General features: G+C 32.1%; 10 protein-coding genes and 4 pseudogenes across 23 annotated transcripts; 10 read left to right on the top strand and 4 right to left on the bottom strand.

Moving 5' to 3' along the window:
- The first annotated feature begins 12,716 nt into the window (after positions 1–12,716).
- LOC111276200 (disease resistance protein RPV1 pseudogene) lies at positions 12,717–13,290 on the top strand (annotated as a pseudogene).
- Positions 13,291–13,490: 200 nt separating this feature from the next.
- On the top strand, positions 13,491–19,905 carry LOC111276204 (uncharacterized). Its single transcript, XM_022861987.2, has 6 exons — positions 13,491–13,512; positions 13,557–13,636; positions 14,637–15,567; positions 15,658–16,607; positions 19,167–19,769; positions 19,873–19,905. Exons 1-6 carry the CDS (start codon positions 13,491–13,493, stop codon positions 19,903–19,905), a joined length of 2,619 nt encoding a protein of 872 aa, XP_022717722.2.
- An 8,202-nt stretch (positions 19,906–28,107) lies between these two features.
- Positions 28,108–29,897, top strand: LOC149511682 (putative disease resistance protein At5g63020). Its single transcript, XM_089754378.1, has 3 exons — positions 28,108–29,067; positions 29,121–29,315; positions 29,451–29,897. The coding sequence occupies exons 1-3, from the start codon at positions 28,108–28,110 to the stop codon at positions 29,895–29,897; spliced, it is 1,602 nt and encodes a 533-aa protein (XP_089610504.1).
- A 2,125-nt stretch (positions 29,898–32,022) lies between these two features.
- On the top strand, positions 32,023–33,982 carry LOC149511681 (disease resistance protein SUMM2-like; annotated as a pseudogene).
- Positions 33,983–58,299: 24,317 nt separating this feature from the next.
- On the top strand, positions 58,300–63,110 carry LOC111276209 (putative disease resistance protein At4g27220). Its single transcript, XM_089754452.1, has 5 exons — positions 58,300–61,153; positions 61,248–61,398; positions 62,270–62,375; positions 62,463–62,686; positions 62,787–63,110. The coding sequence occupies exon 1, from the start codon at positions 58,300–58,302 to the stop codon at positions 61,054–61,056; it is 2,757 nt and encodes a 918-aa protein (XP_089610578.1). The 3' UTR covers positions 61,057–61,153; positions 61,248–61,398; positions 62,270–62,375; positions 62,463–62,686; positions 62,787–63,110.
- A 168-nt stretch (positions 63,111–63,278) lies between these two features.
- On the bottom strand, positions 63,279–72,462 carry LOC149511680 (plant intracellular Ras-group-related LRR protein 6-like). Of its 5 annotated transcripts, XM_089754457.1 has the most exons (7): positions 71,179–72,462; positions 69,840–69,948; positions 69,523–69,583; positions 69,365–69,432; positions 69,128–69,195; positions 65,518–68,621; positions 63,279–65,328 (listed from the first exon to the last, which is right to left on the bottom strand). In XM_089754457.1, the coding sequence occupies exons 3-6, from the start codon at positions 69,576–69,578 to the stop codon at positions 68,577–68,579; spliced, it is 237 nt and encodes a 78-aa protein (XP_089610583.1). In that variant the 5' UTR covers positions 69,579–69,583; positions 69,840–69,948; positions 71,179–72,462; the 3' UTR covers positions 63,279–65,328; positions 65,518–68,576. The 5 variants fall into 5 exon arrangements, with proteins under 5 accessions (XP_089610583.1, XP_089610581.1, XP_089610580.1 ...); XM_089754455.1 differs by having other exon boundaries at positions 69,365–69,583; XM_089754454.1 differs by lacking the exons at positions 69,840–69,948; positions 71,179–72,462 and having other exon boundaries at positions 65,518–66,102; positions 68,335–68,621; positions 69,365–69,831.
- Positions 72,463–74,493: 2,031 nt separating this feature from the next.
- LOC111276201 (putative disease resistance protein At1g61300) lies at positions 74,494–92,838 on the top strand. 5 transcript variants are annotated; one of them, XM_089754866.1, is made up of 12 exons: positions 74,494–74,613; positions 79,030–79,151; positions 79,565–79,599; positions 79,852–80,419; positions 80,725–80,791; positions 82,765–85,616; positions 85,711–85,847; positions 86,539–86,605; positions 86,710–86,933; positions 90,130–90,340; positions 90,417–90,572; positions 92,595–92,838. In XM_089754866.1, the coding sequence occupies exons 4-6, from the start codon at positions 79,929–79,931 to the stop codon at positions 85,594–85,596; spliced, it is 3,390 nt and encodes a 1,129-aa protein (XP_089610992.1). In that variant the 5' UTR covers positions 74,494–74,613; positions 79,030–79,151; positions 79,565–79,599; positions 79,852–79,928; the 3' UTR covers positions 85,597–85,616; positions 85,711–85,847; positions 86,539–86,605; positions 86,710–86,933; positions 90,130–90,340; positions 90,417–90,572; positions 92,595–92,838. The 5 variants fall into 5 exon arrangements, with proteins under 5 accessions (XP_089610992.1, XP_089610994.1, XP_089610993.1 ...); XM_089754868.1 differs by lacking the exon at positions 92,595–92,838 and having other exon boundaries at positions 79,030–79,124; positions 85,711–85,851; positions 90,417–90,872; XM_089754867.1 differs by lacking the exon at positions 92,595–92,838 and having other exon boundaries at positions 85,711–85,851; positions 90,417–90,872.
- On the top strand, positions 92,407–93,690 carry LOC149511679 (putative disease resistance protein At4g10780; annotated as a pseudogene).
- Positions 93,691–94,630: 940 nt separating this feature from the next.
- Positions 94,631–102,958, bottom strand: LOC111276210 (Leucine-rich repeat (LRR) family protein). The gene is made up of 21 exons (XM_022861992.2): positions 102,749–102,958; positions 102,536–102,599; positions 102,279–102,415; positions 102,086–102,172; positions 101,651–101,726; positions 100,599–100,673; positions 100,396–100,465; positions 100,230–100,307; positions 100,087–100,147; positions 99,908–99,986; positions 98,720–98,810; positions 98,428–98,488; positions 98,271–98,338; positions 98,014–98,081; positions 97,432–97,569; positions 97,000–97,104; positions 96,319–96,443; positions 96,067–96,163; positions 95,425–95,499; positions 95,242–95,297; positions 94,631–95,023 (listed from the first exon to the last, which is right to left on the bottom strand). Exons 1-21 carry the CDS (start codon positions 102,811–102,813, stop codon positions 94,948–94,950), a joined length of 1,752 nt encoding a protein of 583 aa, XP_022717727.2. The 5' UTR covers positions 102,814–102,958; the 3' UTR covers positions 94,631–94,947.
- Positions 102,959–105,250: 2,292 nt separating this feature from the next.
- LOC111275817 (nuclear/nucleolar GTPase 2-like) lies at positions 105,251–110,308 on the top strand. Its single transcript, XM_022861349.2, has 11 exons — positions 105,251–105,598; positions 105,985–106,118; positions 106,240–106,369; positions 106,544–106,704; positions 107,101–107,202; positions 107,303–107,407; positions 107,844–107,972; positions 108,375–108,515; positions 109,144–109,244; positions 109,596–109,653; positions 109,786–110,308. Exons 1-11 carry the CDS (start codon positions 105,364–105,366, stop codon positions 110,143–110,145), a joined length of 1,656 nt encoding a protein of 551 aa, XP_022717084.2. The 5' UTR covers positions 105,251–105,363; the 3' UTR covers positions 110,146–110,308.
- Positions 110,309–115,037: 4,729 nt separating this feature from the next.
- Positions 115,038–115,653, top strand: LOC149511678 (MLO-like protein 11 pseudogene; annotated as a pseudogene).
- A 93-nt stretch (positions 115,654–115,746) lies between these two features.
- LOC111275819 (uncharacterized) lies at positions 115,747–120,195 on the bottom strand. Its single transcript, XM_089754417.1, has 2 exons — positions 119,997–120,195; positions 115,747–118,271 (listed from the first exon to the last, which is right to left on the bottom strand). Exon 2 carries the CDS (start codon positions 116,813–116,815, stop codon positions 115,985–115,987), a length of 831 nt encoding a protein of 276 aa, XP_089610543.1. The 5' UTR covers positions 116,816–118,271; positions 119,997–120,195; the 3' UTR covers positions 115,747–115,984.
- Positions 120,196–120,278: 83 nt separating this feature from the next.
- On the top strand, positions 120,279–133,090 carry LOC111275820 (putative nuclear RNA export factor SDE5). 6 transcript variants are annotated; one of them, XM_089754415.1, is made up of 12 exons: positions 120,279–120,364; positions 121,777–122,373; positions 123,037–123,062; positions 123,428–123,505; positions 123,748–123,821; positions 123,960–124,213; positions 124,797–124,891; positions 125,207–125,263; positions 125,616–125,683; positions 125,772–125,869; positions 132,192–132,262; positions 132,630–133,090. In XM_089754415.1, exons 2-12 carry the CDS (start codon positions 121,782–121,784, stop codon positions 132,771–132,773), a joined length of 1,557 nt encoding a protein of 518 aa, XP_089610541.1. In that variant the 5' UTR covers positions 120,279–120,364; positions 121,777–121,781; the 3' UTR covers positions 132,774–133,090. The 6 variants fall into 6 exon arrangements, with proteins under 6 accessions (XP_089610541.1, XP_089610539.1, XP_089610540.1 ...); XM_089754413.1 differs by having other exon boundaries at positions 123,037–123,134; XM_089754414.1 differs by lacking the exon at positions 120,279–120,364 and adding an exon at positions 120,414–121,691 and having other exon boundaries at positions 123,037–123,134.
- A 902-nt stretch (positions 133,091–133,992) lies between these two features.
- On the bottom strand, positions 133,993–140,222 carry LOC111275822 (Plasma-membrane choline transporter family protein). The gene is made up of 10 exons (XM_022861361.2): positions 139,916–140,222; positions 138,207–138,565; positions 137,953–138,098; positions 137,363–137,546; positions 137,127–137,200; positions 136,924–137,037; positions 135,912–136,268; positions 135,223–135,483; positions 134,539–134,766; positions 133,993–134,335 (listed from the first exon to the last, which is right to left on the bottom strand). The coding sequence occupies exons 1-10, from the start codon at positions 140,098–140,100 to the stop codon at positions 134,150–134,152; spliced, it is 2,094 nt and encodes a 697-aa protein (XP_022717096.2). The 5' UTR covers positions 140,101–140,222; the 3' UTR covers positions 133,993–134,149.
- Positions 140,223–144,179: the final 3,957 nt, after the last annotated feature.

Below are 144,179 nucleotides of genomic sequence, written 5' to 3'. Positions count from 1 at the left end.
ATTAAACCGGGAGAAAATAATTGAATTTGGTTTCCATGATCGATATATGTGAAAGCCCAAAATGCTTTTATTCTTTGCATATATTTAAGACTATTATGTTGTTACAGGGTCAAAATATAAATAAAAGAGATTAAAGTTATCCAAAATTTTAGTACTTGATTGACATGATTGATATGCATAAATAAGTTACAGTTGATATGTATCCTATCAAATAACATATGTTTTTGTATAGGAGAATGAGATGGGTGGTACAATTGGACGTGTGGAACTTTTTCATGTAACACACACAAAAAAAGATGGATCTTACATGAATATCGAAACACAAGAAATTGTGATAATTTGTATCATCTATTTTAACATAAAGTAAATATTAACTCTTTTTAACATATAATCAATTAGTCATTAAACTTGATTGTTGTATATGACAAATTCACATGAGAAAGTGAAAGAGAAAATGATTGCTAAGATTGAAGTAGCATCTGAAGGTTCTCTCAACATGTAAGAAATGAAAAATAGAATATTCATAGAAGTTGCTGGAAAAGAAAGGCATGGAAAGGTCCGAGGCCTTGGATTGGGTCCAACACCATATGCCTACTATAGACATAACTCTTCGTAATTACACTCTCAGCAAGTCAGTCTTCGCGAGACATTTCAATATTGAGAGGGTAGTTGCAAACTATGCAACAACGTTTTCAGCAAATGGAAGCAGAAAGAGAACAGAAGCGTGCCGAAATTGAAGAAGAACGTGCTAGAATGGAGCTAGAGCGTTCAAAATTTTAGCAGTTGCATGATCGATTCGATCATCTTATGAATTTTGTGCAACAACAATTTTCAGGAAATGATCTTAGTGCTCCATCAACTCAGGTGTTATATTTAGTAAATATTAAAATTTTTAAATAAAAAATAAGCATACAATGAAGTGTTAAAAATTGTATGGTATTATTCAATAGGTTGTTGAGCACGCTAGTAATCAATGTGGAAAATGTTCTTCATCAATTGGCAGCCAGCAAAATGTAAGTAGTCATCCATTTCATACATTTTAATTTTTTATTTGGTTAATGTATTTACAATATTTGAATGTTATTATACTAATTATTAAACTTTGTATTAATTAGATGTATATTTAAATGTAAATGAAGTTAATATTAATTTCAGTTTCTAAATTAAAACCCTTTACATAATGACGGCGTTTGCGTCGGGCAATGCCGCTAAATGAATAATTTAGTAGTGTATATAGCATAAAACGCCATTGTAAGTAGCAGCGCTCTTTCCAGCAAACACCACTACTTAGGTGGCATTTTTTATGGAAACGCCACTAAAGCAACGATGTTTTTCTCATAACAACGCCACTGAATTAGCAGCGCCTAAAAGATACAAATGTCGTAAATATTAAGGCATTTTCAGGTTCAAATGCGATGCAAAGTAGCATCATTTTCTGTTTCAAACGCCGTCAATGCAATTGTGCTTTTCTCATAAAAATGCCACTGAAATAGCGGCGTCTCTAAGATATAAATGCCGCTAAAATAACGGCGCTTCACATACAAGCACCGCTAATATTGAGGTATTTTTTTCGAAAACACCGCTATTTACCGCGATGTGTGTATATGTGGCACTCTAAGTGGCATTTTTTCGCAAACGCTGCAACCTTATAGTGGCGTTAATAAATGCCACTAAATGGTTAAAAAAACATCGCTAAAAAACAAAACCCTTGTAGTGTTTGCTTCATTCTCTTTGCCTTGTCCTTGCATCACTTTAGATTAAATGACTGATATGCAAGCATCTTTTACATTGTTGGTGTTGCATTAATTTGGATTATGCAACTGTTTGATTTTCTGTGTTAAACTGATTGCTCATGCCACATGGTAATAATTCTCCTATAAGTACACACATAGTAAGCTGTGTACCTACCCAAGAAAGGTTATGTAACTTTCAAATCAGAGAATTTAATTATCAAGGATTTAATAATCCTCTTATATTTCATCCTTCAAGAATGGCATGCTGTCTAAATTTACCTCTTTTCAGGAAAGATATTGCTCTGTGAAAATTTAAGATTATAGTTGTTCGTGTTTTTTAGGCTTATGTATCATTTGGGACTGTTCATGGTTTGCCTGGAGTTCTTCCTCTGCTATATTAATTGCTAATTTTTGCATACTGCATGATTGTAAAATTTGCAATTCTCTAAATGTGATTTCAATTTTGTTTTTCCAATGAAGCACTATTTTAAGATACATTTATTTTACTAATTCTAAACTAGTTTCTTCAATTCGATTTTGTTCTAATAAGTAAATGAATGCCTCTGTATGCTCATTCAACGAGATATAAGTATAAGACATTCTCCAGTGTTTAGATAATTTTGAAATGGTTGAAATTGTCTCATAATCCGTACTCATTTCTTGCCTGTAAATATATTCTTAGTTTGTCGCACATGGACTTTCATGATTGCATCTAATTGAAAATGTTGGATTTTAGGGAATTAAGTATAAACAAGGATTAAAAAAAGGAGATTGTAGTCTATTATCCTTGCAAAAATGAGCCTTCATAATTTTCTTTATACTCAAATAATGCTTGGAAAAATAGGTCGTTATCCAAATATCACAAGACACATGTCTTTCACAAGTTAAAAGTTTTTAGATGTAGAATATCATTATTTCGATCTTCAAAATTTTTCATGTTATTTATGGTATTTGGATGTGATTAAATGCAAGTAGAGAAAATATTGAATGTTTATGAACTACTTATGATTAACTGGTCCTACTTTTGAGATTTTATTGAAATCTCGCAAATGATTCAAAAATGAAAAACAAAGAAAAGAAAATATTGGATGTTTATAAATAGCATCTTGGTACAGGTGTGCTTTGAGATTGCATCGGTAGCATTTTGCATAGACCATTGCCATGATGCAGAATTGATAGGTAATGATGCTTGCTTCAAAATTGCAGTTTTGTTAGGGAGAACTGCATATTTATCACGACATGCATGTAGAATATATATATTTTCAATCTTTATCATTCCTTTTGTTCTAATCTTGAGTGAAAAACCAGAATGATATATCTAACTTTGTTTATGTTTAATATGTTCCTAAAAAGGTTAGAAAAGGAAGTACATGAGCTTATTTCCTCTTCTCTATCTGATGGAATAAAAATCATTCCTCAAACTCATGGTGCAAATATAACATGATTTGGGGCAAAGTTTATTAGCAATGTAAGTTACTTTACTACATCAATGAACATGTTTGGCGTATAAAAATATGAAGCAATTTTAAGTTTTACATGGTATATAATAATTGTTGGAGTTCACATGACTCATTATTCTGTGACAATAGAAAATATTGCTGCAGGCATATTGCTAATAGCAATAATAGTAGTGAATAAAAATCTACATTTTCCCTGTTGGTTTATTATGACATTTGTCAAATACATTGTCAATAATGTAAAATCACACAGTACTCAAGAAAATTAAAATTATGAATTTGAAATCTAATTAAGTTAATTCGTATAATTATTCTTAAAATATGATATTTAATAAATTTAAAATCGATTTTCAACACCTAAAATTCTTTTTTTTATTATAAAAAATAAAATTATACTTATTTTAAAAGTCGTCGCCACATATTGTTGAGTGAGATGAACAATCTCAATCAATTCTATAAAATCTAGACTTACATAAGTATATAACAGTAATTTTATATACATATATTTTAATTTTGATCCCTCTAAAACAAAATAAAAATTTAAGAAAAAGGTTAAAGTAAGTAAAATTTTCATCTATTTTTATATAAAGACAATGAGTAATATGTAGGTTAAAAAATCATAAAATTTTTTATATTTGGTTTATAAATATGATTATACTTTTCTTTTGTATATTTTTAATTTAATGTAAAATACTTTTAATAATGAAAATTGATGCATTTATACATGATACAATTGAATTTTTTCTGATTACATTATTGCTTATTTTTACATCTTATTTCTTTGATTATCATTAACCATTAATGGAAAAACAAAGATGTTTAATCAAATTAATGATAATTTCCTTTGGATTAAAAAAGTGTTTTCCTTTGTCGTTAACGTATTGAAACTTTAAATCAGCATTTTCTAACTTTAAGAAAATTTTGAAATATAAGGTTGTTGATGTATCTATTGGTTGGGTGATTAGGTTGAAGGCACTGTTGATTTGAAAGATGATATGTCGCAAAGAGAATAGAAGGGGGTATCGAAGATATTAGTTTGAAACGTATTTCAACACTCAAATTAATAATGTGTAAGAGGGAGAGAAAAAATATTAGGTGGGAGAAGATAAAAGTAAAGTGTGTGGTTCAAAATGAATTATTTGTTATTGAACTTTTTTTTTTCTGTGTTGATGTAATTAATTGAATTATTTGTTATTAATCAAATATTAAATTAATTCAAAAGATCATTAACATAACAATCTAACAGATATAGATTGGCTAAATGCTCAATTAAAGATATAACATTTAAATATTTTTTCAATTAAGGATATCAACTTTAATTTAAATCAATGTAAGTATGATTAAATATTTTTCAATGTGTTCAAATCAGGATTACTTAACGGTGGCGACTTGCATGCGTCATTAAGTCTATTATCATTAAATTTTTCATTTTTTATTAATTAAAAATGTTTTAAATATGAGCTGAAAGTCTACTATTTTCTTTTTTATTAAATTAATGCTTACTATAAAATCAAAAAATTTGTCATAATTCTAATTTTTCACTCTTCATTTTCTAGCACTAAAACATAAACTCTCTTTTTTCTCTATCTTCAAAACCAAAAACCCTTCATACATCCAAAAACCAATGATCAGCCACCACTATAGCCACCTTCAACTATCGACCTTCTTCGTTGTTGGAATGTGTCAAGATTTATTCACTCATCCATCTTGGCCCTCTCATTCATGTTATATGTGTGGATTTTCCAACAAATACTTAAAAAGGCTTAGATCTACAAAAAGGACCCACAATTTCAACCCCTAAAAAATTCCACCTCCTTTGCTCCAAACCGTTCTATTTTTCACTATATTTTCTCCTCCACCTTTCCTTTCTTTTCACACTTTCAAAGTACTCCATGCTGGTACTAACACTTATGATTGTGTTTTTTTTTTTTTTTCCAAAAAAAAATCAGTATTTAAAAAAATTACTGACAACATAAAATTGAAGATACGTTACCATGAAACCCATTTGATCATAAACGAAGAGCAATCAAACTCTCAAGCCTTTCCCCCAATCGTGGTGGAATGATTCCAGATAATTTATTCTTCCTCATATCCAAAAATTTCAATTTCATATAATTTTTTAGGAATTAAGGTAGTTCACATACAAGCTAATGTTCTATAAATGCAATGATTCAAGTCCAGCAAGTGAGCTCACTGAATTGGGGATTATTCCTTTTTTTTTTTTTTTTATCTCTGGTTTTAAAGCATGTTTCTTTGAGATTTTGACTTTTAAGAAAAAGTTAGCTTGAGTAATTTAGGTTTGTGTTTTTTTTTTTTTTTTGGGGGGGGGGGGGTTGTGGTTTGATAAAATTGAGTTTTCATAGTTTAATAAAAACTAGGTTTTCATGGTTTGATAAAACTAAGGTTTCATTTTAAGTTTAGAAAAATTCTGTTTTGAGGCCCGGTATATTACCATTAACATGGGGTTTTTGAGTTTTCAATTTTGATATAGGGTTAAAGCATTTGTTTTCGGGATATTGGAGTATTATGTTTGGAGTTTTTTTTAGCTTTTTTCAATTTAATTTTTTAAGAGTTTAAAGTTTAAGATTAAAAAAACTTAAAACTCAGCTATGAATTCATTTAAAAGATTTTTGTTTTACTATCTCAATTATCAATTTTAAATTCCATTGGTGAAAGAAATTAAAAAAAAAAACAATTTATTCCTATTTTTTATTTATATTATTTCAATGCGTGTGACTTGCATTATCATAATTGAATTCTTATTTGAATCAATCCAAATATGCTTCGTTTTACATTGATCCAAATTAAAATTAATATCTTTAATTCAAAAAAGGTGAAAATGTTAGATTTTTAATTAAGCATTTACTCATATTAGTTTAACTATTAAAATGTTGACAAGACGATATAATTATATCAAAGAGAGGTAATTATTAAATAATAGTAATAATAATATTGTAAATTTTGGTTGAAGCCTGCCTCCGGAAAATGCAAGAGAGGATAGGGTAGAAGCCACGTAGATTGGAAAATGGTAGGGACCAAGGGCAAAAATGGCGGGAGAATATGCTTGGAGGGACAAGACACCAACTAACGGTCAAGAAGGCGAAGTGATCGAAGCCTAAAAAAATGCTTCGGAAATACCAAAGTTTATTCCTATCTAACCTATTGGATGCTTCCATTTATTACATGACAACATAACTTGTTTGCTTTAATTTTTCCTCATGACTTTACTTTCACATAAGGTTTTTGTTTGGTATCGGAAATTTCAATGAAGTTGACCCACTCATATAAATTGGGAAAATTGAATTTGAATCTCACCTTTTATTATAATTACATTATGAACAGAATATTGCTGCGAAATTTTGCATAATGGATGATTTCACCATGCATATATTTATCTGTAGGTTTGCTGATTTTAACATTTTAGAGTTAAGACTACAAGAGCCGGTAAATGTGTTTTGTTTTGTAGTAATTTAATCAACGTTCTTTTCTTTTGGGTACTTTTATTTTATCATATTATGATCGGTTGTTTTGATGGAATTGTAGGGTTCCATAAATTAACACCAAATGAGAAAGCGAAGCTGCTTGGAAATTAATAAAAAAATGTTAGAAAACCAACAATTTTTTAATCAAGTTACCAGAATTATCTTTTCAAATTGGTTTGATGGAAGGGCAAAGAATTTTTTTAATGCAGCGGATGTATCAAGGTTTTCTTTTTAAAATTTTCTTAAGGCTATTGGATGAAGTAATTTTCAATCTTATAATAACATTATCATCCTTAGCTGTCACAGCCTGCTTACACAGGATTTCTTGGACACTTTCCAAAGCGGTATTGGAATGGGTTATTTGTTTTTAGATATTTATTTGGACCGACTATTTAAAGCGGTATTTAGGTCTTAAAGAGGAAAAAGTTTGAAAAAAAGAGAAATCTATATAAAATACTAACTAGAATTTGACTTTGGAATTTGCTTTGAATGTTGTTGTGATTAGATTTGATAATTTTAAATAATAATAATAATAATGTTATAAATTTTAAAATTTAATAAAAATTATATATAAATTTAATAAAAATAAAATAAAATTTATATTTAATGTATCAATATAAATTATGATATAATAATTTTGATATTTTACATATATTAAATATAATATAAATAAATACAGATACAATGTATAATTATGAGACCCTTTGATAACAACTAACAATTGATTCATAATTATGTCTTTTCTTTTGTTTTAATTCACAGTACCTAATTTTCGTCGCCCTTTTGCTTTTCTTCCTCTTCTTTTTCTACTCCATTTTTTTTAATAGAAAAAATCAATCACAACACCAATTGTCACTCTCTATAGATAATATTGATTTGTAGCAAAAATATATATATGTACAACACAGTGATTCCTTATTAGTATTTCTTTACTACAAAGCGCTTATATGTACATCTCCTAACATGTCTATAGCTAGCAAGGGAAGTTTGCTTCTTGTTATTTGCTAGCTATACCTTTTCTTCACTGCTTTTTCTATATATTCAAGGTCTTGCACAGGCATTAATTAGTCAGTCGGGAGAGCCTCGAGGCTGGTAATTTTTAATACCAATTTTCAGTTTTCTTTTATGGTGTTCATATAAACCAGGAGAACATTTGACTTTTTGTGTTTCATGCTTGTAATGATTTCTTTTCTCGACTTTGTTTGATTTATATATACTACTATATTCTTGTATTGGCTTTCCAGTTATTTAAGATTTACGTTTGGGAAAAGTATATTTACACTTTGAAATTTGAAAAAAACACACACTTGCTTTATTAGTTTGAAAAATATTTGATTTGATAAAAAATAACATTAATCTCTAAATTGTTATTTACAAAATTAATTTTCAATAAAAAAACCATTTGTTAATTATTACTCATTAATTCTTCTATTTATTTTTTTTCCTTTTCTTTTCATTATATATCTCTTCCGGCGGTCAACATTGGATCATTGGTAGGGATGAGAGAAAATTGAGAAATCAAAGATCAATTGAAAATTGTAATGCATAGTTTAGTTCAGATTAGTTTTTTTTTTATTTAGTTCAAATTAAGTTTAGATATTAAATATATATTAATGTTGCATTAGATTTTGAGTTAGGAAGTGAAAATCGAAAAAAAAAATGAATTGAATAAAATTATATATTTTTATTAGTTTAATATATATTTTAACTTTTTATAAAATTAAAATAATTAATATATATAAATATATTAAAATCATATTAAAAATATATATAAAATAAAAAAGTTAAATTTAAAAAGCTGATGAATAAAATTGAATCAAATCGGCATAATTCAATTCAAATAGCACTTGTATGAAAATTTTGTTCGGATTTGAATTTGATTTTAAAAATTCATAATTTTATCCATTATTTGAAAAAATCAAAACAAATCTGATCTAATCCAAATTGTTATCACTCTTAATCATTGGCAAGGAAATTTTTAGGTTATTGATTTTTAGATCTTCATTCACTTCTTTTTTGTTTTCAATTCTAAAAAAAATCTCTCAAGAAATGTCAGCAATGCTTTAACTTCAAACTAGAGTGATAGCCACGCTTTGCGCTAGCAGCTGATAACTTTTGAATATGTGCTGGCTTCAGATCTGGATCCAAACTCATGCGAATTTTGGATTTGAACTCATTTTACACGCAGATTTTTTTAAAAAACCAATATAAAAACTCTTTCTTTCTTCAACTTGTTTTTTTTTTTTTTTTTTTTCACTTCTCTCTCTAAAAATCCCATTCTTCATCTAAAAATTTCTTAATAAAAACACAACTAGTCACTCAAATTATCCAATTTCCAACCATAGCCAAAATGTCACTGCCATTCTCCACTTTTTACCATAGATCATCGGCATCGAAAATCACCCAAAATCCACTCACCAAATCCTCTTAGCCTCCTCTACACTACTATCATTTAGTTTTTTCAAAAATTCTCTTGTTTATTCTATATCTACGAGCAAAACTGGCAGCTTCTTACATTTATTTCCTTTGTTCCAACATCCTGAGCTCTTGTTACGTTAATTCTCTTTTCACGGTCTTCATTTCTATTGTTTTGCTTTTCTCAAAGCTCATTACCCTCCATAAGCTACCATACATCCACACCCCATGCCACCACCACCACCATCGTTGACAATGGCTTCTTTGTTTTCCTTTTCCCTTCCCATCAAATGGTCTAAAAATAAAAACTTTCCAAATACTTAAATGTCCTTTTAATCCAAAACGAAAATCATAAACATCTTATTTTCTCTTTTTTTTCTTTCTTTCTTTCTCAGATTTGTTTGGTGTATGGTTGTTTGAGTTGTGTTTGTAGATGTTGTGAGATTGTTGTGGGATGGCTATGTGTGTGTGTGTGAGTTTGGGATTGGATTTGATGAGTTTCTTATTATTTGGTGGCAAGGATAATTGGTTGTCCTGTTAAAATTGTGGTCGTGTACACATGTGTACGTGAATGTGTATGGGTCTTTTGTAATATTAAGTGTTAATGTCATAAATAACTCTTATACTACAATGAAATGTTTAATTTGATATTTGAATTTAAAAAATTTTTAATATATTATCTGAACTATAAATCTATTTATTAATATGGTACTTTTAAGATTGTTTGTCCATTACATGTTATCATTTGAAGCTAGTTATGCATATTAGAGTTAAGTACCACATTGTTAACATATTCATAGTTTTAAGTACCACATTAAGCATTTCATTATAATTTTAAAGTCATTTATGACATTAACTCTAATATTAATAATGATTAAGAATAAAATAATAATTTCATAATATTAGATGTGTTAAAAAATTAAAGGATAGTTCTAGAATAGATTATTTGTTTCATTTGATTCTAGTTGGTTGTAGGGATATAATTTGTTTGCTTGATTTTCTTTCATGCATCTATTATTATATAATTTTCTCTTTTTTTTTGGGTTATTTGTATGTTTTATTTCGCACCCTTTCCCCCATTTTACTATAACTAATGCTTGTCATGCATGTGTAATTTTATATATGTTTAAAAAATATAAAAAATATAAATTAATCAAAAGTTATCAAAATCAAAATTATATAAAAACTTATCAAAATCATATAAAAATTTATTAAAATTGTAGCCAAGAGTACTAAGATTCTATCAAATATTACTAAAATTTTATCATTGATCACAAACATTATATCATAAGTTATCAAAATTATATTAAAAGTTACTAAAATTATATTAATAAGTTATTATCACAATTTTATAAAAAGTTTCAAAATTGTGTCCATGATTAGTAAAATTATATTATATATTACCAAAATAATATAAAAGTTTACTAAAATTTTTTCAAAGATTATCAAACTTATAACAATGGTTATCAAATTATGTCAAAGGTATTTAAAATAAAAATTATATAAAAGGTTATCAAATTATATTAAAGGTTATCAAAATTAAAATTTTATTAAAAGTTATCAAAATTATATCAAAACTTACCAAAATTGTATCCAATGTCACCAAAATTATATCATAAGTTTTCTCGATTGGATTAAAAATTACCCTAATTATATTATGATTACAAAAACTTTTGTCAAAACTTACTAAAATAGTATCAATGGTTATTAAAATTATATCATAAATTACTAAAATAATATCAAAATTTATCGAAATTATATAATAAATTACCAAACTTTTATTATAATAAAACCTACTTAATATATTCAACAATTTTATTTAAGGAAATTTTTATAATTTAATTATATTAATCTTATAATTTTTGCTTTTTAATATGTGTTATTTCTTTTTTAACTTTAATTAATGTTAAACTCCAATAAAATTACATTTTACTTTTACAAACGAATTAAAGAAAAATTACATTCAATATTTAATTTCAACAATATACCTAACTCAAAACTTGACTTAACTTGCCCAATTGCCACTTCTAAATCGATGCTTATTTCTTTTTTCTTATACACACAAAAAAGATCTTTTTATATTTTATTAGCTGTTGTTATTAACAAAATTTGTTTAAGTTTTCTTGGATAATTTTTTCTAAACATTTATGGAACCTACATTAAAACAAATTTGAATGAAAATTCAAAAAAGGAGATATTAAAATTGAGAAATAAAAACTCCCTTAAATATTGTAATCATTAATTTTAATCCACCACAATAATAATATCAAAATTCTAATCAATTGCAATAGCCAAATAAAAAAAAAAAAAAACCAATTGAAAGTAATATCATGAAACATAATAAATAACTTTCTTAATGGTCCAACCCCTAAACCAACTCTAATCTATTTAATCAACCATCAAGTTGTCCATTTTCATGGATGCTAATGACTTTTCAACGAAAGTCTAGTTTTCATATAAAATAAAGACTACTTAAATAATTTAATTAATAAAATTTTAATAATGATTAAATTATATATATTAAAATAATCCAACCATTATGCTTTGCTAATATTATCAAGGAAAATAAAATATAACATGAAATTGACTACAGTACAATAAACAAATTAAGATGAGACAAAGAGTTTTTATATTTTTCATAAAAAATAATGTAGCCAAAACAAAAAAGCTAGTTTATGTTAATGCATGTAACCCACAGTTGTTAGTTATCTTGATCGATGAACATAGATATCTAATACTTTTTCTACCAAGAACAGGATACGATTGCTACGGACTACAAGTAAAGAGTTATCTCGGGCCAATGTTAGAAATTTCTTACATGTTTACTTTTCATGCTTATTATAATGACATATATACACAATTGCATCAATTTTCATGCTAGAAAATTGCTTTGTAAGAAATATATATTCCTAATCAAACGAAATAAAATTTTTTACCTTCAATATTCTATAAAAATGAAACTACTAATAAATTCAAAATAAAATTCCTAATAGCATTAATTATTTCACTTTCTTTATTGAAATGTATTGAAGTGTTTCTCTCTTAATTTCTTGATATTCAAAATACACATTCTTAAGTTTGCTTGTAGGTGTATTGGGCTATTTTCTGAGACAAACATAACTATTTCAAACCCTGCAAGTTATCATGTTATCCTCCTCCTTAAATATCTTCTACTAGGGTTCTATAGTTACCAAGGAAGTTTGCTTCTTGCTATCTGCCAGCCATTTTTTTCTTCACTGTTTTTTCTTCCCTGTTGGAGGTCTTGCAGAAGTATCAGACTACCAAGGGGGTTCAAATTAGCAGGTAATTTTCAATTCAGTTATTTCCAATTTCCTATGATGTTGACTTTACAATGATTGTATTTTAACTTTAGTAAAAACATTGTTCAGATGATTTTATATGGTCATGTTTTGAACATGAATATTTGGTCAAGCAAGATGAACAATTGTGATTCGACTTAGCTTTAATTATAAAAGTAGTACTGGGTATTGCTGAAAATCAACAAAAAGTTTCATTTATTGATGTTCAAAATTGATTTTATTAAATTTGTTTGTAGGTGTATTACGCTAGTTTTTGAGATAAACGGAACTATTTGAAATCCTGCAAGTTATCGTGTTATCTTCCTCCTACTCCATGTTGGCTCCATCTTCTTCATCATCTTCTTCCATTTATCCATGGAAATACGATATTTTCTTGAGTTTTAGGGGTGAAGATAGCCGGAAGAGCTTCACGGACCATCTATATGTTGCTTTAAAACAGTCCGGAATCAACACTTTCAGGGATGATAACAACCTTAAAAGAGGCGAGGACATCGCACCCGAGCTCTTGAAAGCAATTGGAGAATCATGGGGTTCAATAATCGTTTTTTCAAAAGGATATGCTCTTTCAAGTTGGTGTTTAGATGAGCTTGCCGAGATTGTGAAACAGAGGGAGGAAAGGGGACATCAAGTTTTTCCAATTTTCTATGATGTTGAAGTCTCCGATTTAAGACATCAAAGACAGAGGGTTCAAGAAGCCTTTGACATGCATGAAAAGAGATATAAGGAGAACAAAGATAAGACGCAAAGGTGGCGAGATGCTTTATCCCAAGTGGCTAATATCAGTGGATGGATTTTGAAAGATCAGTAAGTTATAGCTTCATTTTTTTATCTTTTGGAAGTTTAAACTCAAGACGTTCAATCCTTGACTTGACTCCAGTAATACTAAACTAACAGTTAATAGGTAGTTATAACTCTTTCTTTCTTTACTAGAGTTCAATTTTTTTCTTTTTTGTAATTTATCAAATAAAAAATATATGTCGACAAATCTTTAGATTTAATAAAAATATAGATTTTAATTGATCGCTTATTTGATATCATTGTCATTTTCAGTTTCACTAAGCTATATTTTTTTTATAACTATAAATGTTTGTTTTCTTTTTTGCAGGCATGAATCGAAATTCATTGAAACTATTGTTAAAGAGATATCAGCAAAATTATCTCAAACATGTTCACAATTGAAAGAGTTGCATTCCAAACTCAATATAAGACAAGATGATGCCGAAAGAACTGTAAGTCATTTTACAAAGACTATACATTTGATTATTATTATTTTTTTAAAAGAAAAATTACTATATCTAGTCAGTATGCCCATGAAAAATTAGTTAATAGCTAAATTTTATTATATATGACATTAGTTTGTAAATTCAATAAATTAGGATTAGACCATATGTTAAAATTACCATATTAATTTAATGGGACCTAATTCATAATATTAATGTGAAGTCACCCATTTTTATTATGACAATTTTCGTAATATCATATAGTTTAATTTATTTTTTCTCAACCAAAAAGTTTTTTGAATAAAATGATAGATACTACTTTCTTACTATGAACTTTTTTTTATGGAATTTTAGTAGATAAATAAATCCAATATGTTACTATATACCAAGAGTGGCTCTTTTAAAAATCTAAAAAGAAATTTAAATTCTTACTTATTTAGTTAGACGTGCACTTGTTTTAAAGTCAAAAGTATTTTATTTTAAATATTCTTAAATATATTTTTAAAATAAAAATATGTTATTTATTAATAAAAATAATATAATGAATCGAACAAAATCTAGGGTCTAAAAACTTAAGCCCAAGCTTATGATACCGGCTTGGTCGGGTAGCCCAATTATTGAATTCTTCTAATACCCCATATGTAATGTAATTATGACTACTAGACTAGCGAATATGGGCTACCTTTTATTCTTTTTTTAGTATGATTTGCACAATTATACTTCACACAAAACAGTATTGAATTTTGGATTTTTTTTTTTCCGTTTAGGGGCCTCTAAAATACTAACGCTAATTTACTAGGGATAGAAAATTATTGATTCTTTTATTAAATAAACATGTCTTAGATTCACACCCTTAATAGTCAACTTGTCTGATTAAATTAAATTATCGTCTTTAATTGGCCAATAAAATTTTAAATATGCTCCTTTGGAAATTTACTGCGTCTATTTATATGGTTGTAAAATTCATCAATTTGGTTTGTGATATACACATTTATTGTTATGTATGTAGGGACTTGAAGCAGTGGATTTTTTTCACAAAAAGATGGATGAAGATACATCGTTATCCTGTAATAGCTCGTCTGCGGAGGAAGATCTAACTGAAAACGCGGAGATTCGTCATGTCGAAAGTGAGGGTGAAATCATCCCTCCAAATTCTGAAGCTTCACTTGAGATTGGGGAGAAACAAATCAATCAACATGGAGTTGCATCTTGTCATAGCCCGTCTCCCTGCATCTTTAGAACTCCTTACCCTGAATTACGTTTCCAGACTTATCCTGAATTATATTTCCAGAAGCCTAATATGGTTTCTATTGGCCCTTATCACAGGGGTGAAAACCTTCCACTCGAAAATAACAAGTACTTCTTCCTTGAGAAATTTATATCTCGGACAAGAAACCAAGGCAAAGATTTACGCTTCTGTGTCCAGTATATGATGACACTGGAACGGTGTACGAGAAGATGTTACTCCGAGGATTTGTCAATGTCCAGTCTCGATTTCGTTGAAATGATGTTAGTTGACGCTTGCTTCATACTGGAGGTCCTACGCCATTTTGGTAGGAGTGAAGAATCTGAAGATGGGTTTTTCCCCATTGAGCCATGGAAGATCCCCATTTTGGTTCTAGACTTGCTCATGTTAGAGAATCAAATTCCTTTCTTTGTCTTAGAGAAGTTGTTTGATTTATCGGAGAGCGGAGAAGGGACAGCAACACTTTCTGTAACCACTATGGCCTTGAATTTTATCGGTCTAGCCTTCCCTGGATCCATGGATTTCAGCTGCAAGTCCAACCATTTGGAAGCCAACCATCTGCTTGACTTGTTTCTTGAGTCTATCCGCCCATTAAACAGATCCACCATCTCAAATTCACTCCATTTGAAAACAATGGTCATTCCAAAGTCAGTTCGCTCATTTCTCAAGAAAATCAATCCGAAAAACCAAGCAGGCGTCTCAAAAATAGGTCAGGATATCCTTTTAGAAACCCCTGCGACCGTTCCAAAGCCAAAGGAATCCGAATCATCAATCTCAATGGGAGTCAAACCTGAACAACAATGTGATCCTGCACCTCCAGTTCACTTAATGAGAAGTGCAATGGAACTACGGTCATCAGGTATAAAGTTCAGGCGCAGAAGAGCTAATAGGTTCACAGATATCAATTTCAAGAATGGAGTACTTGAAATCCCACCTGTGATCATCAATGACCTCTTTCTCGCAATGCTTATTAACTGCATGGCCTTGGAACATTGTTCTGCGCAGCGGTCCAAAGATTTGACTGCTTATGTCTCATTCATGAGTAGTCTCGTTACACATTCTACCGATGCAGAGTTGCTTAGTTCAAATGGAATTATCTCAAGATTTTCCTACGATGACAAAACAGTGGCAGAGTCTTTCCATTCGTTAGCGGTAGAAACTTTTAATCTGGACATTCAAGATTCCTATCTTTCCAAGACATTGAAGGAAACAGAACGCTACTATACTATTTGGAAAGGAAACATGCGTTGGTGGCTTTGTTTTCGTAGATATTTTGGGATTGCTTTATTCTGCATCACAAACTTCATGTTTGCTTTCAACCGCTTGACATCGGGCCTTAATTGGATGCTCCATTTATTAAAAGAAATTAAATTTCTAGTGCACAGCTCCCTGGACTTGGGCCTTAATTTTATGCTCCATTTAGTAAAAAAAATTAAATTTCTGGGGCACAGCTGCCTGGTCTTGGACCTGAGCGACATTTTGGTTTTTTGTTTCGTCTATCTGATCGTTGTTATTATGATCCTCATGCGTCCAAAGCATGGCTCCAACATTGTTGATGATTGTGAAATTCCTGCTCTTTCAACACTTACAGATGTCGGACATTCACTCGATATAAGTGAAAAGTCAGTGGACGACAGTACTGGAGTCTCATGTTCTTATGAGACAGCAATGGATAACGGCAAGGACATAGAACCAGATCAAGACAAGAGCCATGAGGTTCTGGAAGCCGAGCAGGTAAACATTTTATAGTAACTGCATATTAAATAATAGAAAATTAAGTAATAAATAAAAAATAATATAGTAGTAATTGTAAAATAACATATTAATAAATTATTGATAACTTAATAGTAATAAATCACTAATAATTTAATTATAAATCATTAATAATTTTAAAGTAAATTATCAATAAATTAATAGTAAATAAATTATAATTTTATAATAAATTATCTGTAATTTAGTACTAAATTATCATTAATTTAATGAATAATTTAGTAGTAAATCATTGATAATATAATAGCAAATCAATGACAATTTAATTATCAATTATTGAAATTTTTTAATATTTGAAATTGTCATCAATTGAACTTTGATTACTAGCAAAAATAAAACTAGAACTTTCATCGTAGGAGGCTAAGATAAATCTATAATAAACATATTCAATAAAATAATTTAGTGAAAATTTTCTAAATTTGAATGAAATAAAAATGTTATTATATAAAAAGAAAATATCTTATATTAGAATGGAACCTATGCTTTGTTGTAAGAATCAATTGTTAAAAATATAATGACGTAAATTTTATCAATAATTACCAAAAGAATATCATACATTACTAGAATTATATAAAATGTTACCAGAATTACATCAAGAGGTTACAAAAATTTTATAAAAAAATTATTAAAATTATATCAATGTTTAAAAAATTTATATCATAAGTTACTAAACTAATATTGAATGTTATCAAAATTATATCCAAAGTTATCAAAATTTTATCAAAGGATATAAGACTTTTAACCAAGGTTACCAAAATATATCAAATGTTATTAAAATCAAAATTATATCAAAAGTTATAAATTTTACTTATATATATATCAAACTTAAACTGTTAACATTTCTTATTGTTATTATTATTATTATTTTGAATGTACTAAAAATTTATTTATTGCATTGAATTTTAGGAAATAAAAATTATACGTGAATTATGCACTTGTAAAAAACTAGTATATGTATAAATAAATATATATTACATCATCACATGCTTTCCATGGTTTCAATAAGCCCATGATATTAAGATCAAGCATTATTGGATAAAAGGCTATAGAATTTTAGCAAAATGCTTAGCCATTGTTATAAAATCTAAATCTTAATTTTGAAAAGTTTGGATTATAAATCAGAAATCCATGAAAACCTGCCTTATCATGAGCATTATATCTGCCCACCTTTTACGCAAATAATCAACCTTTACTTCCCATGTTCTGTTAATTTTTCCTGCTTGTCATGATTGTTTTCTCTTCTCTGTTTGATTAATGCTACTCCTTTTCTTCTATTACTGATACTGGTTTCCTACAAATATTGTTTAATATTTACATTTTAATTTGGTTATTTTTCTGGCTTGTTAGTAATGTAAATATTATGATCAAGCTATCATAAGGATGTTAATGGCTAAGGTATGGGTAGGATAGATCATTCTTCATCCCCATATCTGAATTTTTATATTATACTCATATCCGTACCCATACTCAACATATATTTTAAATTTATCTCCATCCTTATTTCTATAATTATTTAATGGGTATGGTTAATCTTCATACCCGTAACTTTTTTAAAAAATAAAAACTAAAATTTATTTTTTAATATTTTTTACTTTTATCTTCTATATTTAGATAATTTCTTATTAACATATATTTTTTCAATAAAATATATTAATTCTAATTAATCTAAAATAATCATTTATATTATTTAATAAAAAATATCTATTTACTAAACATATATAAATATATACAAGGTACAAGACGTACATGTATTATATTACCCGTCTCCATTCTCATAACCTATAAAAATTTTAAATCATTTTCATTTGCATCTTTATACCCATGATATAATATCCATCCCTATCTCCATTCAAATAAAAAATGGGATTCCCTCTTGCGAATGAGTAAAATTGATATCCTTAAGCTATCAGTTAAAAAGCAAGCTTAGCAATGTGACGAAATTAATCACTTTGGCTTTACGTAATAATAATAGTATTGCGTTGAAAATGGATATGTATTGAAGAGATTATTGGATTTTAAGGACCCATAGATTGATAGAGTTCAAGTGAAAATTAATATGTAAAAAAAAATTATTAAAAATGTTGTTTATAATTCAAATTTAATCAATATTTATTCACGGTAAAAATTCTGTTAATATTTTTACTAAAAATGTCTATCTAAAAATATATATCAAAATTTATTAAAAATTTTTTAAAATTTGTACTTTTGATCTATGTAATGAGATCTTTCAATTTATTGATTTTAATTTTTGATTTTAATATTTATTTAATCGTTTTTAGTAACGAACTTCACAAACTTCATTTAAGGAACTTCATTTAAGTCTTTCCCTCTAAATACTAATGCTAATTTACAAAGGCATAGAAAAGTAATGTCTCTCTTGTTAAACAATATATTTCTATTCGCATCTTAGAGCCAACTTGTCTAATTAAAATATGCAGCTTAAAAATTTACTGCATCTATTTATGTGGTTATAAAGTCCATCAAAATGGTTTATGATATATAAAATTGTTGTTATGTACGCAGGGACTTGCATCTACAACAACTTTAGTCGGTGATGCTGCAACGATTTGCATGGAAGAAATTTGGGCATATTTGATGGATGATGGTGTCTCAAAGATTGGAGTTTGGGGAATGGCAGGCGTGGGTAGAACAGCTATCATAAAGAAAGTAAACAACCAACTATTAGAGGAGACTGAAAGGTTCAACATCGTGATATGGATCACTATATCAAAGGAGATGAACATCTCTAAAGTGCAGAAGAGCATTGCAGATGCTATGAAAGTAGACCTTCCTAAAGCTGAAGATGAAGCAATAAGAGCAAGGTTCATATACGAAAAGTTGTCTAAAAAGGGCAAGTATGTGTTAATCTTGGATGATCTATGGGACAAACTTTCACTTGAAGAAGTAGGCATCCCCGAGCCTTCTAATGGGAGTAAACTAGTGGTAACAACCCGGTTATTAGATGTGTGTCGCTATTTGGGTTGTCGAGTAGTTAGAATGCCTACTCTTTCAAAACCAGATGCTTTGAGATTGTTCTTGAAGAAAGTAGGACAAGATGTTTTCAACCATCCGGATCTGTTACCCATTGTGGAATCTGTTGCTGCAGAATATGATGCCAAAAGAACTGTAAGTCATTTTACAAAGATCATACATTTGATTATTATTTTTATTTTAAAAATTACTACATCTAGTTAGTATGGTTATCCGTCAATGAAAAATAAGTTGCTAGCTAAATCTTATTACATATGACATTAGGTTGTAAATTCAATAAATTAAGATTAGATCATATTTTAAAATTACCATGTTAATTTATGGGACCTAACTCATATTATTAATGTAAATTCACCCAATTTTTGTTATGACAAATTTTTATAATATATTGTATTTTAATTTACTTTTTCTCAAGCAAAAAGTTCTTTTTTTTTTAAAGAAAATGATCGATACTAGTTTCTTACTGTGAACTTTTCTGTTATGGAATTTTGGTAGATAAATAAATTCAATAGATTACTACATGCTAAGAATGGCTCTTTTAAAAATCTAGAAAGAAATTAAAATTCTTACATATGCAGTTAGAGGTGCACATAGGCTAATCCTACCTATTTTAAAGTCAAAAGTATATTTTTAAAATAAAAATATTATTTATTCATAAATACTATAATTAATCGGACAAAACCTAGGGCCTAAAAACTTAAGCCCAAGCTTATGCTACAGACTTGGACAGGTGGTCCAATTATTGAACGCTTTTAATATGCCTTAAAGTAATCTAATTATTACTATTAGACTAGCGAATATGGCCTGCATTTTGTGTTCCTTGTTTAATATGATTTGTACAATTACACTTCACACAAAACAGTTTTCAATAATTTTGGATTGATTTCTTCTGATTAGGGGCCTCTAAAATATTAAAGCTAATTTAGTAGGGATATAAAATTAACGGTTCTTTCACTACAGTAAAATGACGTATTAGCGACAGTTTTGTAGCGATCTTTTACTTACAAACGTCGCTAGCTTTCGTGTTTTTATAAAACTTCAGGTGTTTATTATCCAAATGCCACTAAATATTCAAATAGTGGTGTTTATACATATAAACATCATTAAAGATAAAAATTAACGACGTTTATCAACTAAAATACTTGAATAATCCTATCTGCTAAAATTGGAGTGATTATTGAAGGTGTTTTAGGAAAAAAATACCTTAAATAATCTGCTCATAAAAAAATGATTATTGAAGGCGTTTTCTGCCATAAATACCTTCAATAATTCTCCAAAAAAAATTGTAAAGGATTATTGAAGGCGTTTTTTGTCAAAAACACATTCAATAAATCTCTTTGTCAATTAATTTATGAAAAATAGAGTAGCATTGATGGTTAGAGTATACAGTTGTTAATTATAAGATCATAGGTTTGATCTTTTCCTTCAGCATTTTTTGAATTTTTCAAAGGACTATTAAAGGCGTTTCTGGCCAAAAACGCCTTCAATAATCCCTCAAAAAATGTAAGAGATCAAATCTACAACCTTATGATTAACAATCATATGCTTTAACTGACAACACTACTCTATTTTTGATAAATTTATTGAAGGCGTTTTTTTATCAAAAAAGCCTTTAATAATCCTTTACAATTTTTTAGCAAAATTATTGAAGGCATTTTTTGCTTAAAACGCCTTCAATAATCTCTTATAAAAAATTGAAAATGATTGCTAAAATTGTTTTTTGCAGAAAACGCCTTCAATAATCCCCTCTAAAAAAATTAGAGGGGATTATTGAAGGTGTTTTTGAAAAAAAAAACATCATCAATAATCTCTTTTAAAAAATTGGGAGATTATTGAAAGCGTTTTTTGTCAAAAACACCTTCAATAAATATTCTTATCAATAAATTTTTGAAAAATAGAGTGGCATTGACGGTTAAAACATACGATTGTTAATTATAAGGTCATAAGTTCAATATTTCTCTTTAGCATTTTTTGAACTTTTCAAGGGGTTATTAAAGGCATTTTTGGCCAGAAACGCCTTCCATAATCCCTCAAAAAATCTAAAAGATGCTGAAATAAAGAATCGAACCTACAACCTTATAATTAACATTCATATGCTCTAATAAACAATATTACTCTATTTTTGATAGATTTATTGATAAGAAAATTTATTGAATGCGTTTTTGTCCAAAAACACCTTTAATAATCCTTTACAATTTTTTAGTGAAATTATTGAAGGCGCTTTTAGCAAAAAACACCTTTAATAATCATTTTTATTTTTTATGAGCAGATTATTCAAGGTATTTTTTGCTTGAAATGCCTTCAATAATTTCTTATAAAAAAATTAAAAGGGATTATTAAAGGTATTTTTTTTATAGAAAATACCTTCAATAATCCCCTTCAAAAAATTAGAGAAGATTATTAAAGGTATTTTTTACCTTCAATAATTTTCTCATATAAGATGAAGGGGATTATTGAAAGTGTTTTTGGTCAAAAAATACCTTCAGTAGTCCCTTCAAAAAATTGAGAAGGGAGAATTATTGAAGGCATTTTTTTTTTCAAAAAATGCCTTCAATAATCCTATTTCCAAATAGTGACATTTTTTTTAAGTAAACGTCGCTATCATGACGAAATAGCGCAGCTAAAATTTTTTTTCAAAATTGAAACCCCCTCTTTCTCCTCTATAGTTTTTTTTATTTCTTCAACTTTTTTTTTGGAAGAGAATAATGAGAAAGAAAATTCAAATCAAGAAGATTGACAACATAGCAACGAGGCAGGTGACTTTCTAAAAAAGGAGATAAGAACTTTCAAAAAAGTTCATGAGCTTTCTACTCTTTACGATGCTGAGATAGTTCTTCTAGTCTTTTCAGCCGCTGGAAAGCTCTTTGAGTACTTAGCACAAGGTTGCTCTCACTTATCTCATATCTATATGTGAATGATTTACCTTGATTCTTACTTTATCTCTACTGGTTTAATATAGAAATCTTTGCTTGTTGTTTGATTTAATGTGTTAAATGTGCTTAGGTGAGTGTGAGAGGAAGCAAGAAACATAATTGTTTTGAAAGAAGATCTTTTGAATCAAGAGAACTATATAAAAGTATAAATTCATTATAATGTACTTGAATCTTGTATTCTATTACAAAAAGAACTTCTTTTAATAATTTGTCAAAAGCTGAGAGGTTTTGAGGTGAGAGGCCATGGTTTTACATGAATATCAGTATGATATTTGTTGATGCTTGTTCATACTTTTCTGAACCTTGTTCAAGCCATATTTTATGAGTAATCAGTTGTCTTATAAGAAGTTTATACTTTCCATATATCTTTGCTGGTGCAACTTAGAGCACAACATTGATATTTTCTCTTTCATTTTTCTTGTTAGAACTTGATCTGCTGTCATTTTCAGTTTTCTTAATTGAATCTTGTTATAATTTTAGGTTTTCTACATGCTTTTTCAATGCTCTTTAAGGTTTTCATAATGAAATTTACAAATTCTCATGATTTCCTTTTCAAATTCTGTAAAATTCACATTGAACTCAAATCTGATTTCGAAACTACGCACCTGACCTATCTTCAATCTTTTGATCAAAACTCAGTGAATTCTAGCTTGATTTACTTCAAAAAATTTTTCCTAGATTCGTAGTTCATAAGACTATAATCCAGTAAAAATTCAGCCTCAAATTCCATTTGTACAAGTACAATTAATTCTTCAAATTTAAGGGTGAATGCAAAAGGTAGAAACAATCCATGCATGAGAACTTGATGAATGATGATCCTCTCTCCTTCTAGGTGTTCAATTTGATTCTATCATATTTTATATTCTTAGTTTTACATGTTTACTTGTTATTTTTTAATTTATTGCATTTATTTTCATGAATTCATTTGGTGTTTGAATAGATTTAATTGTTAATGCATTGTTTTTCTCTGTTTTTAGTATCACTTGAGTTGCTAGTTCATTAAACTGATTTTTCTCTATTTTGCTGCCATTTTCTTGTTGAATTTTGTAGAAAACTTGACTGATGAATTGTTTCTTAGCTCATTTCAAGTTCATTTTCATTATAAGCTTCTAGACCTAATTTTATCTTTCATCAACTCAATGAGTTTCGGTTGAATTTCATTTTATATTTTAGTTGTTTCTAGTTAATTCTTGTATTTTCTTGCACTTTTTGTTCTTCAAATCAATTTTCCTTTTGGTTCCTTAATTGATCTTTTCAATTCCAATTTATGATCACTTGTTTTAGCATCAATTAGGTGTAGATCAATGAGATCTTGTATATCTTCCTTGATTTTATCTTCCATTACAAATTTTATGCTACATTTTATAGCTTACCCAATGACATTTTTCAATCAGGATGAAACATGAAGTTGTGAAGAAGATAAATGAAATGTACTATGATGCAATTCTAACAATATATTTTGAGGTTCCTGGAGAAATATTCTCTTTAGCAATGGAAGCCAAGAGGAGGAATAGGCATTGTAGGCTCCACTCAAAGCAAGTGCGACTCCTTTTATGGAGTCCATTGATTAGCAAGAGGAAAACAAATGCAAAGTGGCATGTTATTACATATATTAAACTTTGTGTTACATGCATATTGGAACAAATTATGTATTTAGATATTTACATATTTATAATATTCAGTTTATGAATTTAAATTCATTTTTATTTCTTTTAACAATTTTTATTTAATTATAATAATAAATATTAAAAGAAAATTTTAAAAAAATAAAATTTTTTATTTACCAACGTTTGTATTTAAAAATGCTATTAAATATTAAATTTAGTGACGTTTGTATTAGAAAACATTGTTAAATTTAGTGGCGTTTGCATCAAAAAACGTTGCTAAATTTAGTGGCATTTATATTAGAAAACAGTGTTAACTTTAGCGACGTTTTTGCTTAAAAACGTCACTAAAATAACAGCATTTTTTTTAAAACACAGCTATTTACCGCGACACATGAATAGGCGTCACTCTGCATGGCATTTTTTCGCAAACGCCACATCCTTATAATGGCGTTAATAAACATCGCTAAACGGTAAAAAAAACCGTCGCTAAAAACCAAAACTCCTGTAGTGAATCAACATTTTTAGGGTTGATAACAACCTTGAAAGAGGGGAGGACATCCGACCCGAGCTCTTGAAAGCAATCGGAGAATCATGGGATTCAATAATCGTTTTTTCAAAAGGATATGCTTTTTCAAGTTGGTGTTTAGATGAGCTTGCCGAGATTGTGAAACAGAGGCAGGAAAGGGGACATCAAGTTTTTCCAATTTTCTATGATGTTGAAGTCTCTGATTTAAGATATCAAAAAGAGAGGGTTCAAGAAGCCTTTGACATGCATGAAAAGAAATATAAGGACAACAAAGAGAAGACCCAAAGGTGGCGAGATGCCTTATCCTAAGTGGCTAATATATGTGGATGGCCTTTAAAAGATCAGTAAGTTATAACTCCTTTTTTTGTCTTTTGGGAGTTCAAATTCAAGACCTTCAATCCTCGACCAACCTATAGTAACACTAAATTAACAGTGCATTGGTAGTTATAACTCTTTCTTTCTTTACTAAAGTTTAATTTTTTTTTTGTAATTTATCAAATAAAAAATGTGTCAACAAATCTTTAGGTTTAATAGAGATATAGATTTTAATTGATCACTTATTTGATATCATTGTCATTTTCAGTTCCACTAAGCAATATTTTTTTTTAACTATAAATGTTTGTTTTCATTTTTGTAGGGATGAATCGAACTTCATTGAAGACATTGTTAAAGAGATATCAGCAAAATTATCTCAAACATATTCACAATTAAAAGAGCTGCATTCCAAAATCAATATAGGGCAAGATGATGTCCGTATTGTAGGAGTTTGTGGTACAGGTGGAATAGGTAAAACAACTCTTGCAAGAGTTGTTTATGCCCAAATGTCCCCTCATTTTGAAGCTAAAAGCTTTCTTGCTGATGTTGGGGAAGTTTTAAGAAAAGAAGGACTTATTTCTTTAAGAAAAAAAACTTCTTTCTCAAATTTTACAGAAAGAAATTTTCATTTTTGATAAAGGAAATGACATTATAAGTCAAAAACTACCTTACAAAAAGGTTCCTATGGTTATCGATGGTGCGGATGACATATAACAGTTAAATTGCTTGGTTGAAAGGAGAAAGTGCTTTGATGTAGGGAGTAGAATCATCATAACAACAGAAGATGAACATTTGTTACAATCTTTCGGGGTGGATGATTTGTACAAGCTTACAACATTGGATGCTAGAAAAGAGGTAAGTCATTTTACAAAGACCATACATTTGATTATTATTATTATTATTATTAAAAAATTACTAAATCTAGTCATTATGGTTATCCGCCCATGAAAAATGAGTTGCTAGCTAAATCTTATTATATATGACATTAGGTTATAAATTCAATAAATTAGTATTAGACCATATTTTAAAATTACCATGTTAGTTCAATGGTACTTAATTTATGTTATTAATTTGAAGTCACCCATTTTTATCATGACAAATTTTCATAATATATTGCATTTTAATTTATTTTTTATCAACCAAAATTTTTTTTTTTAATAAAATGATCGATACTAGTTTTTTACTATGAACTTTTTTTGATGGAATTTTAGTAGATAAATAAATCCAATATGTTAGTATATACTAAGAATGACTCTTTTAAAAATCTAAAAAAATAAAATAAAATTCTTACATATACATTTAGACGTGCACATAAGCTAACCCTTCCTATTTTAAAGTCAAAAGTATTTTAATTTTAATATTGTTAAATATATTTTTAAAATAAAATTTTGCTATTAATAAAATAATATAATTAATCGGACAAAACCTAGGGCCTAGAAACTTAAGCCCTACCCAACAGGCTTGGACAGGTAGCCCAATTATTGAACACTTCTAATATACCTCATGTAATCTAATTATGATATTAGACTAGCGAAAATGCCTACCTTTTATTCTTTGTTTAATATGATTTGTATAATTACACTTCACACAGAACAGTTTTTAATTTTGGATTCATTTCTTCCATTTAGGGGCCTTAATTTTACAGTACTTGACAATCACTTGCCTTAGTTTTGTGTAATCTGCTTACTGTTTCTTATTCTGGAGAGCTGATGGTTTTGGTGATATAAGTTAAAGAAATGGCAATTACGCTGGAAAAGGCCAAAAAAAAAAAAAAATCAAGAGCTAGATTGTAACAGATTGGAAGAAGAAAACAGTTAGAAATGTTTATACCAAAAATAATTTGATTGTCAAAATTTGGATTGTAGCAATTATATATCCACAATAATCTACAATCTCAAAGGCTTTTAAAGACACCATCTCTAGAGATGACAAAGACCAAAAAAGGAGGTGATGGGAAAGAGAGCAGGGGGAAGCTTCCTTTCCTTTACTTTTGTTCAGTCTTAGAAATAGACTTTCAGAAAATAGAGTCGATATAAACCATGAAGATCAGATGTAAACTTAGAATACATCTCGTATGAGTGAATGATTGTTGAATCTTGAAAGTAAAATTTATCATCCAATCGGAATTTTATTGCTTGATTTTTTGAAAAATATTGATTAGTGCATTTCATAAATATACCTTTAACTGCAACATGTAGAAATAACACGTAGTCATCTGCTTTTTTTTTAATATGTTGTTTCTTAAGTTGATCACCGAACATAAATATCTAATACTATTTCTACTAAGAAAACGACACAAGAGCTAATCTCCGTCCAATGCTAGAAAATTGCTTACATGTTTTCTAAAGGGGAAAAAATGGTTTTGTGGCCAAATTATTATTATTATTATTATTTGGTTACATCAGGAGGGCAAAGCCCTAATTAAAATAAGGGGAAGGGGAAGGCCTGATTCGAAACCAGATCTTTGATGTCCCCTCAAACGCTTTTAGCCACTAGGCCAAAGGTTTGGGGACAATGGCCAAATTATTGTTTGTCAACTGTGTGCTTCTTTTATATGATAAATCTGTTTACCTGAGTTCTTTTAGAGATTGTATAAACCTGAACATAGCATTCTGATGTACATATTGGGTGTTTTGTAGGTACTTGATCAGAATTTAACGATCCTGAAGAAAAAATTGGAGGAACTAAATGGCCTGAAGGAGGACAATGAATCAATAAAGAGTGTCCAGCTGCAACCGAGAAAGAAACTCAAGAAAGAAGTTGAGATTTGGTTTCGAAATGTTGAAAGGATTAATGGTGAAATACTGAATCTTGAAAATGAAGTTAGTGGAAACAATGTTCCCCCGCATGTATTCCTTGGAGAAACCGTTTTAGAAAAGATACAAGAAGTTGAAGAACTTCATCAAAAAGGGAAGAATTTTGATGGTTTTGTGATTGACGAGCCTCAGTGGATTGGACAAGTTTTGTCAACAACAAACTTAATTGGTGATGTTGCAAAAGAAGTTATGAAATAAATTTGGGCATATTTGATGGAAGATGGTGTTTCAAAGATTGGAGTTTGGGGAATGGGAGGTGTAGGTTAAACAACTGTCATGAAGCTCATAAACAACCAACTTTTAAAAGAGACTGAAAAGTTCAACAAGGTGATATGGATCACTGTATCAAAGGAGTTGAACATCTCTAAATTACAGGACGGTATTGCGCATGCTGTGGATGTAGACCGTTCTAAAGCTGAAGATGAAGCAATAAGAGCAGGGTTCATTTACGAACTGTTGTCTCGAAAACGCAAGAATGTGTTAATCTTGGATGATCTATGGGACAAACTTTCTCTTGAGGAAGTAGGCATCCCCGAGCCTTCTAATGGGAGTAAACTAGTGGTAACAACCCGGTCATTAGGGGTGTGTCACTATTTGGGTTGTCGAGTAGTTAGAATGTCTACTCTTTCAAAATCAGATGCTTGGAGATTGTTCTCAGAGAAAGTAGGTCAAGATGTTTTGAACCATCCGGATCTGTTACCCATTGTGGAATCTGTTGCTGAAGAATGTGATGGTTTGCCCTTAGCTATTGTTACAATAGCAAGCAGCATGAAGGGTGTACGGGACATTCATGAGTGGAGGAATGCACTCCATGCATTAAATAGTCATGTAGAAAGTGAGAGCGGGATGGAAGGGAGGGTGTTTCAACAGCTTCAATTCAGTTATGATCGTTTACAAAATGAAAAATTGAAGCATTGTTTCCTCTGTTGTGCATTATATCCTGAAGATTGGGAAATAGGCACAGATGAGCTAATAGATCTATGGGTTGCAGAGGGCCTTGTGGAAGAAATGGATAGCATGCAGAAAGAGGTTGACAAGGGGCATGCCATATTGAATAAACTAAAAAACAGTTGCTTGATTGAAAACGGTACTCTAGATCATACTGTGAAGCTGCATGACATTGTGAGGGACATGGCATTGCGAATCACAAGTGCAAGACCACGATTCTTGGTGAGAGCTAGATTGGAATTGAAAGAGGTACCAAATGTGCAAGAATGGAATGAAGATTTGGATAAGGTATCATTAATGCAGAATTGGGAATTACAAATTCCATCCCAAATGCCACCAAGGTGTCAAAAGCTCACAACCTTATTGTTGTCCAATTGCGATATAAAGAGTATTCAGAGTGTTTCTTTGAGCAAATGCATAGACTCAAGATTCTTGATCTTTCCAAAAATTATAGGATTGAGAGTTTGCCAAATTCCATCTCTAATTTGGAATCTCTCACTACATTGTTGCTTGGTGCGTGTCATGGTTTACGGAAGGTGCCATCTTTTTCAAAACTTCAAGCTTTAAAGAAATTGGCCCTTCAGAGGATCTCCCTCATGGGTTGAAAAGGCTGGTAAATCTCAAATATCTTGATTTGTCTTATGCCAGTATAACATCTCACTTCACTTCAGCACTTAAAAATATGGCCTTCTGAACCTCTTGAAGTGGATGATGACACATTCGTGAGAGGAGAGGAAATAGGTGGATTAAGGAAGTTGGAATTCTTTCAAGGGAGTTTTTATGACTGGAACGAGTGGAACAATTATATCAAAGCTTTGCATGCTCCAACAGAAGGGCCTCGTCAATACTTCATTTCTGTAGGTGGACCACTATGGTTTCACCTTCCATCGAAGCCAAAAAGAGTAATTGAATTTGTTACTTGTAACATCTGCACAGATGATATTAAGGTCCTATCTGATGTTGAGCGTTTGGAAATTAGGAAGTGCATTGTCGATTTGTGTGAGGAAGAGGCATTTTCCTCGCGGTTTGTCTTACCGCCACACAACGTTTTTTCCTTTCTTTCTACGATTAGCATATCTCATTGTCAAAATATAAAGAAGTTGTTCTCGTCCGATTGAGTCTTACAGAACGTCCAAATTTTGAATTACTTATGGGTTGAATATTGCGAGGATATGGAAGAAATAATAGCACCAGAATCAGAATCGGAGCAAGAACGAATAAGTGCCATCAATTTTACTCTTCCCAAATTAAGTTCATTGCACTTGACAAGCCTACCAGAATTGAAGAGCATTTGTAGTGCAAATGGAGTAATGGTTTGTGATTCTATTGAGTATATTTCTATATATAATTGTCCAAAATTGAAGAGGATAACTCTGAATCTTCCCCTGCATGACGATGGCCAACCATCTCGCCCCCCTTCTCTTAGAGAAATTGAAATTGTTCCAAAGCAGCAGTGGGAACTGATTGAGTGGGACCAGCCAAATGCCAAGTCTCTATTGAAGCCTTACCTTGAGTATGGCCTGACCATAATGGTAGCTTATTTCTAACACTTTCTTCCCTTCTGTCTTCTTCATCTCTCTCCATTTTCACTTTCTTAAATATTAATATCATGCCAGGCCTTTCCAGTTTTCCTAGAGATCTTAGCACGTCAAGGATTATTTGACGGTAGTCGGCAGTAGCTCACACTTTGATGTTCGGAACTCCCTTGATGCATGTTCTTTTTAAGTCTCTGTTTCTATCCTTCTTGTTGACGTTTTAGAGGTTTCTGAGAATTTAGGTAAGCATGAACAACTTCGGTCAAACTCTTTGATTGGTTGATTCTTGTGCTAACGTCAAATATTAATTTTCCGCTTTTGTGTGGATCAATGATGAATTTGTTCCAAAGAGTTCATATAATTATTGTGTCAGAGTCTGGTTTGATGTATTTTCTTGGTGTTGTTATGATTATGGTGATGGCTAACATTGGGGGTCTTCAACCTCTTGTCAATGCTATGATTCCAACTCTTGGTATGGCCAGAAATTTTCAATTTCATATGGAATCATTTTGGTCAGAAAATTGAATTTGAATATCACCCATGTTACAATTTCATGAACAGGATATTACGGTTACCCTGCAAAAAAATTGATTGCATCACAAAGCTATCCTTTGTCTAGATTTTTAAGCTAATTGGTCTTGAAGAGCTCACTAATTGGTCTCCTTCTCTGTTTGCCTTTATTGGTTGTTATCGTTCCCTAAGTAGATCACATCAAACAATTCTTGTTCTTATAAAAGTTGTACGGGTACTTTCATAAATAGCTCCCTAAATATTTTCGTCATGTGTTTGGATTGAATTCTATTCTGAACCATATTTGATAAAAGAATTTTTTTCTCAGAAAATTATTCATCAAGCTTTGTACGGAATTCCTTATAATGCTTTTTTTTTTTTTTTATGGCCTATTTCATGACATGCCTATCACTCCAGCCTTTTAGTTAGAAGCCCAAGGGAAGTAAGCTGTTGGATTAAATGGTACAAGTTTACAGTTACAAGTCCTTCATTTCATCATTTGTGTATCACTCAATCTAATTTATTTCTTACCATTTTTTCCCTTTCCTATATATTAATTTCAAGCTTTGCTGTCTGTCTTTCCCTAGATGCTGTACCAGGTGAAAGATAATTTGTCACCAACTTAATGCCGTTGAAAAATAGAAGGAAATGGTGGCTTCTCACGTTCTCAATTGTAACCATTTGCTACACTCCCCTAAATTCCCTGTCAAGTCAGAATGGCTGATGAAGACCCCGGTGATTGTTTCTTTGGTTGTTTTGGAAGCAAGACCAATTCAAGCTGTAGAATAGGTGGCTTAAGCATACTTGTAAGTCCTTTATCTTTAATCCCTCCTTGCCTAGTTTTCTTTTTCATTTATATTTTTTATTCTTATAATTGATGCCTTTTCTGGTCTTATCTTTTCCTAGATACCATATCACCTCAACATATTGTTCCAAAATTTTAAGACCGCGGCTATGAAGACTAAAAAGGAAATTGCTCACTCTGGGGTTGAAGAAGAATTGTAAATTTCACTCCTCTGCAGAACATTAGGGTTCTTCTTAATTTTCTTAAATCATCTTCACCAACTGTGGTATTGCTTAGGTTTCCTAGTGTAATATTTGCTGGCTCCGTACTTTGTGTCTATCTATTTTGTACTTTGTTTCTTGTCTGTTAATAGAAACATGTCAAGAATTTCTCTCCGTATTAATCATTGAAAACATGCCAGATTCTGTTACCCGTAATTCTGCTGGAAAGTTGTTGACTGTATTTCCTTTGCTCAAAATTTTTGAAGTACATATATTTCATTTCGTGTAAAGCTTATATTTTCATTAAGGGGAGCAATATATATGTTTTCTGGTCTTGGATATTGAGATCCCGTCAGAAGGCTGGCTAGATAGCCAATGTTAGTTAAGTCAGCAAAGTATAGGAGGAAGAAGGTAGGTAGGAGGAAATAGAGAGGGCGTGTGTAAGGTTTAGAATGTGTTACCTGTGGCTTGATCTTACCTCTTATATCTTTTACATGTTTGGCATGGCCAGTTGAGTTGTTTGGTGTCAACTAGGTAATGAACCGGTTAGAGTGATCACCATCTTGGCAGTCAACCGATGCTGTCCAATGAAGAAAATTTGCTAATATATTGGGTGTTATCCACCCCCCCCCCCCCTACACTTCAATTTGCTTTATTTTTCTTCCTGACAATTCCCATGAAGTTGACTGGTATAAATAAAGGTCAAGACAAAGCATTCTAATGCCATATATTGGGAGTTATGCAGGGACTTTACTGGACAAGTAGGAAAAGTTTTTGAAGCTGGAAAAACTATATGGGGTTTTATAGGAAAGCACTGGAAATTCCCTACAGCCCTTGATCAGAATGTAAATAATCTGAAGAGAAAAAGCGCAACTAAACGGTCACAAAGAAGAAACGGCATCAAGAATTAAAACCGAGCTGCTTCCAAGAAAGAAAGTTAAGAAAGAAGTTAAACTATGGTCGGAAAATGTTGAAAGTGTAAATGGTGAAATACAGAACCTAGAATCAGAAGCACTTGGACTAGCAGCTTTTAATGTTTGTAAGGAGATAGAAGAAGTTGAACAACTTCTTGAAAAGGGTAGATTTTCTGATGGTTTGATTGTTGATGATCCTTTGCGGATTGGACAAGTGTTGCCGATGCCAAGTTTAGTTGGTGAAACAGCAGCACTTAAAAGGAATGAAATTTTGGGATACCTGATGAATAATGAGGTTCAAAGGATCGGAATTTATGGAATGCCAGGAGTTGGGAAAACAAACGTCATCAAGCTTGCCAACAATGAATCTTAAAAGATGCAAACCATTTTAATATTGTTGTATATGGATCACTGTATCAAGGAAATGTTGGGTCATTGAACTACAGAATAATATTGCACAGAGACCTAATGCCGTTATTTCAGAAGATGAAGATGAAACAATAAGAGCAGAGATGTTATCTGAAATATTGGCTCAAAAGGGCAGGTATGTGTTAATCTTACATGATGTGTTGGACAGTTTTTCTCTAGAGGAAGTTGGAATTCCTGAGCCTACTGCAAGTAATGGGAGTAAATTAGTTCTAACATCCCGATAATTGGATGTATGTCGATGCATGGATTGTCAAGTAATAAAACCGCATACTGGAGCAGAAGCGTGGACATTGTTTTTGGATAAGGTTGGCCAAAATCTAATGAGTTTTACAGTTTTAGTGCCATTTGCAAGATCCATTGCTGAGCGTTGTGCTGGTTTGCCATTGGCAATAATCACAATTGCCAGCAGCATGAGAGGTGAATATAGCCTTCCTATATGGAGGAATGCCTTGGAGGAATTGAAAAGGAATGTACAGGCTGTCATAGATGTGGATGTTAAAGGCATGGTATATCAGCAATTGAGATTCAGCTACGATCGTCTGAACGATCCCAAAATTCAGAATTGTTTCCTCACTACTGCATCATATCATGAAGATTCAGGAATCCAGGAGTAGCTGATAAGGGATTGGATTAGAAAGGGATTAATAGATGATATGGGTAACATGCAAGCAAACATAGACGAGCCAGGCTATCCTAAGAAAATTTGTTGACATTTACTTGTTAGAAAATGTTGGAAATGGAAGAGTCAAAATGCATGATCTTGTAAGAGATATGGCAGTACTTATCACCCAGGAGCTCTATTTATTATAAACCAACATTTCAATGAGAGCCAGAAGAACAAGGAGTAGGTGCCAGTACAGTCAAAAGTGAAGACAAACTAGTCTTTCTCTGAATTGTAACTCTATTAATCAGAAGTTTTTCGCTGAATTCACTGTTTAACTTCATTACATGAAACTTTTTCCCCTTTGGACTAGCAATCTGAACTTAATGTTCTACAGAAATCTGGTTTCTACAGAAAAATCAACATTGAAAACTTCATTTTTCCACACACAAAAAAGAAAAAACAACCAAATACTAGAATATGTACCTAGAAATGATACCATGTACAATCAGTTATGAACAAATTAGAATTAAACCAATTTGAACTTTGTTGGGCTATTTTTTTTGACAGGATGAAATGAAGACATCAAAGTGTTGTTTGGTCTTTTGCACATGTAATATAGTAGACATAAAGCCTATCATCTGAACTTGCTTGGTCCACATCCTTGACAACGGAATCGACAATAATTAAATCATTATAGCAATAGTATTACTATCGTTTCACACATTTTACTGCTATTAGAACACTTATCTCAATGGAATCTCAACATTTCGGTTTTTTTTTCCACACTTACAATTTGCAAGAAAACTCCGTTTGTGTGTTGTCACACTGTCAGTCCCAAGCCCAAATAAAGGAGGAGGCGATTAGAAGTGTAAATGATGCATTATTCTCACTAGCTATTCGGATTCGATTCGAATAAAATTCGAATTCGGCTCGGTTATTATCAAGTCAAGCTTGAGCTTGAGTAGTTCGACTTATCAATTAAGCCGAGTTCGAGCATTCTTATACCTGACTCGGATAACTCACGAGCTTAATCAAACTGTTATATTTTAGTATATTTTAATTATTTTAATTAATAAAATATCTCAAACTCGATCATAAAAAATTAAGTTTTTGTCGAATATAAAAATCGAGCTTATTTTTACATTTTAATTGAGCTTAATCAAGCAAGCTCGAGTAGCTCGATTTCTAATTCAAGTTGAGCTCAAGCTAAAAAAAATAAAACTAAATCAAATTTGAGTCGAGTTTTGAACCTCGAATTTTAAGTCGATAAGTTGATAGCCAATATAAAACATAGTCAAACCATGATGACTAAAACAAGAATTCCCATTGGGTCGTTGCTTCCCAGCAACGTGCTACATCGAAGCCCAAATTTAATGTTAAACATGCAAGGGTTGGTAGGTCATCACTCGAAAGCAATGCACCGCATCATCACCCAGGTGCAGTGTCAAATAGCCAAAGGTTCTCTTGTTTTGGTGGACAAATAAGGTTAAATTATGCTTAACTACTTGGAATATATGATCATTAACTTGTAAGCTTGTAGAGATAGGAGATGCAATGACTAGAAAATGAATTAATATTATGTATCTTCAAGAAACTAAGTCGGTAGGAGAAAAGGCTAGAGAGATAGAAATATGGGGCTCTAAGCTTTGGTACATAGGAAGGAAAAGCATAGAAATGGAGTGGGATAATTGTTGATAACAATTTGAGGGATGATGTGGCTGAGGTTACAAAAAAGAGAGATAGAATTTGACTTGTTAAACTTATTTTAAAAGAGGAAAGTGTTAACGTCATTAGTGCTTATGCCCTGTAAATAGGTTTGGATCAAGAGAGTAAGCAAAAATTTTGAGAAGATTTAGATGAGACAATGCGAGCCATACCATATAGAGAAAAATTATTTATTGGAAGAGACATGAATGGTCACGTAAGTAATGATGGTAATGACTTTGAAAGGATGCATAGAGGATATGATTTTGGAGAAAGGACAAAATTAGAGAGACTATCCTAGAGTTTGCTATTGCATTTGATTGAATGATATTAAACACATGTTTTAGGAAAAGGGAATCATACTTTATGACATTTAGGAATGGATAGAATGCTAGTCAAATTGATTTCTTTTTTATAAGGAAAAAAATAGAAATAATTGTAAAGATTGCAAGGTTATACTATGTGGAAGTGTGGCCACACAACAAAGATTGTTAATACTCGATTTATTCCATCTCAAGGGGTCAAAGAAGATATGGTTATAAACTACGTATTAAGTGGCGAAACTTGAAGGGGAATAAAATGGTAGTGTTTAGGGATAGACTAGTAAAAGCAGATGATTGGAAGCCTAATGAGGATGTAGAAGTAATATGGGAATATATTACAGTCGAAATCCAAAGGGTTGCTAAAGAGACACTTAGAGAATCTAGGGGTAAGGCACCATTAGGAAAGAAATCTTGGTGGTGGAACGAAAATGTGAAAAAGGTAATTAAAGCTAAGTGGGAGTGTTATAAAATTTTATAGAACAACAGGGATGAAAAGAGTTATCGAAAGTATATTTGCCAGGACGATCATCACCTACTGTATTCACACTATTTCCATCACATTCATCATAAAACTCAACGATGGCGTCATCCATCAAGCTCTGCAATATTTGTTTAAAGTTCTCACAACCTTGGATAGAATGTCCAACCGATCCTCCATGGTACTTTCAAGAATGGTCGGAGTCTCCATGACTTCCATTGTTATCCAAAAAGAACGGTTGAATCATACTCACCTTGCATAAATAGTCATACACCCATTCTTTATTTCATTCACACATCTTTTGATTTTCACATCTTTTTTCTTATCCACCATATTAATTTTCCCTCCGGTGTGATCTGACAAAGGGTTTTCATTAACACTTGGCTTGAATTTGGTGTCAAAAGTTAAAAGGCCATCGTTTATCAAACCCTGCACCTTATGTTTAAGTGCTGTACAATTTTTAGTAGAGTGTCCTGTAACACCATAATGATAATCACACTTAGAGTTAGAGTCATACCAACTCGGGTAAGGTGACTTTAATGGTTTTACGTAAGAAGGAGTGATAAGATGACCTCTCACCAATTGAGAGTACAAATTGGTATAAGACATAAGAATTAGATCAAAATGAAGTTTTTCCCAATTGTTATTATTTTGTGGGGTTCTTTGATTGTTGTTTGGATGGATTGGTTGGGCAAATGGTCTAGTTGTAGGTGTAGACGTATAATTGAATGGCTGAAGGCTAAAGCTTGGTCCGGGCGATGGTTGTCGGGGTATTTGGTAATGATATGGTTGTTAAGAAATTTGGTTAGCAATAGGGTAGTAAGGAGGGTATTGAGGGCTTATATTATATAGGACAGAATGATAATGCGAAAGATTTCTATAAGTAATAGCAAATGTCTCTTTCTCTTTCTTTTTTAAACTTGTTGTTTTCTTTTCGGGCCCTTCAATTTTACCACTTTTGATAGCGCTTTCTATAATTTCTCCTGAGATTACCATATCAGAGAAGTTTTTCGTGGCATTTCCCACCAACCTATCATAATACGGAGCTTTCAATGTGTTGACAAATAGCACAGTTATCTCCTTTTCAATCAGTGGTGATTAGACTTGGGCTGTCGCATCTCTCCATCGATGTTTATATTCATTGAAGGTTTTCGTTGATTTTTTTTCATATTTTGTAGTGACAACCTATTAGGGGCTGTATCTAGGACATACTTATACTAAGCAAGAAACTTTGGCCAAGTCTTTTCACGAGTTAATTTTGTTTTGATCTAACTGTACGTACCATTTTATCGTTGAACCAGTCAAACTATCTTGAAAACAATGTATCAAGAGTTTGTTATTATGGGTATGACCCATCATCTTTCTATAAAAACATGGTAATATGAGTGGAAGGACACTTTGTTCTATCATATTTCTCAAAATCGACGGTCTTAAATTTTGGTAGAATAACCAAGTCAGGCACTAGGCTCAGCTCATTAGTGTCAACAACCTCATAAATGTCATTATCTTCAACCACTTTGAGCCTCTCTTTAAGTTGGTCATACTTGTTTCGTATTTTTGAGTTTATAATAGGCTCCGACATTTCACGGGACTTCTCCTGTTCAATTGGTTCATTAAGATTTGGTACTATGGTGGGATCAACTGGGATAGGTCTATCATTAGTATTTAAGTGGATTGATTGTTGGCCAGTAGCATGATTGACATAGGGATATGGCTACACACTTGGTAGGTGTATGTGCATGCCACGAGGGGCTTGAGCTTGGGCTTGAAGTGGAGTGAATCCATGAGGATAGAGTGGTTCTTCCGTATTAACTTCTTCCCCTATCCTTGATGCCTCAGCAACTTTTTTACCTTTCACTGAACTAGTTAGTAATTGTCTTAATTCAACCATCTGTGCTTCGATACTTTACTGTATCTCCATCACTCTTTCTCTTATTTCCTCTTGTGCCTTTTTTCATCTTTCAAATTTGGTTGCGTTCTCTTCTTTCATAACTCGAGCTTGAGAACGAGTATTATATCTATGCGAGATTGTCTGACTTAGATTCTTCGGCTTTGCTATCCTTAAACCTTAGTTTATTAACCATGAATTAGAAATCATGATATAATATCATTACTTATTTGCCTTTATTAAAATGCATGTATGTAATGAATGATATACAAATTATGGGTATTATTTTAGATCAATCGAAACAAAAAGAAACTTTCATTAACCATGGGGGCCTTTATACATCATCTGATCATTCTTGTGTTAAAACCATAAAAACCATAAAAACATTTGTGCATATTACTCCCTAGCTTCACATAAGAAATTTAGTAATCTCTTACCATGGCTTTGAGTTGGTACAATCTCCTATTCCAGTGCTTTCGCCTTTTCAACCATGTTGCTTACTTTTCAAATAGCCTTGTAGATTTGAACAGTCAGATGTTTGATGTACTACTGCCTCTTTAAGCTTTTCGCTCTCCACATCTCTCTAGCATCCACCTCCATATTACAAGTGCGAGCCCAATAATCCTTTTTCTCTTGCCACTCGTCAAAATCTTGTCTATGTGACTCTGATTGCTTCTCAATTGAAGCTCCAAGCTCATTAATTCATGCTCTAAGACTTTTTTTTCACTTTGGAAATTAGAGTTTTTGTTTTGTTCCCTCTTTAGTTCAACTTTTAGCTTCTCGCTTTCTATTTGGTGTCGTGCTACCTTTTCAGAAGCTCCTGAAAGTTTTTCTTTCCATTCGTGTTGCTCTTTGGTGAGTGTAGAGATCATTTCTTTGTTCTCTCGAGCTCTATTCTTTCAATACTCTACCATATTTCGTAGTTCTTAAACATCCTTCTTAGATCCCTTCAAAGGTTTACTATCCAACCTTAATTTCTTATTTTCTTGATGCAGATTTTACAGATCTTCTTTCAATACTTTACGTTCTTTGGTCAATTTCTGTACTGCATCATCTCTCATCATTAAATCATATCTCAATTGATTAACCTGATCCATCATAGCCATCTTCTCTTTCTCTAACCTTTTTCTTTTCAATCTCAAACTCTTGTTGGGCGCGATCTCAAAAGTCGATAATATCGATACTGAAATAGGAGCTGGTAACTTTTCTAAAACATCTGCTAGTAGAGGCCTAATTTTATTAACCCTTTTTGTCCTCTAGGTAAAGTAACCTTCTACAATATTATCTGCAAATCTAGTTGGACTCATTCGATTGACTTACTTTCATGCTTTGATGATTTCACAAACCCTTTTCACGTAATCGGATGTCCCATAATCGAACTCGAGTGAATTGAGTCCATGAGTCATAGGGATAAACTGTCATGAGTCATATTGGCTTTAAACCATAAGGGGTGCATAACTCACTGCCCCCATATTTCTAACAAGGGTACCCATGACTCGTTTCCACAACTATACAAGATGACCATAGGAATCATCCATGGTGCCCTCCATGTTACATCCTCACTAGTGAGTTCTAGAAAGAACGACATCCACTCACTTTTTGTCCAATCCCTTCTCCATTCTTTGGCAACAAACTCCCTGATGGGAATGAAATGAATGAAAAATGGTCGAAATAATATCTTTTCTTTTCCTTAAAAATGACTTCTGAGCCAAACAAAAAGTAACTGAACACACCTTATAAATCGCCCTTCACCTTTCTTTCTATAAAAATTAAGCGATCTAACAGTTTCTGCCAAAATAGTTAGTGAAGAATTTATACCTTTATCCAATTGCTCAAAAAAGTCAACCACTAATGCTTCTATATGTCCTAACACTTTAGGGAATACCATCAATCCATACATGGTCAAAGCAAACACATCCAACCCCTGATCAGTATCAATATATTTTTTTATATACTCAAGCAGAAAAGCTGATGGAATGGTCTCAACCCCATTCTTTTCCTTCTTGTGCTTATCTATCTCTTCAACCTCTACTTGCATGATCTTGGCTAACTTCTTTCTATATTCGATAGTCTTATTCTCTTTTCAATAGATTTTATCTTGATTGGTAGACTCTATCCAGGTAAAGAAGAATATTCTTCAATCGTGGGGGCCAAGTCTTCTTGGTTGAATACAAAGCATCGATAAGATGGATCCCAAAATTGTATTGCGACTCTTATCAGTTGTTCATCAACCTTTATTGATATAAACAGTGCCACATCTCCGTATTTCTTGGAAAAAGATTATTTTCTCTCTGTTTTCCACTGTTTCCAAATAGCTTTCAATTCTGACTGAGATTCATATGCACTGACTATGGTAGCACTGATATGTAACCATCTACTAAGTAATCTCTTTCTTTCCATTGAGTACTTTCTAAATGGCTTTTGACCTCTAAGTGGCTCTTACACATGGATGACATCCTTTAGATTTTTTGAAAGTTTTTCTTGCTAAAGATTGGTCCAAAACAATACCCTATAGAAATATGGTACCTATATGATGCATGTAACAAAATTGAAGACAACAAAAGAATTAAACAAATCAATAATGTAAATAAAACAAATAAATAAAAATGAGTAAATGAATGAACAAGTATAACATGCGTCATAACAGAATATACATAGTGTCTTAATTTAGATTATTTTCTTGTTAAAGGGACATCATGGTTCTATCCTAAAGTTGGACCTTACGACTCACTATATGTCGGGTTAAGATTTACGTGTCTAAAGGTTCCCAGACTATTCCTCACGTCATCGTTCGTTATAGACTAGTAAGGCTCCCCGATCCTCACCCATTACAGGCTAGTAACGGAATGGGTTCAATCTGAGTGGAAGTGTTTCGCTAGCAAATGCAGATGTTGTCACCTCACGAGAGCGTAGCTACTTCACTTCCTCCTAAAAGGGATAGAGCCCGGGTCTAGAGCTCATGCATGAATATGTAAAGTGTGTGCAAAATAATGTATTAATCAAAATACCATAAACACAAAATTAAATTAAAATAACAACTAAAATACAATTTATCTTATTCATTAACGCATATTTTTTGAAAAATCAAAATAAAGGAGATTAAATGAAATGTTAAATAAAACCAATTAACTCTAACAAATCTTAATAGTGCGTAATTAAAAGTTTTGGCTTGACTCTCAAATTAAACTCCATAGTGGGGTCGCCAAGTTGTCATAACGGTTTTGAGACCGCTAGACGTAAAAAGTTTTAAAATCGAAAGAAATAAAAGGGGAGTCACCACCAATCTGTTTTAAAGTGTGATTGGCCACCCAAAAGTTTATCTTTTTAATAAAACTATAAAAGCGAGTTTAAAGTTTATCAAAAAGATAAATGTTGGTCTATGAAAACCAGATTGGGTCCGGGAGTCGGTTACGTGTGGGAAATGATTAGCACCCTCACTACGCCCATAAATTGGTACCATTTAATCATGTGCTATTTTTGATGTTGGATTAAATGGTTTCAATTTGAAATTTAACACTAATTCCTTCACTTAAAAAAAATAAATTTTGGTTAAACTTCATTTTTCAAGAATATTAAAAAAAGTCTTTAAGTTAAAGAGTTATCTTAAAATTCTTTAACATCTAGGTAGAACTTAAGATGACTCTTTCACTTGAGATTTAATATAACATTATCTTAAAATAAAAATAACACTCTTTGTAAGAAATGATTATTAGTAACTCTCCAACATTTAGGCAGAGTATCGAGAATTATTTCTTTCGAAATGTTATTTTTGTTTCATCTTATAATATAAAAAATATATATTTTGGAAAATTTTATATGAGAAAATAAATAATGGTATTGTAGGCAACAAATGAAAATTAAAGACAGATAAATACAATACAAATAACATGATAATGTATGTATGCAAAGTGATGAAATATAAATTTAGAGTAGGATTCTTGAATATAATGACACCACCCCGACTCTCTAACATCTAGGTAGAGCTTAGGTGCGACTGTTTATATTTAAGATCCCATTTCATTATTATACTTTTGTAGTTAATCTTATTATTAAAGCAAATTAAGAACTCGTATGAAAAACTTAATGAAAAAAAAGTTTCCTAAATACCTCATCATCTAGGCAGCATTCAGGAACAAATAATTTCAAATGGGATTCTCACACGTGTCCTTAGGATTTTTAAAAGGTTTTGACTAAGGGTTTGATTAGAGGTTTTGAAGGTTTGGTTTTAAGGTTTAGAGGATTTTAAGGCTTGAATTTTAGGATATGGAAGGTTTAGAGTTTTGATTTAAGGGTTTGGATTTTAGGGGTTTCGGATTTTATGGTTTTGGATTTAAGGGATTTTGGATTTTTTGGGTTAGTGTTTAAGGTTTCGTTTTTAAGAAAATACGAATATCTCTAAAAATCTCCAACATCTAGGTGGATTTCGGAGCAAGTTTGATTTTAATGATTTTTGAAAATTAATAAAAAAAAATTCTTATGTATTTCTTTTTATAAAAATTTATTAATAATAACTCCCCTACATCTAGGCGAAATTATTTCTTTAGGAAAATATTTTTTATTTCCTCCAACATCTAGGCAGGGAAAATAATAATAATAATTATATTATTATTATTATTTTTAAGCATTTTTAATATATATATATATTTTAATCATTATCTTACTTATTTTCATTTTTATTATTATTAAAATAATTAAAAGAAACTTATCCTAACAAATAAAAAACTTATCATGCATAAATATAAAAAAAAAATACTTAAAATAAAAAAAATAATAATATATAAAAAAAAATTAGAAAATTCAAAAAAAAAATTTTTTACCTGAACCGGACTGATCAACAGTTCGATCAACGATGGTTCGGTTGGACCGAAAAAGGTTAGGTTCAGCGGGTAGTTTGGTTGAGCGATTTAGGTCCGATTCGACTCGATCTAGGCACAGTCTGGTTAGTTCAGCGGTTCGATACCTGTTCGGTTCCGATTTTGTTAGACCAATCAGAGGCTGATGGAGAAGCGGGTTGCTGGTTAAGTGCGCGAAACTCGGGTTAGGTCGTTGGTTGACGCGCGGATCTTGGGTGCTTAAAACGATGTCATTTTGGGCGTTTATTGAAACGACATCATTTTGGCTATTGGTGTTCTATATAAAAGTTAAATTTTTTTTTTCATTAATTTTTTCTTTCCAGAAAAAAAAATCCTCTTCTTTTTTTTTCTTTGACCAAACATAGGTGGTCAACAAGCTATGCCTCCGCCGTCACCACAGCCGTTCATCGGTCACCTATCACCGTCATTGGTGGTCAAAAAATTCTCAAAAAATACCAAAACGTTCCCCTCCGTTCCTTGAACACAGATTCGACCTTCTTTTCAGGAGAATAAGCTCCGATCAACGTAGATTGGGGTTTGAACTTTTTTGAGTTTTCTGTTTCCTTTTTGTTTTTGTAAAACGAAGACTAATATGATTTTTTGTTCTTGTAGGGAGCTTCGGCGCTGAGGTTCCTCCCTATGGGAAAGACTGTGTTTTTTTGTTTTTTTTTTTTTGCAGTATTTTTTTGTAGCATCCCTCATTCTCTGTGTGTTTTTTGGTTTGGCTAGGAGCTCTATTTATAGAGCTCTGGTCATGCATGTGCTTGAGGGAAGGGTACAGGGCTCTGCATGGGTGTAAGCACAAGCCCCATGCCCTATTATTTGTTTCTGTCTTATTTGACAGTGAGGGTAGTGGCTGTCAGCAAGATGAGTGATCAAAGGGGTGGAGGGTAGGGTATGGTGATCAGAAGGGTAGGGTCTCGATTTTTCTTTTTTCTGTTCTGTTCTGTTTTTTTAATAATTAATTGATTTTTAATTTTAATTAAATTGATTTTATTATTATTATTAAAATCATTATTGTTATATATAAAAAAAAATATACCAAACAAAATCGGTGTCTACAGTAAAGAAGGGTAACTATAGACACCTATTTATGTCCAGGTCCTATTAGGCCTGTTGACGTTCGGACTTGATTAGGCACATTAATGTTTGAGCTTGATTAGGTCCGTTTGTATCTTGGCCCAATTAGGGCCATTTATGTTTGGGTCAAATTAGGCACTTTTATGTCCAAGTCCAATTGAATAGTTTATTATAAAGAATTATTATTATTATTATTATTATTATTACTACTACTACTTTCCTTTTTATTTTTCTTTTTCTATGTTTCTTTTTTTTCTTTTATTTATTTATTTATTATTATTATTATTACTATTATATTTCTATTTTCATTTTTTCTCTTTTTTTTTCCTTTTTTTCTTTGTTTTGTCTTTCCTTTTCTGTCCAAATTTGCACATGGATGAAAAAGAAGGATCAAAATCCCTTGGTCAAATCTAGTATCATGTCAACAACGAGAATTTTGAACCTAAAAATCACGTTAGATAAAATGCAATCCTAAGATTCAAACCCGAGATTGATTCTGTCTATTTCTTCAAATTGTTCCTAAGCCTACCTATAAATTAGACCAATTCTATGGAACAAGGAGGAAATTGGGAGGAAATTATTCAGAGAATTTTAAGAAAATTTTGATAATAAGGGTTTTTGGGATTTAAAAATTAGGATTCAAGGTTCAATTTTTAGTTTTGGGGTGATTTTAGGTTTTTGGAGGTGAAATTAAGGTTGCAGAAGGTTCTGGGAGGTTTAGAGTTATCTGAGAATTTTTTTTATTTTTTTGGATTTTTTTTTCAAAATTTTGGGTTTTTCTAAGTTTTGGAAGAACTTTGAATTTTTCGATGAAATTTTTCGACAAAGGTTGAAGTTTTTGGCGCGATTCCGACAAGATTTCCAGAATCTAATGGGTTTTCCAGAAATCAATGGGTTTTCCAATTTTAAGTGAAATTTTTTGATGACATTCCCAGAAACTGGTGAGATTCTCAGTTTTCGGTTGAATTTATTGATGGATTTTCTAGAGAGAGGTAAGAGGAAATTAGGTTTAGAGAAAGAGAAAGGCTTGGGTGGTTTTGAAAAAAAACACTGAGAGGTGCCATATATATTAGCCCAGCACAACGTCGTTTTGAACCAGCCAGGATTTGAGCGCAGACTCGGTGATCCGCGTGTTGACTCGTGCTCTGACCAGACCCAATCGCAGGTTTTTTTTCATTTTATTTTTATTTTTTTCATTTTATTTTATTTTATTTTTAACCTATTTTTATTATTTTTTAGTTTTATTTTTTTAAAAAAGAGCTATTTCTACCATTTTTATTTCCAAAAGAGATAAAATAAAAAAAAGTAAAAATGAAGTAAAAAAACAAGAAAAAAGAAAGATAATTCTACAAAAAAAGGTGAAAAAACAATAATAAAAAATCTTTTCAAAAAAAATATATTTTCAAATAAACAAAAATTATTTTTATCCTCTAAACTATTGGAGGATTGCTTTGAAATGAGATATTACAAAACTATTGGGAGGTTACACTAAATTTTTAATAAAAGTTAATAAATTTGACAACAGAACATCTTCAGAGTGAGACACTAGTCTCCATGAATACTCTTGAGGTAAAAGAATTATCCTAAATTGCTACCAAACTATTGAGACAATTTTAGGGTTAATTTTCAATACTAAATTATTTGGTAAAAGCATAAAATGATCAAAGCTTAGATAATTTGAAATTAAATTGATACCATCCCTTGGATGGACATTGTGGGAGTGCTACAACCTTCCCCAGGCGTAATCAACTCACGAACCTAACATCTATTTTTCAGAGTAGATTCAATTAAGTGGTCAATCACGCCTAGATAAAAAAGATTGGTGATGACTCCCTTTTCATTTATGTCTAGCAGTAGGTTTACGAATTTATATATCATGAAAAATCATTTTATACTTCCCTACAACGGGTATCTAAGATCCAAATACTAATTAAAAAAAATCAATATACAAAATAGAGTAACTGGCCCACAAATGCCAACAATTATTGGCAGACTGCAAAGAAACAGCTAATAAGAAAAGATAGAGACTAGAACGAGATTGCACTTTGTTTTAATTGCTAATTTGGATTTCAATACGATATAATTGAATTCATCATATCATTAATATATTATTATTTATTTTAAAAAAAAAAATTTTTAATAATATACAAAATTAAAATATTTAAAATTAAAATATCAAATGACTCTTAATGTTAATATTTTAATATTTTATTTAAAATTAAATAAATTTTTTTTATTAATATAATAATATTTCAAATCAAATCAAATTCGAGTTTAAAATATTATATTTAGAGTCTTATTTGATTAGAACTATAAAAATATTTCAATTAAAATATTAAAAGATTTTTAATATTAATATTTTAATTTTTTAAATAAAATTAAATCAAAATATTATTTAGTAATATAATAATATTTTGAGTCATGTCAAATTAAGTTTAAACTTAAAAAATTCATGTTTAAGGTCTAACTGAAGTACAATTATGCTCAAACATATTGATAAATAATTATACTCATAATCAGTGTTTTCCAAAAATTGTCTTTTCCTTTTAAAAAAGATAAGATAATTTTGAGAAAAATATTTTATTTTTCATTGATCAATAAGTTATTTTTCGTTAACCAATTAATTTTTTAATAGAAAAACATCTAAAAATACAAAACTCATTTTTCATAAGTTATTTTTTACAAAATAAACAAAACTTAAAACAAATTCTAATAATATAAAAAAGATATGGGACAAAATAAGGTATTTACAATTGTGTAAGCGCATGCAGCCAAGTTAGGCAATAGGAGAGCCCCTGATTGTTTGGGATATGTGGTTGCCAAATGGGAGTGAGGCCCTCGACTGAGGGTTTTTGGGTGATGAGAGCTGTGTTTTGGCCAAAACTAAGGATATAGAAGGCTCCGTGTGATGGTGTTAGCAGTGGTCTTTGAAAAATTGATGATGGTATCATTTTTTTGGCTGATTCAATGGCTGACTCTCTATGTTCAAAATTGGTCCCCTTATATGAAATGAAGAATAAAAAAGAAGATCGACTTAAAATCCGGAACACATGGGAGGTCATCATTTTTTGCCCCTTTTTCACTTTTGATTTAAAAAATTTTTTTTAATGATTAATCAATATAAAAACATGTAATAATTAAATTAAATATATAATAAACATGATTAAAATATTATAATAAATTCAACTTGAATATATTAATATCGTGATTTTATTTCGATTAATTAAAATAAAATTAAATATCTACAATATATAATATATTATTAAATCAAGTTTTCATTAACAACAGAGCGGTGGCTGATGGCAACCTCATTAGAAACAGGGCCAGAACTTCCATCGAGTTTACACTCAGAATTGTGGAAAAGTTTTTTGGGCGCCCGAAAGCTTTACAGCTTGCAAAAGCAATACTTTCCGTATGCCAATAAAGTTAGCAAAAATTTTATCATTTTTTTGCAATTGATTTATGCGTGGAGTGTAAATTAATATAATATAAATAAATTATTTATTCTATTATTTTTAGAGTTGTTTGAGTTTAATTTTTGCTAAAAAAATTATTTATTTAAGTTTCATTCGTTTAAATATTAGATGTTTAGTTCAATTTATATTCATCTTGATTAAATTAAACAAAATCATTCATAAATATTAAATTAATATATTCATAAATATATATATATAAATAAATTATAATAAATTATAAATAAATATAAACGAATTCTAAAATAGGATATTAGAATTAAGATTAATAATAATAATAATAATAAATAAATAAATAAATAAATACTAAATGAATAAATTTTAAATTATCCTTAAATATATTTATTCATAAATATAAATTATTTAAATAAATTTTTATTTTTATTTGATTTTTTTAATAAAAGAAAATAAAAATACTATTTAAAATATTTTATTAAATTTAATAATTCGAACATAAATATATAAATACAAAAGATATTACGAATAATTTAACAAAAATTCTGTTTCATTTGCACCTCTAATTGTGCATGTATTTCCAAGAAATTCACTAGCCAGTAGTTGAAGACATATCAATCGTTTTATCCTTCCTTACAAAGGGTATCTAAATTCCAAATACTAATTTCAGAAAAATCAGTATGCAAAACAGAGTCGCTGGCCCACAAATGCCAACAATTATTGGCAGACTGTAAGGAAACAGCTAATAAGAAAATATGGAAATTACTGCGAGATTGCACTTTGCTTTAAAGTCTGCTTTGCGGCAATTGCCATGAAAGTGGCACCAAGACCATACCCATTGAATAGACTCATAATAATTTAGGTCATTTTGCTCGCATTTTCTTTGGCATTTTCTTATTCTTACTTTTTTGACTATTCTTTTCACTGCTTTCTCTATTATTTCTTAGTTAATATCAATCAAGAAGGTTTCCACCTCCTTTTACCGTTAGCTAATTAACTATCACTTTGCTCCTTTTATATCTTCTACCAGGGTTCTATAGTTATCAAAGAAGTTTGTCTCTTCTTATCTGCTCTAAGCCTTATTTTCTTCACCGTTTTTTTTTTTAGCTGTTCGAGTTCCTGCAGAAGTTTCAGCCTGTCGAAGGGTTCAAAGCAGGTAATTTTCAATTCAGTTTTTTTCTTTTTTTTTTTTAAATTTCTGCTCATAACCTAGGTGTCATAACGTCTAGATCCAGGGATCTATCACTAGACATTGCTCATAACCTAGGTGTCATAACGTCTAGATCCAGGGATCTATCACTAGACATTGACTTGAAGGAGTCGCCACCAATCTTTTTTATCTATGTGCGATTGACCACCTAAGAAATCTATCCTTTCAGGGAACATCTAAATTTAAGGGTCCTTAAAAGAATAGGTTTGGGTCTACTAACCAGAACAGGGTTCGGGAGTTCGGTTACGTGTGAGGAAGGTTATAGCACCCTCACAACGCCCATCGAAAGATGGTATCAGTTTAATTTTGTGTTATCCAATAAGCCTTAAAAATTTACCAAGTAATTAATTATCGAAAATTATTCTCAATTGACTCTAATACTTTTAGCAGAAAATTGAGAAAATTCTCTCACCTCAAGAGCATGTAAGAAAACTACTGTTTCACTTGTAGAGACTCCATCATCGGATTATTTAGCATTAAAGAAAATTCAAGAAAATAAAAAGAAAAGAAAAAAAATTATTGCTTTTGTACAAGAAAAATTGATACTTTCAACTTTTCCTCAAAATATTTTTTAGAAATTTTAATTTAGAGGAAAATTGATACTTTCAACTTTTTCTCAAAAATCCATTTTTGAAAATTTATTTTTAAGTAAAATTGATACTTTTAACTTTTCCTCAAAAAACCTTTTTTGAAAATTTATTTTTAAAAAAAATTTATAATTTCAACTTTTCTTAAAAAAAGACTTTTTTTGAAAATTTATTTTTAAAGAAAATTGATACTTTCAACTTTTTCCCAAAAATATTTTTTAGAAAGCTTATTAGAAAATTGATCAAGAGCACAGCTGTCAGATCTTTATATTTTCCAAAAAAACTCGTTGTTCACCCCCACACCTTCCACCACTGTCAGCCACTATGATGTCATCGTTAGCCCTCTATTGATGATCAGAAAACTCCCAAATTTCATCATGAACCCTCTTTCAACCTCTACGCCACAGATCTGGAGCTAGATTCTCAAAAATTGTCCCTTAATGTCCCAAAGCCAAAGCTGTGAGTTTTCGAGCTTGTCCAAATCTTATTCCCATTGAACTCGTACTTGTCATTTGTTCTTCTCGGATCATTAATGTAGATCAGCCTTGGATTTTCTGCACATAACAGATTATCATCAAAATTCATGCTTTTGTTGCGAAACCTCCGGGACTTACTCAACTTATCTTGCACCACAGATGAACCCCTGGAAATATCAAAGCTTGTACAAGTGTTATTGTTATTATGCAGCTCCATGGAACCCCACGATACCCAGTGTCCCTGATCCTTCGTGGGGCATTCCAATGAGAACTGCTGAGAGGAACGAGAGTTAGCAGAATACAACTATCTTGAGGTAATAACAGAAAGGGAATGTGTAAAAGAGATAAGAGGTTTCAAAGGAGAACATGGTGTAGTTCCAGCAAAGACAGCAGTTTCTTCCTGATCCTCTTCCTGTTAGCCTTTTAACTGAAGAAAATTAGTTTGGGTCTCATCGTACATGGAAGAAGAAAAAGACACATTATGGCGAGACAGCAAAATGAGGGCAAGTTGCGAGCAAAAGTACCACGGCAATGCACCACCACAGAGGAAGACTCAGATGAAGGCAGTAAAGGGTGGTCAGAAATCATAAATAATATAAATTCTCCAATGTCACTGTCCCCATTGGAGAATCCTATCGGGCAACAAACTCTGCCTTGTTCTTACGTTTCCGATGCTGATGAATTCATACCAAAAATAAATCCCAAAATCCTTATTTTGCCCCCTTCGCTAACTACATATAATCTTGCTTCTTCTTCAATCCAGACAATCACAATGCAGCTCAAAAAATAAAATGAGGAGAAGACAAAGAGGCCAGCAACAAGGCCTACGCAAATCGTCAATACAATCAGAGACAGCAGATTCAAAACAAGCCCCACAGAAAATCAAAAGTGTCACGAAATCAATAAGAAAAAAAAAGTGAAAGAGCTCTGTCGATGAATTGAATGGGAACGTTGATAGAGCTCTGATAAAACAACTCAACTCAACTTCCACAGATCTCCTCTATTCAATAAAATGCCAAAACTAGAAACATGACTTGAGAGAATAAGCAATTATTAGATATGCATTTATTATTTTTGAAGCAACTTGCCATTTCTGGAAGCACCAAATGCGGGGAAATCCCAATCATCAGACATTCTAGATCTTCAAGAAGCTCCCCTTCCCCTCAAGCAATTCCATCAGATTGGACAAATCTTGGTCTTTAAGCACTTCTCGGGTCATGGATGGGGAGGTCACCAGGATACCAATCCTGCTCCTAAGTTGGAGTTTCACAACTGGCCCGTAAGTATGAGCTAGTACAGCAAAATAAGAGTAAAGGTCAAGGTCAATGAAGGGAAGGTTTCCCACCAAGGGGAAGCCTCGAGGGCTTGGTGGCGATGGGGGATTCCCTTTTTGTTTTGCTTCTGTTTTCTCATCTTCCCCTGTTTCTGTTGCTTTGTTGCTGTTTATAGGACTAGATCAGAAGAATTTCTGATCAGATCAAAGTTCTCATTCGACTGGGTTATCAAAAACTTAAGACTAATCCTACCTCATATTAAAAACCTATAGGAACTCTACAACCTCCCATTTAGGACCAAAGATACAAATTTTATTTTTTATCACTAAATCTTGTTAAACTAATGATAAATCTAATAAAATAGATAAATCAACTAAAAACTCAAAGAAAAATAAAAAAATAAAAAAAAAAACCAATTGGGCATGCTAGTTGGATCCTAAACCGAGTCCAATGGACTTAAATCCAAACCCTATTGGACCAGGCTCAATGGGCTTGGGTCCGGACTAAATAGGGTGTCTACACTAAGGAAAAAATTACTTGCTTGATCCGATTTCAAGCTTATCATGACATGCCTTATTTGCTTTGTTTGGTTTTTGTTGTTCTTTTACTAAGAAGTTGACTTCACAGTGATTGTATTATAACCTTGTTAAAAACATTGTTAAGATGATTTTATGGTCTTGTTTGGAGCGGGGGAGCATTTCACTTATAATTTTTTTTTGTTATAATACTACAATATAATCTTAATTTTTGAAACTTAAGATTAAATAGATTATGAACTCTTTTTTTTTATTTTTTTCAAAGGATACGAAGATGATTTCAAAGTTTTCTTATATTTACTTTACAACTCGCATTTGGTTTAATTCATATTTAGTCTATCATTAAACATGATTATATTATAAATTATTTTTAAAAAGTAATTACAATATAAACTACTCATTAATCGTCCCATGCATAATACGGATTTAAAACTAGTATGATAATTAAGATTCAAAATTAGAAAATCCTTCTTTCCCTTATGGAGTTCCTCATATCCTTAAAAATATTGTATAATGTAAAAATTAAAAAATATATATTATTACATAAAAGGAAGAATAGTCATCGAAATTAAAGGAATTGCTGTTAAAAAGGCACATTAATTAGTTGTAGAATCAATTAATTTGTCTATAAATTCCTAAAATATAATACTGACTTTACCCTTCACCCCGTATTTTTTGTCCATTTTTTTTAATTCCTCAAAATTATGTTTTTCTTAACATTTATTTTTTTATATTTTAAAATTACTTTTTATGATTTTTGTTTTTACCTTTTAACATTAAAAATCATAATTAATGATACATCAATCTTTAAAAAAAAATTTTTGTAATGTAATAAAATATATTAAAATCAAATTATTTTAACATTAGCTTTGTATATGTGGCATTTTGACTGGTTAGGAATATAATTGATGATCACGTGAATTAAATAAAATATCACACTATCATTTATTTTAATCCATCTCAAAATTTAAGATTTTAATTTATTTTTTAAAATATTATTATTAATTTGTTAATAATTAAACCAAAAATAGAAAATAATTTTGCAAACAAAAAAATTTTCGAAAATCACTAGCACTTCTAAGCACAAACTCTATTTGGTTTGAAAAAATGTTTTTATTTTAATTTTCTAAAAAACAGATTTTGTTTTCCATCTAAAAAATATATTTCATAAAGAAAGCAAAATTTATTTTCTAAAAATAAAAAACAAAAAAATAATTATGAAAATAATAATTATTAATGATATCTAATTATAAATATATAATATATGTTTATTAATTAATAACTTCAAAAAAATTCAAATGTGGAGTCAATTTCTTAACTTGCAAAATATATACAAAAACATAATGAGCTGTTTTCATAATTAAAAACTTTTTTTTATATATTTGACTTTTTTTCATTTTTACTTTTTAAAAATTTATTTTCATTTTTATTATCAAACAAGTTTTCACTATTAATTTTTATTTTTCAAAAAAATAAAAAAAAAATTACACTATTTTCTCTAATCATATCTTAGAGATGTCAAATGAATTGGACAATCAATACACAGCACAATTTGATGGTACGAATCATGATTGGTACGATCTTTTGTTAATTAATCAGATTGGATCAAGCCCAACACATATATGTGTACCGTGCTGAGCTAAAATATTTTAGTCCGATAGATCGACACTACATAACTTATTAAGGGTCAATGCTAGCACATGACATGTAGATTAGTCTTTGAATATATTTATTTTATTTTTTATATTGCAATGAAATTATACTTATTTTTAATATTTTAGTAGTGATTAATAAAATAAAATCATATTAAAATTATTTATTAAATATTTAAGTTATTGATAGATAAATTATATTTAACTAGTGAATAGAAAAAATAAAATGACAAAAATAAATAAAAAGTTCAAGTTAAGTAAAAATTCAATTCACAAAATAAATTGCTATAAAATAAAAGGTATAAAATAAATGCACAAAACATCACATTATACAAGTGAATTATTAGATGTTAGAATGAAAAATAAAATAATAATGTTGTGCTTTATAATATCACTTTATATATGTGTTTATGTTTTTTGAAATATTAAAATTGTAATTTCAATATTTTGATTTAATGACTTTTATTATCCTATTCTATAGTTATAGGTATTTTATTGAACCATGTAAATTATGTCATTTTATTTTATTTTTATTTATTTTCGTATGTTATTTGTAATAATAGATGATTTTTAAAAAAAAATAATTAAAATTTTAAAAAACTATTAATTAGTTGTACTTAGCTCATTTTGAAACGAAAAAAAATATCGTACATTGCATGACGCAACTTATGAAAATTACAAGTCATGTGTCACGGTAAGCTTTATTTTTAATTTTTATGAACCGTGTTAGTAGGATACATTCAAAATAATGTTTGATCGAGACAATCCATTAACATACAAATTAATATTTAAATAATCTATGCCAGTAAAGCACTAACCATTTTGTTAAGGAGATAAATCAAACTTGAAGTCTATAAAAGCACATCAGAGAGGCATATATACATGTTGAATATCTCAAAAGCTTAAGCTATTAGGTTATTGGGTCCTTCATACATATATAAGATATTTCATTTAAATTTTCTAATGATGTGAGATTTCTTACTCACATGTGAATCATATCCCAACAATCTCCCCGTGTGAGTAAGTCTTATCAATACCTCTTTTGGGTCAGGCAACCTCACATCTTTAATGCACTTTTTGGGCTAGGCCATAGCACTTAACCTTGCACCCAGGTTGTCTCAATGCTCCATCAAGCTTACACTTCAGGTTGACTTAACACATGGCCCACTTGGATGTCTCGTTTCTGTCATATATTCACTGCATCCAAGTTGAAGTCGAACCTTTTAATATCGTTCACTTGTGAGTTATGATCCAGTCCCACTTTAGCTCCTCCGCGCGAGTAAGTCTTATAAATACCTTTTTTGGGCCAAGCAACCTCACATCTTTAGTGCGTTTTTTGGGCTAGGCCACAACACTCAACCTTGCACCTAGGCTGTCTCAGTGCTCCCTCAAGCTTACATTCAGGTTGACTCAACACATCGCCCACTTAAGTGTCTCGTTTCTATCATATACTCATTGCATCCAAGTTGAGATGTTTGAGAACATGAATGAATCTTTAAAAACATGAATGAATCTTTAAATGAATATTTAATGTTAATGTTCGAATACATGGAGTTAATGGACAATTTCTCCCCCCAGCAATACTACTGGGACTCGAACTCGCGACTTTTCAAAGCCGTCATAACTTTTTGACTCTAATACCACTTGTTGGAGAGATAAACCACCACTTGTTGGGGAGATAAACCAGACTTGAAGCTTATGAGAGCACATTAGAGAGTCCATACATATATGTTGAACACTACTTGAGCCCAAAAACTTAATCTATTAGGTTATTGGGTCCTTCATGCATATATAAGACCTCTCATTCAAATTTTCTAATGATATGAGATTCCTTACTCACGTGTGAACCATATCTCAACACATTTGATACCTATACCAAACCCTTCCTAACGTTCTCGAATGCTTCAAACTCGTCTAATCACGAGGAACTCAACATCATCAAAACCTTTCATGATACTGACCAAGAGATAGCATCACCTGTTTCATTCCAAAAACCAAATCCCGCAGGAAAAACAATTCTTCACAACATAATTTTCTGCATTGCAGCCTCATCTCGTTTATGGAATCGTAGAAAAAAAAAATCAAACTCTGGTGGAAGATATGAGATGGTTCATTATGGAAGATAATGATACGTTTTTTATGCCTGAAAATTTGGTTAGGGCCTTATCTAACTATAATTATAGTAAGTTCTATTACACTGGGAGTTCTCCAGAGTCATCTGCAGAACACAACATTTTCTTATGGGATGGCTTTTGGCGATGGAGGTTTTGCCATCAGTTACCCTTTGGCTAAAGCTCTTGCAAAAATGCAAGACAGGTACATACAGAGATACCCAAGATTGTACGACTCCGATGGTCGGATTCACGCTTGCATGGACCGGGGTTTCATCATGTTTCTGTTTTTTACTTCACTTTCTTTATATTCATCAATTTGCTGAAACAGTTTTAGGCTCCATTTGCGACCATGATTGAAACAGGTTTTCACCGCATCAGAAGATGAGTTTTATTTAAAAACAGAAAAAAGGAAAAAGACTTTGATAATGGAAAAGCCATTGTGAAAACACCTAGTATTTTAACATGTAAATTCTAACAAAATATTAAGCCACAAAATTCAAAGGGGACTAACAAAGATGGAATATATAACGAGACTACTATTTGCTTTAATCAAGCTCCGTGGCACCCACGATGAAATTGACAGTAAGGCCATAAAAATTGACTCATAGTTTTAGTTCATTTCACTTGTTTTTGATGTATGATAGGTTCAAATCAAGATCAAAGAAAGCAAGTAAAATAGTTGCCCGGCTTGACAAGATTCGAAAGTAATTAGAATTCTCATGGAAGCTAGTATTTCATAAAATAATAAGAATTAGACTGATGATTGAACGTCAAATGAACAAAACATTGCGACGCTGCAATAGAGACAGCCATTGAAGCAAAACAGGGTTGGATGGCCGATGGCTTGGCCCGTGTTCCTCCTGACCAGAACAATGATCTTTTATTCATGGTGACAACCCGCACAAATGGCTATCTAAAATTTTAGAAATAGACAAGATTTATGTTTACGCTTGTTGATTTATCGTTAAACCTGTAGATCCATCAACTTTGGTGTGTCTTGGTCATTTTCTTTTGTCTTGCGTGTTTTAAACTTCCCTCCAAGGTATCCCAAATACTACTCAGAAAAATCAGTCTGCAATACTCAGTAGCTGACTCGCAATTGCCAACAATTATGGCAGATAGCAAGGAAACAGCTGATAAGTAGAGATGAATTTACGACGAAAGTGCACTTTGCTTTAATTCTGCCTTGTGCTACAACCACGAAAGTGGCAGCAACACCATAATATTGATTCAGAATTGAATTTATGTTATTTCGCTTGTTTCTTTTCACTTTCCTTGGCACTTCCTTTCTCTTACTTTTTTTTTTACTTTTCTTTTCGCTACTCCTTATTATTTCCTAATTAATATAAATCAAGATGGTAGCATAGACTTCTACCACCTTTTACCACTAGCTGATTCGCTATTTCTTTGCTCCATACTATCTTATACCAGGTTTTATAGTTAGCAACGAATTTTGCTTCTTCTTACCTACTGTAGGCCTTCCTTTCTTCACTACCTTTTATCGCTGATCGAGGTCCTGCAGAAGTGTAAGTCTGTCAAGGGGTTCAAAGCAGGTAACTTTCAATTCAGTTTTTTCCTTTTTTTTTTTTTTAAAAATTTCTGCTCATTACCAGGGAAAAATTGCTTGCTTGATTCGGTTTCAAGCTTTCATGACATGCCTTGTTTGGGATTTTTTTTTTGTTTTTCCACTTTCACTAAGATGTTGACTTTACAACGATTGTATTTTAACCTTGTTAAAAGCATTGTTCAGATGATTTTATGGTTTTGTTTGGAACGTAAATATTTGGTCAAGCAAGACGAACAATTGTGATAACATCATTCCATTGAGCTTTAATTATGATAGTAGTAACGGTATTGCTTAAAATCAACAAAATGTTTAAGATCTTTCCGGTGGTAATGTGGAGGCCAAGGATCGAATGATCAAGTTGTCTCGGGTCTGATTCTCTGTCATGTGAGTCTTTGGAAATCTGATATTTACAATTTCCATTCCCCTACTATTTGGCAGTGTTTATATGGAAGTCCTTTTGATAGTTGATGGATCTCCATTTGCCATACATAAGAAGAGAAAATTTTACAGTACTCGACAATCCCAGGCCTTAATTTTGTGTAATCTGCTTACTGTTTCTTATTCTTAGAGCTGAAGGTTTTGGTGATATAAGTTAAAGAAACGGTAATTACCTTGGAAAAGGCAAAAAAAAAAAATAATCAAGAGTTAGATTGTAACAGATTGGAAGAAAAAAGCAGTTAGAAATGTTTATACAAAAAATAATTTGATCATCATAATTTGGATTGTAGCAATTATATATCCACAATGATCTATAATCTCCAAGGCTTCTCTAGAGATGACAAAGACACAAAAAGGGGAGGTTGATGGGAAGGAGAGCAGGGAGGGAAACTTCCTTTCCTTACTTTGTTCAGTCTTAGAAATAGACTTTCAGAAAATAGAGTCGATATAAACCATGAAGACCAGATGTAAACTTAGAATACATTTCGTATGCGTGAATGATTGTTGAATCTTGAAGGCAAAATTTATCATGCAATCGAAATTTTCTTGCTTGCTTGTTCGAAACAGGTTGATTAGTTCATTTCATAAATATACCTTCAACTGCAGCATGTAGAAAGAACACATAGTCATCTGCCTCTTTTTGAATATGTTGTTTCTTATGTTAATCATTGAACATGGATATCTACCACAGTTTCTACCGAGAACAGGACACAAGAGCTAATCTTGGTCCAATGCTAGAAAATTGCTTACATGTTTTCTGAAGGGAAAAAATTGGCTTTGCTGCCAACTTATTGTTAGTCAATTATGTGCTTCTTTTACATAATAAATCTGTTTACCGGAGTTCTTTTAGAGATTGTTTAGACCTGAACATAGCATTCTGATGTACATATTGGGTGTATGTAGGTACTTGTGACCATGGAATATTTTGGAAAAAAGATTGTAAAACACTTGGAAAATGGGAGCAGTCTTGATCAGAATTTAATTATCCTGAAGAGAAAATTGGAGGAACTAAATGGCCTGAAGGAGGACAATGAATCAATGAAGAGTGTACAGCTGCAACCAAGAAAGAAACTCAAGAAAGAAGTTGAGATTTGGTTTCGAAATGTTGAGAGGATTAATGGTGAAACACTGAACCTTGAAAACGAAGTTAGAGGAAGCAATATTGTGTCGCGTGGATTCCTTGGAGAAACCGTTTCAAAAAAGATACAAGAAGTTGAAGAACTTCATCAAAAAGGGAAGAACTTTGATGCTTTGGTGATTGACGAGCCTCAGTGGATTGGACAAGTTTTGTCAACAACAAACTTAATTGGTGAAGCTGCTAAAAAAGTTATGAATGAAATTTGGGCATATTTGATGGATGATGGTGTTTCAAAGATTGGAGTTTGGGGAATGGGAGGATCGGGTAAAACAACTATCATGAAGCTCATCAACAACCAACTTTTGAAAGAGACTGAAAAGTTCAACATCGTGATATGGATCACTGTATCAAAGGAGATGAACATCTTTAAAATACAAAACAGCATTGCAAAAGCAATGCAAGTATCCCTTTCTGAAGTTGAAGATGAAGCAATAAGAGCAGGGTTCATAAACGAAATGTTGTCTCAAAAAGGCAAGTATGTGTTAATCTTGGATGACCTATGGGACAAACTTTCTCTTGAAGAAGTAGGCATCCCTGAGCCTTCTAATGGGAGTAAACTAGTGGTAACAACCCGGTCATCAGATGTGTGGGGCTGTTTGGGTTGTCGAGAAGTTCAAATGCGTACTCTTTCAAAACCAGATGCATGGAGCCTATTCTCGCAAAAAGTAGGTCAAGATGTTTTGAATGACCCACATCTCTTGCCCATTGTGGAATCCGTTGCTGAAGAATGCGCTGGTTTGCCCTTGGCTATTGTTACAATAGCAAGCAGCATGAAGGGTGTACGGGACATTCGTGAGTGGAGGAATGCACTCAATGAATTAAATAGACATGTAGAAAGTGTGAGACGGGTGGAAGGGAAGGTGTTTCAACAGCTTCAGTTCAGCTATGATCGTTTACACGATCAAAAATTGAAGCATTGTTTCCTCTGTTGTGCATTATATCCTGAGGATCATGAAATCGGTGCATTTGAGCTAATAGATCTATGGGTTGCAGAGGGGCTTGTGGAAGAAATGGATAGCAGGCAATTGGAGGTTGACAATGGGCGTGCCATATTGAATCAACTAAAATGCAGTTGCTTGATTGAAAACGGTACCAAATATCCAGATACTGTGAAAATGCATGACATTTTGAGGGATATGGCATTACGTATCACAAGTACAAGACCACGGTTCTTGGTGAGAGCTGGATTGCAGTTGAAAGAGATACCAAAGGTGCAAGAATGGAAAGAAGATTTGGAGAAGGTATCTTTGATGCTGAATTATGAATTGCAAATTCCATCCCAAATTTCACCACCAAGGTGTCCAAAGCTCACAACCTTATTGTTGTCCGATTGCCGTATAGAGAGTATTCCAAAGTGTTTCTTTGAGCAAATGCATGGACTCAAGATTCTTGATCTTTCTTTGAATTCTATTAAGAGATTGCCAAATTCCATCTCCAATTTGGAAAATCTCACTACATTGTTGCTAAATAACTGTTATGCTTTAGAGAAGGTGCCATCTTTTTCGAGACTTCAATCTTTAAAGAAGTTGGACCTTCGAGATACAAAAATCAAGAATCTCCCTCATGGGTTGGAAAGGCTGGTAAATCTCAAATATCTTGATTTGAGTTGTACGAATATAACAGAGGTGGCCGATGGAATATTGGCAAATTTCACATCACTTCAGCACTTGGCAATACTGGATTTTAACATAGCAGCTTTCAGATTCAGGGAAACAGAAGAAGTTAACAGATTCGCGAGAGGAGAGGAAATAGGTCGATTAAGGAAGTTGGAATACTTTGCAGGGGGATTTTATGACTTGAATGAGTGGAACAATTATATCAAAGCTTTGTATGCTCCAACAGAAGGGCCTCGTCAATACTATATTTCTGTGGGTGTACGATCATATTTTTTCTTTCCATTGGATTCGAAAAAAGGAATTCATTTAATTAGATTTAACATCTGCAGAGACGGTATTAAGGTCCTATCTGATGTTGAGTACTTGCTAATTTGGGACTGCATTATCGATTTGTGTGAAGAAGAGGCATTTTCCTCGCGGTTAATCTTACCGCCACATAATGTTTTTTCCTCTCTCTCTACAATTCGCATAAATGGTTGTCAAAATATAAAGAAGTTGTTCTCGTTCAATTGGGTCTTGCAGAACCTCCAAAATTTGAAGGAATTATGGGCTTCAGAATGCAGGGATATGGAAGAAATAATAGCACCAGAATCAGAATCGGAGGAAGAAGTAATAAGTGCCATCAATTTTACTCTTCCCAAATTAAGCATATTGAATTTGGAGAATCTACCAGAATTGAAGAGCATTTGTAGTGCAAATGGAGTAATGGTTTGTGATTCTATTGAGAATATTATTATAACAGCTTGTCCAAAATTGAAGAGGCTACCTCTGTATCTTCCCCTGCATGACGATGGCCAACCATCTCCCCCTCCTTCTCTTAAAATGATTTCAATTTTTCCATTGCAGGGGCAATTGGTTGAGTGGGACCCTCCTCAACCAATTGCCGAGTCTTTGTTGAAGCCTTACTTTAAGTGGTGATAGTTAAATGTTCGTTGAAATGTCTGACCATTACAGCGTTCACTGTTACTTACTCTTTTTCTGTTGAGACAGGAGGAAATTACTCCTGACCACAATGGTAGCTTATTTCTAACACTTTCTTTCCTTCTTTCTTCTTAATCTCTCTCCATTTTAACTTTCTTATATGTTAATATCATGCTTGGCCTTTTCAGTTTTCCTGGAGATCTTAGCACGTCAAGGATTATTTGGAGGCAGCCGGCAGCATCTCACACTTTGATATTCGGAACTCCCTTGATGCATGTTCGTTTCAAGTCTCTATTTCTATCCTTCTTGTTGACGTTTTGGAGGTTTCTGAGAATTTAGGTAAACGTGAACAATTTTGGTCAAACTCTTTGATTGGTTGATCCTTGTGCTCAGGTCAAATCTTGATTTTTCGCTTTTGTGTGGATCTATGATGAATTTGTTCCAAAAAGTTCATGCAATTATTGTGTCAGAGTCTGGTTTGATGTATTTTCTTGGTGTTGTTACGATTATGGTCATGGTTAACATTGGGGTTCTTCAAACTCTTATCAATGTTATGATTCTAACTCTTGGTATGGCCAAAAATTTTCAATTTCATATGGAATGGTTTTGATCAGAAAACCAAATTTGAATATCACCCATGTTACAATTTCATGAATGGGATATTAAAGTGAGCCTGCCTAAAAATTGATTGCATCACAATCTATATACAGCTTTCCTTTGTCTAGATTTTTACGCTAATTGGTCTTGAAGAGCTCACTAATTGGCCTCCTTCTCTATTTGCCTTTATTGGTTGTTATCCTTCCATCAGTAGATCAAATCAAACAATTCTTGTTCTCATATAAGTTGGCACTTTAATAAATAGCTCTCTAAATATTTTCATGTGTTTGGATGGAATTATGTTCCAAACCATTTTTGATAAAAGAATTTTTTCTCAGAAAATTATTCATCTTGCCTTGTATGGAAATTCCTTATAATGCTTTGTTTTTTTTTTTTTTCGGCCAGTCTTATATTGCTTTCTTGAAATTCATATAAACAAGTAAACGCATTTTGAAATATGATGAAAGATTGTCCTAATCTTCACCATAACTTTGAAGATCTATGTATGAAGCTATAAATAATTTATTCAAAAACTAGTGTTTTTTCTATTATCTTGTATGAAATTCAAGATAACGCTTTATACCCTCCTTTGATGTTTGGTAACCTACTTCAGGACATGCTTACGGCTCCAACCTTTTCGTTAGAAGCAAAACGGAAGCAAGCTGTTGGATTAAATGCTGTACAAGTTTACAGTTGCAAGTCCTTCATTTCATCATTTTGTATATCACTCAATCTCATATATTAATTTCTTGCCATTTTCCCTTTCTATATATTAATTTCAACTTTTTCTGTCTGTTTTTCCCTAGATGTTGTACCAGGTGAAAGATCATTTGTTACCATCTTAACGCTGCTGCAAAATAGAAGGAACTGGTGGCTTCTCACGTTCTCAATTGTAAACATTTGCAATTCTACACTCCCCTAAATTACCTGTCAAGCCATAATGCCTGATGAAGACCCTAGTGACCATTTCTTTGGTTCTTCTGGAAGCAAGACCAATTCAAGCTCTAGAATAAAAGGCTTAAGCATGGTTGTAAGTCCTTTGTCTTCACTCTCTCCTTGCCTGGTTTTCTTTTTCCTTTATATTAAATATTTTTATAATTGATGCCTTTTCTGGTCATATCATTTCCTAGATACCATACCACCTGGAGGATCACGTTGTTCCAAAATTTAAAACTGCAGCTAAGAAGACTAAAAAGAAAATAGCTCACTCTGGGAGTGAACTAAAGTGGAATTGTAAATTTCACTCCTCTGCAGAACCCCAGTCTCCTTCTGAATTTGCTTATATCATCTTCACCAACTCTAGAGTTGCCTAGGTTTCCTTGTGTAATATTTGTTGGCTCTATACTTTGTGTCTTGTCTGTTTTGTACTTTGTTTCTTGTCTGTTAACAGAAACATGTCAAGAATTTCTCTTTGTATTAATCATTGAAAATGTGCCAGACTCTGTTACCCTTAATTCTGCTCCAAAGTTGTTGAGTGTATTTCCTTGGCTCAAAATTTTTTAAGTACAGATATTTTATTTCGTGTAAAGCTCATATTTCCACCAAGAGAGCAATATATATATATATATATTTATACTCTTAATTAAGCACCTTATATATATAGACAGCCTAGGGAATTACTGTGAGGAACTTAATTTGGAAGTTGAAAGATGCAGATTGGCTGGCCTTTATGCTTACCTTAAGCAACTTGGGCTTTCCCCCCATGAAACACTCCTAACCATAGGAAAAAGAACACATGGACACGATAGAATCAAAAAGAAACAAAACAGTTGACGTTTGACCCTGCAAGAGCCAAATTTTGTGGTACATCATAAAAATCAACAAATAAGGAATATGGAATTCACTCCAACACTTCAATTTGCGTTAATAGCTCTTCGTAACAGTTTCCATGAAGTTGACTGGTATAAACAAAGGGCATTTCTCTTCTTTTCATTTGAAGTTTCCTCGGCACCTTCCCTCTTCTTGGTATTTCTTCCTACTTTTCCATTTCTTTGCTCCACAGTCTATATACCTCTTCCATCAAGGTTCTACTTTTGGCAGGGGAATTTGTTTCTTTTTAATAGTAGGGCCTTTTCTTCAAGTATCAGGTAACTTTAATTTCCAATACCATGTTTCTTTTGACTGTTATGAATTGTGAGAAAGTTCATGCCTGTTCGTGAAAAAATTTTCTGTTCTGCTCTTTTATTACTTGCTCACTTTTACTTGGATGTTGACCTCAGACTTGACATTGATTGTTCTTGATTAGGTTATTAACTTGTTTTTATATTATTCATACGCTTTAATTTTTTGGTCTCTTCATGCTCAAGATGCATGAATATTTTAATCAAACAATTAATTATGAACTGAAAAACCCATGTAATCTTTTAGAATTAAATGTTTAGATAGGGAACTTAAGTCAACAAAATATGCAGTTTAAACTAAAGTTGCTAGAACATTATTGAAAAGGGTTCTACTTTGGGAATTTGTTGTTACCATCAGTTAAAAATGAATATTGATATGTAAATTTCAAATTCTTTTGCAGGGACCCAGATTTCTGCTCAAGGAACCAGGCATACCTCTATATCTCTATCCAAAATAAGATTCTTCATTGTCTCAAAATGGGTATATTATTAAAAAATCTCATGTATGTGGAAATTTGGATTATGAATGTTGACTATTATAGACTTTTTGTTTTTTCTTTTTATTATTTTTGGCAGCATTGGCCTGGGGTTTATGAGTAGGACTCTTTAAATGACATTATGAAAAATTACTTTTAACAAGTAGTAATAAGAAAATGAAGAATTTGTTCCCAAAATATCTGGTAACTTATTGACAATTGCTTGTTAGAAAATGTTGGAAATGGAACAGTCAAAATGCATGATCTTGTAAGAGATATGGCTGTACCCATCACCCAGGAGGTCTATTCATCATAAACCAATATTTCAATGAGAGCCAGAAGAACAAGGAGCAGGTGCCAGTACAGTCAAAATTTTTTCACTGAATTCACTGTTTCACTTCTTAACAAGAAGCTTTTTCCCCTTTGGACTAGAAATCTAAACTTAATGTTCTATAGAAATCTGGTTTCTACAGAAAAATCAACATTGAAAACTTCATTTTTCCACACACAAAAAAGAAAAAAGAACCAAATACTAGAATATGTATCTAGAAATGATACCATGTACAATTCAGTTATGAACAAATTAGAATTAAACCAATTTGACCTTTGTTGGGCCACTTTTTTGACATGATAAAATGAAGACATCAAAGTGTTGTTTGGTCTTTTGCAAATGTAATCTAATAGACATCAAACCTATCATCTGAACTTGCTTGGTCCACATCCTTGAAACGGAATCGACAATAATTCAATCATTATAGCAATAGTATTACTATTGTTTCACACATTTTGCTGCTATTACAACACTTATCTCATTGGAATCTGAACATTTCGGCTTCTTTTTTTTTTTTTCACACTTCTAATTCGTAAGACGGTAGTAATAGTTGAAACTACCTATTAGGCTCTACTTCCAGAATAATAAGATCACAAACAAAGTAGACAATTTACTCTGATAGAAGATCAGAGTCAAATGTCAAAACAAATTTTTAAGATGATATAGCAAAAGGAAATACCTTTGAAGTAAGGGACTCAAGCCGCCATAGTGACTACTTCCTCTTTGGCAGGAGTTTTAGCTTCATCTACAACAAAAGCATCATTATTATTACCTGAAATAACATATGCTACGGAACCAAAAATCATGGCAATTTGAAATTTGATCAAAATTTTAAACACCGGCAGCAGCAAGGAGAAGGAAGTAAGAGAGATGTCAGATAAAGACTATAAACTAAAAGGATATCATGTTCAACGTGCACTGAAAATAAATCTACCTTCACCCTCAGAAAGTCTACTTCTAAGATATCTCAACAAAGCAAGGAATAGGGCCAGAAACCAGTGAACTGCAGGGAAAAAGAATATCAGTGGATAAAGCCATGACTAACAAGTACTGAACTTATAAAACAAAAAACTCCCTCAATGCCTCAAACCTCCTTGGAGTTCGCAAAGGGTTTCCACTGAGCAAAAGTTTTCAAAGAGTAGTCATCTTGCCTAGACAGAACAACAAATTAGATTGAGTAAAATACATTCATCATGAATATCAGAGAGTCAAAACAAATTTACATTGTTTTTGCCACCTGAGTGTAAATGGGGGCTAGTTTGAAAAAAAAAGATTTAGTCAGTCAAACTCATGATATAAAGAAGTTAAAGATCCAATTATTGCACAACCTACAGAACAAGATACAGCTACTCTTAAATAAAACTCTTATTAACATGTTAGACCATAACAAAGGCTATATGCAGTCCACCTGTTTACAAGGAAACCCATTCATTGCTTCAACAAGCCTTGGTCTAAAAATAGGGCGGCTTGTATCTCTGTGGTCACAACAAAAAGATGAATTGTCTATATATGTGAAAACCTGCAAAAGTAATTGGTGACACAATATGATTATGGCAACCATTTGATAACCTGATCACATATGTATTTCATTGTTGACAAACTATAAAATATGCATGCATCGACAAAGTTGTGACTCCAAGGAATTTGTGTGTGTAACATAAAACATTACCCAAAACAGTACAACTTTATATACATTAAATGCAATGATCACAAAGCAAGTTCAAAGACGAGAAAACATGTTTATAGGGCTGTATAACAATCAAGCAACATGGCCTTGTTTCATGCCAAGCTTGATTAGAACTCACCTGAGCTCATTCAACAAAGTGTTAAGTTTGGCTGAAGTCTGCCAATTTTAAGCTTTTCACCTGAGCAAATCGACTTCAACCAAAGGCCTGCTCAACTAATCAGTCATCAGAGCCAACAATGCAAACTCATAGATGGCTATCCATACTCTAAAATAGCTCACTATATACCCAACTCAGACTCGCAAATTTATAGACTCCGCTTTCTAGCCTAGATTCAGTTCACTTCTGCCCTTAATTTAATATATGAAGGCCATAAAGAGGTTGCTACCATAAAACATCTTTCCCCCTCAAATCCCCAGGAAAATATTCTGTAAGGTCCACATTTTCATGAATTAATTATCAAATTTTATTTGAATCAAGATAGTGGCAATTGATCCAGCACTTAATACACTAAAAAACTTCCCCTTTTCAATAAATAAGAACTAGAGTGATTAAGTCTAGACTTCAGAAAGATGCATCTTAGGTACTCGTATTTAAGTTAAATATCTCATTAGACAGCACTAATTGTTTAGTCAATTCATTAAGAACCCAGACAACCAAACTATGCATTAGAAAGCATGCCAACGTTCTACATGGTATGTTACATACCAATGTATTTGCAATCCACATTTGCTACCATGTCCATGACAAATAGTAGTTAAATAGGTATTCACTGGATGTAGCTCTAAACAATGATCTCTGAATATATTTACTCAGAGGTAAAAAATGCAACATCGCCATTAATCATAACACTTACTGATGTTATCAGCATTCAAGTCAGGTAACAGTTGACTTTTTCAAAGGCAGCTAGATCAAACGTTCACAACCACATCAAATGCTAACAAGCATAAGAAATTACAAAGAATTGATATCACCTGCTAGAGAAAGATAATGCGTGGCTCCTATACAAAATGCACCTTGTGTATGCTATTGCTAACTAAAAAACATGGCAAACAGAAATGAATAACAAACCTCTCCAGACTATAAAATAAATGTGGCATGATTCTGAGAATAACACCTGGATCACATTAGGTGGACAAGGGAAGTTAATCCTCATAAATGCTACACATTGTGTTGTTTCAGGACCATGTCCGAGGAGACTACACAAACTAGAACCACAAGAGTACACTAATGAGTTGCTAATTAACAATGTGTGATACGTTCCAGTTGTTATCTGCATCTGGTAAATCTAACTGACAATAAGTGTTGAACAACCAGAACTCTTTTGATAGCAGCATCTATAACAGGTGGATGCAGAAACATAAGAGACCTAAATATGCTACGGACATGAAACAAGACATATAAACTTCAATCACAACTTTTCATCCTTTCTTCTCCAATAGGCCAACATTTCAAATTCATCTAAATTGCTTTTGGCTTCTTTTTGTGAGCTCAAATGACACTCCTTTTCTTTTTCCGGATATTATAGAATAGTTTAACAAGAAAAACTCATATTTTCTCACCAAAACTCTACTAGCAACTACAACACAATTCAGCTTGATAGAAAACTAAAACCAAGATCATACCAGAAATAGAATTTCGTTTTTCTAGCAAAAAAAATACCATAATGACTATCAAACAACCAATTTTTAAAGCTGGCTAAAAATGCAACCCAACTAAGTGCTCAATAATCCACTGTTAACACAGGGTGGAATTCGGTCAAATTTCAACTTAACCATAAGTTAAGCCTTCGTTTAGTCATTGCTTTTATTACTTACTTTATGCTATTTCCTTTTCGTTACTTCAAAAATTGCTGTAAACCATAATCATTAGTTAAATCTTAATTAATTCCATATAAAACTAAACCACGCATTTCCTTTTATACCTAAACTCGACAAAAGAAGCAAACCATAAAAGACCAAACATAATCTAAATCAAAACTAAATTCTAAAACATTTCTCAAGTTTAACGCAACATAAGCAATTAAAATAATAAAAATTTGATTAAAAAAAAAAAGAAATAGTTACATTGCCCGCAGAGGTATGGCCCATATCCGACGATTGCTCCACAGACTGCAAAAACCTCAAAACTCTTCCAATTCCCATCACACCTTTCAAAAAGCTCCCTTTGACTGCTCTGAATGTTCTCGAAGTCAACGCCAATGACACTAGGTCAACCGCACTTAACCAATTTGAACTCTGTTGCGCCACTTTTTTCCACATGATAAAATGAGACATCAAAGTGCTGTCTGGTCTTTTGCACATGTAATCTAGTAGACATCAAACCGATCATCTGAATTTGCTTGGTCCACATCCTTGAAAATGGAATCAACAATAATTCAATCATTATAGCAATAGTATTACTATCGTTTCACACATTTTACTGCTATTACAAAACATATCTCATTGCAATCTCAACATTTTGGCTTTTTTTTTTTTCACACTTATAATTTGCAAAAAAATTACTCATCTCTCCTTCAATAGCTGCCTTTGTTCTCTTCTTTCTTTCTTTCTGTTCTACCAATTTCTTTAAATTTTTCAGAATTTGTACCCTCACAGGTATTTCTTTTAGCATATAATATTTTTTGCTTCATTTTCTTGATCCATGCATCCGGTATGCAAACAAAGTTCCAATGAAAAGAAAAGTATCAGCCAATATCCTCAGACAGAGGGGTAGATGGTAGTAATAGTTGAAACTACCTATTAGGTTCTACATCTAGAGTAATAAGATCACAAACAAAATAGACAATTTACTCTCTGATAGAATATCAGAGTCAAATGTCAAAATAAATTTTTAAGTTGATACAGCAGAAGGAAATACCTTTGAAGTGAAAGACAATGGAGCTACCATAGTGACTACTTCCTCTTTGGCAGGAGTTTCAGCTTCATCTACAACAAAAGCTTCATTATTATTACTTGAAATAAGATATGCTAAGGAACCAGAAATCATTGCAAAATTTTAAACACTGGCAGCAGCAAAGATGAAGTAAGAGAGATGCGAGACAAAGACTAAAACTAAAGGAATATTACGTTGAATGTGCAGTGAAAATAAATCTACCTTCACCCTCAGAAAGTATACTTCTAAGATATCTCAACAAAGCAGGTGTAGGTCCAGAAACCAGTGAACTGCAGTTAGAAAAAATATCAGTTGATAAAGCCATGACTAACACAAGCACTGAACTTATACAACCAGTAACTCCCTCAATGCCTCCAAACCTTCTTAGAGTTCGTAAAGGGTTTCCACTGAGCAAAAGTTTTCGCAGAATAGTCATCTTGCCTAGACCGAACAACAAATTAGATTGAGTAAAATACATTCATCATGAATATCAAAGAGTCAAACAAATTTACATTGTTTTTGCCACCTGAATGTAAATGGGGGCAAGTTAAAAAAAAGAAGATTTGGTCAGTGAAACTCATGATATAAAGAAGTAAAAGATCCAATTATCGCACAACCTAGAGAACAAGCTGGTGCCACTCTCAAGTAAAACTGTTATTAACATGTTAAACCATAAAAAGGGTTATATGCAGTCTACCTATTTACGAGGAATCCCCTTCACTGCTTCGACAAGCCTTGGTCTAAAACAGGTGGCTAGTATCTATGTGGCCACAACAAAAAGATGAATTGTCTCTACATATGAAAACCTGCATAAGTAATTGGAGACACAATATGATTATGGCAACCACTTGATAACCTGATCACGTATGTATTTCATTGTTGACCAACTATAAAATATGCAATCATCGACAAAGTTGTGACATCAAGGAATTTGGGTGTATAACATATATTACCCAAAATAGTCCAACTTTATATACATTAAATGCGATGATCACAAAGCATGTTCAAAGATGAGAAAACATGTCTATAGGGCTGTATAACAATCAAGCAACATGACCTTGTTTCATGCCAAGCATGATTAGAACTCACATGAGCTCATTCAACAAAGCATGAAGTTTGGCAGAAGTCTGCCAAATTCAAGCTTTTCACCTGAGCGAATCGACTTCAACCAAAGGCCTGCTCAACTAATCAGTCATCAGAGCCAGCAATGTAAGCTCATAGATGGCTATCCATACTCTAGCATAGCTCGTTATATAACCAACTCAGACTTGTAAATTTATATACTCCTCTCTCTAGCCTAGATTCAGCTCACTTCTGCCCTTAATTTAAAATATGAAAGCCATAAAGAGGTTGCTACCATTAAAAATCCTTCCCCCTCAAATCCACCAGAAAATATTCTCTAAGGTCCACATTTTCATAAATTAACTTTCAAATTTTATTTGAATCAAGATATTAACAATTGATCCAGCACTTAATACACTAAAAGACTTCCCCTGTTTAACAAAGAAGAACTAGAGTGATTAAGTCTATACTTCAGAAAGATGCATCTTAGGTACTCGTATTTAAGTTAAATCTCTCATTAGACCGCACTAATTGTTCAGTCAATGCATTAAGAACCCAAGCATCCAAACTACGCACTAGAAAAGCATGCCAACATGCTACATGGTATGTTATCTATGTATTTGATATTCGCATTTGCTACCATGTTCATGACAAATAGTAGTTAAATAGGTACTCACTGGATATAGCTCTAAACAGTTATCTCTGAATATATTTCCTCAGAGGTAAAAGATGCAACCTAGCCATTAATCATAACACTTACTGATGTTATCAGCATTCAAGTCAGGTAATATTTGACTTTTTCAAATGCAGCTAGATCAAACATTCACAACCACATCAAACACTGACATGCATAAGAAATTTCAAAGAATTGACATCACCTGCTAGAGAAAGATAAGTGTGGCTCCCATACAAAATGCACCCTGAGTATGATATTGCTAACTAAAAAACATGGCAAACTGAAATGAGTAACAAACCTCTCCGGACTGTGAAATAAATGCGGCATGATTCTGAGAAGCTGACACCTGGATCACATTAGGTCAATAAGGGAATTTAATACTTGTAAATGCTACACATTGTGTTGTTTCAGGACCATATCTGAGGACACCACACAAACTGGAACCACAAGAGTACACAGATGAATTGCTAATTAGCAATGTGTGATACCTTCCAGTTGTTATCAGCATCTGGTAAATCAAACTGATAACAAGTGTTGAGTAACCAGAACTCCTTTGATAGCAGCATCTATAACAGGTGGATGCAGAAACATAAAAGACCTAAAATGCTACGGACATGAAACAAGAGATATAAACTAAAATAACAACTTTTCATCTTTTCTTCTCCAATAGGCCCAACATTTCAAATTCATCTATATTGCTTTTGGGTTCTTGTTGTGAACTCAAATGACACTCCTTTTCCTGATGTTATAGAATAGTATAACGAGAAAAACTCATATGTTCCTCACCAAAACACTACTAGCAACTATAACACAATTCAGCTTGATAAAAAACTAAAAACAAGATCATACCATAAAAAGAATTTTGTTTTTCTAGCAAAAAAAAAAAAAATTTACCATAACGATGATTGATGACTATACAACGACGAGTGTTAAAGGAGGTTAAAAATAAAACCCAACTAAATGTTCAATAATCTCCTGTTAAAACAGGGGAGAATTCAGCCAAATTTCAACTTAACCGTAAGTTAAGCCTTCGTTTAGTCGTTGATTTTATTACTTGCTTCATGCTATCTCCTTTTCGTTACTTCAAAAGTTGCTGTAAGCCATATTTGATCATTCACCAAGTCTTAGTTATTCCATATAAACTAAACCACGCATTTCCTTTTATACCCAAACACGCCAAAAAAGCGAACCACAAAAGACCAAACAGAATCAAAATCAAAAGGAATTTCTAAACAATTTCTCAAGTTAACAGACAAAAATCAAAGGACATAAAATTTATTTATTTTAAAAACAATTAAAATAATCAAAAGTTAATTACAAAAAATTGTTACATTGCCTGCAGAGGTATGGACCATATCCGACGATTGCTCCACAGACTGCAAAAACCTCAAAACTCTTCCAATTCACATCACACATTTCAAAAAGCCATTGAAAATCTCCAAAATGAAATAAGATGGCAAATCCTCAATTGAAAATAACCTATTCCGATCACCCATTGAAACAAAAAAAAATCAATGAAAATCAATCACTACCAAAAGAAGGAAATTGATTTTGCTTTTTTTTTTTTTTTTTGCGAATTATTATTAAATTTAAAAAATGGCAAAAAAATGAAATGCAAAAGATAAAAGAGAAAAAATCAGTGACAACAAAACTCTGAAGGCTTTTTCTTTACCTGAAGAAAATAATGTTACATTTAGTGAAGTCGGTCTTAGTCACTTAGACAACAATTTAAATGCAACCAGCAATATTTCAACACGCATATGAAAGTTTCATTGGGATGACGTGTCGGAGAGTGATTGGTGAATTGAGGTATTTGCAGAAAATCTATTAAAATTTGTTGCCTTTGGTCGGGGAACTTTTGCAGCAAGTTTAAACTTTTTGATTTTATTATAAAGTCATTGAATAAAAATTGTTAAATATAAAAAATTAATATAAATTATTAATTTTTTTAATTATAAAAATAATTAATTATCTGTTATAATTAATTAATGTTATATATTATATATTAAATAAAAATTTTAAAACTGTTAAAATTCTTCATTTTATTAAAGGAAATTTAAAATTATTAACGTTCTTCTTTTATTTATTATTTTTTAAAAGATCGATCAAATACTTTGAAATTTTATTGCATATTCATCTCTGCTTTAAAATTTCAATATCATTTTTATTAGTTCCTTAAAAGTTTCTTCCAGCCAAATTTTCATTATTCATCTCATATAAATTTTAATATCTATCCATTCAAAAATAATATTATAAAAAAGCTTTGGAGTGGCGTAGCGGAATTGAACTTAGTTGAGCGAATGCTTCTTCTTTTTTGACCATTAATAATTCAGTTATTTGAAGCTGGTATTTGAATAAAAAATAATAGCTCTCTTTTATAAGACAAAGACTCTCGCTTATATTCCTAAACCTTAATAAGGGTTTGATTGTTGCTTTTGCTACCTATTTTTTTGGAAGTGAAATGTGTACAGAATGGTTTGGAATCAAAAGAGAAGTAATAATTTTGAATAATTAAATATAAACATTTTAATTATTTGTAAAAAAAAAAAAAAGAATAGCACAATTCGTGAGATTATATGTATATAGAATAGTTATGTTGTATGTTGTGACAATTTTAAATGTAATAAAAGTAAAAATAGATATAAAAAATATTATTATAACATAAATAATTAAATTGATAATGTAAAAAATTAATATATTAAATTTAAATAATAATTATAAACTAATAAATAAATATTAATGTAAAAATATAAGAATTATCATAAATTTGATATCTTTTAGCATAAAATATGTTATAAATATTGTAATATCCTAAGAAAGTATTATAATAATTCTAAACGTAATAAAGGTAAAAATTAATGTAAAAAGATATTATTGTAATGTAAATAATTAAATTAACAAAGTAAATGAATTATTACTTTAAAACCAAAGAATATTTCTAAGCTAATAAATAAATATTAATGTAAAAAAGTAAAAATTATCATAAAATTGATATTATTTGACATCAAATGTGTTAGATATGTTGTAACATCTTAAGAAAAAATTGTCATAATTATAAATGTAAAAAATATTATTATGATGTAAATAATTAAATTAACAACGTAAAAAAATTATTAACTTAAACCCGTTGAATAATTCTAAATCAATAATTAAATATTAACATAAAAAGGTAAAAATTATCATAAAATTAATATTATTTGGAATAAAATGTATTTGAAGTGTAGTAACACCCTATTTCAAATACTAATTTCAGAAAAATCAGTATGCAAAGCAGAGTAGCTGGCCCACAAATGCCTACAATTATTGGCAGACTGCGAGGAAACAGCTAATAAGAAAGGATGGAAATTACTACGAGATTACACTTCACTTTAAAAGTCTGCTTTGTGGCAACGCCATGAAGGTAACACCAAGACCATACCCATTGACTTGACTCACAATAATATAGGCCATTTTGCTCGCACTTTCCTCGGCATTTTCTTATTCTTACTTTTCTGACTATTCTTTTCACTACTCTCTCTATTATTTCCTAGTTAATATTGACTTCCACCTCTTTTTACCACTAGCTAATTAATTATCTCTTTGCTCCTTATATTGCTTTTACCAGGGTTCTATAGTTATCAAGGAAGTTTGTTTCTTCTTATCTGCTCTAGGCCTTCTTTTCTTCGCTGCTTTTTTTTTTTCTTGCTGTTCGAGTTCCTGCAGAAGTTTCAGCCTGTCGAAGGGTTCAAAGCAGGTAATTTTCAATTCAGTTTTTTATTCTTTTTTTTTTTTTTTAATTTCTGCTCATAACCTAGGGAAAAAATTACTTGCTTGATCCGGTTTCAAGCTTATCATGACATGCCTTATTTGCTTTGTTTGGGTTTTGTTGTTCTTTTACTAAGAAGTTGACGTCACAGTGATTGTATTATAATCTTGTTAAAAACATTGTTAAGGTGACTTTATGGTCTTATTTGGAACAAGGAGCATTTCACTTATAATTTTTTTTTGCTATAATACTACAATATAATCTTAATTTTTGAAACTTAAGATTAAATAGATTATGAACTCTTTTTTTTATTTTTCAAAGGATACGAAAATGATTTCGAAGTTTTCTTATTTTTACTTTACAAATCACATTTGGTTTAATTCATATGTAGTCTATCATTAAACATGATTATCTTGTAAATTATTTTTTAAAAGTAATTACAGTAGCAACTACTCATTAATCATCCCGTGCATAATACGGATTTAAAACTAGTACGATAATTAAGATTCAAAATTAGAAATCCTTTTTCCCTTATGGAGTTCCTCATATCCTTAAAAATATTGTATAATGTAAAAATAAATAAAAAAACAATTATTACATAAAAGGAAGAATAGTCATCGAAATTAAAGGAATTGATGCTAAAAAGGCACATTAATTAGTTGTAGAATCAATTAATTTGTCTATAAATTTCTAAACTATAACAATAGCTTTACTTCCTTCACCTCGTAATTTTGGCCCATTTTTCTTTTTTTTTTATTTCTCAAAATTATGTTTTTCTTAACATTTATTTTTTTATATTTTAAAATTATTTTTTTATGATTTTTGTTTTTACCTTTTACCATTAAAAATCATAATGAATGATACATCAATCTTTAAAAAAATTAATTGTAATGTAATAAAATATATTAAAGTCAAATTATTTTAACATTAGCTTTGTTTATGTGGCATTTTGACTGATTAAAAATATAATTGATGATTACGTGAATTAAATAAAATGCTCACATTATCATTTATTTTAATCCACGTCAAATTTTAAAATTTTAATTTATTTTTTAAAAAATATTAATTATTAATTTGTTAATAATTAAACCAAAAATAGAAAATAATTTTGCAAACAAAAAAAAAATCGAAAATCTCGATATTGAAAATCACCAGCACTTCTAAACACAAACTCTATTTGGTTTGAAAAAAAATTTTTATTTTGATTTTCTAAAAACCAGTTTTTGTTTTCCATCTAAAAAATATATTTCATAAAGAAAGTAAAATTTATTTTTTAAAAATAAAAAACAAAAAAATAATTATGAAAATAATTATTATTAATGATATCTAATTATAAATATATAATATATATTTATTAATTAATAACTTCAAAAAATATATACAAACATAATGAGTTGTTTTCATAATTAAAAACTTTTTTTTAAAATATTTGACTCTACTTTCATTTTTATTTTTAAAAAATTTATTTTCATTTTTATTATCAAACAAGTTTTCACTATTAATTTTTATTTTTCAAAAAAATAAAAATAAAAAATACACTATTTTCGCTAATCAAATTTTAGAGGTGTCAAATGAATTAGACAATCAAGACACGATTTGACGATACAGATCATAATTGGTATGATTTTTTGGTAATTAATAAGATATTATCAAGCACAAAACATATATGTGTACCGTACTGAGCTAAAAATTTTGGTCCAATAGATCGGCACTCCACAAGTCAGTGTCAGCATAAGGCGTGTGGACTAGCCTTTGAGTATATTTATTTTATTTTTTACGTTGCAATGAAATTATTCTTACTTTTAATATTTTATTAGTAATTAATAAACTAAAATTATATTAAAATTACTTATTAAATATTTAAATTATTGATAGATAAATTATATTTAATTAGTGATTAGAAAAAATAAAACGACAAAAATAAATAAAAAGTTTAGGTTAAATAGAAATTCAATTCACAAAATAAATTGCTATAAAATGAAAGGTATAAAATAAATGCACAAAACATCACATTATATAAGTGAATTATTAGATGTTAGAATGAAAAATAAAATAATAATTTTGTGCTTTATAATATCACTTTATATATGTGTTTTTGTTTTTTGAAATGTTAAAATTGTAATTCCAATATTTTGATTTAATGACTTATTATCCTATTCCATAGATATAGGTATTTTATTGAACCACGTAAATTATGTCATTTTATTTTATTTTTATTTATTTTCGTATGTTATTTGTAATAATAGATGAATTTTTTATTAAATAATTAAAATTTTAAAAAATTATTAATAAGTTGGACTTGACTTATTTTGATACGAAAAAAAGTATCGTACTTTGCATGACGTAACTTATGAAAATTACAAGTTATGAGTGACGGTAAGTTTTATTTTTAATTTTTATGAACCGTGTTAGCATGACACATTAAAAATAATGTTTGATTGAGACAATCCATTAACATATAAATTAATATTTAAATAATTTATGTCAATCAAGCATTAACCATTTTTTTTTTGTAAGATAAATTTAAAGATAGATAAATTATTCAATTTCTTAATTCAAGATAAGGTGTGTCGTACCTGACAGTTTAAGGCAGATGATTGTAAGTTGTGCATTCAAGATGACATCAACAAATAACCATCGACATTATTCGAATCTAGAATCTTTTCGTTTAGGAAAACAACTTTAACTGATTAAACTAATCACTTGTTAGTAACCTATAATTATACCAACCATTTGATAGCTGTACCAAACCCTTCCTAACGTTCTCGAATGCTTCAAACTCGTCTAATCAGGAGGAACTCAACATCATCAAAACCTTTCATGATATTGAACAAGGGATAGCATCACCTGTTTCATTCCAAAAACCAAATCCCCCGGGAAAAACAATTCTTAACCACATAGTTTTCTGCATTTTCTGCATTGCAGCCTCATCTCGTTTATGGAATCGCAGAAAAAAAAAAACATCAAACTCTGGTGGAAGATATGAGATGGTTCATTATGGAAGATAATGATACGTTTTTTATGCCTGAAATTTTGGTTAGGGTCTTATCTAACTATAATTATAGTAAGTTTTATTACACTGGGAGTTCTCCAGAGAGTCATTTGCAGAACACAACATTTTCTTATGGGATGGCTTTTGGGGATGGAGGTTTTGCCATCAGTTACCCTTTGGCTAAAGCTCTTGCAAAAATGCAAGACAGTTGCATACAGAGATACCCAAGATTGTACGACTCCGATGATCGGATTCACGCTTGCATGGACCGGGGTTTCATCATGTTTCTGTTTTTTACTTCACTTTCTTTATATTCATCAATTTGCTGAAACAGTTTTAGGTTCCATTTTTGAGCATGATTGAAACCCGTTTTCAACGCATCAGAGAATGAGTTTTATTTTAAAAAAAGGAGGACAAAGAACTTGATAATGGAAAAGTCAGTGTGAAAACACCTACTAATTTAACATGTAAATTCTAACAAAATATTAAGCCACCAAATTCAACGGGAACTAAGAAAGACGGAGTCTATCACGAGATTACTATTTGCTTTAATCAAGCTCCATGGCATCCACCATGAAATTGACAGCAAGATCATAAAATTGACTCATAATTTTAGTTCATTTCACTTGTTTTTGATGTACGATGGATTCAAATCAAGATCAAAGAAAGCAAGTAAAATAGTTGCCCGGCTTGACAAGATTCCAAAGTAATTAGAATTTTCATGCTAGCTATTATTTTATAAAATAATAAGAATTAGACTGATGATTGAACGTGTCAAATGAACAAAATATTGCGACATTGCATTAGAGACAGCCATTGAAGCAAAACAGGGTTGGATGGCCGATGGCTTGGCCCTCGTTCCTCCTGACCAGAACAATGATCTTTTATTCATGATGGCTATCTAAAATGTTAGAAATAGACAAGATTTATGTTTAAGCTTGTTGATTTATCGTTAAACATGTAGATCCATCAACTTTGGTAGGTCTTGGCCATTTTCTTGTCTTGCGTGTTTTAAACTTCCCTCCAGACGGTATCCCAAATACTACTCTTAGAAAAATCAGTATGCAATACTCAGTAGCTGAGTCGCAATTGCCAACAATTATTGCAGACAGTAAGGAAACAGCTAAGTAGAGGTGAAATTTACTACGAAAGTGCACTTTGCTTTAATTCTGCCTTGTGCTACCACCACGAAAGTGGCAGCAACACCATAATATTGATTCAGAATTTATATCATTTCGCTTGTTTCTTTTCACTTTCCTTGGCACTTCCTATCTCTTACATTTTTTTACTTTTCTTTTCACTGCTCTTTATTATTTCCTAATTAATATAAATCAATATGGTAGCATAGACTTCCACCTCCTTTTACCACTACTGATTAACTATTTCTTTGCTCCATACATATCTTCTACCAGGTTTTATAGTTAGCAAGGAATTTTGCTTCTTCTTACCTGCTCTAGGCCTTCCTTTCTTCACTGCTTTTTTTCGCTAATCGAGGTCCTACAGAAGGGTAAGCCTGTCAAGGCGATCAAAGCAGGTTACTTTCAATTCAGTTTTTTCCTTTTCTTTTTTTTTTTTTTAAGTTTCTGCTCATTACCAGGGAAAAAATGCTTGCTTGATTCGGTTTCAAGCTTTCATGACATGCCTTTTTTGGGTTTTGTTTTTGTTTTTCCACTTTCACTAAGATGTTGACTTTACAACAATTGTTTTTTAACCTCGTTAAAAACATTGTTAAGATGACTTTACGGTTTTGTTTGGAACATGAATATTTGGTTAAGCAAGATGAACATATCCGAAAATTCAAATGTGGAGTCAATTTCTTGACTTGCAAAATATATCAAAAAACATAATGAGTTGTTTTCGTAATTAAAAAACATTTTTTTTTTATATTTGAGTCTACTTTCATTTTTTTCTTCACTGTTTTTTCCTTCCTTGTTCGAGGTCTTGCAGAAGCATCAGGCTACCAAGAGAGTTCAAATTAGCAGGTAATTTTCAATTCAGTTATTTCCAATTTCCTATGATGTTGACTTCACAATGATTGTATTTTAACTTTGTTAAAAACATTGTTCAGATGATTTAATATGGTCTTGTTTGGAACATGAATATTGGTCAAACAAGATCAACAATTGTGATTCGACTTAGCTTTAATTATAAAAGTAGTACTGGGTATTGCTGAAAATCAACAAAAAGTTTAATTTATTGATATTCAAAATTGATATTATTAACTTTGTTTGTAGGTGTATTACGCTATTTTTTAAGATAAACGGAACTATTTCAAACCCTGCAAGTTATCGTGTTATCTTCCTCCTACTCCATGTTGACTCCGTCTTCTTCATCATCTTCTTCCATTTATCCATGGAAATACGACGTTTTCTTGAGTTTTAGTGGTAAAGATACCCGAAAGAGCTTCACGGATCATCTATATGATGCTTTAAAACAGTCCGGAATCAACACTTTCAGGGATGATAACGACCTTGAAAGAGGCGAGGACATCGCACCGGAGCTCTTGAAAGCAATTGGAGAATCATGGGGTTCAATAATCGTTTTTTCGAAAGGATATGCTTTTTCAAGTTGGTGTTTAGATGAGCTTGCCGAGATTGTGAAACAGAGGAAGGAAAGGGGACATCAAGTTTTTCCAATTTTCTATGATGTTGAAGTCTCGGATCTAAGATATCAAAGAGAGAGGGTTCAAGAAGCCTTTGACGTGCATGAAGAGAGATGTAAGGAGAATAAAGAGAAGTCGCAAAGGTGGCGAGATGCTTTATCCCAAGTGGCTAATATCAGTGGATGGCCTTTGAAAGATCAGTAAGTTATAACTTCTTTTTTTTATCTTTTGGAAGTTCAAACTCAAGACCTTCAATCATTGACTTGACTCCAGTAATACTAAACTAACAGTTAATTGGTAGTTATAACTCTTTCTTTCTTTACTAAAGTTTTTATTTTTTATTTTTGGTAATTTATCAAATAAAAAATGTGTCAACAAAACTTTAGATTTAATAAAAATATAGATTTTAATTGATCGCTTATTTGATATCATTGTCATTTTCAGTTTCACTAAGCTATATATATCTTTTATAACTATAAATGTTTGTTTGTTTTTTTTTTTGTAGGTATGAATCGAACTTCATCAAAAATATTGTTAAAAAGATATCAACAAAATTAGATGTCCAAAAATCTGTAAGTCATTTTACAAAGACCATACATTTGATTATTATTGTTTTTTTTTTTTTAAAATATATTATATCTAGTTAGTATGGTTATCCGCTAATGAAAAATGAGTTATTAGCTAAATCTTATTATATATGACATTAGCTTGTAAATTTAATAAATTAGGATTATACCATATTTTAAAATTACCATGTTAATTTAATAGGACCTCATTCATGTTATTAATGTGAAGTCATTCATTTTTATTATGACAAATTTTCATAATATATTGCATTTTAATTTATTTTTTCTTAGCCAAAAAGTTTTTTTTTTTTAATAAAATGATAGATATTAGTTTCTTACAATGAACCTTTTTTGATGGAATTTTAGTAGATAAATAAATTCAATATGTTATTATATACTAAGAATGACTCTTTTAAAAATCTAAAAAGAAATTAAAATTCTTACATGTACATTTAGACGTGCACATAAGCTAATCCTACTTATTTTAAACTCAAAAGTATTTTAATTTTAATATTGTTAAATATATTTTTAAAATAAAAATTTACTATTAATAAAATAATATAATTAATCAAACAAAACCTAAGGCCTAGAAACTTAAGCCCAAGCTTGCCTTCAGGTTTGGACAGGTAGCCCAATTATTGAACGCTTCTAATAATCCTTATGTAATCTAATTATGACTATTAGAGTAGCGAAAATGGCCTACCTTTTATTCTTTGTTTAATATGATTTGTATAATTACACTTCACACAGAACAGTTTTGAATTTTGGATTCATTTCTTCCGTTTAGGGGCCTTAATTTTACAGTACTTGACAATGGCCGGCTCTGCTTACTGTTTCTCATTCTTAAGAGCTGATGGTTTTGGTGATATAAGTTAAAGAAATGGCAATTACACTGGAAAAGGCCAAAAAAAAAAAAATCAAGAGCTAGATTGTAACAGATTGGAAGACGAAAGCAGTTAGAAATGTTTATACGAAAGATAATTTGATTGTCAAAATTTGGATTGTAGCAATTATATATCCACAATAATCTATAATCTCAAAGGCTTTTAAAGACACCATCTCTAGAGATGACAAAGACCAAAAAAGGAGGTGATGGGAAGGAGAGCAAGGGAAGCCTCCTTTCCTTTACTTTTGTTGTAATGCACCAAATCTCACATCGGAAGGATGTGTGGACAAGGAATAATATATATGTAAAAATTTAATCTTAAATTTGTGAAACACCTTTTGTCGGATAAAACCGTGAGACCTTCGGGTAAAAGCGGACAATACAGGTTTGATGCAGGTCTCCACAATTGTATCAGTTACCAATTGACGACTGTGGAAGTCACTAAGTGTTGTATGGTGGTTTGATGTGATCTTAATCCTATCGATAGACTCGGCTTGACAGGGACATCAAGCATTAAAGGTGGAGAGATTATAACGTTTTCAATCTCACATTGGAAGGATGTGTGGATAAGGAATGTTATATATGTAGAGACTTAATCCTTTTGAGACTTCTTTTATGGGACAAAACCGTGAGATTTTCTGATCAAAACGGACAACACCTTGCAAGTTGGGATGGGTTTTTACATTTGTTCAGTATTAGAAATAGACTTTCGGAAAATAAAGTCGTATAAACCATGAAGACCAGATGTAAACTTAGAATACAATTCGTATGAGTGAATGTTGAATCTTGAAAGTAAAATTTATCATGCAATCGGAATTTTATTGCTTGATTGTTCAAAAAATATTGATTAGTGCATTTCATAAATATATCTTTAACTGCAACACGTAGAAAGAACACATAGTCATCTGCTTCTTTTTGAATATGTTGTTTCTTATGTTGATCACCGAACATAAATATCTAATACTATTTCTACTAATATCTAATACTGTTTCTTATGTGCTTCTTTTATATGATAAATTTGTTTACCTGAGTTCTTTTAGAGATGTATACACCTGAACATAGCATTCTGATGTACATATTGGGTGTTTTGTAGGTACTTGATCAGAATTTAACTATCCTGAAGAGAAAATTGGAGGAACTAAATGGCTTGAAGGAGGACAATGAATCAATAAAGAGTGTACAGCTGCAACCAAGAAAGAAACTCAAGAAAGAAGTTGAGATTTGGTTTCGAAATGTTGAGAGGATTAATGGTGAAATACTGAATCTTGAAAACGAAGTTAGGGGAAGCAATATTGTCTCACGTGGATTCCTTGCAGAAACCGTTTCAAAAAAGATACAAGAAGTTGAAGAACTTCATCAAAAAGGGAAGAACTTTGATGCTTTGGTGATTGACGAGGCTCGGTGGATTGGACAAGTTTTGTCAACAACAAACTTAATTGGTGAAGCTGCAAAAAAAGTTATGAATGAAATTTGGGCATATTTGATGGATGATGGTGTTTCAAAGATTGGAGTTTGGGGAATGGGAGGATCGGGTAAAACAACTATCATGAAGCTCATCAACAACCAACTTTTAAAGGAGACTGAAAAGTTCAACATCGTGATATGGATCACTGTATCAAAGGAGATGAACATCTCTAAAGTACAGAAGAGCATTGCAGATGCTATGGACTTTCGTGAAGCTGAAGATGAGGCAAAAAGAGCAGGGATCATATACGAAAAGTTGTCTGAAAAAGGCAAGTATGTGTTAATCTTGGATGACCTATGGGACAGACTTACTCTTGAAGAAGTAGGCATCCCCGAGCCTTCTAATGGGAGTAAACTAGTAGTAACAACCCGGTCATTAGATGTGTGCCGCTATTTGGGTTGTCGAGAAGTTAGAATGCATACTCTTTCAAAACCAGATGCATGGAGCCTATTCTCGCAAAAAGTAGGTCAAGATGTTTTAAATGACCCAGATCTCTTGCCCATTGTGGAATCCGTTGCTGAAGAATGCGCTGGTTTGCCCTTGGCTATTGTTACAATAGCAAGCAGCATGAAGGGTGTACGGGACATTCATGAGTGGAGGAATGCACTCAATGAATTAAATGGACATGTAGAAAGTGTGAGGGGGGTGGAAGGGAAGGTGTTTCAACAGCTTCAGTTCAGCTATGATCGTTTACACAATGAAAACTTGAAGCATTGCTTCCTCTGTTGTGCATTATATCCTGAGGATGATGAAATCGGTGCATTTGAGCTAATAGATCTATGGGTTGCAGAGGGGCTTGTGGAAGAAATGGATAGCAGGCAATTGGAGGTTGACAAGGGGCATGCCATATTGAATAAACTAAAAAACAGTTGCTTGATTGAAAACGGTACTACATTTCCAGATGATACTGTGAAGCTGCATGACATTGTGAGGGATATGGCATTACGTATCACAAGTACAAGACCACGGTTCTTGGTGAGAGCTGGATTGCGGTTGAAAGAGACACCAAAGGTGCAAGAATGGAAAGAAGATTTGGAGAAGGTATCTTTGATGCTGAATTTTAAATTACAAATTCCATGCCAAATTTCACCACCAAGGTGTCCAAAGCTCACAACCTTATTGTTGTCCTATTGCGCTATAAAGAGTATTCCAGAGTGTTTCTTTGAGCAAATGCATGGACTCAAGATTCTTGATCTTTCTGGGAATCCTATTAAGAGTTTGCCAAATTCCATCTCCAATTTGGAAAATCTCACAACATTGTTGCTTGGTGACTGTAAAGATTTAGAGAAGGTGCCATCTTTTTCGAGACTTCAATCTTTAAAGAAGTTGGACCTTCGATTTACAAATATCAAGGATCTCCCTCATGGGTTGGAAAGGTTGGTAAATCTCAAATATCTTGATTTGAGTTGTACGAATATAACAGAGGTGGCCGATGGAATATTGGCAAATTTCACATCACTTCAGCACTTAAAAATACTGAATTTTGAGGAAGGATTTGACAGATTGGTGAGAAGAGAAGCTGGCAGATTGGTGAGAGGAGAGGAAATAGGTGGATTAAGGAAGTTGGAATACTTTGAAGGGGGATTTTATGACTTGAATGAGTGGAACAATTATATCAAAGCTTTGCATGCTCCAACAAAAGGGCCTCGTCAATACTACATTTCTGTGGGTGTAGCACCATATTTTTTCCTTCCATCGGAGTCGGAAAAAGTAACTCAATTAAGTAGTTGTAACATCTGCACAGATGGTATTAAGGTCCTACCTGATGTTGAGGGCTTGGGATTTGGGGAGTGCATTGTCGATTTGTGTGAAGAAGAGGCATTTTTCTCGCGGTTTATCTTACCGGCACGTAACGTTTTTTCCTCTCTTTCTGATATTCGAATAATTTCTTGTCAAAATATAAAAAAGTTGTTCTCGTCCAATTGGGTCTTGCAGAACCTCCAAAATTTGAAATTTTTATTAGTTCAAGATTGCGGGGATATGGAAGAAATAATATCTGCAGAATCAGAATCGGAGGAAGAAGGAAGAAGTGCCATCAATTTTACTCTTCCCAAATTAAGGAAATTGAAATTCTTCGGGTTACCAGAATTGAAAAGCATTAGTAGTGCAAATGGAGTACTGGTTTGTGATTCTATTGAGGAGATTACTATAACAGGTTGTCCAAAATTAAAGAGGATACCTCTGAATCTTCCCCTGGATGATGATGGCCAACCATCTCCCCCTTCTCTAAGAAGTATTGAAATTGAAGAGCAGCAGTGGGAATTGCTTGAGTGGGACCAGCCAAATGCCAAGTCTCTGTTGGAGCCTTACTCGAGTACTGGTCGTGACATGTTCGATGAAATGTCTTACTTGAGTACTGTTAGTGACATGTTCGATGAAATATTTTACTTGAGTACTGGTAGTGACATGTTCGATGAAATGTCTGACCATGACAGTGTTCGACAGGAGGAAATTATTTGATCAAACGCCTGGCCACAATGGTAGCTTATTTCTAACACTTTATTTCCTTCTTTCTTCTTAATCTCTTTCCATTTTCACTTTTTTATATGTTAATATCATGCTTGGCCTTTCCAGTTTTCCTGGAGATCTTAGCACGTCAAGGATTATTTGGCGGCAGCTCATACTTTGATGTTCGGAAGTCCCTTGATGCATGTTCTTTTCAAGTCTCTGTTTCTATCCTTCTTGTTGACGTTTTGGAGGTTTCTGAGAATGTAGGTAAGCATGAACAATTTTGGTCAAACTCTTTGATTGGTTGATCCTTGTGCTCAGATTAAATATTAATTTTCCGCTTTTGTGTGGATTTATGATTAATTTGTTCCAAAGAGTTCATACAATTAGTGTCAGAGTCCGGTTTGATGTATTTTCTTGATGTTGTTACGATTATGGTGATGGCTTACATCGGGGGTCTTCAACCTTTTGTTGATGTTATGATTCTAGCTCTTGGTATGGCCCGAAATTTTCAATTTCATATGAATGATTTTGATCAGAAAACTGAATTTGAATATCACCCATGTTACAATTTCATGAATAGGATATTTGACTGAACCTTCCTAAAAATTGATTGCATCACAATCCACTTGCAGCTTTCCTCTGTCTAGATTTTTACGCTAATTGGTCTTGAAGAGCTCAATAATTGGTCTCTTTCTTTATTTGCCTTTGTTGGTTGTTATTCTTCCATGAATAGATCAGATCAAACAATTCTTGTTCTCATATACGTTGTATGGACACTTTCATAAATAGCTCTTTAAATATTTTCCTCGTGTTTGGATTGAATTCAGAACCATCTTTGATAAAATAATTTTTTTAATTTTTTCTCAAAAATTATTCATCAAGCTTTGTACGGAAATTCCTTATAAGGCTTTTTTTTTTTCGGCGTATTTCATGACATGTCTATGACTCCAGCCTTTTGGTTAGAAGCACAACGGAAGTAAGCTGTTGGATTAAACGATGTACAAGTTTACAGTTACAGGTCCTTCATTTCATCATTTGTATATCACTCAATCTCATTTATTTCTTACCATTTTTCCCTTTCCTATATATTAATTTCAAGCTTTTCTGTCTGTCTTTCCCTAGATGCCGTACCAGGTGAGAGATAATTTGTCACCAACTTAATGCTGCTGCCAAATAGAAGGAAATGGTGGCTTCTCACGTTGTCAATTGTAACCATTTGCCATTCTACACTCCCCTAAATTTCCTGTCAAGTCAGAATGGCTGATGAAGCCCCTGGTGACGGTTTCTTCGGTTTTTTGGAAAGCAAGACCAATTTAAGCTGTAGCATAGAAGGCTTAGGCATAGTTGTAAGTCCTTTATCTTCAATCTGTCTTTGCCTGGTTTTCTTTTTCCTTTGTATTTTATATTCTTATAATTGATGCCATTTCTGGTCTTATCTTTTTCTAGATACCATATCATTTTAACATATCATTTATATATAAAAGTGTGAACTCTAAAAATATTAAAAGTAAATGACATAAATACTCTTATAAATTTTTAAAAATAAAAAATTTACCTTTAAATTTTAGTATTTTTTATTTATTTAATAAAAATTATTTATCATTAAATATATAATTTTTATTAGTTAGTTATTTAAATTTAAATATGAAAGTGTTAAAAATGAATAACATAATTACTCTTATAAATTTTAAAAAATAACAAATTTATATTTCAATTTTTAGCATTATTTATTTATTTAATAATGATTATTTGTCATTAAATATATAACTTTTTATTCGTTAGTTATTTAAATTTAAATTAATTAAAAATTTATAAATAAAATTTGTATCAAATTAAACTATATTAAAAATTTATTTGCAAGATATGATGGATCTGTTGTCTAAAATTAACTCAAATTTACTTTATTTTTACTTTTAGCATTCCATTTTGTTAAATTTCATAAATATTAATTCAATCAAATTCATATAAAACACATTTATCATCATATGAGCTGTGGTACGCTATAAGTCCGTGATATTAAACAAAACATAGACAAAATCTTTTCTTTGTTTTTAAATTACTAATTACTTTAGTCTAAATTATAATATCATAATGTGTATGCCCTTAGAACATTTAGCTTTATCTCAAGTAAAGCATATAATTTTTCATTTTCAAGATACAATTTAATTTACTCTTTATCTTCTTTAATGGTACACATCATGAGTCCTTAAATATATTTATATTTTTTTATTTATTTATTTTAGATTAGTTAAAATTAAAGTTCATACAAAATTATAAATTAAATTATAAAAAAAAAGTAATACGTGTATTATGGTAAGTTTATATGTTTAATTTTTATTTATGATAAATATACATTTATATGTTTAATGATTGCAATGGTTGATTATAATATTTTTAATCACTCTATGCAATCATGCCTTAATATTGCACTGTCTAAACGAATCTTTACTTTATGAACATAATCTCATGTACCCTTGAATTGTTATTAAACTTAGTTTTTATTTTATCTTTTATAGATTGATTTTATACTACACCTAAGTTAATTTCGGTCTATCCTTATTTTTTATATTTAATTTCAAATATTTAGTACTTAATATATTTTTATAAAACCAAAGACAATATTGTTAAGAAACATTAATCTTGAAGAAAAAAATTATTTAATATACTGTTAGTTGAGTTTTTTACCTCTACAAAAAGGTTAAGAAATTAACATATCACTCATTTTTTTCAATTAGTTTTTTTTAGTATACTCTAAAGCCTAAACAGTATATATCATGCTGTTAATTTCATTTGTGAAATTTAACAACTATATTATCAATATATTTTATGATTTTTTCTTGAAAAATATAAATTTATTTTTTTCAATTAAGAATACTTTAACATTTTTGTGTTTTGATAATAATAAATATTAATTAATTGTGCGCAATTTGTTGAATGATCAAAGCTTTATTAGTTCTTTAACCAATTATTATATTCTTTGAAACAATAATGTTATAGTTCATTTCACTTTATTTGTTTCTATATTAGATCATATTTGGTATATAAAATTATGAGATGATAGGATAAGATAATATTATAAGTAGGATTAGATTAAATAATGTTATTCTATTTTGTGTTTGATATATGCAATGATTATAATAGGATAATTTATTTATTTATCAAAATTATCCTTCTTCAAAATTTATACAACTTAAATTATTAATATAATTTTTAAGGATGTAATTGAACATGTAAAATTTAATCCCATGGATTAAAAATAATCCTCTCCACTTGAGGAGGATTGAATAATCCTATGCCAAAAGGATAGTAATCCTCTTTGTAATCCCTAACCATTTCCTTAGATACAAGTCAAACATGATATAGGATGATTATCATCTTATCCTATTAATAATCTTATGCATCAAACATGATCTTAAGGTATATGATATGATTATCGATTTGAATTTTTATCATGAAAGTATCTATTTAATAATTATTTGTACTTTTATAAGTGTGCTTATTATACATAAATACATATATCATCTAAGATATATATACATAAAAAAATGTGAACTCCAAACAATATTAAAAGTGATTTTTTAATTTGATAGACTCCTATTAATAATATACTACATGTCAGTTATGCATGTCTAACTAACTCTTCAAATCATAAAGAAAGGAAGACTTATAATTGAATTTATTAGTTGCATGATAAAAAAGTTGAAGTATGAGGATGCGGAATGAAATATATCTATTTATATAGTTTTACAATTAAGACAAAAAATTAACTCAATTGATAAAATTAAATTATATATATACAAAAACAAGATAAATGAATCAATTAATATTTCATGTAGATCTTAAGATTATTAAATTAGTTTTTTTTATTACTCAATTGGTCAATGTATCATAATATATATGAAAATAATAATAAAAAAGGTATTAGATTATAGATGATACTGTGACCTTAAAATTTTTTTTAATTAATATGTAGAAAGTGCTAATTTAGCCAACTTTACTATAAATAGTTATTTAAATTTTAGCTAAAAATTTAGAATATTAAAAAACATGTGCATACTTTAGATTTTATAACCTACTTTGAATGAGAGATTTTATAATTAAGAAGATGTTTAATATATATATCTATAATATATATAAAATGTGATAATTTACTAAATTACCTCTACTTATTTTTATTTAATTTTTTTAGCAAATTAAAATACTGTCTACTTTTTATTTATTTTTTTATTAAAATAATTTTTCTTGATTAAGTCGTTCATGCTTCACTTAACGTAAACAATACGGCTATAAGATTTAAAATAGTTTTTCTATATATGAATATTTAATTGTTTGTAACTCATTACTCCTATTAATTTGTTTTACACAATTAAATTAATTATAAAAGATTTAGTGGTAAATAAATTATAACATAGTAATAATTGTATAATATTTTCTCTGTCTTATTTTCTTTGTCTATCTGTTCTTTTTGAGATATCCTAAAATTATGTCTTATTTTCTGTTTTAAATATTTTATCTTAAATCTCCCATAATCACTGTCTCCAGGATGAATTAGTACTCGCCAAAACTCGGTAGGAAGTTTCGTATTCAAATCACCCTAAAACCAAGCTATCAATGAAAATCTCAGAGCATTATTTAAGGCTATGCTTATAGTATTTCATGATCCAGAGCTGAAAGAACAAATGATGTCCAGCTTAACCTCTTCATAATGTATTAAATTCAGGAGCTGATAAGGAGGCTTAAGCTATATGAAAGGGTTGGTTTCTTTTCTTTTGTTTTCTTGTTATTCCCTTCTGTTTTGGTTGATGAATAGTGAGAGATTGGTGTTGCAGGAAAGGCACGTAAATTTCTACTCATGCAAGGTCCATGATTCCGGATTAGAAGTACAAACCAATTAAAATTTTCTACAATGCAATTTCTAGTTGTTCCAAAATTTTAAGACCGTGGCTAAGAAGACGAAAAGGGGATTGCTAACTCTGGGAGTGAAGGTAGGATTGTAAATTTCACTCTTCTGCAGAACACGAGTGTTCTTCTAAATTTTCTTAAATCATCTTCACCGTGGAATTGCCAAGGTTTCCTAGTGTAATATTTGTTGGCTCTGTACTTTGTGTCTGTCTGTTTTGTACTTTGTTTCTTGTCTGTTAATAGAAACATGTCAAGAATTTCTCTTCGTATTTAATCATTGAGAACATGGCAGATTCTGTTACCCTTAATTCTGCTGCAAAGTTAGTTGATTGTATTTCCTTTACCCAAAATTTTTGAAATACATATATTTAATTTCGTGTAAAGCTTATATTTCCACCAAGGAGAGCAATATATATTTTTTCTGGTCTTGTATATCGAGATCCTGTCAAAAGGCTGGTTAGATAGCCAATGTTAGTTAAGTCAGCAAAGTATTAAGAGGAAGAAGGTAGGTAGGAGGAAATAGAGATGGTGTAAGGTTCGAAATGTGTTACCTGTGGCTTGATGTTACCTTTTATACCTTGTTTATGTTGACATGGCCAGTTGACTTGTTTGGTATCAACTAAGTAATTGACCGGTTATATTTAGAACATTTAATAAAGTCAGGATTCGGACATGGCGACTAACGTACAACATATATATTTAGAACGTTTAATAAAGTCTATTAGCAAATTATCTTCATTGGACAGCCTAAAGGAATATGAAACTTAATTTGGAAGTTCGAAGCTGCAGATTTGCTGGCCTTGAATACCTTATACTTTCCTTAAGCAACTTGGACTTCCCCCATGAAACACTCCTAACCATAGGGAAAAAGAAAACACATGGACATGATAAAGAGAACAAAAGAGAAATAAAATAGTTGAACTTTGACCCTGCAAATACCAAATTTTGTAGTATATCATAAAAATCAACAAATAAGAAGGTGGAATCCACCCCTACACTTCAATTTGCATTAATATTTCTTCAGAGAGTTTCCATTAAGTTGACTGGTACAAATAAAGATCATTTCTCTTCTTTTCATTTCCTTGGCACCTTCCCTCTTTCTTCTTGGTATTTCTTCCTATTTTTCCATTTCTTTGCCCCACAGTCTATATACCTCTTCTACCAAGGTTCTACTGTTGGCAAAGGAATTTGCTTCTTTTTATTAGCTGGGCCTTTTCTTCAAATATCAGGTAATTTTAATTTCCAATACTATGTTTCTTTTGACTGTCATGCTTGTTCATGAAATATTTTTCTGCTCTGCCCTGCTATTACTTTCTCACCTTTACTTGTTGACTTGAGTCTTGACATTGATTGTTCTTGATTGGGTTATTAACTTGTTTTTATATTATTCATATGCCTTAATGTTTTGGTCTCTTCATGCTCATGATGCATGAATATTTTGATCAAGCAATTAATTATGAACTGAAAAACCCATGTAATCTTTTAGAATTAAATGTTTAGATGGGGAACTTAAGCCAACAAAATATGTAGTACAAACTGAAGCTGCTGGAACATTACTGAAAAAGGTTCTACTTTAGGAATTTGTTGTTATAATCAGTTAAAAGTAAAAATTGGTGTGTAAATTTCAAATTCTTTTGAAGGTATCCAGATTTCTCCTCTAGGAACCAAGCATACCTCTATTATCTCTATCCAAAATCAGATTCTTCATTGTCTTAAAATGGGTATATATCATTAAAAAATCTCAAGTATGTGGAAATTTTGGTTATGAATGTTGATTATTGTAGACTTCTTTGACACTGTTCTTTTTTGTTATTTTTACTATTTTTTGCAGCCTTGGCCTGGGGTTTATGAGTAGGACTCTTTAATTTACATTATGAAAAATTATTTTTAACAAGTAGCAATAAGAAAGTGAAGAATTTGTTCCCAAAAGTCACAAAATATGGAGTTAATAATCAGAAATCATACTGAATTTCTGAGCAAATGGCCAACTTTTTTTTTGTTCCCAATAATAGGCTTCTTAAAATATATGTTTACATAATTAAGTTCTTTTAAAGTTTATTTGTCATGACAAAGCATTCTAATGCCATGTATTGTGTGTTATGCAGGGACTTTACTGAACAATTAGGAAAAATTTTTGAAGCTGCAAATACTATATGGGGCATTATAGCAAAACACTAGAAATTCCCTACAGGCCTTGATCAGAATGTAAATAATCTGAAGAGAAAAAGAGAGCAACTAAACGGTCAAAAAGAACACACAGCGTCAAGAATTAAAGCTGAGCTGCATCCAAGAAAGAAAGTCAAGAAAGAAGTTAGGCTGTGGTTGGAAAATATTGGCTCAAAAGGGCAGGTATGTGTTGATCTTAGATTATGTGTTGGACAATTTTTCTCTAGAGGAAGTTGGAATTCCTGAGCCTACAGCAAGTAATGGGAGTAAATTAGTTCTAACATCCCGATTGTTGGATGTATGTCGACGCATGGATTGTCAAGTAATAAAAATGGAACCGCTTCCCGGAGCAGATGCATGGACGTTGTTCTTGGACATGGTTGGTCAAAGTCTAATGAGTTGTACAGTTTTAGTGCCATTTGCAAGATCCATTGCTAAGCGTTGTGCTGGTTTGCCATTGGCAATAATCACAGTTGCCAGTAGCATGAGAGGTGAAAATAGCTTTTCTATATGGAGGAATGCATTGGAGGAATTGAGAAGGAATGTACAGACTGCCATGGACGTGGATGTTAAAGGCATGGTATATCAGCAATTAAGATTCAGCTACGATCGTTTGAATGATCCCAAAATTCAGAACTGTTTCCTCACTGCTGCATCATACCATGAAGATTCAGGAATCCAGAAGGAGCGGCTGATAAGGGACTGGATTAGAAGAGGACTAATAGATGATATGGGCAACATGCAAGCAAACATTGACGGGGGCCAGGCAATCCTAGGAAAACTTATTGACAATTGCTTGTTAGAAAATGTTGGAAATGGACGAGTCAAAATGCATGATCTTGTAAAAGATATGGTTGTACTAATCACCCAGGAGCTCTATTCATCATAACCATCGTTTCAATGAGAGGCAGAAGAACAAGGAATAGGTGCCACGGCCAGTACAAAGTGAAGACAAATATTGCAACGGAAAGGGAGTCATAGTTTGCTATTTTATCCCAAACAAATTGAAATTCCCAGCTGAAGAGAATGCCTTTGTAACCTGGATTGCTTTGTATAGACACCAAATGATCCAAGCGAGGCAAATGGTGGAACAAAAACATGTCTCTCTCTGACTTGTAACTCTATTAATCATCACTTTTGCACTAAAGTCACTGTTTTACTTCTCCACAAAAAGCTTTTTTCTCCTGTCATTTGCATGATTTGACCTTTCTTACAAAAGCAATTTTTTGTTCTTTTTTTTTTTTTGTAAAATTGAAATTGAAATTTATGTTTCTTTATTCGGAAAAATGCATTGAATTAAATGATTTCAGAATCAATCGAAATGGTGTTCAGCTTCCGTGCAATATTCAGTAATTGAGTATTGTTAACTGCATTGTCGATTTTTGTGAAGGAGATATATTTTTCTTACGGTTTATCCCATTGCTGCTGGACAAAATTTCCTTTCTTCAATATATTTATGTAAGAAATTGTAGAAAAATAACGAAGTTATTCATGATTAACTGGGTGTTGCAGAACTTAAGAGATTTGGAAGTGTTAAATCGTTGACGAATGTGAAGAAATAGAGGAAATAATGGCATTGGAGTTAGAAATACATGAAGAAGGAACAGTTACCAGGAACAACATCGAATTTACTCTTCCCAAAATAAGTTGTTTGCGATTGTCTTCTCTATCAAAATTGAAGAGGATTTGTAGCACAAAAGGAGTAATGTTCTGTGATTCTCTCCAAGAAATTTGGGTAAATCGTAGATAATTAGAGAGGATCCCTCTATGTCCTCCCCTGCTTGTTGATGGCCTTCCTCAACTTCCTTCTCCTCCTATCCAGAAAATAAGTGTAAGACCAAAGGTTTGGTCGGAATGGGTGGAATTGGATCATCCCTATGCCAAATCTCGATTGGAATTTGTATAATATATTTTGATTTACTTACTGTTCTATCACTGTAAATTTAAACTTATATTATTTTTGTTGAGCTGTCGCTTCTTGCAATTTTCCTCTATTTCCTGATAATTACACTGTTTCAACACATTATATTTCCCCCAAGAAAAAATCGTCAATGTTGTTTTTAACATAAAAAAGTTCAAGGTAGGTTGTTCAATGGAACCTATTCTCCACAACATTAAGGGACAACCACCCTTGAAGTCATCTGTTTCTGCGAGAGAAGCAACAGCAGAAATGAAGGAGTTACATCCTCAACTTAAATCAAATCAAAAGCCTTACTGCTTGAGATCAAGCTTTCAGACAAACATAAATGAAAGAGTTGCATGCTGTCTTAATCAATGCGAGGTGATCACACACTATTGCTCTGGAAGTTTGTCCTTCAAATATTTCAGAACAGCTTTGGTTCCCCTGTCTAAAATTGGTCTCCTGATGCTGAAAAATCAAGTTAAAGAGAAAAATCATAAGATGATTCGGCAAACTTTAATGCCTCTGTTAAATTCTTTTTAGTTTTGGCATGAACTACAGCTAAGCCGTAGTAGTTTGTCAGCATTATTTCTTTTTATTGAAAATAAAACCAAAGAATTTATATAATGAACCGCAAAAAATTAATTTAAAGAAAATAAAGTGAGGATTTTCAAAATGCCGAATACCTCCTTAACGGATTTCCATCGAGTCTCAAAACCTGAAGGCTTGGTTCAAGCAGACCCTGGCGAAAAAACCATTATCTAAGAACAGCTTACTGATATATAATCCGAACAATGACCACATTAAAGGAAACCCACACACACCCAAGCAATATAAAAAAGATGGTATAGGGATTTTCTAATTCTGACCAGTTCTGGAGGAAGTGTTGAAATGCTATTGTCAGACAAGTCCAGCTCAGTGAGAGATGTAAGGGTTTTAAGTCCCTGCACATGAATCACGACAAAGGATAGACTAAATGACAGTTGATGTGTCACAAGGTAGAACAACAGAGGGAAAAAGATTTGATGCAGGCCAACAATTAGCATCAACAACACGAAACATGTGGTATATGTCTTGGTACAAAGTACAAACCTTAACATGTTTGCGTCAATCCAGTATTAACAAGCTGATTGATATTCATACACCACAATTACAAAGTGGGATATAAGAAACATAACCTTCTTTTTTGTAGCATATGAAAGCCTTAGGTGGAAGGCTATAATTCTTTCCAGATGAGATTTATACAAACCACTGCAAACTAGGGATGAAGGGCCACTAAATAAATTTCGTCACTCAATAAAATGAATTTTAGACAAATTTTCAACTTCAGATAACTGGAAGAATATTCATATGTGATCAATAGAGAAAACAAGTAGTTATAGCAGTTATATAGTGGATGTTACTACATAAACCGTTAGTTAAGTCAGTTTATGCCAAATATCAAAATCGTGCAAAACTTATTTGTAAGAAGAATTCATAACAAGTGGCTCAGCTTAAAAGAGAATATTCACCTCTGGGATTGATTGAAGGGAATTTTGGCCCAAGTCCAGGATTTGCAGTTGACATAAACTTATTATCTCTGATGGGACTTCCCGTAGCTGCATTCGTCTGTCAAGTCAACATAGAAGTAAGACAAATAGCAAATGTTGAATAATAATAATAATAAAACACAGATCATTATGTAGAAATTGCCAAGAAAAACAAATCAATATGTTTGTACTTTTGCATGTGGACATGCATCTCATTACTTTCAGAACACCAACCTCAAATAAAGCTCCTTCAAGTGTGGTAAGCTGGAAAATGCCGGATTCTCTGGTAATGAAGCAGCATTCCCACTTAGATCTAGTATCTGGAGCATAGAGATTGCTTGGAATCCATCGGATGGAATCTATAATCAAGTAAGAGATAGTTCAGCTCATACGGTTGGAAATAGGAACATGCATGTGTTGAGATACAGAAACAATTATTGGTATTAGTTTCATATGTCCTCGTATTCCCCTGAAAGTTTTACGTATGGCCAACCTAGCTTAGCAGCAAAGAATTGAAATATACAACCTATTGCAGCAGTTTAAATGTCTTAACACATGACCAATCCCACAATAATTGATGATTTCAATGTTCTTAGATAGAGATTCTGGTGCCTATCAATCCAATTATCTGATGCATAAGCCACTTTAAATTGATGATCCATTATTGAAAGAACATAGAATTCAGTAACCAATTGGGCATATTTTATTGGCCACATATAGGAGGCAATCATGAATTAGAATATTTTATCTGTGCACAAGCGTGCATCGCTCCCTCAACAGTTAAGGATTAGAAGACACATGAAAAAGAATATTTGAGTGAGAAGAAATTTTTTCAAAACACTTTTAATTCCATGTTTCTTCCACATGATCTTATGTATATTGTACAAGACAGAATCATCATTCAAACCTGCTTACCTGTCTTAGTGGATTATTATCCAGCTTCAAACAAGAAAGATTGGAAAGTGACTTCAAAATTGCAACCGGCCAGTCTTTAATAGTGTTCCTTGATAAAATTAAAGTCTGCACATTTAAATACGAGTTACCAGAGAGTCGCAGATCATCAATTAAACCAGATAACGATTTAAGAAAGCAGGAACAATCTGCTTTCCACCGAGCCAATCTGTCATTGGTTAAAATTCAGACAGAGATCAGACAAAATACATCAAGGATGAACTCTAAACTTCATGCCGACAGAATTGATCTCACAAGCAATGGTCCTTTGGAAACTTCAAGCAACAATATTTATGTCTATTATCTCAATTCACAAACATGGATGCACATATTATTTTACTTCATCGGACTCAAAGTCTATACTTATAGAAGAAATGATAACTAGAGAGCAAATACCTGAAGGGATAAACATGAGGAGAGTTCAAGTGGCAGCTCTTGGATGGAATTTCTGGAAAGGTTTACCTTTATGATTTCACCTGATTCCCATACTTTGGATGGGACAACACTTAAACCCATGCCCTCTAGAGAAAGTTCCTGAAAATACACGTACAAAAAATGTTAATTGTTAAATTGGATGTGAAGAACTTAGAGAGTGAATTTGGATTTGGATAGTTGAAAATGACATGGACAATACATGAAACTAATAAAACTTGGTGCTTATATGAATTTGAGATAACATTAGCTATAGAATTTGAAAATCAATCTTCCATTTAAGCAGTAATTCAAATTCACAATTTCGTAGGATGCTCTATATTTCTGGATCCATGCATCCAGTAATGCAAACCACGCTCCAATGGAAAGAAAAGTATAAGCCAATATCCTCAGACAGGGGTGGATGGTAGTAATTAGTTGAAACTACCTATAAGGCTCTACATCTAGAGTAATAAGATCGCAAAAAAAATAGACAGTTTACTCTGATAGATGATCAGAGTCAAATCTCAAAACAAATTTTTAAGTTGATATAGCAAAAAGAAATACCTTTGAAGTGAGTGACAATCGAGCTGCCATAGTGACTACTTCCTCTCTGGCAGGAGTTTTAGCTTCATCTACAACAAAAACTTCATCATTATTACTTGAAATAAGATATGCTAGAGAACCAGAAATCATGGCAATTTGAAATTTCATCAAAATTATAAACACTCACAGCAGCAAGGAGGAGGAAGTAAGAGAGATGCCAGATAAAGACTATAAACTAAAAGGATATTATGTTGAATGTGCATTGAAAATAAATCTACCTTCACCATCAGAAAGTCTACTTCTGAGATATCTCAATAAAGCAGGTGTAGGTCCAGAAACCAGTGAACTGCGGGGAAAAAAAAAATCAGTTGATAAAGCCATGACAAACTAGAGCACTTAACTTATACAACAAATAACTCCCTCAATGCCTCAGACCTTCTTAGAGTTCGCAAAGGGTTTCCACTGAGCAAAAGTTTTCGCAGAGTAGTCATCTTGCCTAGACAGAATGACAAATTAGATTGAGTAAAATACATTCATCATGAATATCTAAACAAATTTACATTGTTTTTGCCACCTAAATGTAAATGAGGGAAGTAAAAAAAAAAAAGAAGATATGGTCAGTAAAAACTATGCTTTTGTTGCATCATGAGAGCATCATGTGCCATCCATTCCTAATAAAGATGTGTCAGAATTGAATAATTAATGATTCTAAATTTGCTAACCTTACCAAGCTCAGCGGGCAATCCAGTCAATGAATTATTAGAAAGATCAAGAACTGATAGGCATAACTTGCATGCTCCTACTGGATATTCCTTCAACTGCATGCACTTGAACTAATCAGTATGCAGTTCCAATTTAGTAAGATTCAGACTATTTTTAGGACCAAAAGAAGATAAACACAAGAGCACACAAAAAATATGGTGAAATAACTGTATAAAACAAATGATCACATGCATACATTACATTAAATTTTGTAACATATTAGTTAAATTTTGTAACATATAAACTAATAAATAACAGTGACCAAAACAAAGTATGTTTATTTTCTTCATTCACATTGACAAAGGTGTCACAAGACCCAAAAAACTTCAAGGCCCAAAGAAACATGTTGTCTTCACATAATTACTTCCACCGTAGACATCCTAAACACACATTCAACACAGCTAAGAAATCGGGATGAAGCATGAATCAGATACTGGATTGATGGTTAGTCAACTGCAAAGTAGATGTAACACGTTCAAAACAAAAAGAAGCCATTGCATCTATGTACTGCTAAAATGTTGGTATAATATTTATCTTCAGCAGGGATTAACAAAATGGTGGGCACCTAATCATGTACTACAGCCAGATGGGCTTTAATTAAATTAGTTTTGATATATCTAAATGATCATTCATGAGTGTACGGCTTGTAATAGGCAGAGTAAGGCAGAGTCAACAGAAGGCTGGGCACCTGATCATGTACTACAGCTGTATGGAGTTTAATTAAATTAGTTTTGAAATATCTAAATGACCTTTCATGAGTGTACAGCTTGTAATGGGAAGGGAGAGCCAGAGTCAATTTATTTATAATTTTCTCTATATACTGAAACAAATCCAGTTTGGCCAACCGTTAACCATGTTTGATCTATATTCATTTCATTACAATTTTCCTATTAAAGAACCATACCAGTCACACAATCAGGTCACCAATCCAGCAGCCTGACCAATAGTTATTTCAAATATGATAATTAGTTTAAGGAACTTGCAAGAACAAATTTTTATATCAGAATTAATTTCTTTCAATTAAAGCTGAGCAAAAAAGTACTATAAAAAGTACCACTGCAGGCTATCAGAACAGACAATGTATGAAAGTAAGCTTTCTTTCCAAAACAGTAACTGCAATTTACATGAAAGCAAAAGAGATTGAAATAGCTACCTGGTTTGAGTGAAGATCCAATGTCCCTAAATGAGAAAGAGCACCTAGCTCCTCTGGTAACATTGACAGTGCATTATTCCTGAAAATGTGAGGTGACAAATAACAGATGATAATCAAAAGCGCGAAACTTTTAGATAACCATCTAAACATATCATGTAAACAGTGGGCAAGAATATGACCCCATATAGAATTCCGCTAGGGAACAGCACCCCGTTATTGATGGTGGGATTGACAAAATTCCTGCATCATTCAGTAGCTGTGTGACTCACCATATAGTACAAAAGTAAGGCTAATTTCTGACATAACTCTGTATTTCACTCACTGTTCTGATGAAGGTCAAGACGGATGAGACGTGAAAGACATCCAATGTTTTCTGGTATGGCACTCAGCAAGTTCTTTGCTGCACAGATGTCAAAATTTCTGTTTACAATGTGAGATTTAAAATATTATTCATATAACTGGAAAATTGCATAGCAGCAAAATATTACATGCATTGAGTTCTGTAAGCATTGTCCATGATCTGAACAAATTCTCAGACAAAACTGTTAGCTTGTTTGCCTGACACAATTAGAAAATAAACAAAAGTTAAGCCCCAAAATACATCATTAATGATAATTAATTACAACAGCAGCCCCCATAAAGATGCTCCACAGTAATCACAATGTACAAAAATAATTGTTTTTACTAATACCTCCACATCTAGTTTCATCAATTTCGAACAATTCATAAGATCTTCTGGCAAGCTAGTTATTACATTATTTGATGCCTACAAAAAAGAGAGAGAGAAGCAGCCGGTTAAGGACCATAGATGATACTAAATAAAGCAAGTTGAATGTCTGAAACTAGTAATTTCATGACAAGTTAGCACATCATAAAATGCCATTCTTAATTATAAGCTATGCTAATCTCTAGAATGTAATTGATAATGACTACCAAACAAGCATAGGTACTATATTTACACTTTATAACATGACAGTGATTGAACAGGATATTGTAAAAGAGCATGAAATCTTTTTTGAAGATCACCCTAGCATCCATTCATAACAGAAGTAGGAAAAATTGCTGTGAAACACAAATGAGGCACATGTTTGAGATTGAAACTAACCAACAACGATAAAGTTAACAAGGAGAGATTGTGTTAAAGGAAATTCAGAGAACAACGATAAAAATCTAAGCTTTATATCTCATAACTTTGGCGTTGGCTGTATGAAAGGCCAAGAAAGAAATCATGTTAGGTTGTAGTTTTGAATCTTCTTGTGCCACTCATTTCTATCAACAACTTTTTCACCCATTTCCTTAACTCTCGTATCATTTCTTATTACTTGTATCCACGTTTTTTGTAGTCTACCTCTAGAAGTTTTGGTCTCTCCTAACTGATGAACAGATAGGCCTATGTTTCACATATCTAGACCATCTCAAACGGCCCTCTCTCATCTTTTCCTCAATTCAGACTACACCTAATTTTCCTCGAATCTCTTCACTTCAGATAAGCTAGTCCAAAAATATTTGCAGCTTCATAATAGAATTTATACATTATTAATGGGGATGGGAAATGCGTGCAAAGATAAAGGTGTTTATATAGGTGAAACAGCAGGTGGCAAAACTCATCTGGAAAGCAGATTCTTAAAGGGCATTAAAAGATAAACAATGACAACTATGATGATCAGTCAATAGAAAAGTTGGGTCAACAAAATATTACATACACACCTCCCACATAAATAGCCCAGTGTATTAATGCAATACCTTTAGATCTGATAAATCTGCACATTTTCCAAGTGAGGATGGAAGTTCCTTAATATGATTGTTTGAACAATCAAACCTGGAATTGTCACAAAAGAATGATCTAATCAGACACTAAATTAAACTTCCAACTCTTTTCTTCATTAAAAATCAAATCATGATCTGATTCTCCCCAAAACAAAATAAAATGAACATCTAATACATCTCAAGCATTAGGAAACGGCAGATAAAATGATCATAGAAGATGGGCAACACGACTTATCAATTTCTTTTTCAGTGTCAATGCATACAGCCATTAAAATATATGAATGCCTTAACACAAGCATACAAATGCAAAAATGCTATTAGTATCACAAAACTAATAAGATTGCAACAACAAAGAAAGCCAACCAACTATTATTTATTTGAAAGACTTGGGAGAGATAAAGAGGAGCTTACTTGACCAAAGAAGTTGCTGAGCCAATCTCCTCCGGTATTGCCACTATAGAGTTAAAAGACACATCCAACAACTTCAACATGGAAAGCCTACAAAATTAGCAGAAAAATAAAATCACAAATTGAAAATTTTCCTGCAGAACTAGATAAAACCAAAAAGAAGGTAACAGATTTCAAAGTTTCAAAAACAACTCACTGTCCTATCGCAGCCGGAAGATGAGTAAGCTTATTGTGACTAACATTCAACACAGTCAGTAAAGGTAAATTCCTCAGCTCTTCTTTCAATAACTCAATATTGTTATGCGCCAAAATTAGCTTTTGTAGCTCCACAGCCTTTACATAAAAGGAAAAAAAAAAAAAACCCACCAAAGCAACATGAGAACATTTAAATTAAGCTTAAAATTAAGAGATTTTTCATGATTTACCTAAAAACATAAATTTGAATTAAATTACCTCCCACCACTTTTCACCTTCCCCAACAGCATCCAAGCTTCTGTAGACCTCTTCCGGCACATCCCTTTAAACATAATAATTAAAATAAAACAAAAAATAGTTAAATTTATTCTTCATTAACAAAACTAATTGAAATGCAGCATTGAATTCGATTGATTAATTGGGGACGGATTTGAAACGAGAGGAAATTATCTGCGGTAGAAATGGAATTACTTGAGAGATCGATTAGATAAGTTAAGCGAACCGGAGGTTCTTGCAGCTTTCAGCAACCGATCCATTTTGTTTGTTAAGACATGAATGGATCAAGACATGGAGGGAGCACTTGTTTGGCTTTCAGATCCGCCTGGTCTTTTCTTTTGTCTTACGTTGTAATAAAGGAGAGCAACTGAGGAAGTGGGAAAATCCTGATCTGGTTTTGGTTCCAACGTCTTGTCGGATTTTTTTTTTTTTAAATAGAAAACAAAGTTATTTTCATTTTTTTATTTGGATAAAATAATGAGAAAATAGGAAAATATAAAAAGGATAATTAATAAATGAACAAATTGCTGTTTTTATAATCTTAGCATTACAAAATCATAAACGAATTTTTAATAAAAAAATATTTTAGTTAAAATCTAAAATCTTAGTCATATTTTTAAATTAAAATAAAAAGTTGATGTTTATAAAATAAAAAATTTTCTCTCTGCAAATTTTAATGTCGAATGAAATTAGTTATGAAAAATATTCTCATTTATATATATTAGAGGAAAGATTATTGTCAAAATTTAGAAAAATATGGGTTTATAATAACATTAGAATCGAGCACACTCACCATGTTTATAAAAAAATATATTTTTTAAAAAAAGAAAGACTATATTTTGAAAGAAATTAATAATTTAATATACAAAAACAGTGAGTAATTTTTTTTAAGTAGATAGTTATTTTTTAAAGTGAAATAAGTGATGGTTTTTTTTTAAAAAAAAAAAACACAATAATACATGTGAAAAAATAATTTATATAAAAGGATATAAATAATTTTTTTGAATAAATTGTAATTTTTATTTACCCAAATCTAACATAATTCTCTTTAAGTCATGTTTGATACATATAAAATAAATTAAAATGATATTATAAATAAACGAAAAGAAAGTCTTCCTGAGGTATAAATGATATATTAGTATTCGTAAGTTATTCGGGTTCGATTTGAAGAAAACTCGAATTCGATTCGAAAAAAACTCGAATTCGATTTGATTATTATCAAGTCGAGCTCGAGTAACTCGATTTATCGATCGAACCGAATTCGAATATTTTTATATCCGACTCGAGTAGCTTGCGAGTCTAATCGAGCTTTTATATTTGAATATCTTTTTATTATTTTAATTAATAAAATATTTCGAATCTGAGTTTGAGTTCGAGTTCGAGCATGAATAATCGAACTATTATCGAGTATACGAATCAAACTTATTTTTACATATTAATCGAGTTTAATCGAGCGAGCTCGAATAGCTCGAATTCGAGCTTAAAAAATAAAACTCGATTGAGTTCGAACCGAATATCAAATCCCAAATTATGAGTTGAACTCGAGTTCGAACTTCTCACTATTCAATTCAACTTGACTTGATTACACTCCTATTCTTATCTAATTTCTCTAGCTCTTTGATAATAATCTACTAAACCTCCGTTGAGTGAAAGAGAAAAATGGATGGTAATGCAGCTCTTCACCCAACTTACGAAATTTCGGACAGTCCCACGATTAATGAAGCTGCAATGATAAATCCTAATCCAACGAATCAAAAACCTTCTGGAGATCAATCTTGATTGATAGCATACCTTGCTGGCAATGTTGTTCTTTTATATCCCCTCATCATCTCTTATCGCATAAGAACATTATTTGTTTTTCTCAAACCTCTATAAAGACACTCTAATTGTTACTAGTAATTCCTTATGGTAACCTCTTCCACCTGTTTGCTAAAATCCTAGCAAGGCATTTATAGATAATAGATAATAGAACAACAAGAAATTAGTCTAAAATTCTTAATGTTACTAAGATTTAAGTGTTTAAACATCAATGCAACTATTATTGAATTGAATGCATGATTAAAAAAGAAATAAGTTATAGTTTTATAGATATCTTCTTCTACTATTTTTATTTTTATATTTTTATATTTTTTTTTGTTTAAAATCTTTCGATATTTGATAATCATTTTAAATCTTAATTAATTTAAAATTAAATTAAGTTTGATCAATAAGATGAATAAATTTTCTCAAGATCTGTTTTTTCTTTTCAGAATACTTAAAACTAAGACATTAATTAAGGAAAATTGAGCTCTTTAATGATTTTTTGATATTTTGTTATTATTTTATATTTGATTTTTGATAAATTTTTATTAAATTATTATTTAATTTGTGATAGCAAATTCAATCAAAACACTTTATTAATAATATAAATATATCTCTAATGTTAGATAAAAAAAATATAACTAAAATAGATCAACAAAGTTGTATTTTTAAATCATACCTGATAATAGATCACAAATAAAATTAGTAATATTAGATATTAAAAAATATTTTTGAAATTATTAAGAAAAATATATTGCTTTTTTTTAGTTGACCCGAAAATAATTGTCGGTGATGTTATTAAGTATTAACCGGACCTAAGCCCACCCAATTAAAAACGGATCCAACTATGCAAATACCCAATTTCTTGCCGCCTTATAAGCCCTAGAAATAAAGTTGCATTCTTCCAGCAACCGCAGCCACTTTCATTGCACAATTTCCTACAGTTTCTCGGCAGCCGAACACACTGAACCACACAAATCTCTCGTTTTTTCAACCAAACCAGAAGAACAATGGCGAAGAAGAACAAGGAGAGGAAAGTAAACGTGTCGGGTAAACCAAAGCACTCGCTAGACGTGAACCGCAGCGATGGGAAGAACAAAGATTCGAGAAGCGCTGCCACCGTGCGCCGTCTCAAGATGTACGACACACGGCCCAAACGTGATAATAAAGGGAAAATCTTGAGCCATGAGTTTCAGTCTAAAGAATTGCCCAATACCCGTATCCAACCGGATCGTCGCTGGTTTGGTAAGCTTGAAAAAGCACTTTTTTTTATTTAATTTAGACCCGTTTGGATGTTAATTTTGCTAATTGCTTGACTTTTTTTTTTTTTCTAGAAGTTGGATATATAAGAAAATTATTGTTTTTGAATAATTGAAAATTTTTGTGGATAATAAAATACTGCATTTTAGTGTAACAGAAAAATTATCTTTTCCTTTTTAATCGAATAAAGTTTATTGCTTATTCTTTTACATTTTTAGTAACTTTTGAGGAAGTAAAAAGCAAATAAAAAGAAAAAAAAAACTATTGGAAAAAAGAGCAATAGTGAAGTTTTACTTCATTCATTAATTGGCTTGAGTTTTGTTTGTGTTGTTTGAAGCTTACATAGGGCCATTATTGCTTTCTGTTTACAGGGAATACCCGAGTTGTGAATCAGAAAGAGCTAGAATTTTTCCGAGAAGAGCTTCAAAGCCGGATGTCGAGCAATTATAATGTCATTTTGAAGGAGAAGAAGCTGCCATTGTCTCTCTTAAAGGACAATTCAAAGGTATGAATTCTTTGAAAGTGAATATTTCTGGCATTTGGATTTTGAAATTTGCTTTGCCCTTTGAGTTAAAAGTGTATCTCTAATTCTGTTGTGTTTGTTGATAAAATGTATATCTATGAAGCAAGCTAGAGCTCATCTTCTTGACACTGAGCCTTTTGAGGATGCGTTTGGACCTAAGAGGAAGAGGAAGCGCCCAAAGCTCCTAGCTGTGGATTATGAGTCTTTAGTTAAGAAAGCAGATGGTTCCCAAGGTACGTTATTGCTATTATTTTTATTCAAGGATGGGAGGCTGAAGGTGGAAGCTAGGGTCACATTGGTCTTAAAGTGCATCTATTTATAGGACAAGCAGTTGTTGCCAAGTTCTATTGGAGCACAATATTGAAGCTTATATTTGTGTTTCACATTTTGTTATATTAACTCTGCAGATGCGTTTGGACAGAAGCACGGTGCCTCTACTTCTGCAGAAGCAGGTGAGGGAGATGGATTCCGTGACCTAGTTCGACATACAATGTTTGAGAAGGGTCAAAGTAAACGTATATGGGGTGAACTCTACAAAGTTATAGACTCATCAGATGTTGTTGTACAGGTCAGTCTATCTTCTATTGCTTAGTCTTTGATCTCTGTAAAAAAGAATAAGATGTTAACCCATCTTTTATCATTTTTTATGACAATATAGTTTTCTGTTCTTTCTTGCTAGCTTTATTAATTGACTGAAACTGTTTCTATGACTGCAAATTCCAGGAAAATTTACCAATGTTTACTCTAACTCTTCATTTTCCTGACGTATGTCTGAAACATATCAAACACTTCAAATGTAGAGCTGGACATAAAGATATGATCCTTTAAAAAAAAGGAGAAAATTTCAAATGTATATATGTCAGACACAATACTTCTTGTCCCCTGCTTTAAGAGGAAGCAATATTCTAAGAATTGAGAAATTCCATTTCATCTTTTTTTGTTTTAATTTTCTTTTGCATTACAGGTTTTGGATGCTAGGGACCCTCAGGGTACAAGATGTCATCATTTAGAGAGGCATTTGAAAGAGCATTGCAAGCATAAACACATGATTCTTCTGTTAAACAAGGTTAGTTGCATTTCGTTTTGAATTTTCTCTAAGATTCTTGTTATTTTGTAAGATGTTTTCTGCAAAGCTGCTTGTAAACACTGGTAATACCTATTTTCAGTGTGATCTTGTTCCTGCTTGGGCTACAAAAGGGTGGCTTAGAGTTTTATCCAAGGAATATCCAAGTCTAGCATTCCATGCAAGCATTAACAAGTCTTTTGGCAAGGTACCTCTAATTTATTTCATATTTTTGTTCGATTTAGAATGTAAATGAAAACGTTCTTACACCTTCATCTCCTTTGGTTCCATATTTTCATGTCATCTTACATTATGCTATAATTTATAGCATTACCTTCCCTTCCAACTTATGCCTGGCATTTTACTTTTGAATATCTTAATATTTTATCAGGACATAAAATTCTCCAATTTATCTTACCTCTTGAGCTCTTACATATCTATTGATTGCAACATCTTTAGGTGTTTTGGTTGTTATCTAGGTGCACTTTGAGCAAAAACCTAGTCTATCTTAAGTTTTTGTAAAGCTATGAATATTGATTTCCAATCGTTTTTTGTTTTTCTTTGTTTTGGTAACTATCCATGTTTATTTATTTTTAGATTTTTCTTTTGGAATGTCTATCAAATTTTATTTCCATCAAATGTAGGGTTCTCTTTTATCAGTACTGAGACAATTTGCCCGCTTAAAAAGTGACAAGCAAGCGATATCCGTCGGATTTATTGGGTATCCCAACGTTGGCAAGTCTTCAGTTATCAACACACTCCGCACAAAAAATGTAATATTTTTGTTCTCCTGTTTCCTTCTTTTATTTGATGTACTTGTACTCTATTCTTTGTTAGTCCAGTATTTTGGCAATATTGATATGTATTTACATGTTCTTAGGGGCATATACTTATTTTAAATTCCTTAACTTATTTTCAGCTATGTACCTGACCTCTTATCGTCACTGCCCCTTTCTTAATCTAGAACATTAATCACATTTTCGTTTGTGGCACATTGAAATCTTTAATCTTGCAGGCATTCATACTAAAGATTTTTTCTTTTCTGATAGAAGGATAGTTTATAATGTGGTATTGGGGTGTAAATGTTCTCACTGTATTACTTAATTCATATATATGTGTGTATGTACGGTACTTTAGTTCTGCTTTTTGAATTTGTTTGCTTCAATTTTCTAAAGGTTTGCAAAGTTGCTCCAATTCCAGGGGAGACTAAGGTGTGGCAATATATAACACTCACTAAAAGGATTTACTTAATTGACTGCCCTGGGGTCGTTTATCAGAACAGTGACTCAGAAACAGATATTGTGCTGAAGGGTGTGGTATGTTCTTTATGTCAAATTGCTGTTATTTTTTGTCCTTCAACATTCCGTGTTTTCTGGTGTATTATTTATTTACATTGGGTTGTATGGCTCATCCCATGCTATATTCATGGTGAAAGTGAATTTACCCGCTGTTGACCTAGACTTAGGTTCATTAAAATTTTTTTATTCTAATTTAATGTGTATTTGATTTGTTCATTGTTATTAATAATAGATGAGTGAGCCAATGGCTTAATCCCCTGTAATTGTTGGTTAGTTCGCATGCCAAAGAAAGAGTCTTGACATTTATTTTTAATGATACAGGCTTGCAGCATTTAGGTTTATCATGATATTTAGTGTTTGATTAACTTGAAAATTTTTTCAATGAACTTGGGAATTAAGAAGTTGATTAGATCAGATATTGAACTTAACTTATCTTGTTGAAGTTACAATGTTCTTATCTTCTATATAATATACCTATATACTTGAGTTATGAGCCAAGATTTGCAAATAACATGAGCTGTACCTGCCTCATTTTATCTCCTTGAAGTTTCTTTCCTTCTTTTGCATGGTAACTTTACTAGGAGATGTTTATTAGATTTGTGCTATTCTTATGCATATCTAAGTATCAAACTCTTGGCTTTTCAAGGTACGTGTCACGAACCTAGAGGATGCTGCTGAGCACATTGGAGAAGTTTTAAAGCGTGTCAAGAAGGAGCACTTGAAAAGAGCATACAAAATAAAGGACTGGTGAGCTATTTTGTAGCCATTATTAAGGAGCCTTATAACTAATTTATGGAAAAGTTGTCATATGTCCTTAAGATTTCTCATGTTTTTGTTCGTATGGTATTCTCTTTTATTGTAGTATTTGTAATCACATCGGGTGAAAAGAAATAAAGAATTGTTATGCATTTTTCCTCATTTTTTTTTTTTTTTTACTTTTATCTAGGGTGCATGTGCAAGCCTTTTAATAGGAAGATGGCCTCCCTTGTGGCATTTGCCTGTAGTATTGTGCCAATTGGCTACTCTTAAAAGATATAATCATATAACAATGAAAGAGTTGCAATTCGTTAACCATATTTATTGTTCTGCTGTTGTCAGGGAAGATGAAAATGACTTCTTAGTCCAGCTATGCCAATCAACCGGTAAACTTTTGAAGGTACATTTTAACATTGGCTTCAAGCCTCATTTAGTTTTAACTGTAGTATACGATTATAGAGAAAAGTTTTGTGCAGAAAAGCTAAGTTATAACATTTAATCGGGTGTGTTCTTGTAAATGGCTTATGTGTAGGGTGGAGAACCTGATTTGACGACTGGAGCAAAGATGATTCTTCATGACTGGCAAAGGGGTAGAATACCCTTCTTTGTCCCTCCTCCCAGACAAGAAGCTGATGATTCTTTAAAGGAACCCACTGTGCATGGGATAGACAAGGATGCTGTGGCTGATAATAATCAGGCCGATGCTGCTCTTAAAGCCATTGCAAATGTTATGTTGTTCCAGCAGCAGAAAAGTGTACCTGTTAAGACGGATCTCTTCAGTGAGAATGAACTCGCTGGTGAGGCAGGCGACCAGCTCCCTACTGGTGAAATCGAAGGTGAAGCTGGAGCCTCTGATGATGAGGTTGGAGGTACTAGCTCAGATGAATCATAGACATTTTGTTTGGGAGAGAGATGAAAGGCTCTTTTTTGTAGTGTGGCTTGTTTGTTGTAATTTGAGTTCTTTTTCTTTTTTTTTTATTTGAAAGATAATTTTGGATTATTTAAATTAAATTTTGGATATTTTTACAGTTAATATAATATAGAGTTTTAGATGAGGGAAGTCGGGTGAACGGTAATAAAATGTTCTAGATTTATTTTTGTGTGCGTTACTTGTCAAGAGCCATACTTTTTAAAATGGTGAGGGACTGCTTGATGGAAAGCAATCAGCTTTTTTTTTGGGTAAAATGATAATTATAAAAGATAAAATAAAAAAAAGAAAAATTGACCAGAAAAATCTCTCCTGGTCGGTCCATGTGCAATTAGCATTGCCCCATTTACCACCTCTTCATTCAATTTTTCTCCCCAAAAAATTTCTAATGGTTTTTTTTTTTGGTAAATTTACCTAATTTTCACTTTGGGTTTTTGAAGTTCATTGAAAATTTGTTATTTTTTTGCTACAAAAATAGATCTGATATAACTGTGAAATCTAGGTTCTTAAAGATTCATGTGCTCTGCCCTTCTCTTCCATTATTCATCTCTTTCTTTCTTCTTGTTCTGGTCTTAAAAGAAAGCTAAAAAGTTGAACATTTATTACAGAAAGAGAGTTCAGACTTAAGACAGAAGAAGTTTTGAATATTTTTGAGGCAAAAAGCTGTTGAAAATATTAACTGTCTTTAAAGTTTTTGGTTTTCTTGGTTTATAAGGGTGGTTTTAATTCCTCGTTGTATGCTACCTGGATCAGACTTTACTATTGCATAAAAGAAAAGGCTGAGAAGTCGCCACCAAATGCCGCGTTTATGGCGTTTTCTCAGACTCAAAATTCTAAACAAGCTTCTACCTTGATTTATGCTAAAACTTGGGTTTTGTCTAAAAACTTTTGTTTAATGTATTTTGGTTGTTTTAAGTTGAAATGAGAAGCACCCATATATCCATATATATATATATATATATATTTGGCTTGTATCCTAGTTCTGAAGTGTTCGTATGCTGTAGTTTAAGAGAGTGTTGAAAAGTGTTGAAGATTTGGAGGGATAAGTTTTAAGAGACGGGAAAATTTCGCCTTGTTCTTGAAGTTAAAGATCATAGTTTGTTGGTTTTATGTTAATGTGATGTAAGATTAGTTAGCCTAAGATCAATGTTACAATAGTTGTTTTTGAAGATTTGGTGGGATAAATTGTTAAAACAGGAAATTTTTGTTTCTTGTTCTTGAAGTCGAAAATCTTAGATGTTGGTTTTTTGTTCTTATGGTATGTAGGATTAGTGTAGTCTAAGATTTTAGTGGGGGGATTAAGTTTGAAAGAAGTGTTTTAGAAGCTTGTGAATGGAGTAGTTTAAAAATGGTGGAAAGTGCGTAGAATGATAAAGAAATGAGATCACTGGCATTCTCGCCAACAGGTTTGGGTGTAGCCTTTAGCCACTAACCTGGTTTTATACCTTTCAACAGTACCACCTGTCTTATATTTTACAGTGAAAACTCATTTACACCTCACTGAATTTTTTTTTTTAGGCAACTCTACCAGTTCTCATGTCTGATTTTTCTCTAAGGCCTCTATTTCTATTTTCATGGCTTGCCTCCATTTCTCACTAGATAATACCTCGGATAATGTAGTTGGAACAAAAATAGTGTTTAGGCTCATAAGAAAATTTTTATGGGATGGTGAGAATTTTTCAAATGACACAAAATTAGAGATTGGATATAGTGGATGCTTAGTACATTCTCTGATTCCTTTCCTAATGGCAATAGGCAGATCATAATCACTAGTTATAGTTTTAGGAGATTCATGCTCATTTTGAGAAACAGAGTCAAAAACTGTAGTTACCTCATTTTCAGAGTTAGGATCAGTTTCTTGGACTAGTACTGGTTCAGGATCTGAAACTTTCCTTCTTGAGTACACCTTTAATTCCTTCATAGAATCAAGAACAATATTATCCTTTGTCACATCTTCCGTATTTGGAATGGGTTCAGACTCAAATTCAGTGTTTGACTTGGGCTTAGCAGAAACAGGTTTCGGCTCAAAAGAATTAATTGGTGTAAATATTGAAGAAGGGGGCAAATCATGCAAAAAGAAGTCTTTATCCTTATCTTTCATGAATGAAATCTCCCCTGGAGATAAGGATGAGTAAAAAATAATTTATTTTCTTCAAAAGTGACATCTCCAGACACAATTTTTTGGTAGGAGGATGATAGTACTTATATCCTTTTTGAGTTGAAGAATACCCCACAAAAATACACTTAATCGCTCTTGGATCCAACTTTCCCCTGTTATGACTGTGAACATGAACAAATGATGTACAACCAAATATCCTAGATGTGAGATTGTTTGTGATATTGAGGTTAGGATAAAATTGTGAAAGTAGTTCTATAGGAGTTTTAAATCTCAAAATCCTTGAAGGTAACCTATTTATAATATGTGTGGCAGTGAGAACAGCTTCCCCAATAAAATTTAGGTACATTTGCTTGAAAAAGAAAAGCTCAGGTTGTGGCTAATAAATGATTGTTTTTTCTTTCTGCCACTCCATTCTGCTGTGGAGTATTAACACAAGATGACTCATGGATAATCTCTTTTTTTTGAAAATAGGTAGATAGACTCTGGTTAAAGTAGTCTCTTACATTATCAGCCCTAAATCTCTTGATTCTCACTCCAAATTGATTTTGGATCATGTTTTGGAAGCTTAAAAATATACTATTCACAACTGATTTGAATTTAAGTAAAAAAACTCAAGAGACCCTGATACAATCATCTATGAATGAAAAAAATCATCTCGTATCAGAAATATTAGGAATTGTAGAAGGACCCCAAATGTCACTATAAATTAAGTAAAAGGGAGTAGAACTTCTTTTGTTAGTGATTGGAAAAGACACACGTCTATGCTTTGCAAGTTCGCAAACATCACAATGAAAATCTTCGACATTTAATCCTTTGAACAAAGAAGGAAACATGTTTCTTAAGGTTCCAAAAGAAGGATGTCCAAGACGAAAATGATAAAGCCAGATCTTGTCTTTATTGGAAGATTTTTCAGAAAGAAATGACAAAGGTAAACTATTCTTGATACTACTTGTGTTATTTGATGTCTCAAGATAGTATAGTCCATTATTCTCCTTAGCAAGTCCAATCATTTTCCCCGAACTCTAGTCCTAAAATTCACAATAAGAGGGATACAAAGTTACTTATTCATATCTATGGTAAGTTTTTGTATAGATATCAGATTAGTAGACAATCCAGGAACATAAAGAACATTTTTTAGAACAAACGAGAGATTAACTTGAACATCTCCTAATCCTGCCACTTGTGGTAAGTGAACCATCTGCAACAACAATTTTCTTATTGCTAGGACACAAGTTATATGTACTAAACTTTTGTGAGGAATGTGTTATGTGGTCTGTGGTTCCTAAGTCAATGACCCAAGAACTCGTAATAGACTTAGCTAAGACATTTAATCCATGAGAATCGGAAGCTTTACTTGAACTAGAAACCTTACCCAAAGAACATACCACAGTAGGCTTTTCAATGATTTTCAATAAGTTTCTCAGCTTTTCAATCTCTTCTCTGTCAAGCTCTCCTTGCTTCTGAGACATCTGTAGTACTCCAGTGATTTTTTCAGTTAACATTTCCTCAAATTAGGTGGTAGTGATATGTTTCTTTAAAAAGGTTTGGCAATGAAGGCCTAAAAAAGTCAGCAATGAAGGCTGAAAATTTTGCTTCCCAAGAAGAGCCTAAAGCTCTGATACCATGTGAAAAAACTAAGAAATAAATCAGTGTGGAAACTGAATGTATATTGAAAAACTGCTTATTAAGAATTATACAAGAATCTTAGGTTTATATACAGCTAACTAGGGGTTAAACTAGGAAACTAAATCTTCCTAAAAAACTAATCCTATAATTGAGGGATTGTCTATCCTAATTTTAGGGATACAAATATTTAATTTTAGAGATACAAATATAAATACAGATTACAAGATTATAACTAACTGTAAATAAGTGTTTTTTCACATTAACATCCCTTTCACTTGGAGAAAACATGATGAAATCTGCTATATGTAAAGACTAGTTGCTGAAAATGTTGTGCCATCTGTTGTAATTCATAATTTGTAGCATATTGAGGTCTGTTGAATTGTCAAACTTCAGCCATGAGTTTAACATTTTCCGACCTTAACCAGAAATAAATCCGGTTGAACATGTGCTTATGTTCGGTGGTGGAGCTAGGCATCCACCCAACCCCACCCCATTGTTTTACCTTCTATGCCTTAACATACAGACAGACACAGTGAACAATTTAGCATTGTTTTAAATTGCTTGTGTAACTTGGACAAAGTTACAAGAGAATTTTCCCGTGCTATTGCTTGGAGTTTTTGTCTTCTTTCCTTTTTCTCATCTTTTCTTTTGTTAATTTATTTTAAGCCTACATGCTTTCTTGTACCTTTAATCGCCACCAGTGCAACGGAGGTGCTGCCAATATAAAATCATTCCTTTACCTTAGAGTCTATCACTTGAAGGAACAAATTTTTGTCGTCCAAGTTCATGAGCATTCTGGATTTAAATTTTTTTTCCCTTTCTTTGCAAGTTGTTAGAAAGGCTTTCATGGGGCCAAGTCATGGTATTCCACTACCTATATCAGTGTAAATTAGACAGGAAGTACTTATTGTTTCAATTAAAGATTAGAAAAGGAGATAATAGTTTAAATGTGTAGGCTTTCTAGAAATTTTTTATGGTATTATAGTTTACCTCAATGTGCAAAGTGAATTATTTCAATGGACAACAACATTAACAATAGGTGATTTTGTGCTTTTGATCTCATTTACATACGATTTCCTGTAGCATCTACTGAAGTTTTCACTCCATTTAGATGGGAACAAACTATAAAGTAGCACTAATTCTGCAAGAATAGGGGAGACAATCCATGGATGGGGTAAGGAGGCAAGGAGAAAGAGGAGGCATGGGCGTTTCATCGATGATTCAACCATACATACAGACACAAGCACAGTAAAGTCACTTGAGGAAGATGATCGCCAGTTGATTGATATTCATGAAGCTGGCGATGGTAGATACACTGAGATAGAGTTGCATCCGCCACTTAATGTTATCAAATCCAGTCCTTCACCAGCTACTAATGAAACTTCGAGTAGGGTTGGTACACCTCTACTTAGACTGTCTGCTACTATCTCTGCATCGACTATCTCTAGTTTTCAGAAGGAAGATTTCCAAAGATCATCTTCTATTCCTTTCAGGAGAGAATGACACAATTCTATAGCAATCGTCTAGCAGTAATTGTAGGTATAGGGAAAAAAAAAAGAAAAACAGTGAATATTATTATTGGTTTAGGCTTTGCATGTTTATGGGAAAGTATGAGGAAATCATATGCAAAGTGCTTATAGTATATTCCTTCAAGCACGCGAATTTCTTCGCATTCCCACTGTCCAAGATTCATAGGTTCACACTGTAGCATGCTGTAAGTTGTAGCATGAATTTATAAAACAAAGAAACCAATACATGGAATATACTGTAATTGATTCTCCCAATTTCTAGATTGTTAATTGCACACACAAACACACATATATGTGCATGAGCTTGCTCTGCATTTTCTTACATTCCAAACACATGAAATGTTATACACTGAAAGTGAGATACCCTACATAGGCCAAAATAAGATGGAAATTTAAGATATTGTAAAAAAGTTCCAAAGACCATTTAAGTTTTTATTATTCTTATTCTTTTGAGCCAACAGGGTTTGATTGCAGACCTCTCAAACATCATTAGGTCTCATTAGATAATACATATAACACTTTTACTCATTCATGGCTGACTATGGTCCTCATCTGGTGGATAGGGCTCACTAAGTTTGTTGATAGCCTCTTGCATCACATTGGCAGTTTTAGATGCGGATCCTTCTGGTGTTTGTTGTCCATGGTGAGACCATGGTTGACAGTGCCCTTCATAATGGCCTGGATTGCAGTCAGTTATAGGGCCCCAAGGATGATCACCCTCAACACAATGCCCAGTTACACACCCTGGCACTACTGGGATTATCGGGATTTTTGGGATTGCTGGTATTTGTGGGATTGCTGGAATTTCTGGAATTTGTGGGATTGCTGGGATTTCTGGAATTTGTGGGATTTCTGGAATTTGTGGGATTGCTGGGATTTCTGGAATTCGTGGGATTGCTGGGATTTCTGGAATTGGTATGGTGAAACCAGGAACGCATGGAGGAACACATCCATGAACATTTCCTAAACCATGTTCTTCACCTTTCCCATACCCATACCCATGACCATTACCACCTATTCCTGATCCAATTCCCGATCCTTCACCAGACCCATAACCACTTCCCCCACTTCCAACACCTTTGCCAATACTAGATCCATGCCCACTCCCACCTCCTGACCCACTTCCACTGCCATAACCAACACCAACTCCTTCCCCGTTAGGCTTCTTCACTGCTTCATGGTGAGGAGGCTGAGGCTCCATATTTTTGTGATCATCATTGACCTGATTCAATAAGAACCTATGAGCCAAACTGAAGCCTAGGGATAAAAAAACTGACAGAATTATACATGCAGATTTTAGTGTTGGGGCCATTTGCCTACTTTTGGTCCTTTCTATACTCCACCAAATGAAGGCTGTCATTACTTTTATAGAGAAAAATTGCAAATGAATAAAGAACTAGAAATTGCATTGTTGAAAATGTTAATTGGTTTGTTCTTCTAATCCGGAATCATGGACCTTGCATGAGTAGAAATTTACGTGCCTTTAATGCAACACCAATCTCTCACTATTCATCAACCAAAACAGAAGGAAATAACAAGAAAATAAAAGAAAAGAAATCAACCCTTTCATATAGCTTAAGCCTCCTTATCAGCTCCTGAATTTAATCCATCATGAGGGAGGTTAAGCTGCACATCATTTGTTCTTTCAGTTCTGGATCATGAAATACGATAAGCATGGCCTTAAATAATGCTTTGATATTTTCATTGATAGTTTGGTTTTAGGGTGGTTTGAAAATGAAACTTCCTATTGAGTTCTGGCTACTTAGTAGTACTAATTCATCCTGGAGACAGTGATTATGGGAGATTTAAGATAAATATACTGTAATTCAGAGTTTTTCAAATTTTTTCTCTATTGCTGCTGCTTTATTCTAGAAGTGATAACTGATAACTCGAATTCATTTTATTCTGAACTTATAAAATTCAATCCAAATCCAAGATTTTTATCATCTATGAATCCCAGATTTTACCCGAGGAAGTACTAATTAGTTTGTCCTTTCTGTTGCCTCCGATGACGAGTCAAGCTTTGGCCTTCATATAACCATAATTTCATCACCTTCACTAGAATTTTCTAACGGATGAGCAGTAAACGCTGGATTGTTGGTGGAAAGTTAGACAACAGGCTTTACACTTCCCCATTCTTAGACTCACTTTTTCTTTGATTTTGTTTAAACAACCAAGAACCAGAGTGACAGGTCATTTAGCATCGGTGCCAGTTGAACCTGTTGTCCAGTACCGTCTAAAAGTATTCTTAGTCTTCATCTCAAACGACCAACCGGTAAACACATTCAACTCGACTTGTCGTTTTGCTTCTAGGAGGAAAACAACTTTCATGCTTGGGGGACAGCCAGACAGTTATGGCATTTGCTAATGGTTTATGAAATTTGAATATATACTGATTCTTATTTCCATTGGCTCATCGCAAAGAGCTCGTAATCTTCAAGAGGTTCTCATGAATATATGCAATACCAAGACGAACAAGATCGATTGCACAAGAAACGGGACAGGTGATCATTTCTCTTTCATATTCCAAGTAGAACATTCATTATTGGTCTAAGATTTTCATCCATTGAAACTCAATAATAAACAATTTATTACCACAGGAGACAAAATCCCACCAATCTGAACATCACACAGGACCCCATCGAAAATGTTGGGGAAGCTGTTTAGCAAGTTGTTACAGGTAAGTTTGTAAACATATTAGCATGTCAACATTCAAGCTTGCTCACCATTGCCTTCTGAATCCATGGCCTTTAAACTTTCAGCCATCATTTGGTCTCTGTTCCGCTTTTGTCTTTCTACAGCCACCATATACAGGCCTACAAAAGAATAAATATGAACTATCACCATGAGCCAGGAAAGAAAATAAAATATATGATTCAAGAGTCAAAAGAATTCAAATAATCGGTGCAATCATATAAATTATGCCAAGCAACAAGCGCCAAATCACAGGTCATGGTAGCGTACTGATTGCACTTCCAATTGCACAAAGCCAGAGCATCCTCATAGACCACTTATCTCCAATAACTCCTCCGGTTCCCATACCTGGCAAAACCTATTAAACTGATTAGTATAACATCAACCTAGATACCAAATATTATTGCTGACCAAGTCTAATGCATAGTGAAGATTCAAATAGACAATAATGCACACTTGGTTATAACTTTATGGTTAAACTAAACTCTTCATGTTGTATCTCTTTCTACCAAATTCATCTGCTATCATAATTTTTGCAATCAAAGAACATCAATAACTCCATTATAAGCAACCACTTGAGTTGCTGATACATTTGACATAACACCTTTTTACCTTGCATGATCAGGGATACCGGTAGCATTGCTAATGCATTTGAGATGAGGCCTCTTTAATTGTTTGATAAGGGATACCACTTGACATGAGGCCTTTTTAATTGCATAATAAGATCACAGCAGTGATCACGCTTGTTAGCTTTGGAATTGCAAAATAAGATGGTCAGAGCTCCAATTTAATATTTCTTTTGATAGATGGAGCTTTTATATATATAAAATTCACGATACAATGTGTACTCATTTGTATGCTCAAAGTGGGAGAGGTCATATGAACTTCAAATTTACACTAATTTCTTTGAATCAAAGATACTACCAACAATGTGGTTGAATTGCATAGAGTAATTTTCACAATTCCTGTAAAACATAAGAAGAACTGACGATTCATACAAAGAAAAAAGGGCAAAATAAATGGTGCAATTGTGGGGTCGAAATTCCATAAAATGTCTTTCAAAGCCAGGAAAGAACATTTTAAAAGCTCAAAATAAGTTTTGTAATTAAAGTAAATTGCAAAAAGCCTTAGTTTGAGATGAGATTTGACAAAGACCCAATCTGCTAACCATTAATTCTTAGCACTCAACAAAGATAGCATTGAACAAATGTACCGTGGATCATTCCTTCACATGTTACAGGGAGCAGAAAATAACTCAAATCTGAAAGATAATATTTTCTTTGAAAAGCAAGATACATGGACTTCAACTTCTATATCGAGTCCAACAGGTAACAGCACATATATAAAGCAACCGAGTTCTTTTTTGTAAACCTTAATAAAACAAAGAACAAGGCCTCTACAGCATTCACAGCTAACTGGAAACTTACGAAAATGAAAGAAAACAGGTTCTTAGAACACCATGTTCTTCTGTATACGAAACAAAAAACCGGAAAACAGAATTTCCTTCCGATTTAAGCACCTATGCTTTCCTGCTCCTAAATGTCATAATCTAAAAATATTTACAGCTTTTTTCTGTCATAAAATTCTACTCCGACGAACTGACTGTATTTCAAGCACACTCTTTTCATCCACTTTCTGGGAAATGAAGGTGCAAAGACATGAACTTTACAACTTTCAACACATCAAAAATCAATTTTTTTTTAAGAAGCAATTTCATATTAGAAAATTAACCAAAACCCAAATTCCAAAAACAGTTAAACCAAACAACAATTAAGTTACCAAAAACGAAACCCAGAAAAAAAAAATCATCAATTAGGGTAAATAAAGAGGAAAAAAAAAGGAATTACCTTTGAAGAAGCTAAGCTGAAAAATCCAAACTTTTTTTTTTTAATAGTGTGGAATTTTTGCTCTTGGGTATTTTTAGGGCTTTACAGCGGCAAGTGTATGGAGAGTGAAATGGCTGAAAGAGGGTTTAAAGAGAGTGTTTCTCACGCTCTTAAGCATCTCGTGGGAACTCTATCTCTCACCTACCCGCAAGTTTGCAATTTCCTCCGAATTTTTTATTTATCTAATGACGTCAGCATTCAAACTTCTATAAATACCCTCAAATTTCACTCTTTTTCTGAATAATTTTTACTTCTTTAAGAAGCTAAGCTTAACCTCGGAAAAGAAAAAAAAAAAAAAAAGCTGAAAAAGGGAATCTTCTTTCTTTCAAGTAAGCCAATGCTTCTTTCAATTCTTTTTCTTTTCTCATGCATTCACTTAGTCTTTATTATTAATCTTTTAATCCTTCATTGAGTAACTTAAAAACTTGATAAAAATGACTGCTTTTCATCAATGATCAACCTAGTTTCCTCTCCGTTTCCTAGCATTATTAGTTTGATAATCTGTTTGGTTGCTGAGAAACTGATGAACATTGAAAAGCAGAAGAAATGTGAAAGTTTTGATTTTTGTGTTTTCTTACATTTTCAATGCCAGGGTTTTTTTTCTTTCTGAAAGTTGTTCTTTTGGTCATTTATTCTGAAAGTGGTTCTTTGGTATGATAGTTAGATTTGTGTATTTTTTTCATCTGTTTGGTTACTGAGAAAGTGGAAAGAAATGATACAGAAAAAGAAAAGTAATTTCATTTATTTTCTTTTTTTTTTTTGGGCTTTTTCTAAACAGAGCTCTAAAGGAATTTAAAAGAACTCCATTTGATATTTGCTATAATTGTTTGTGATTAAGAAGTTTTATTATGATATAAAGCACATTTCTTTTGTAAATCTACATATCGATTTTACATGTCTAAGACTTGCTGTTTAGTTGAGAAAATGGAGGTAAGGATCAATATTGTGGAACAAATTGTAATGAAACTTGCATATATGGCAAAGTTAAGCAGTGTGATAGGCGATTGTTGTAAAAAATGGTTTGGCATTGCTATGAGCAGTCAAATTAATGCCAACAAATGTAATTCCAATCGCAATGCCAAACAGAAACAATATTCTTAGAATGAATTTTGATTATTTTCCCAGTAGGTTGATCTTTGAAATGAATGTCATTTGAATCTCTCTAGGCTAAGGCTGTAAATAAATTAATAATCAAAGAAAAATTGTACTTTTTTTTTTTGTTTATTCTTTATACTATAGTTACCTAATTAGCTAGATTCCCTTTCCAACTGTGTCCTGGATCGCACTCCGTATGTGATCCAAAATGTGGAAAGAGATGAGCTGCCGTTTCAACATCCTAAGGCCCAATTATCTGTTATGCTGCGTGTTTTTTATGATTCCAATACAATAAAACAAGCCAGGCAGTAACAGAAAATGGTGTGGATTTCAAAACTTGTGAAAGGATTACAAATCTGGAAAGTATATCATCACTTTTATTAAGTTTAGCTGGTCAGCTAAAATTAACCATTTTCTTCTTTTTTTTTTTTTTTGTATTTCTTTCTCAACCTTTCAATTTTCTTCAAAATAACTTGTTTTGTTTATATATTGTGATATGTATGTCTATGTAATCATCCGAGCACACAGCTATTCTGCAAACCCAAAAGCACTATAATTCTGGTAACCTTGATTTATACTCCATTGTAATTGTCTTCCTCTAATATCAAAATTTTTATGGTTTTTCCTTTTCCCCTCTTTTGTGAAGGATATATGAGAATGAAAGGAATAGCATGTGTTGCAAATCTTGATGAAGAAGCTCTCAGAAAGCTGCTTGATGTCTTTGGTACTCAGTATTCTCTTGAGGACATAGCTTCTGCTTATTACGAGGCAAAAGGAAGTGTCAATATTGCTGGTGACATTCTTTGTGCAAGACATGATGGAAGGATCTTGATTGCTAGGGCTGATGCATTTGAAAATAGGTCAGTGGGTACTAGTACAACATCTGTGGAATTGTCGTCTGGATGGGAAAGCGAAAATGCAGCATCTTTAGAATATACATCCGCCAATCCCAATGCTGGAGCATTCAAGTCAAAAAAAGGTTCTGCATCAATGGGAAGTGTTACAGGTGTGATAGGGAGAAACTATGTCAAACCAAGGCCATCAAGAAACGACTCTTCTGAGACTATGAAACCTGTGAAAATAGATTCGAAGGAATTGCCAGTCTCTACAGTATGGAGGGAAGAAGATCCATCAAATAGGACAACAAGGAATGGCTCCACAAATGGTGATCTTGAGGAATTTCTGTATGAGATGCTTGGAGATGGATTTCAACTTGACAAGTCTGTAATTCAAGAAGTATTTGGTAAATCTGCTAGCTTCCTTTAGCCTTTGAGTTGTTTACTGCTTTTGTCATGCAAGCTGCAATCTTATCTGAAAGTTTAGTGCAAAATTGCTTGTGTGTGCGTTTATTATCTTTCAATGGAGGTATAAGTTTAAGTGTGACATGATAAGTATTCAACATAATGTGATCAATTGAATTATATGAAGTGGAGTGAATATAGACAGAGGAGAGTATCTCATGTTATATTGAGTTCTGTAGTCCCAAGTATTTTTATTTCATCATCATATATGTTATCATTGACATGAAATTTCATGATGGTAATTTTTGGTTATTTGGCATGAGTTATTTTGTTCATTTATATATTTTAGATCTTGCAGTATATCAGTAATTTGTTCCATTTATTACATGTTATATTGTGTGAGTTTATCCCTCGTCTTTTCTACCTCTGTTGCTTGCTTTGGCCTTTGCTAGGATGCTATCTCTTGATGCCCTGATCTTCTCTTTTTGAGTTTTCCGCCTTCGAATTGGTAGTTTTTAGCTTCAAAAATAATGCAGTCAGCTTAAGATAAAAATTTCTCTTCATTTGTATACATGATATTGTAACTATAAAGTTATGTTTTCTTTATTGCTGTTACTTATTTGAGTTCATAATGTGCTTAATCCTGCCATTCATTTGATTTGCAGATTGTTGGGGGTTTGATGTGGACAAGGTGAAGTACTTATACCCTTTGAGCTTGAAGAGCTTTCATGAATTTAGTTCATTTCCTCTTGTTTTAAATAACGTATGTTTTTATAACTCACAAACATTCAAAGAATAATTGGGCCATAGTTCTGCATGTATTGTTTCTAAGAGACTAGATTTTAATGATGTCTTAAACTCCCGGTTTTGCTTGTGCTCCTTTGAAGAAAGCAAAAAACATTCAGTGTGTGCTGCCATTTCAACCTAAACGTTGCTATCATCCTTAAGTCATTTTATCTTCTTTATTTTATCCTTTATCTGTGTATATTTGATTACTAGTTAATTTAGCATCCCAAGCCAAGTCAATGATACCGATTTGTTTTATTGATCACATAGAGCATGGACAAACTGCTTGACTTGTCAGCTTCAACTCTAGAGAAGTCTGATGATGTTATTGGTATAGCTGCTGAAAAGGTGAGCCCAAGTTCACACATTTCTTTACCCAGTTTTTCAACAATATCTTGTAGAAATTACTATCAAATCGTGAAATTCTGATGATTCTACTGGTTCCTTTTATGGTCTATTTGCGCAACTGTTCATATTTCACATTAGGTGTGTGTTTTATATCACATTAGGTCCTGCACTTTACAGGAATATTAACTGTCAGCAAGCTTCATGCTTCTTTACTCATCTTCTCATCACAATTCTTTCAACAGTTCACAGGGATATGTCCAGATGACCAATTCTTTTTAATCCAAGACAAACCGCAATCCAAAGATTTTGCTCAAAGGTGTGTTTTCCAATTTCATTTTGTTGTACTGACTTTTTGCTGCACATCTTAACTTTCTAAAACAAAGGTGTTCTTTAGGAAAGGCTACCCTAAATTCTTTCTTATGGGCCACAATATTCTTCTTTGCATCCCTTGCAGCAAAGAAGCTACATCTATGATAAGAAATCCTAAAAGATCTTCAAGAAGAAACAAAGATAGAGTCACTATGGAGAAAGAAGTCTTAGAAGCATTGTTCACTGTTCCTGAAAGATCTGAGGAAGTACCAAAAAGAAATGGTGCAGTTAGAGTGGTGGGGAGATCAAGGGCATTTGGTAAATTGGTGACCGAACCTCTCAAGGACACAGATACCGGTCCTACAACTATTGTAAAGCTGCTGAACGTTTCCAAAGATGGTAAAGGATTTTGTCTATGCTTTTTGTAGTGAGATATTCATTGCTAATGTTCTCATGAACAACGAATAAAGTAAAGAGGATATGGCTTTAAGAGAAGGAGGTTATAAATCAACTCATTTTGTGGCCTCCCTATGACTTGGAATTGATTGGTAGTTAATTAGCATTGCTGCACTTCTGTCAGCCACAATTCATTTGTTATTTGATTACATACTCACTTACTGAATAATAAACGAAACTTTGCATACGAAATTTTTGCAATAAACATGAGTGATCTGCCCACAAAGTGTTCTCAGTTTTCCTCTAAACAAAAACACCAGGTTGGACTATGTGCTGTGGTACTCTTGGCTGCATGATAGACATACATACACCTGAGGACTAATCCATTGTACCTTAATAGCCTAGAGCTACCTTTGTACTTCAAGGTGATATATGATATCATATCAATCCAATATTTGTGAGGATGTTAAAAACCGTTCAATCTTGCAGCCTAATTTTTATTTTTTATATTGTATGATTTTGTATGTCATTTCTGTGACAACTTTTTCAAATATCTTAGCCTTCTTGTGCTTGGTTTCTGGTGCAGTGGAAGATGGACTTGATGACGATGAGAATAGCTATGATGTCTTACGACAAGCTGTGAAGGAGCATTGGATCACAATGAAAGAATACTTTAAAGCTGTAAGCTGTTTAATCTGCAAAAATTTTGGAAGATGTACTTGTTCCAACTTTTCATAGAACCAATTTAGAAAAGCAAGTCTAAAGTTGGTAAATGATGGTCATTATGCTTCTTTAATTTTAAAGAGATATACTGGGGCCATCTAATAAGTTTTGCAAGTCTTTTGCTTTGGCCACAGCCCAAGATCTTGCTTTTCCTGGCATTCATCTTGTTCTGCCCCCCCCCCCCCCCCTTTTTTTTGGCAGCATTACTTCTGTTGGATGATTTTTTTAAACTGGAATGGATGAATAGTACTAACAGTCTTGATTAACTTCCAGGCTCTTGAAGCATTTGCTGAGGGTGATAAGGCACGGGCAGCCAAACTTGTGGAGCTAGTACGAGTCAGATCTTTGCCTGTTTTAAAAGTTTTTTCCGATATCAGTGTTCAACACTTGATCAACTGAAAATAAGACGGCGATATAATAATATATATACCAGCCCTAGAAGAATTTCTTTCCTCCACATGAATTAAGATGTTTAATGCATCACGGCATGTGTTTAGAGTCAAATTTTCTTTTCCATGGTTAATCAAAAATTTTTATTAATCTGGGAATGCATTTGTGAAATACTGACTCCTATTAGATTATTGAGGCAAGTCCGCTGAGTATCCAATGTAGACAACTTTTAAAGCAGTGATATTGTTGTAAAAGATGTAATTGTTGATATTTTATTTGGGTGAATGTCTAGGGTCATTTTTTTAACAAGAAGGCCCGAGAAGCAGATGAAAGATCTGCTGAAAAGATGCTTGAAACCAGGTTGGTGCATGTTGAAATTCTTAATTCTGTTGCACAATGCTGTCTGTTGTTTCAGAAAATGGTGTCACAAGTTTGAATTTTGTTGCAGAGATGACGAAATTATATCGCTTGACTTTCGTAACTTTGAACCCAAGGAAGCTCTTAATCTTCTCAGAGTCCATTTAACCTCTGTTTCTGGCATCCCTTGTAGGTTATTGTTCTCTTCTATTTTTTAGTCTTATATGTAGAAATCTAATTCTCCTACATTAGTGCAAATCCAATTCTCCTACATTAGTGTAGCTTGATATGATTCTCCTACATTAGTGCAGATTTGATTCTCCTACATTACTGCAGCTTGATTTCTTAATTTATTTTGGGAACATTTCTCATTTACTCTTTTGATTTAATCAACTATTTTGATTGTTAAGTTTTTAGGGATTTGTTTTCATTTTAGAATAAAATAATTCTTTTTACTTTTATTTTATTTTTTGTTTTTTGTTTCATGTAAGTTGTTTCCTAATAAGGAACTTCAATGTTCCTATTTATTGTGATGTACTCCTTCATTCTAGATAGAATAAAAAGAAACAAAGACAATTGTTCTTTATGTTTTCTACCTGGTATCAGAGCAAGTCGACCTGAACCTTTAGACTGTAGCCACACGAGTTTTAATTATGGCTAGTAGGAGTGTGAACTCTTCTTCTGCAAAGTATGACATAAGGAAAGTTACAAAGAGGTAATGCTCCAACAAACCCTTCAAAACAAGTCTTCAACCTTTGGAACTAATTTGTTGGCACAAAGGTCATTTTCTAAAGACCGTAAGTGTTCAACGAGGAAATACACAATCTTGGATTGTTGATTCAGGAGAATCAGATCACATAATTGGAAATGCATCTTTTTTCAACATATATAGACCTTGCTATGATAGTTTTGCTGTAAAAATTGCTAATGGTTCTCTCTTAAAGGTGGTAGGAACATGTTCTATTATAGTTTCAAAAGACATAACACTCGACTTTGTCCTCCATGTCCCTAATTTAAACTGTAATCTACTTTCCATCAGTAAGCTTACGAATGACAGATGTTGTGTCACTAAATTTTTTTTCAACTTGTATGAATTTCAAGAATTGGGCTCGGGGAAAATTATTGGGAATACTAAGATACGTGCAGGGCTCTACCTTTTTCAAGATGATGCACTTGAGAGACTACAAAACTCTTGTACAACCTTAGCCTTTAGTTTTAGTAAGGATGACTTTATCATGTTTTAGCATTATGGATTAAGACATCCAAATATTTCATACCTAAAAAGGTTATTTCCCTTATTATTCAATAACATCTTTAAAGATTTTCAGTGTGAAATTTGTTAACTTTCTAACTTTCTAAGCACACTCGAAATACCTACCCTAGTTTTTCCTATAAATCATCTCAACCTTTTTAATGATTCACGGTGACACTTGGGGACCGTCAAGAGTTAACAATATCACAGGTTCTAGGTGGTTTGTAACATTCATCGATGATTATACTCGATTCACTTGGGTATTCCTTATGAAAGAAAAATCCGAAGTTAGGCAAATCTTTCAAAACTTCAATAGCATGGTACAAACCCTATTTCAAGCCAAAATCTAAGTCCTAAAAATTGACAATGGAAGAGAATACTTCAATTCTATTCTCGGCCCTTACCTTACCAATCATGGCATTACTCATCAAAGCTCTTACGTTGATACTCCATAGCAAAATGGGATTGTCGAATGCAAAAATAGACATTTGATAGAAGTGAGCAAATCTTTTTTGTTGACTTCCAATGTGCCTAAATAGTTTTGGGGAGAAGTTGTCTTCATTGCAACTTATTTGGTTAACCAAATGCCTTATCAAGTTCTTAGATTTAAAACACCTTGTCAAACTCTTTTTACTTCCTACCCACAAACTCGGTTGATCTCTTCTATTCTCATCAAACTCTTTGGTTGCATTGCCTTTGTTCATATTAGCCAACAAAATCGTAGCAAACTTGATCCCAAACCTTAAAATGCATCTTCCTTGGTTATTCCTTAAACCAAAAAGGCTGTAAGTGTTACTCACTAATCACAATAAAATTCTATAGCTCTATGGATGTCCCTTTCTTTAAGAATCTTCTATGCTATAGCAAGAATGATATTTGGGGGGAGAATACTGCTCAGGAATATTAATTCTTAGATGTTGACTTGCCAATTTCCCAATCAACCCTTTCAAAACTAGATTCTCAACTTACCTAATTTATTAGCCATGCAAATTTCGAAACCCAACCTATTCAGACAACTCTTAACTCTTCAAACCTTAAGATTATACAAGAAAAAGCAAAAGAACTGATAGTCTACTCAAGGAAGCAAAAACCACAGAAAGAAGTGACCTTAGCACTAAAAATCAACCTGATCTAAGTTTTCAAGAATTTGAAACTAACACAGGTAATGTCCCTATTGAATTTGAAACTGAAACTTGTGAGCCAACTGGTGACCTTGACATTCATATTACATTAAGAAAATGATTGAGATCTTGCACCTGGTATCTTATCTGCAAGTACATCTCATATGACAAGTTATATCCAAACTTTCGAGCTAACCTTGACAATGTGCAAATTCCAAAATATATTCAAAAAGCTCGTAATGAACCAGATTGGAAGGCAACAATTCTTGAAGAAATCAAGGCATTAGAGAAGAATGGGATATAGGAAATTTCAGATTTTTCCAAAGAAAAAAATCCGGTTAGATGTAAGTAGATCTTCACAATAAAGCACAATGCAGATGGAAGTATAAACAGAGTCAAAGCCAGACTTGTTGCAAAGAGGTTCACTCAATCCAATGGGATAGACTATGAGGAGACATTTGCTCTGGTAGCTAAACTCAATTCAATTAGAGTTCTATTGTCACTAGTAGCTAACTTGGATTGACCTCTCCACCATCTTGATATCAAGAATGCATTCTTAAATGGAGAATTGGAAGAGGTTGTCTACATGGAAATTTTCCCTGCTTTCAAAAAACAGCATGGGCTAAGGGTGCAAACTCCGAAAATCTTTGCATTGACTTAAATAGTTCTTCGAGCTTGGTGTAAACAGTTGGCTTAGGCAATGTAAAGGTATGGATTTCTTCAATGTCAATCTGACCGTACTATGTTTGTCAAGTTCACTAATGAAGAAAAAAGAGTTATTCTTATTGTTTATGTGGATGATATCATAATCACTGAAGACCATAAGGAAGGAATAGATGATTTGAAGAAAGTCTTTGCAAAGGAGTTTGAAATAAAGGACTTCGGATTCCTTAAATATTTTTTTGGGATGGAAGTGGATCGGTCTAAGAATGAAATATCAATGTCTCAGCGTATGTACTTGATCTACTCAAAGAAACCGGCATGATTGGATGCAAACTTGCCGAAATACCTATGGACTCAACTAATAAAATTGGAAATGAAAATAGAAGCTCTTTCACAGATAAAGGGCGATGCTAGGGGGTGTAATTGAGCAAAGTCGAGATGATACTGTGAAAATCTTGAGCTCGAGCTCGACTCCCACCTCGTGACATGATACTTGGCTCAAATTTGATCGAGTTTCATTTTCCTAGCTTAAGTTCGATTCATAATCGAAATCAAACTACTCGAGCTCGCTCGAATAGGCTCGTTTATCAATAAAAAATAAGTTTGATTTCATACTTGATTTTAAGTTCAATTACTGGTACTCGAATTCGAGCTCGAATTAAGATTTTTCAATACAAATATTTTGTATCAATTAAATCTGATATATTTCAAAATAATATCATAAAAATAAATAAATAACCTAATACAACAATCAATCCAACTTGAAATAAAATGACAAAGTTCAAAGCAGCTGAAAGCATAACCCATAAAGCAATCAACTTCCATTCAGATTATATCTAAATAAACCATTATCCAAGTTAAAATAAGAACTACAAGCCTTATTTCCAAAAAAAAGAAAAAAATGAGAAAAATGAAAACTAAAAATCTTGGCTGAACTTAAAATGAAAACAAACAAAACTTTCCAGAAAATAAAAATATAAATTTGAAATAAAACCCTCTTTTTGATAAGAACAAACAAAAAGAAATTTATCACATTTTACAAATGCAACGTGTAGGTAGCTTCAAAATCAATTCATGCCTCATATATTGGAATAGTTACAACAAACAAATAGCAAACAATGGAATCCTTCCTCAGCGAGCATGCTTATGTCAACCATGAAATTTTTATGAAGTGATTACTTAAGGTGTTTTTTGCTAAAAACGTCTTAAATAATTGCCTCTATTTTTGTATTAGGGATTCTTCAAGGCATTTTTTTCCAGAAAATGCCTTGAATAATCTTTTACAAAAACGAAAATGAGGTTATTCAAGGCATTTCTGGTTAAAAATGCCTTTAATAATCCCTTAGTAAAAAAATTTAACAGGATTATTCAAGGTGTTTTCTAACAAAAAATGCCTTGAATAATCCATAAAAAGAAATTTGTGAGGGGATTATTTAAGGCGTTTTTGGATAGAAACGCCTTGAATAATCCCATTTAATTTTTTTAAGGGATTATTTATGGCATTTTTGGCTGAAAAAGCCTTAAATATTCTCACTTCAATTTTTTTAAGTGAATATTCAAGGCAGTTTTTGCCAAAAACACATTGAATAATCCACTCATAAAAATTGATAGGGATTATTCAAGGCATTTTTGGCAAGAAACACCTTTAATAACCCCATTCAATTTTTTTAAAGGATTATTTACGGTGTTTTCTATTAAAAAACATCTAGAATAATCCATAAAAAATGTAAGGGGATTATTTAAAGTGTTTTTGGCCAAAAATGGATTACACCTTAAATAATCCACTCATAAAAATTAATGAGAATTATTCAAGGTGTTTTTGACAAAAAACGCTTTTAATAATCCACTCAAAAAAAAAATTTTGTAAGGATTATTTAAAGCATTTTTTAGCTTAAAATGTCATGAATAATCCCCTTCAATTAAAAATTGAATTATCTAAGTTTTCATCATATATGCCAAGGATAATATAGTAATTATTCAGGATTTAATATATGTGGATTTTCCCAACTATATGAGTGAATCTGAATATGGGATGCCCTGAAAATGAAAGAAAACCCCGAGTATCACATTTTCTTAGGGATCACACTTTCTCCCGAAATCTATAATTCCGCGAACCAAACGCCCCTTTAAGGTTTTTAAGTATGTATATATATTTAAAGGTAAAAAACTGAATTAGTAATAAAATATTAAATATATATATTAAAAATAAAAAACTCGATTAGGCTTACGAGCCACTTAAGTCGGATATTAAAATACTCAAATTCGGCTCGTTTGATAACTCGAGCTTGAGCTTAGCTCGACAATAATCGAATTGAATTCGAATTTGTTTCGAATCGAGCCCGAATAGCTTGTGAGTATATATGTCTCATTTACACCCCTAGGCGATACCAAAGACTTGTTGGGAAGTTTATTTACCTCTTCCACACACAGCTTGATATCGGGTTTATGGTAGGGATGGTGAGTAGATACATGAATAATCCAACAAAGGAGCATCTCAAGGCTGTTTATTGCATCTTACAGTACTTAAATAAGAGTACAAGTGAAGGTCTATATTTTAAGAAGTCAATGGATGAGGCAATCGAGGTGTACACAGATGCTAACTAGGCTGGATCAGTAATAGATAAAAGATTCACTACTGGATATTGCACTTATGTTTGGGGCAATTTGGTCACTTGGAAAAGTAAAAAGCAAGCTGTTGTAGCTATGAGTAGTACTGAGGCTGAGTTTAGAGCAATGTCCCATGGTATTTGTGAAGGAATTTGGCTAATGAGGTTACTTGGATAATTAAAAGTTCAAACTGTGACATCTATGACACTATTTTGTGACAATAAGGCTACTATAACTATTACCAAAAATCCTATTTATCATGATAGGACCAAGCACATGGAGCTGGACCGACATTTCATAAAGGAAAAGATAGAAAATAGGTTGGTCAAACTGACCCATATCCCTACTAGTTCACAAATTGCAAATATTCTGACTAAAACTCTTCTTAGAAGCATTTTTGACGGATTGAAATCCAAGTTGAGTATGATTAACATTCATAACCCAACTTAAGGGGGAGTGCAGAAATCTGATTCTTCTACATTAATGCAGATCCAATTCTCCCACATTAGTGTAGCTTGATCTGATTCTTGTACATTAGTGCAGATTTGATTCTCCTATATTATTGTAGCTTGATTTCTTAATTTATTGTGGGAATGTTTCTCATTTACTCTTCTAATTTAGTAAACTATTCTGATTTTTTAGGAATTTGTTTCTATTTTAGAATAGAATAATTCTCTTTTTATTATTTTTTGTTTTCTGTTTCATGTAAGTTATTTTCTAATAAGGAACTTCACTGTTCGTATTTATTTTGATGTACTACTTCACTCTAGATAGAATAAGAAGAAACAATGACAATTGTTGTTTAAGTTTTTTCACAGTATTTTATTTAAGTAAACTGCCATGACTTCATATTTACTCATCTTACCAGCTATTAAGTGCCTGAGGATTATAGTGGGAACCATTGAAGAAGATACCAAAAAAGGGGCTCGAAGACGACTGGTATGAGCTTTTCTTTTAAAAAGGTTTCATTTTTTAAGATATTTAGATAGAAAGCACCTTTGTTAAATTCAGCCGAGATAGAACCCATCAACTGTAAATGAGCTTGAATCCCATGAAAAGACATCCTAATATTTATATCAGTTTCTCAAGACTCAGTCCTGATATTGCAATAACTGGTATGATTGTATTGGTGAGTATATCAACTAAACTCTTAACATTGTTTAGCAATTCATATCTTATACACTTGCAAGTTAACTTTTGTTTAATCTTCTGATCGATATTGCAAATGAGCTTGTTGTAATGCTCTATTTTATGTATATTTATGTTATGAGTTAAGAAATTAGCGCTTTAAAATTTTCTTTTGCAGATTATGAAACAACTGGAGAAGGAATCGATTAAATGGAATGAGGAAGAGAATGGTCGGATAATATCAATTCGAGTTGATGTAATCAACCCAAAGCTCCTGAGTTTTGCAAAGAAGAAGAATGAGACAAACATGGGATCCTCCTAAATCATTTCGAGGCTTTTGGCAACACAGGGCGTGACTATAGCGATAACGTCATAGAGGAAGATTGAACACTTGAACAACTTAGCCAAAACCTGGCAATGGTTTTTTTTTTTTTTTTGTTTAATTCAAAATTCTAAATAAAGTGTTAATGTTGAATTTTGTCCTTTTTTCCCTTGGTTTTCTTACGAGCATGGTGGTATATCCTGGGGTTCATGCGTCTTCCATAGCTGCAATATCAAAACATTGTTTGAACGCATTTGACATCGATACAACAGCAAATGTTTTTTCAGTTAATAAAATTTTTGCATGATATTTTTGAAGTGGTTGTTAGAAATAATACCTTATTGCCTATTTCTTAATGTATATGGAATTGAGGATAAGAGCCTTGTCCCCATTTATACAGTAGCAAGAGAGGAGTCACAATCCAGCATCATCGGTTGGGAAATAGTGGCCAAATATCCTTTGAGAGGTATTTTCTTAATTTATTTTTCTCCCTGGTACAACATATTCAAATCGAAACTGTGCAAGCACATGGCAAATCTTCGAAGTCTAGCCAACTTTCGGTTTGACATTCTCTTCTGCTGGCTGGCCACCCTTTGATTTTGGGCGATATTTTTCTAGAATAAAGTGAGCCTATACATCAAAGTAAAGCTGAAGGAATGGTGTCCCTCTTTGGCTCTTTCAATAATGCTGCCATAAAAGTTTGATTGGATAAGCACCGCACATGGCCAGTGGTCACCACGTCATAGAGTGAATTTGAAGAGAATTTTCCCCTTCCCCTTCCCAAAAGGAAATTTAGAACAGACAAGATTCATCAATGGTGCAGTTGGGCCTTTGTGGCTTGCTTTTAGATATGATAATTTGTATTTTGTTTGATTATTTTATGTCATATATGTATAAAATACAATAATATTATATTATAATTCACTTGATACATAAAATATCAATAGATTTTTATTTTTTTGAATTTATATAAAAAATTTTATTTAAATTTTAAATTGTATCATTTTTTTTATTTTTTCATATCATATCATATCATATTATCATCGTTGTCATATCATACCATGTTATCATTCGTTGTCATTGTGTGGTGTTAGTGTATTTTATTTAAAATTATCAAAATCTAATTATTTTTAAGTATTTTGGGATTATGGTCGATACCATAGTTCACTCTGATTCACATAAGAGAACTAAATAATGATGTATCAGCCGATCCATCACATAAGAGAACCAGACATGGTGCTTATCAAATATATACAACAAAGGACTTAAAAGATTCATGCAAAAAGAAACCAGAAATGGAAATGATAACCAGAAGGTAAGAACACTATATTATATTAAGGATTCATGAAGTCTATTGAAAATTACACAAAATATGATCATTGAGTAAGCCTCTGCATCTCATTTTGGTCATTGAGAGTTTCAATGAGAAGGGGAGGTGCATATTGGGCTGTTCCCTGGTGCTCCTCTGAATCCTGGCAGAATGAAAGAATTATGGTATCGATCGACATCTCCACCACGGCAAAGAAGAGAGTTGCAACTACATAACCAAGAGCCCAACAAACCTGCAAAAAACACAATGCAAGCAGGAATTTTAACACTAGCTATCAGAATAACTTTAGAAAACTGCAAGCAGCAAAAAAACGATTTCATATCATTGAAAATTTGAGCTTAATATGTTTGCTTGCTCATGGTTCATGCATGTATAAATGTCAATCTCTCACCTAAAAAAATTACAATACTAAAGTCCAAAGAATAGAAAACATACCAGCACAGGAAGCAAAGGGGAGGATATTTTGTTATGAGAAGATCTATACTTGTGGGCATCCAACATGAGGAAACCAAAAACAGCACTTGAAAGGCTGACACACAACTTCCCAAGAAATAGGATAACATCTCCTATTACATTCACCCTCCCTATTCGCAGGATGTTATTCATGATCAATTCTGTTGCAATTGCAGAAGCTCTACAGAAGCTTTTCCCAGTTATAGCAATCTGTAAGAACAAGTTAACATTCAAGATAAAGTTCAGAGTGGCCACACAACAAGAAATAAATCCACAAAACTTGGGCAAATAGATTCCTAATTAGGTCTAAGTGCAAGATGATAAGTCCTATAACAAAGTTCTTGAATGTGTGAACGAAACAAGAGATTACAACATTGGCAGTTGTAACAACAAAAGTGATACGAATGATGAAAAAGAGCTGGCTTTTGCAAATTTTTTGTTCTTTTACTCCTCATTGACCACCAGCATCAACTTGTTAGGTTTCCATGGGAAGGCTGGTGTAAGGCATTTCCCAGACAGAAAAGCAAACATAGAATTTCATTTTCCTCTATTCCCTTTTCTTTTTTTAGGATAGTCAGATACAAAAAATAATAATAATAACGTACAAGCATTTGGAAAATGTATGGATATGTTTAGTTTTATTCAAAACTAGTTCTGGAAGAATACCATTATATAAGCATTGCGATTCACTGATTTGATTGTCCACTGAACACATCTCAAACATCCCTGTGAAGTATGATATCCCATCTTTCCAAACCAACTATCTGGTGTAGTACCAGCAACTTTGAGTTTACGACGAATTGACTCAAGAATGAAACGAATTGATTCTACAAAGGATACAATCAATGATCCAAGGGCCACAGACCCAAGGCTGTATCGTATAAGCCGCTTCATAGAGGCAAAAACAGGAAGAAATGGGATCTCTGGCTGCAAGAGTGAACCACAGAAATATTCAGGGAAGAATAAATCATCAGGAATAAATACCTCCAAAAAGAAAAGGAAAAAAAAAAGGAAATAGAGACATAAAATTCTTAAGTAAGATAATGTGCACACTTATAAATATATTCTTTATTGTGTTACTATATTACTTACAAATATATACAAAATAATTTCCATATTACTTAGAAATAGATACGAAGTAAACTAAAGAATATGTCAATCTTGCAAAAGCAGTTCAACTATAACTTTAAGATCTTTGGCATTTGTATAAAACCCAGCTTCGGGTTTTGCTTGATTTGGGAGGTTCTAAACTGTTTGCAGAGTGGCTGTCTACAACCATGACCACCAGCATAGAAATTTGTATACAAACAGCATGTAATGTATACCTGTGAAACTATAAAGTGGTAGTAGCTTACCGATGTTTCACCTCGAGCCCAATAGTAAGAGGCAACAGAACCAGCAATCACAGTTGAAGAACATGCTATGAAAAATTGTGTAGCCCAGTAACACCCAAACAGGTGGAAGAAGATGGCAACAGCAATATGAGGAGTGTAATGGATGCTATAACCACAGCAACGATCACAATTAACCTTTTTTGACTCAAGATCATAAGCACAGCAGTTGGTATTACAGTTGTCTTGGATGACCTGACCAGAACTGAAAAGATGGAGAGCAGCTGATATCCAGAACATGTAAAAAATAGCAAGAATCGCATATGGTATGATAGGAAAAATGATCAGTGCTTGTGCTTCTCCTATGACCTTTGCAGCAACCTGCATTCGGTTGGAAGGATAATATCATCTTTAGCTCTTTTTTATATTATGAAACCAAAATGACCATTATAACAAAACAAAAACCAAAGAACACCATTATAGACCAAGGAAAAGTAAAGAGCAAGAATAGGCACTGGTACAACCTAAAACGGGAAAATGCATGATTAGAAGGAGGTTTATCTTGTCTATCCAGATGCACCATTGGCAATATCAGAACTCACACTAGAGAAAACATTTGGGTTCTAGAACAGGGATTTTTATGCGGCCTATTGCTCAATCTCACAGAAGCATCCAGCTTCTGCTGTACAAGTGCTAGCCTAGATTAGTACTTGACATCTAGGAAGACACAAGATGTAACTTGGCACTTCCATCCTCCAAAGAAATTCTTAACTGTAAGTCACAAAGAACTCAACATCTAGGAACAAACAGAAGTGTGTGTCTTAAAAGACTATTCTAAGCCACACTAGCTGATGCAAACGCAAATCACTTTAAAACATCATGATCTAAGTAATTGAATCATTTGCATGCCCCTAGATGCAGAAAGCACTATTTTTTTCTTTTCCTTTCTTTTCAGAGCCATGTCAAATTATCTAACAGTATAGGTTTCAGAAAGTCTGGTCCTCCTCACAACATATGATAACTAAATCATACTTGCCTTCAGGACCGATGTTGCCATTAGGATGCGGCGAACAATTGCAATAGATGTTAGGATGGAAACAACCATAACAGATGTCATAAGAATGGCAACAGCACGTAGATGATTTAGTTCCTGAAAGAAGCAAATCTTTAGCATGTACAAAATACAAATATACCAGTTATTATTAAGGCTACCTAATAAAGATAAAAACAATAACCCACCCGTCCATAAACATGTATGTATGGATCATGCTCACCAATGATAGGGGAGATGGCATCATTCCCAATCCATCCAGCTAAAAAGCAAGAAGAACAAGATAAATTTAGTATTTTATTGAAACTAGTAGTTCTCCTTGCATTCAAATACATACACGAAACAAATTAAACTATTTCTAGTATGAATTCTGAATTTATAGTATCTGGTAAAGAATACTAAGAGGTAAGAGGAATACTTTAACCTTTTAAGTAGTAAAACATTGTAACTGTTATTATGAGAATGTTAAAGAGGGCAACTGTGATCCATGGCATTGCAGTAACAAAATGGCGAATCATTAACAGCCATACTACTGACAGAAATAGTGGCAAGAGCCCTCCACAAACTATCAATACTGGCCATGCCTTTCCAATATCAGCCATGTAACGCTGCAATAATACATGAGATTAACTTTAAAATCTAGAATATGTAAATTCATATTTCATAAAGTTAGATAATAACACTTTTCATTTGTTCGTCATAATAAGTATTAAATAAGCAACCACATTGAGGATTGCTTTGCCCAATAACCAATAAGTTGACAGAACCTAGAAGTACATACGAGGATAAATTACAGAAATGTAGTAACAAACTCGTCATAAAGGCAAAGAAGAGTAATCATAGTTTATTGATAAATCTCAAGGAGTTAACAGTTCAAACACAATCTCTCTCTCTCTCTCTCTCTCTCTCTCTCTCATCCCCAATCAAAACAAGCTAGGCAGGAAATTGATATAGGCAAGATAATTAAGATACATCCTTGATAAGAATAAATGTTTTGCAGGAAAGTTGCTCAACCTTTAAGACAGATGACCGAGAATTGATGGACCTGTGAATGGATTTATCTATTACAATATCCTCATTGATTTTCACTCCACCCATCTGTTGCCAATGCCGCAAAGATGAGTTTGATGCACGAGCAATGAATTGGCAGCTCCAGTAAACTGGAAAAGCATACATTAAATAATTCATAAGATGGTAAAAGAAAATGCATGTATGCTTTGATGCAATAAATATTAAACTATAAAACAAGAATTTTCAGTTATACCTACCATTCACACTAGGAAATATAACTGGGTAACATGGACCCTGGAGTTGAAGGGAAGCATTTCTCATTTCTGGTGTAAGGAATTCATAATAATCGTAATTTCTATCGATCCAGTCATCCATTGAAAGGCGGATATCCCCTTCTGGATAATCACAGACCCAATTTAGAGAATCTTCTGATGGAATAGGGCAATCCAACAAGCATATGCTCCGAGCATCAGACAATTTGAATTGGCTGTCCTTCACGCCACTTTGATAAACTTGATTTGGATTCAACCAATACTTGAGTTCCAACTCACGAAGACCTGGATCAGCGTGTTTGTCACCGCATAAATTCCCTTTGTAGTCTAGGCCATATGTAAGCCTGATATGCCATCCAACATAGAAAAATTATCAAAATCACAATAAAGAAAATAGAAAAAGCTGAATTGAAAAACATAGAGTAAGAAGTAGAATAAGCAAAACAAAACGAAGGTACAATACATACATGAATAGGCAAACAGCACCATATAGAACTCATGCCCCAAAGAAATGGAAAGAAAATTTTTTTTCCACAAAATATCAGTAATTTTCATTGGTTCCAAGGCCAAAAGTGTTTTCTAAATCTAAATGAATAGTTCTGTAACTAACTCTACATTACTTCTAAGATAAGGTGCCGATGGTCAAGCGGCCAAACTATGACACCGCCAATCTCATAATTGGAAAATGTGAGGTTACAATATGATATATAAGGAAAGACTTAAGCCCATAGTTGTGAGGCATCTTTTATAGAACAAAACCGCAAAACCTTCAACGTAAAGTGGACAATTCCATGCAAGTTAAGTGCAGGTCTCAACATAAACTCAGGTTTGTTACATTCAAATAACTGAAACCAGAACATATATAGGTACTAGTACTCTACAATTAAAATCCCAAAGTACCAAGAAATGCCACAGCCTTACGTATTGATCATCTCTAGCTCAGCTAAGTCCCTGCAATTCTCATCTTTAATCCTGTTTACAAATAGATCAGTTAACTGGTTACTAACTACTAGGCGCAACTCTGAAGTTTAGTAAGTATCTACATTTATTCCATAGCCACTGCCTCTTGTCTGCTTCAAAAACCAACAAGAGGGTTTATGATGATTTATCCAAACAAAGTGAAGGTTGACATACAAGTCTGAACCAATTTAATTATCAAAAAGGTGAAACCTGAAATTAGATACAACTACAAGTATCATCTGAAAACATAATTAAGAGCCTGGTTTTGGTATTACAAGAGTGGCAGCCCCGCATTCATAACTTCTGTATGATCGTGCAACCATTTTTCCTACAGGGAACTTCTAATTATCTAGTATGGCCTTTACAAGCTAAGATGGCAAATGACGCTATCCGCAGTTATCATCTCCCTGAGAAGAAGCTATAAACATATAACTAAGAATCGGTGATTGGTAGTTAACATCTACAATGGAGTCAAAAATTATTCTAGAACAAATTCAAGTCAATTTTTTACCAAAAGACTCATAAAGAGACCCATCAGAGCTAAACTATAAGGAAACCAAATGAAGGAATCCATTTAAGAGATAAACAAAACATACCATAAAAACCCCAATAAACTGCAATCTATGCCAAAATAAAATATGCCCATTTTGAGATTCAAAAAAAATATTAAGTGGGTAAGGCTTATAAAAGGAAATAAAGTAAAATAAAATAAAAAAGAAGGAAAGAAAGTTTACCTTGATGGGTTTCCTTGGTTAAACCCAAAGCTGGAGTTAACAATCATAGCAACCCAAAATGCTATAAAAATAACAAGAAAAGCAACATCTCTACATTTCCTATTGTGCCTAATGATCCCTCCAATTTGTGTAGTTCCATCACTTGATGGATACCTTCCTATCACTGCCCCCAAAGGACCCCTCATTTTTTCTTAGAATTAAACAAGAATTTTAGAATGGGTAAAGGAAGGGAATTTGCAGAGCCAGAGAGAGAAAAGGGAGAGCTTTTTGAAGAGTGGAGTGGAAGCTTAGGAAGTGTGAAACTAGGTAGAGAAGAAAGGGCTTTAGATTGGAATAATTTTTAATGTATTTTTAGTTTTCATTTTAAGACAAAGATTTGTTACTTTTGAATAAAAAAATATTAGTTATTGTCTTAAGAGTCCATGTCTGGTCGTGGCTTAGATTTTGACTGTCCTGTTGGCTTGGCTTGAGAGCCTTCGTTTAGATAAATGTCTTGCACTTGTTTTAATTAAATTTTAATGCCGGGTTAAAAGACAAATAGAGATTGAGGTGTCTGAAGCTGTTTTATGAGCCGTTTAGCCATATAGCCAAAGACAACAAATCCACTAATAAAACTAGCCATTATGGAACTATCTTTTTTAATTAATCTTTATTCTTTGTTTATAATTATATTCGTAATATAAATATCTTGCGCCGCTCCTTTGAAAAGGACATTACTATATATCAGTGGACTTTTTTTGTCCTACATATTCCCTTCTCTCAAAACCGTTGATCTTCTTCAAAAGTGTTTTTGGTTCACTTTTCAAGATCCATCCAACGGTGGAGAAACATGGCTAAAATTTACCCCTTTTCTTGTCTTTTCTTTCTTTGTGGGGTAAAAATGGGAACTTGATAAATTGATTTCATTTCACTTAGCACAAGGAATCTTAGCCCACAGTCAGCATTCCTGGTGACAAAGGCTTGTCCGGATCTGTTGATTTCTACAGTGGGTTAATTTTTAATTTTTATTTTTTACAATTTTTCTTGAACAGTCTGTCATGCATGTTCTTTTTAAAGGCCCAAAGGTGGTTTTGAGTCTTGACTAATGAAGGGCTTGTTTGGTTATAGGGACTTTGAGAATGCAGTTTCCTTTGAAGAGAGAAAGAAGACATATAGAAGAAGATGACTATGATGATGGATCATATGGAGAAGACGAAGAAAAGGTAAGATTTTTCATTTTTAAGCTTACTGAATAAGTGCATGTTCGGTTACTTATCTCCTCTAATATATTTATACATTTCTGAATTAACCCAATTTTTTTGCAAAAATAAAAGTACCCGTTGTTTTTTTCTGTTGGATTTGATCTTGAATGATCATTTTCACCCATTTGTAGCAGGAAATAGCTTTAAAAATGATGCCTTTTCCCTCTTTCTTCACCATGTTTCTTAACAGTACAGTATTTTGTAATTGTGACATTTTTTCTGAGAAAATGTATGTTTATTATTCAGTCTCCTGACATGGATGTAGATAGAATCAGTTACTTGCCAAACAAAGTTCTTTGCCACATCATTTCCTTTCTACCAGCAAAACTTGCAGTGAGAACAACCATTTTATCCCGTAAATACAGATACCTGTGGGGTTCTGTTCCTGTTCTTGACTTTGATGATACATTGTTGTTCAATGGTAGCAATGGTGGTGTTCATGGGATAGGAGGTGTGTGAATCTTGGACACATACATTTCGTCTTCACTGCAGTAGGCGTCATAGTTTTCATCTTAATGCGTGGATTAACAATGCTTTATCTCTATCTCTATATTACAAAAGTAGCAAGTGATTTTTGGTACGTAGTTGAGTACACCGTCACCTAATATTAGCTAGTGTGCTCAATCTCTCAAGAATTGCAAACCAAATAATAAAACAATGTCTTGGGGGTGATCAGGAATTCCAAACTAATTTATGCCAAACCACAGTGGGTTATTTATTGCCTAATCCAGTTCCATGAATCTGAAAGTATAAATTTGTCAAACTTTGATGCCTAGCATCCTCTTCTTCAGTAAAGGTGAGGCTAGCCAACTCCTGCTGCAAATCCCGTATCCGTAATGGAATAGTGAGATTCTGGGTCCAATCATTTGTTAAGAGAGTAGAGGCCACAGTTGCATTGCAAGAATTGCAACCTGTGATATTATATTCATACATCTAAGCCTACATAAAAAAATAAAAAAGTTAAGATAAATAATATAAAAAATGCAAAATAAAAAGCATGAAACTTATCCAAAATTAAGTGAAAAAGATTACTATAATATTGGGAATTTGATAAAGTTAATTCACCCAATCTAATAGGTTGGCGGAGAGGATTTATAATAATGTTAACAAAATTTATTAATTGTTGTTACCGGATAAAGTTTAATAACAAAAAAATACTATACATTATTTAAAATGATGATTTAGATCTCTGTTTTTATTATTCACAATTCCACATTAATCTATATAAAAGGCAAAATTATTTTTGATATTTTATTCATTAAAACTGAAATCAACTCGTACTCAAGCTCGAAGCCAGAGGGCGAAGATGTAATCAGCTCCTTGCCAGATGTTGTTCTTTGTCACATCCTGTCCTTCCTACCAGCAAAACTTGCAGTGCCAATGAGCATATTATCGCAAAGATGAAGGTTTCTCTGGGCTTCCGTCTCTGTTCTTGACTTTGATGTTCCATCCCGACAAAGGTGGTGTCTACGGGATAGGAGGTGTTGAGTCAGACTGAATCTTGTACGCATACATTTCGTCTTAATTGCTGCAGGCGTCGTAGTTTTCATCTTAATGCATGGATTAATATTGCAATATTAAAACGTAAAGTACAAGCGCTTGATCTTTGTATTGACATGTAAATAGACTACAAGCTTGTTGCTCCTTTTGCCAGTCAAAATTAGGTGGCTTTGAAACTGGGAAGACATCTTGAACTAGATATTTATGGAATATAGATCACGACCATAACCTTTAATATAAATAATGTTTTATAATTATTGTATTATTATTAATCAATTATAATTTAAAATTATATAAATTTATTAAAATTTTATATGAAATTTATGCTCATAAATAGTGCTCCCCATATAACTTTTTATTTTAATTCAATAATTGTAAGATTGTAATAACAAAATTAAATAAAATGAACCCAATAAATCTTTAATTTGTAATTGATTAAATTTGTAATTTTTAATTTATATCTAAATAAATTTTTATATTTTAATTTATACAATTACACTCAAATAAACTTTTTACATAAATTAAATTTTCATTTGAAATAAAAATTCATTAGAATATAGATCAAAAGATAATTATTTATTAAAGTATAATAAAAGTATAAAAATTTACTTAAGAAAAATAAGATAGTTCATAAGCTTTTTTTTTATTTTAACTAATAAAAAATTAATTAAATTTGATCTATAGATAGATGTTGGAAGTTTTTTTGAAATAATAAATTGATGTGAGAAATAAATTTGTAGAAACGACCACGTAAGTAGTAGCCATTTTCTTACTCAAGAGTTAGCTTCCTTTCAAAAGCGTGTTCAATTACTTGACTTTGTAAACAACGTGTGCGCTCGTTTTATTTGACTTGGTCAGAAAAGAAAAAGCCATTAAGAGGCTGGAAAGCCATACCATTTTTTTTTGTTGTTGTTGTTGGAAAACCATCGCTCAACAAATTTTACACCGTGATATTGCGAGAGCGTCTCAAATACAAGAATCTGGCATGAAACAAAATTCAAATGATTCAATCAATTAATTATTTTTAAAAAATAATATTTAATAAATTTTAATTTTAATTTTGTAACTTTTTTATGTTAATATCTTCTTATATTTAGGTTTTTATTAATTATTTTGATAAAATTTTAATAAATATTGCATAAAAATAAAAATGGTATGCAACCGCATGTTAGTTTATAACAATGTTAATTATAATAATAATTTTTTTTATTTATTGTCAGCAGAGTTTTTCAACTTTATCTTGTGTAAAATTTTTTATATTTATTCATTTAATTTCTAAATTTTTTCACTTTTAATGTTTTTATTATAAAAGTTTAATTATAATTAATAGTAATAAGGTTTATTTAATATGAATTATACATATATATATATAAGAATTATAATTCCAATAGATCATTTTCATTCGATAATGATTTACATGTTTTTGAATTTTTTATTCATTATATTTTTAAATTGAAAAGATCATATTAAATTTTTATATTTATATATAATTATTATTTAAAAATAAATAAAAATTTATTTAC

Source organism: Durio zibethinus, chromosome 25 (genome assembly GCF_047325235.1).
Source record: "Durio zibethinus cultivar Kanyao isolate XHJ-2024 chromosome 25, ASM4732523v1, whole genome shotgun sequence".
Classification (NCBI taxonomy): Eukaryota; Viridiplantae; Streptophyta; class Magnoliopsida; order Malvales; family Malvaceae; genus Durio; species Durio zibethinus.
The sequence above is the reverse complement of the archived record's forward strand: the minus strand, read 5'-3'. Positions and strand labels throughout refer to the sequence as shown.

Coding starts and splice junctions, on each gene's coding strand:
- LOC111276204 (XM_022861987.2), top strand. CDS start 13,491: ATGTTTGTTTTCTTTTTTGCAG. Junction 13,637..14,636: donor AAGATGATGCCGAAAGAACT/GTAAGTCATTTT, acceptor TTATGTATGTAG/GGACTTGAAGCAGTGGATTT. Junction 16,608..19,166: donor AGGTTCTGGAAGCCGAGCAG/GTAAACATTTTA, acceptor TTATGTACGCAG/GGACTTGCATCTACAACAAC.
- LOC149511682 (XM_089754378.1), top strand. CDS start 28,108: ATGAAGCTCATAAACAACCAACTTTTAAAAGAGACTGAAAAGTTCAAC. Junction 29,068..29,120: donor GGAATGAAGATTTGGATAAG/GTATCATTAATG, acceptor AATGCCACCAAG/GTGTCAAAAGCTCACAACCT. Junction 29,316..29,450: donor CGTGTCATGGTTTACGGAAG/GTGCCATCTTTT, acceptor ACTTCACTTCAG/CACTTAAAAATATGGCCTTC.
- LOC111276209 (XM_089754452.1), top strand. CDS start 58,300: ATGGAATATTTTGGAAAAAAGATTGTAAAACACTTGGAAAATGGGAGC.
- LOC149511680 (XM_089754453.1), bottom strand. CDS start 69,620: ATGTATTTTACTCAATCTAATTTGTTGTTCGGTCTAGGCAAGATGACT. Junction 69,196..69,364: donor TATACTTTCTGAGGGTGAAG/GTAGATTTATTT, acceptor CTTTTGTTGTAG/ATGAAGCTGAAACTCCTGCC. Junction 68,622..69,127: donor CATTGTCTTTCACTTCAAAG/GTATTTCCTTCT, acceptor TCCATTTTCAAG/GATGTGGACCAAGCAAATTC.
- LOC111276201 (XM_089754866.1), top strand. CDS start 79,929: ATGTTGACTCCGTCTTCTTCATCATCTTCTTCCATTTATCCATGGAAA. Junction 80,420..80,724: donor GGATGGCCTTTGAAAGATCA/GTAAGTTATAAC, acceptor TTTTTTTTGTAG/GTATGAATCGAACTTCATCA. Junction 80,792..82,764: donor AATTAGATGTCCAAAAATCT/GTAAGTCATTTT, acceptor GGTGTTTTGTAG/GTACTTGATCAGAATTTAAC.
- LOC111276210 (XM_022861992.2), bottom strand. CDS start 102,813: ATGGATCGGTTGCTGAAAGCTGCAAGAACCTCCGGTTCGCTTAACTTA. Junction 100,148..100,229: donor TCTTGACCTTCATCAGAACA/GTGAGTGAAATA, acceptor TGAATGATGCAG/GAATTTTGTCAATCCCACCA. Junction 98,082..98,270: donor TAGACTTTCTGATGGTGAAG/GTAGATTTATTT, acceptor TTTTTGTTGTAG/ATGAAGCTAAAACTCCTGCC.
- LOC111275817 (XM_022861349.2), top strand. CDS start 105,364: ATGGCGAAGAAGAACAAGGAGAGGAAAGTAAACGTGTCGGGTAAACCA. Junction 106,119..106,239: donor TCTTAAAGGACAATTCAAAG/GTATGAATTCTT, acceptor ATATCTATGAAG/CAAGCTAGAGCTCATCTTCT. Junction 107,973..108,374: donor ACACACTCCGCACAAAAAAT/GTAATATTTTTG, acceptor AATTTTCTAAAG/GTTTGCAAAGTTGCTCCAAT.
- LOC111275819 (XM_089754417.1), bottom strand. CDS start 116,815: ATGACAGCCTTCATTTGGTGGAGTATAGAAAGGACCAAAAGTAGGCAA.
- LOC111275820 (XM_089754412.1), top strand. CDS start 121,746: ATGGTTTTTCCTTTTCCCCTCTTTTGTGAAGGATATATGAGAATGAAA. Junction 122,374..123,036: donor TGTAATTCAAGAAGTATTTG/GTAAATCTGCTA, acceptor TTTGATTTGCAG/ATTGTTGGGGGTTTGATGTG. Junction 125,870..132,191: donor CTCTGTTTCTGGCATCCCTT/GTAGGTTATTGT, acceptor TCATCTTACCAG/CTATTAAGTGCCTGAGGATT.
- LOC111275822 (XM_022861361.2), bottom strand. CDS start 140,100: ATGAGGGGTCCTTTGGGGGCAGTGATAGGAAGGTATCCATCAAGTGAT. Junction 138,566..139,915: donor AACCAAGGAAACCCATCAAG/GTAAACTTTCTT, acceptor ATGGCATATCAG/GCTTACATATGGCCTAGACT. Junction 135,484..135,911: donor GGGCTCGAGGTGAAACATCG/GTAAGCTACTAC, acceptor TCACTCTTGCAG/CCAGAGATCCCATTTCTTCC.